General features: G+C 39.0%; 1 protein-coding gene and 1 long non-coding RNA gene across 5 annotated transcripts; both read right to left on the bottom strand.

Annotated features, from left to right (window-relative positions):
* Window positions 1-27,294: 27,294 nt before the first annotated feature.
* C6 (complement C6) lies at window positions 27,295-104,341 on the bottom strand. Of its 4 annotated transcripts, XM_069555806.1 has the most exons (19): window positions 103,924-104,122; window positions 102,283-102,347; window positions 97,393-97,555; window positions 95,243-95,399; window positions 93,533-93,677; window positions 82,555-82,696; window positions 77,871-78,009; window positions 72,583-72,783; window positions 66,667-66,907; window positions 61,185-61,307; window positions 55,410-55,576; window positions 53,771-53,996; window positions 52,456-52,627; window positions 51,772-51,883; window positions 47,387-47,519; window positions 46,305-46,493; window positions 40,668-40,758; window positions 34,534-34,775; window positions 27,295-27,871 (listed from the first exon to the last, which is right to left on the bottom strand). In XM_069555806.1, the coding sequence occupies exons 3-19, from the start codon at window positions 97,533-97,535 to the stop codon at window positions 27,696-27,698; spliced, it is 2,799 nt and encodes a 932-aa protein (XP_069411907.1). In that variant the 5' UTR covers window positions 97,536-97,555; window positions 102,283-102,347; window positions 103,924-104,122; the 3' UTR covers window positions 27,295-27,695. The 4 variants fall into 4 exon arrangements, with proteins under 4 accessions (XP_069411907.1, XP_069411906.1, XP_069411910.1 ...); XM_069555805.1 differs by lacking the exon at window positions 102,283-102,347 and having other exon boundaries at window positions 103,924-104,341; XM_069555809.1 differs by lacking the exon at window positions 34,534-34,775 and having other exon boundaries at window positions 103,924-104,100.
* Window positions 104,342-104,784: 443 nt separating this feature from the next.
* Window positions 104,785-113,272, bottom strand: LOC138421588 (uncharacterized). Its single transcript, XR_011249552.1, has 3 exons — window positions 113,107-113,272; window positions 106,824-106,914; window positions 104,785-104,870 (listed from the first exon to the last, which is right to left on the bottom strand). It is a non-coding gene; the product is annotated as an uncharacterized lncRNA (long non-coding RNA).
* Between the last annotated feature and the right edge of the window lie 30,907 nt (window positions 113,273-144,179).

Genomic DNA, 144,179 nt, shown 5'->3' with positions numbered 1-144,179 from the left:
TCTTGGGTGAAATAACAACCCGGAAATGTCAGGGCATGCAACAACAAACATCCATATCCATCACTCCTGAGTCCACAGGTTGGCTGGGGTGGTTCTGCCTTAGATTGCAGGTGAGGGATCTCTTCCATTTTAGGATCAGCGGCTACAGTGGCACTGAGTTTACAGCTCTGGTTAGACATGGAGTACGAGGATCACTCATTGGAGCAAGTCACATGGCCAAGCCCTTCCTCGGAGGGGCCAGGAGTTTCACACATGTCAAGGCAGTGGGTGTGTAATTCAGAACAACAAGGAAATCTCTATCACAGCAACATTTAAAATCATTTAAACTTGCACATAAAGTTGGACGATCTTAAATAAAAACCTGTATTTTCAAATCTTAGAGATTAGTGGACTTGTCACATCTGAGCCTATATTCTTTTATTGGCAAAAATGTGGTGGGTCTGAGTAGAGCTTTTTCCCTTCAGAAAGGATGTGCTCTTTCAGTTAGTCAGGAACTCCACCACCCACGATTGCCATTCGTCAGTTCGCTTTACTCATCATTACCCTTCTGGTGTTTGGAGGCAATTCAAATTATGGCCCGTCGTATTGCAGATGGGGCAAAATGCAAACACACACAAAATGCCTCAAAATCCAACTGGAAAGTATCATAAAACTACTTTAAAATAAATCACCAGGGGAGAACTCTGGGACAGGGATTATTTTTGGTTGATGGCAAGCCATTAGGCTAGAAAGAGTGAACAGTCTATAAAACTCTTTATTAAAGAGCAAAAATTGGATCAGAGTCCCAAAGCATGGGTAAATTTCACTATATAACAAAAAAGTCTTGTTCTAATAAGTGGTCTGCAGACACTATAGAATGTGTGAAACAGAAGGATGCTCCAGGTGTTAGTAGAAGGGTAATACTAAGCAAAAAGCAGAGATATAACTGATCTGTTTATCTTTACATAGTTATTTTTCTCTAACATAAAGGAGAATTCAGTAAGTTCTTTGGGGCAAGAGAGACCCATGAAACTGTAGGAATAGACGATAAAAACTAATTAACTTTCCCTATCAGTTATTTTAAAGTGTGAATTTTACAGGCTGCAATTTTTACATACTTCCTGCTTTCAGAGTCATAGCTGGCTGGTGTCTCTTAGAAACATGCCTTTCCCCCCTAGAATGTTAATTACATTCTAGGAAATCAGAAGCTGCTGACCTTGAGCCTTATTGTTTCATAGTTGCCTAACTGTGCAATGTGGCTAGCATTTCAATATTTAAAGAACTCTTAAGGAACATTTCTAGGATTAATTGTTTAACTGAAAGGTTTTCCTTCACTGTGAATACAAGCAATATTCAGTCTTTTGTAGGTGTTGCAACCTGCAGGATTAAAAAGAAAAATACAATCCAATTTGTGTGTCATGTGGGGACAGGGTTTGAGGGGTAGATTATTCAGCTATAGCCACAAAACTGCTATGTAATAAATCACCCCAGAATTCAATGCATTAAAGCAATAAAATTTATTTTTACAGGTCTATAGGCTGGCTGTGGGTGGTTGAGTTAGGCAGGGGTGTGACTAGATGGTTCTGTTGATCTTGACTGCATTCACTCATGTGTCTGCAGTTTGCTGGGTTCAGCTGGTCCAGGCTGGGTATATTTGGTTCATGTTTTTCTCATCTTCCCTCTGAACCAGTCTTTCTCATGGTGTTGGCAGAGGTAAAAGAGGGCAAACCCAACCATGCACATGCTTTAAAGTGCCTGCTTGCATTATGTCTGTTAATATCCCATGGAACAAAGCAAGTCACATGGCTGAGACCTGACTTGAGATATGAAGCTTACTCTCCACCGATGGTTCGAATCTGCCTGCAATGCATGAGACGCAGAAGACTCAGGTTTGATCCTTGGTTTCAGGTAGATCCCCTGGAGGAGGAAATGGCAACTCACTCCAGTATTCTTGCCTGGAGAATCCCCATAGACAGAGGAGTCTGGAGGGCTACAGTCCAAAGGGTTGCAAAGTCAGACATGACTGAGCAACTAAGCATGGACTCCCCTATAGACAGTCTGTTAGTTACTCTGTCGTGTCTGACTCTTTGTGACCCCATGGACTATAGCCTACCACGTTCCTCTGTCTGTGGGATTTCCCAGGCAAGAATACTGCAGTGGGTTTCCATGCCCTTCTCCAGGGGATATTCCTGACCCAGGGATTGAACCCAGGTTTCCTACACTGCAGGCAGATTTTTTTACCATTTGAGCTACCTGGCCCTATAAAGTTACCTGGCAGAGACCTCCCTGATGGTCCAGTGGTAAAAAAAAAAAAAAAAAATCTGCCTGACAATCGAGGGGATGAGTTAGATCCCTGGTCCTGGAATATCCCATGTGCAATGGAACGACTAAGCCCATGAATTGTCACTTCTGAAGCTTGTGTGCCTAGAGCCTGTGCTCCACAACAAGAGAAGCCATTGCAATGAGAAGCCCACGCACCTCGACTAGAGAGTAGCCCCTGCTTGCCGCAAGCAGAGAAAGCCCAGGCAAAGCAAAGAAGACCCAGAGCAGACAAAAATAAATAAATAAATGCTGGATGCAGGAAGTAGTAAAAAGCTGAAAGCCACGTGGCAAAGGGTGGTTGTACAGGAAGTGGTGAAATTTTGGGAGCATTAAGGCAGACTACCACTATGAGCAAGATCACACTCTCATTCAATTTGTGCTGTATAGTAAAAAAAGCTGGAGAAAGCAATGCTTTTGGAACAGATATGGATTCACATCTTGGCTTTGCTCTTTATTTGCTCAGTTTTGTTAACTCTAAAATGGAGCTGCTAACAATACTTACTTGTTATGGTGCAGAAAGTGCTTGGGACCTGGTAAACACTAAGTGCTAGTTCCTCCCTCTTCAAACATGCTTTCTTTCAAATATCTCTTCATCTTGCTTTATGGAGATTTGTTTTTTAAGACTCATAATCTATATCTTTAGTGAAACCCTCACCTGATATTCTTCGATGAGTGAAGTGAAGTCACTCAGTCGTGTCTGACTCTTTGTGACCCCATGAACTGTGGCTCCTCCATCCTTGGGATTCTCCAGGCAAGAATACTGAAGTGGGTTGCCATTTCCTTCTCCAGGGGAACTTCATGACCCAGGGATCGAACCCAGGTCTCCTGCATTGTGGGCAGATGCTTTAACCTCTGAGCCACCAGGGAAGCCCGATATTCTTTGGTGGTATGAATCAATTACCTGGGAGGATGCTTTTAGCCTTATAAGAGGGATACCAATGAACATATTCCACCATCGTCATATCTCCCCAGGAATAACTCCTTTGATTATTTTTCAAAGCATGCTCATTGAAACTCTCCTGGCAAGAGCGTTCTTTTGTCAGAACAGAAGTCTAAACTGGGTTTAAGACAGATTTGTGATTTCTAATGAAAGCCATATTACTCTAAAAATAAACATGAATTACAGACACACCACAGCATTCTCTGAGTCTGCAGCAGATTGGAGTTTAAAATAACAGAGATTTTGCGTGATGGGAATACATGAGGTACTATGTTTGAAACCAAATTGACCTTACAGAACCGGATTGAAACACATTTTTTGTCATGGCAGAATTGTCATGAGCTGTATCAAATTCCCTTCAAAGAAACAAACAAACAAAAAATGTATGTGGAAAGAAGGTTTTCAGTGCAAAGAATATAGGCTTTGGCTGTGAAAGGATGCCAGTCTGTACAGTTGAGGCAGAAAGGAAGGATGAGCCCTTGTAAAAGTTCTGCTCAAAGTAAAAAAAAAATCTCTGGGGACATATATCCTCTCCACCAGAATCATTAAATATGTTATCATATTTTCCTTTCCTAGAGCACTGTAATTTTTATTCCAGTGCTGAGTAGGAGTAATACAATCACTTTTATTCTATTAGAGATGAAAATTACCCATGACATTTTGTCTAAACTCATCAGCACTTGGAACTTATTTATCCATATGGAAGAGAAACCATCTGACTTTAAGGATAGCATGGCCATTACCTGGTTAAAACCAGAACTGGTTCTTTTGTGTTTTTTTGTAATATAAAACTTAAGCACAAGGATGAGAGTAAAACTTCAGCAATACTCATTAAAAAGGGTTAGTATTGATCTACATACATATATACAGTATTATGTCAAGTTGAATACTGTGGAATAAGGAGAGAGCATATGCATTTACAGGACCTGTTTTGGTCTCAGCTATATAGATTATTATACTTCCCTGGCAGCTCAGCTGGTGTAGAATCCACCTGCAATGCAGAAGACCCTGGTTTTATTCCTGGATCAGGAAGATTTGCTGGAGAAGGGATAGGCTACCCATTCCAGTATTCTTAGGTGTCCCTGGTGGCTCAGTTGGTAACGTCTGTCTGCAATGTGGGAGACCTGGGTTTGATCCCTGGGTTGGGAAGATCCCCTGGAGAAGAGAATGGCTATCCACTCCAGTATTCTGGCCTGGAGAGTTCCATGGACTGTACAGTCCATGGGGTCGCAAAGCTTTGGACACGACTGAGCGACTTTCACTTTCATATAGATTATTAACTGATGGGTTTGGGACACATTACCAATGATGATATCTGTCACAGCACTTCTATAGAATTGTTTTCAGTATCAAATAAAACAGTATATAATAAGAAAGTTATTTTTAAATGTTAAAGTGCTGTACCTTTGTTTTCAGATTCCTATGTTTTACAGGTTTCTTTTCAAGTCATATTGTATTTAAATAGCATCACCAAGGTTAGGCAGCTTATACCAAGGGCTTCAACAGTGTTCATTCTTATGTGACCTAGTTATAATCTCCTAAGATGCTCATCACAGTAATATTTACAAAATAAAATTTTATTTTGCTTCTTTCGACTTCTTTCAAATTATATTTTAAATCATAACATTTTATTTAGTCATGTTATACTTATATAATCATAATTATACTTTTAATCACATTACCTTGTTAGTTATATGTTTTTACTATTATTTAGTCATTATGGGTTTAGAGATTACAATCTGTATCCTTAAGTTATTAAAGTATCATCTAAATTAATACATTTACCACTTTCTAGACAATACAAGAACCTTAGAACATTTAAACCTTATTTATCCTTACTCCAATTACTTGGGCTTCCCTGTAGTTCAGCTGGTCTAGAATCCATCTGCAATGCAGGAGACCCTGGTTAGATTCCTGGCTTGGGAAGATCCCCTGGAGAAGGAATATGCTACCCACTCCAGTGTTTTTGGGCTTCCCTGGTGGCTCAGCTGGTAAAGAATCCTCTTGCAATGAGGGAGACCTAGGTTCGATCCCTGGGTTGGGAAAATCCCCTGGCGGAGGGAATGGAAACCCACTCCAGTATTCTTTCCTGGAGAGTCCCCATGGAGAGAGAAGCCTGGTAGACTACAGCCCTTGGGGTCCCAAAGAGTTGGACACGACTGAGTGACTAAGCACGCACACATCACTTTCTAGACAATGCAAGGATCTTAGAACATTTAAACCTTATTTATTCTTTTCTCCAATTATGTAATGTTTTTTCATTTTTTTTTTCATTTTTGTTCAATCTTCACACATCCTGATTATGTACACTCTCTATTCACTTACCCACTTATCCTTTTCCCCTCATTTTCCTTCTATCTAAAGAACAGCTTTTGTCATTTGTTTTGGTGTAGGTCTGCCAGTGATAAAGTCTTTGTGTTTCTTAGAAAATATATTTACATCATTTTCATTTTCAAAAGGTATTTTATTGTATATTAATAGATATTTTCTTTCCATCCCTTTACAATTCTATTATCTTTGGCTTCCATTATTTCTGTTTAGAAGTAAGCTGAAAGGTTAATTTCTATTCTTTTGGAGTTTTTTTTTTTTCGTTTTATAATGACATTAAAGATTTTTTTCTGTCTTTAGTTTTCAGCAGTTTAACCTACATGTGGTCTAATACAGCATTATTCTTAGAGTGCAGCTCTTTATTCAGTTCAGTTCAGTTCAGTCGCTCAGTGGTGTCTGACTCTTTGCGACCCCATGAATCGCAGCATGCCAGGCCTCCCTGTTCATCACCAACTCCTGGAGATCACTCAGACTCACGTCCATCGAGTCAGTGATGCCATCCAGCCATCTCATTCTCGGTCGTCCCCTTCTCCTCCTGCCCCCAATCCCTCTCAGCATCAGTCTTTTCCAGTGAGTCAACTCTTCGCATGAGGTGGTCAAAGTACTAGAGTTTCAGCTTTAGCATCATTCCTTCCAAAGAAATCTCAGGGCTGATCTCCTTCAGAATGGACTGGTTGGATCTCCTTGCAGTCCAAGGGACTCTCAAGAGTCTTCTCCAACACCACAGTTCAAAAGCATCAATTCTTCAGCGCTCAGCCTTCTTCACAGTCCAACTCTCACACCCATACATGACCACTGAAAAACCATAGCCTTGACTAGACAGACCTTAGTCGGCAAAGTAATGTCTCTGCTTTTGAATATGCTATCTAGGTTGGTCATAACTTTTCTTCCAAGGAGTAAGCGTCTTTTAATTTCATGGCTGCAATCACCATCTGCAGTGATTTTGGAGCCCCCCAAAATAAAGTCTGACACTGTTTCCACTGTTTCCCCATCTATTTCCCATGAAGTGATGGGACCGGATGCCATGATCTTAGTTTTCTGAATGTTGAGCTTTAAGCCAACTTTTTCACTCTCCACTTTCACTTTCATCAAGAGGCTTTTTAATTCCTCTTCATTTTCTGCCATAAGGGTGGTGTTATCTGCATATCTGAGGTTATTGATATTTCTCCCAGCAATCTTGATTCCAGCTTGTGTTTCTTCCAGTCCAGCATTTCTCATGATGTACTCTGCATAGAAGTTAAATAAGCAGGGTGACAATATGCAGTTCTTCATAGGCTCAGTCAAAAGCCTGGCATATGTGGTAGTGCCTGTCTTTTTGTGTGACCCTTGAACTCAGCTGCAGTAACACCACAGATTGCTCTATACTACTGCTCAGTTTCTCAGCCCTCAGCTGCCATTTTCACAGTTGGCAATTATCTCAATGAAAGAGCCAGTTTCTGTGCCTGTCCCCTATGCCTAGATCTTGCTACCACAGATCCTCATTTTCATGGTAGCTTTCTGATGCTTTCACATAAATTGTTAACAAGTTATCTAGATTTCCCAGCTGTCCTCATTGCCATTGTTAGAAGCAGAACCCCTATGTTAGACACCCAGTGAAGTGCTATGGAAATGTCACTCTTAATGTAATCAAACTCATCGATGTAGGCTTGATATGATTTGTTCTGTTGTGCACCAAGCATTTTCTTTCTGATAATTTCTGACTTCGTTTAATTTGGGAAAATCATTAGTCTTTTAATTTAAAAATCTCTGGTCTTAAATTGTGGAACAATGGTCAGGTATATGCTAGAACTTCTTATCTATTCTCTCCTATCTTCTACATTTTTATTTTTGCTTATGTGCTACATTTTCTTCCAGGTAAATTCTTTTTTAATTTTAAATTTATTTATTTTTAAATTGAAGGATAATTGCTTTACAAAAGTGTGTTTCTTTCTACCAAACATCAACCATCAACATAAATCAGCCATAGATATGCATATGTCCCCTCCTCCTTGAACCTCCTTCCTGGCTCCCTGCCCATCCCACCACTCTAGTCTTACAGAGCCCCAGTTTGAGTTCCCTGAGACATACAGCAAATTCCCATTGACTATCTATTTTATGTATGATAATGTAAGTTTCCATCTCAGTCTCTCCATACATCCCACCCTCTCCTTCCCCCTCCCCACCCCCTCACCCCAAGTTCATAAGTCTGTTCTTTATTATGTCTGTGTCTCCATTGCTGCCCTGGTTCCAGGTAAATTCCTAACCACTATCCTCCAATTTGGACTTCTCAGGTGGTGAAATGGTGAAAAATCCACCTGCTAAAGCAGGAGGTGCAAGAGATGTGGGTTTGATCCCTGGATCAGAAAGATCCCTTGGAGGAGGAAATGGCAACCCACTCCAGTATTCTTGCCTGGAAAATTCCATAGACAGAGGAACCTGGAGGGCTGTAGTCCATGGGGTCTCAAGGAGCCAGACATGACTGAACACAAACGAATAACCCTCCAATTCACCAGTTATCTCATCAGTTAGATCCTTATTTGTCTTTTCCCATTACAGTGATTGCATTTTTCATTTTTGTGATTTGTTTTCCTCTTGCTCTAGTTACTCTTGATTCCTATCTTCCTGGTTTTGTTTCATAATGATTGATTTTGCATTATAGAGATGAGAGCAAGATTCAGGGGAGAAAGTAGAAGCTCACAGATAAATGTACAGCATTTGGTACCATTTGTTTTCTCTTGAGGTGTTTGTTGATTCCAAAGTTAAGAGGTTGAGAAGTTAAGCATTGATTTTGTTGAATGGGGGTCAGGTAAAACTTTGAAATTTTCTCCTTTATTTTACTCATTGATTTGTTGTAGTAAATGAATCAGTCCACTTGAGAACAGTGGCAGAAGTACTCAATTCATTTTAACTGCTATTATTTTGTTGTTGACTTTAGTATTAATATTATTCTCCTCATCACTCCACTCCTCTTTATGGAGATTTTAAAGTCCTTGGAAGACTGTGTTAATATATGCCATTATTTTAGAATAATTTTTCTGTTTTTTGAGCTTAATTATGTTTATTATTCTTCAGTTCAGTTCAGTCGCTCAGTCGTGTCCGACTCTTTGCTATCCGATGAATCGCAGCACGCCAGGCCTCCCTGTCCATCACCAACTCCCGGAGTTCACTCAGATTCACGTCCATCGAGTCAGTGATGCCATCCAGCCATCTCATCCTCGGTCATCCCCTTCTCCTCCTGCCCCCAATCCCTCCCAGCATCAAAGTCTTTTCCGATAAGTCAACTCTTCTCATGAGGTGGCCAAAGCACTGGAGTTTCAGCTTTAGCATCATTCCTTCCAAAGAAATCCCAGGGCTGATCTCCTTCAGAATGGACTGGTTGGATCTCCTTGCAGTCCAAGGGACTCTCAAGAGTCTTCTCCAACACCACAGTTCAAAAGCATCAATTCTTCAGTGCTCAGCTTTCTTCACAGTCCAACTCTCACAACCTTATATGACCACTGAAAAACCATAGCCTTGACTAGATGGACCTTAGTTGGCAAAGTAATATCTCTGCTTTTGAATATGCTATCTAGGTTGGTCATAACTTTTCTTCCAAGGAGTAAGCATCTTTTAATTTCATGGCTGAAATCACCATCTTCAGTGATTTTGGAGCCCCCCAAAATAAAGTCTGCCACTGTTTTCACTGTTTCCCTATCTATTTCCCATGAAGTGATGGGACCAGATGCCATGATCTTCGTTTTCTGAATGTTGAGCTTTAAGGCAACTTTTTCACTCTCCTCTTTCACTTTCATCAAGAGGCTTTTTAGTTCCTCTTCACTTTCTGCCATAAGGGTGGTGTCATTATTATTCTTAAGTGCTTTCAAAGTTTTTATTTGCAAGTTTATTTTGTGTAGGATGTATGTGTGTGTGCCCTTGTATGTGTTTTCTTTTTCCCTTGCCACATGCATACCTCTGTGTTAATATTTTTAAGTTGGCTTTGTCCAATATGTTGGTTTCTCATTATGGAACCAGACTTCATTTTGGTATTTTAACAAGGGTCTATTATGCTGGGAGAATATAAAAAACACATTTTGTAAGGCAACAGGATAGCTTGATCCAAGTTTGTGGTCTCAAATGCTACTACTTTCTCCATATAGAATGGGCTTAAAAAAAAGAAAGACTTCGTTCAGACAAGAAGCCCCATCTCTGAATTTATGTCACAAAACTGACCCTGGTTGTCTAAAACGTATGCGACATTATGTGAGCCTCCTTGTTGGCTCAGTGGAAAAGAACTCGCCTTTCAATGCAGGAGATACGGATTGCGAAGATCCCTTGGAGAAGGAAATGGCAACCCACTGCCATATTCTTGCCTGGAAAATCCCATGGACAGAGGAGCCTGGCCTGCCACAGTCCACGGGGGTCACAAAAGAGTCACACATGACTTAGCAACTAAATAAACAAACAAACAAAAACCAATGTGACAATATGGTTTCTTTTTCTTTTTTTGACAATATAGTTTCTAACGAGCTACCTAGAAATTGATGTAGATGTTTGGCCTGGTATCACTCTGATATTCGATAGGTCTGGTGTCCTAATCCAATGTAATTCTCTTTCTGGTTCATGAATATCTGGTTAATACTGTTTTAAGAACAAATACATATGTATGTTTTAAAACATATGCAGATATTTTATCATTGTTATATGTTTACATTAAAGTTGTTTATTTGATGAATAATCTTACAATTATTCATCAAATTGACTAGAATAAAGTATTGTTGTTATTATCAATGGCAGTAATAGAAATAAGGCTAGCAATTATTGCAGTGTAGGCTCACATTAAGATTGTCAGCACCTAAAAGCCTACTTTCTTTAAAATACAAACTGTTTTAAAGACAGCATTTGATTTTCTACATGCATAACACTACTTTTGATGTGCATTCATACATTTTTGGAAGCCAATGAAGGGAAATAGCTATGTTTATATAGTTATATTAAAGCTATTTTGGAGAAGGAAGTGGCAACCCACTCCAGTATTCTTGCCTGGAAAATCCACGGACAGAGGAGCCTGGTAGGGCTACAGTCCATGGGGTCACAAAGAGTCGGACACGACTGAGTGACTTCACTTTCCTTCCATTCATTAAAGCTATTTAAAATATAAACTATTTCGTTTATAGCAAAATAGCAGAAGAAATAGATCAAATAGCCCAATTTTATTAAGTAGTGGAAGGAAATAAATTAATCAAGTCACAACAGATATCTTGAGAGATCCTCTCTCCCCTAAAAGATAACATGTTATGAAAAAATAGATGCAAAGTGAAATAAAAATTCTAAAATATAAACTTGATAATGACAATCCTGCGGGTCTTACGTCTTCAAGATATTTCATTGGTATTGAATTATTGTGCTTTGTGTATTATATAATGAATTGAATTTTTGTCCTTTCATTGAATACATTTTCAAAAAATAAGCATGTAAAAGACATTCAGGCATTTTGTCAAAAAACACACTACACTGATATTCTGCCAAATGTGTTTCTATATTAATGACTTTAGAAATTACAAAACTGGCAAGAAACATTTCAGCTGAATGCCTTCCAAATTGAAACATATAAAAATTAAACATTTTCTTAAAATTTTAAGAAATTTCATGAAATAGACATAAACTAGGGTTTTCTATGTTACAATTTTTCCCCACTGCTTTTTTTAAACTAAATTATAGATTAATTTTATTGATTCACAGAAACAAGATTTTATAGTTTCAGAGATGCTACACATTTTAATTTTTATTAAGTCACTAGGTTTATCTAGATGTTTCTATTCTTGAACTTGCTCTCTTTGTGCACATGAATTCCTTTTGGTTATCTTCATGTATATTTGTGTTTTTTTTTTAAATTTAAAAATTTTTATTTATTTATTTTATATTTTACTTTATTTTACTTTACAATATTGTATTGGTTTTGCCATACATCAACATGAATCCACCATGGGTGTACATGGGTTCTCAATCCTGAACCCTCCCACCTCCCTCCCCATACCACTACTTTTTTTATTGAACTTCCATATGCTAGTACGTCACTGGCAGCTTCTATTTTATAAACATGCTTTTCTCCCTCTTTCTGTTTTCTGTTCCTAGGTGATGAGGTTGAAGTTTCCTGGCATCATATCTCAAAGGAACAAGCAAGATAATCCAGTTAATTTATTTGAATTTTTGTTGTAAAAGATTAGAAGAATCATAATTGCTGGATCACAATACATTATGGTTGGTTTATTTATCACAATTTATTTATCACAATACATGATTGGTTTATTCTTTTAGTTATTTGTTTATGGAATAAACTTTAGACTTCTGTTTTACATATAAACATTCATGCAACTAGGAGCATGTTGCCATTTCCAATAAGTGGCTAAATGAGAGCAGAGTTCTTGAACTGAGCTCTTCTATCTTTTTGCTCATATTCAAAACCAAAGGTGTTTCCAAACACATTTGCATCTAATTAGCAGGAGTTAGTAAACTGCCTATAAATATGTTTTAATTGGCAGGAGAGTAATTAAAATATTTTAAAAATTGTATTTGAATGGCTGTAGACGGTGTATTGGAGAAGGAAATGGCAACCCACTCCAGTGTTCTTGCCTGGAGAATCCCAGGGACTGGGGAGCCTGGTGGGCTGCCGTCTGTGGTGTCGCATAGAGTTGGACACGACTGAAGCAACTTAGCAGCACCAGCAGCAGCAGCAGATGGTGTATATGCTGCAGGTTCATCAAAAGATCCCCCCACCCCATTCTCTATTAGCAAAAAGCCTGATCTTTACCCATCTTATGCCCTGCCTCTGAAAGCACTGGGATTTGTCACCCATGTTTAAAGGCTCAAAACTGATATTTGACTACCTGGAAACTGGATTTCTAAATACAAAATGTTTTTGCTCAGTCTGTGTAAAACAGGCAGACATCATACTACTGAAAATAATTCCTAGAGAAAAGTTAGCTTAGTGTGGTAGAAAGTACTGGAGTAAGAATCAGGATACTTGGATTCTAGTCCTTCTTTTGCTACTGAGTTAGTAGTCTTAGGAAAGCCTCCCAGTTTCCCTCAGCTCCCTAAACTATTCTACTATCATTCTACCCCATCTTGCTTGAGAGATTTCCCTCAAGTCAGAAACCTAAGAAATCTTTACTATCTTTCTTTCCCTGACCAATTACATTCAAACCACCAGCAAGTCCTGTAGCATCTACCTCCAAAATATATCTTGAATCTATTTCCTTCTCTTCATATCTTATACAATTCCAGTCCAAGTTACCATCATCTCTCAGCTGGGTTAGAGTTATGGGTTCTTAGATGATTTCCTTGATTCTTATTTTTTAAATGCAAATTGAGTTATTTCACTCTCTTACTTAAAACTATAACTCAGAATAGAATTAAGACTTTCGGGGCTGGTGCACTGGGATGACCCAGAGGGATGGTATGGGGAGGGAAGTGGGAGGGGGGTTCAAGATGGGGAACACATGTACACCAGTGACAGATTCATGTTGATGTATGGCAAAACCAATACAATACTGTAAAGTAATTAGCCTCCAATTAAAATAAATAAATTTATATTTAAAAATATAAATAAATAAATAAATTTGGGGAGTATTTGCATCTTAAAAAAAAAAATTAAGACTTTCCACCATAGCCTAAAAGGGTCTGCATGAGCAGCCCCTGCTTATATCTTCAATCTTATATTTCATTCTCTTCTATGGTAAAGCTATATTGGCCTTATTTGTCTATTTTAAAAAGATTTTCTTGAACATAATAATCATACTTACTTAAGCACCCCATGTCCTAAAGTCAATATCTGGGTCACATGAGAGTCTGTATTTATTGTCTATTTTTCCTCTTGGTTATTGGTTGTATAACCCTTATATGATCCTGTCTAGTAATTTTTAGTTAAGTATCAGACAGTCTATATATTTAAAAAAACTTAGAGGTTCCAGTTGATGTTATTACTCACCAGGGAACTTTCTCTCTTTTCTTTGTTAAGGAGATAGAGGGCAGAACTGATGGCTTTAATCCACTCATTGCTGAGCTTGATTGAGGTTGGATTGTGGTTTACCCCCAGGTGACCCTCGTTCTTAGGGCTTGGTCCTTTGGGACTTTTTCAGTGAGTCTTGTGGACTTGCATCTCCTTAGTGGAGAGATAGTATGAACTGTGGTGCTGGGAGGAGACTCTTATGAGTCCCTTGGACTTCAAGGAGATCCAACCAGTCCAATCTAAAGGAGATCAGTGCTGGGTGTTTATTGGGAGGACTGATGCTGAAGCTGAAACTCCAATACTTTGGCCATCTCATGCGAAGAGTTGACTCATTGGAAAAGACCTTGATGCTGGGAGGGATTGGGGGCAGGAGGAGAAGGGGATGACAGAGGATGAAATGGCTGGATGGCATCACTGACTCAATGCACATGAGTTTGGGTAAACTCTGGGAGTTGGTGATGGACAGGGAGGACTGGCGTGCTGCAGTTCATGGGGTTGCAAAGAGTTGGACACGATTGAGCGATTGATTGAACTGAACTGAGCTGATGGTATGAAACTTCCACTCTGATTTTGACAGGTTTTTATTTAACAGCTTTTTTAAGCTATAATATTCACCCATGTTAAATGTACAATGGAATTTAGTGTTTTGACAGAGTTGTGCAGCCATCACCTCAATCTAATTTCAGGCCTTTTTAGTGGCTTGCATGGTCTTCCCAGGTGGCTCAGTGGCAAAGAATCCACCTGCCAAGGCAGGAGATACAAGTTTGATCCCTGGGTCAGGAAGATCTCCCAGAGTAGGAAATGGCAAACCACTCCAGTATTCTTGCCTGGAAAATCCCATGGGAAGAGAAGCCTGGTGGGCTACAGTCCATGGGGTTGCAAAAGAGTCAGACAGCACTGAGCACACACACATGAGAGGTTTTTGACTTAGCTCTTTAGCCTGCCACCCTATGAAGTTTCAGTCGGCAGATGCCTTGAGGGAGAGACTTACTCAGTGCTGAAAGCCCATAAATCTCCATTTTTGTCACTCCTAGTCTATAGGACTGCCAAAGTCCTGCTGGCTTTCCCTTACCTCATCTGTGACTCTTTTCCAGGAACCAGCCTGGATTTTCAGCCTTTAGAAGTGCTGATGTTCCTATATAGGTACATGTGCTGTGCTATGCTTAATCTCTCAGTTGTGTCTCACTATTTGTGACTCCATGGACTGCAGCCCGCCAGGTTTCTCTGTCTATGGGGATTCTCCAAGCACGAATATTGGAGTGGGCTGCCATGCCCTCCTCCAGGGGATCTTCCCAACCCAGGGATTGAACCCAGGTGTCCCACATTGCAGGTGGATTCTTTACTGTCTGAACCACCAAGGAAGCCCAAAGCTGGAGTGGGTTGCCTATCCCTTCTCTAGGGGATCTTTGCAACCAGGGATCGAACTCAGGTCTCCTGCATTGTAGGTAGATTCTTTACCAGCTGAGCTATCAGGGAAGCTCCATATTGGTACATGCTCCCATATAAAACGTGTTAAGAAGTTGCCAGGATCATCGCATTACTTCCTCAAGGGTTCCTGACTCCTGCTTGGCCTTTTCTCCCCAGATCTTGTGCTCCCAAGTGCTGGGAGACTGCAAGAAATCTGCTTTTCTAAGACTCAGCTTAATGTTTTAGCCTCCTGTCCTACATCTCTGGAATGTCAGTATTTTGAAAGAGAAAGTGGCCAAATGCCTCAAGCCATTTACTTCTCCATTTATCACTCCATTCTGTACAACCAAACGATCCCACTGGTTTCCCTGTGCCCCAGCATTGGCCCGCTGCCTGTCTTTGCCCCGATTCTTGGTCTCTAGTTGATGCTGAGGATCAGCATGTGTCCCCAGGGGCAGAGGCAAATCACCAGCTCACCTCTTGAAAGTCCCTTTTCTGAAATGTTAGCCCTTTTAGTCTTTGTTGCTTCTCTAGCCTTTTACGCCTTAATAGATACACTCTAAAAATATGTCTGGCTTTTCTTTTTGTTTTAACAGCATATTGGCCTCCAACCTGCTTGAAAGCAGAAGTCAAATTAGTCTCACTTCTTGGAAAGGTCCCGACACTTTCTCAGCTCAGGGTCTTTGCTTGGGCTGTTCTCCAAGTCTTCTCTCCTCTCCCTCAGACTTCACATGCTGTATGGCTTCTTCCACCTCTTTGGTTCTCATTGCAGTTTATAATACTGTAACTTACTTACTAGTAGTTAATAATTTATTGTTTGTTTCTTCCATAATAATTTATGTTCCATGAGAATAAGAAGCATGCTTGTCCCTAATAACGCTTTTAGTAAACTCTCAATTGAATGAATAAATGCTAAAATGAATTAGTGGATGAATAATTCAAAAAAGAAAATCGGGCTTAATTCTCTTAGGGAAATTATTTACTTACATGGTTTTTTGTGTTGCTGGCAGATGACGTATACTTCTATATTTCTAATCTCCTTCTAATCCATTTTCTTTATTTCTCTTATGCTTTTACTTCTATTCAAGTAAGTGTATCACTTGCTGTATCAATAGCTCTCTGCTATGTAGTTTGAAGTTTACTAAGAAGAATTTTAGCTTAGCTCCTTTGCTCATGTATATCACTATCAATTTTAGTAGACTACTAATAAAATTGATAATATCTCTTTATACATGACACTAAAGCATATAGTAAATTTCAGTATATTATTGTTGTTGTTGTTGTTACTTAAACAAGTACCCTAGGTTAAGTATGCTTGAAGTGTCTCCTGAGAACTGAGTCTTGCTGGTTTTCATGGGGCAAGGAGCCTGTGACAGAATGCATGTAAACTTTAGTACTAATTACACTGCTTACTTTACCCTACCTTTTTTTTGGTAGCAAGACTTTATGGATGAAGGAAGCAGTTTGTTGATTTGTATTTTGGTGCTAGCCCATTATCTTTCTGGAGACCATAACAGATAATTCACAGAGAAGCATTTTGAGTAGCACAACTTGAGTCAATTTTGGTACAGGTGATCTTGGTTCCAGGTTTTGAGTTGGAGGATAAATTGCCTACCCTTTGACATGGCACATTCTTCTTTCATCCCAGACTGTCATTTTACTCTCTACCATTTTTCTCTCCTTATTTTTCCTCCATTCCTTGCTATTTTAGAACCATAAACATTCTAGAGGTAATAGGAGAAACGAAATATTTCCCTTGACCACTGGGTATGGATTTTTGAGATTCCTAAATCTAGAATCAGCCAGCAGGGCCAGCCAAGGCGGAAGACTTGAGCACAATGCTTGAAGGAACAAACTTGCAGAAAATGCTGGCCATGTGATCTTACTGCCACATGATCTTAATGGCACAAGCCTAGGAAAGCTGTGGAAGCCTTGAAGAGGGTGTGAGAGTGGGTGAGGGATAGGGTTTGGATTAGCGCCAGTGTCCAAGGACTCAGAGCACGTAGGGAGTATGATTCCTGTTATATAATAAATTGCACGCCTCAGCCTAGAGCTGAAACAGTTTTCCTGACTGGGTTTCTAATTGAGTGTGTGCTTTTATCTGCTCTGGACATTCTGATGTAGTAACTCTGGGTGGGACTTGGGAATCAATCTTTTTAAAAAGCTCTCTAAATGGTTTTGATGATTGCTAGGTTTGGGAACCACTGTTAGTAGGTTTCTTATTGCTGTAACAGTCTCTCCACTTTCTGAGGGAGTTATCACTACTCTGATTCAAGACCTTACATTCTTGTAACTCAATGGAAATTTTGAAGCTTTGCTATGACACGGAACTATTGTATTAGGTATGGTGATCAATCTCAAGGGAATTGCACCCCTCCCTCCATCTCTCTTTCTTCCAGAGGGCTAGTGTCCAAGCTGCTTTACTCTGTGTGACCTTGCCTTCTGATCACAGTTCATTGGTCTACACATAACCATCTTACTGAAGCAAGATTAATGAGAGTCTTCCTGGGGGTTTTAACTTGAGTCGCAGAGAGCCAAGATTTATCCACTCATTTCCTTAAAATTTGGCTGTCATGTTTTCTACTATGCGATCGAGCTCATCTGTGGAGATAGAGAATAAGGCAGAAGGCATAAAGAAACTTAAATACGAGATAAGGAGACAGTCCTGATTATATTCAAACATGAGTATTTTGGAAGGTTCTAACATCTCTGGTCCCATGTTATGGGGTCAGAAACAAAGAGGATAGGATATCCTTATTATTTGCAGGAATGATATTGGTCTTCTCCTTTGTGAAATGATTTCTCTTTAATTAAAAAAAAATCTTCCAAGTTTATGGAGAACTCTGAATCTCTTATGGCTAATGATGTTTGGAGTACACCAAATGTGGTAGACAGAATCAGGTCTCCCTAAAGGTGCCTATGTTCTGATCTCCAGAACCTGTGACTGTGTGACCTTATGTGCACAAAGGGAATTTGCTGATGTTATTAAATTAAGGATGATGAGAAAGAGAGATGACTCTGGACTGTCTGGGTGGGATCAGTGTAATCACAAAGGTTCTGATAAGAGAAAGTGGGAAGAGAAAAGAGGAGGAGGAAGATGTGATGCCGGAAGCAGAGGTAGGAGCGATGAAATTTCTAGGTTCAAATACAGTGGAAGAGAACCAGGTGCCAAGGGAAGCAGACAATCTCTAGGGGCTAGAAGTGATAAGGAAAGGGATTTGCTCCTAGAGTCACAAGAAAGAGTCAGGGCTGCGATCACTAATGTTCTGTGTGGAATGATCAGTGGCCATCAGCCCTTAAGTGCAGTCGAAGAGTCCTAAATGATTCTTGTTAATAATTTAATAGAATCCAGCTTGTTTCTTGTTGTTGTTTGTTTTTCTGATATGCTCTCATCCTGGTCTCAACAGATTTGACTGTTTGAGGTAATTCATATAAGCAGAATCATACAGTATTTACTTCACTTAGCATAATGTCTTCAAAGTTAATCCAGCATATGTCAGAATTTCCTTCTTTTCAAAAGGTGAATAATATTCTCTTGTATGTATATATATATTTTGTTCATTCATTCATCCATTGATGGACAGTTGTAGAACCACATCTTAATAAGAGAGAGTAAAAAATTGGCAGCCATCTCTATTATTATCACTACAGTAAGTGAAGTCGCTCAGTCGTGTCTGACTCTTTGTGACCCCATGGACTGTAGCCTATCAGGCTCCTCCATCCATGGGATTTTCCAGGCAAGAGTGCTGGAGTGGATTGCCATTTCCTTCTCCAGGGGATCTTCCCAACCCAGGAATCGAACCCAGGTCTCCCACATTGCAGGCAGATGCTCGACTGTCTGATAACCACAGTGTAATTATAAAAATCAACAAATTTTTAACATTGTTACAGTACCATTGGTCCTTGAGTCCTTGAGTTAGACTGGGCAGGTTTGAAGTCTGTCTCTTGTCTCTGCTTTCTACAAGGTATAGACTTGGCAAGTAATTCTGGCCTCTGATCTTTAGTCTCCTCATCTCTAAATGAGGCCAATAATACCTATGTCTTAGGTGGCTGTGAAGCCTAATAAACTACCATGATTCTGGCGCCCAGTAGTGGCTTAGAAAGCTTTAGATTTCCCTTTGACCTCATAGAATTAAACATACCGCTGAGTGCTCACGAGGCCTACAGTTAATTATTGGCTGGTTGGAAAGCTTAAGAGGCAACTTCAGTTTTCTCAAAAATGATGAAATTTGTTATATGCTAAAATTGTTGCCTTATGAGTTTCTATTTCTGAAGGTTCATATTTCTTTATCACATGCAAGTTTAGTATTATCAACCAAGAGATAGAATTCTCTATTTTTAAAAAACAATTTATACTCATTTAAAAGAAAAATGTATTACCAATCTAACATGTTAATACAATGTATTAACATCATGAAGGTACAAACCTCAAGGACTTGACTAATTTCTGAATCAGGATACCTTTGGCTAATGTAGCAGAGCAACAACTCAAAAATAGGTTATGCTATAGAGACATTATTATAACAGGAAGACCAGAAACATGGATCCCCCAGAACTGGGTAAATCAGTAGATCAATGATTTCACAAGGGTCCACAAAGGGTTCTTTGTATGTCTCTAGTGGAGTCTCTTCCATATGTTGGCTGGACCACAAATGTAAACCTCCTCATGGTGGCAAGATGGCTGTAGCAGTTTCGAGCATCACATTCAGACATGGCAACATTCAGAAGAGAGCATCCTTCCTGTGAACTCTTTCGGAGTGAGAAACTCCTTCTAAGAAGCCCTCCAGAAGATGCTCCTTATCTCCCATTCATCAGATTTGCATCACCTGTACATGTCCAAACCACCTGGGGAGGGAAATGCAACCCTGTAGATTGACTTAAACCAACTGTAGTTTACTTTTTGGGTCTAGTGTTGGGGCTGGTACTAACCTCTTCCGAAATACTGGCCGTTGGTCAGGAGCTGAATAAATTGGTGGGGGAGGAGCAGTAAATACTACCTGCTACAGTATACTAGTTAGATTGTGTTATAACCAAGCATTAGAAACTAGAATTAAAAAATCCATTTGGTACATTTGCATCATTAGCAAATTCCTGATGTTCTTTAGAAAGCAGTTTTGATAAGCAATTGGCATGAAACATAATAAGAATGATTTGGTAATCAAGAAAAATGAAGTAGATTTAATTAACTTTGAAATGCTTTTTTAAATAGTAAATGTTTCTAAGATTCTAAAAAATTTCCCAAATATAATAAAGAGATTGTTAAAAGTGTGTTCACCATTTTTGCATTTGCATTTATGTTTCTTTATAGTCCTAGCTGGTAAACTCTCTATGGAAGGATTTATTTTCTTTTAATTTTAATTTTCCACTAATCAATTTCTCTATAAAATGAGGGATGCAATTATGAATGTACTTAAGAACTAAGCATGATCACTTCTCTTCACTAATTTTAATTTGTTCTGTATTTTTTTTCCAATCATATTAGTGATTATAGGCTCCATTCAGACCAAAAGCAATTCCTATTTACTTAGTAATGCCCACAGGAAACTGAGTGTTCTAGATGCAATCTGGGCAAGTGAAAGAGATCAGCTTCCTATGTCATCATGTCATCTGTTACAGTTAGGATCAGACAGGTAGTAACAATGTAACAAGTATATCACCCCCACACCTCGGAAAGGTTTATATTTTGCTCATGCCATATACCCACAGAAGTTTGACGACCTATAGAGGACTCTGCTCATGCTAGTGAATCAGGTTGATAGAGGAGCTACCATTTCAAATGTGCAACAAAGGAGTGTTGGGAGGTCTTCATGCCAGCAATTCCTTGTTTTGTCCAGAAGCTACACACATACTTCTGGTCACATTTTATTTGTCAGAATCAATTACCTGGCACCCTAACCCATGGGGGCTACTAAGTGTGTTCCTACCAGGTCCCTGGGAAATGGAGAGCCAGCAATGGTGAGCAGTATTTTTGACAATGGCAAAGATGTACCAGTGTGAGTCATTGCCTTTCAGTAGAAGGGGAGACATGCCCTAAAGGAACAATTAGTGTTCAGTTGCTATAACCAAAATGGAAATGCTTCAGTTAGGGTGTGCTCTATACCCTAGTGTTACTACAAATACAGATTTATAAAGGACAACAGAATCTCACCTCATGAACTGGAACTGTGGTATGGCTTTTCCCTCACATTAAGGGTCATATTTTAGGTTAAATGTAGCCTTTTTCAAAATCTATTCTGTCACTGCATACTGGTAAGGTTCAGCTCAGTCGTGTCCGACTCTTTGTGACCTAATGAATTGCAGAACACCAGGCCTCCCTGTCCATCACCAACTCCCGGAGTTCACTCAAACTCACGTCCATCGAGTTGGTGATGCCATCCAGCCATCTCATCCTCTGTCGTCCCCTTCTCCTGCCCCCAGTACTGGTAGGGTGGTATCAAGCAAATAATCTTGGAGGGTATTTCCAGCTGCCCAGTCTAATTTCCTCTTCACTTTCTAATCATGGGTCTTCTGTCCACATTGCTTTTGATATCATAGATTGTTAGGTTTTTGACTTCAAACATCGAGCCATCTCCATTTATATGGTATGAAGCATGATTCATTCTAAAGAGAACTTAAAAAACCTTTACTGCTGGTGTTGCTCATTGTGGTCATGCCTGCGTGAGCACAGTGAATAAGCACATTTCATCAGCTTAGTCTGCATGCTTAGTCGGAGTATTCTACCTATTTCTCTCCCCTGAACAATCTAAGTAAGCCCACAGGCTCTTTAATAAATCACAATTCAGTGGAAAGAATGGCAATAGATGAAGGGTCTCATACAGCAGGAAATAAAGGGAGAAGTCCAGCCACTCTTATCCACTGGTGTTAATGATAATAATAATAGTATTTGAGTAGGTGAACGCACATTGCATTCTAGGCTATTTAGTAGTTGTGTGTATTATATGTTCTAGCCTATTCTCAGAAGAAATAGAGAATTGGCTGGTATTTTCCTGTTTTTATGTGAGGAAACAGTCTTAGGTATTTGTTCAAGTTCAAACAGCTGTTCAGTGTCTCCAATTGTAATAAAATTTTGGAATTTAGATTTTATTTTATTTTATTGACTGTCCAGTATTTTTAATTCTCTGATGTTATCCTTACTTCTAATTTTAAAATAGCTTTCTATATTATATAATGCTGATTTAAATACACCTTTAAAATCTCCACAGGGTACTGTAAGTACCTCCAAAATCTTTGCACAACTATAGGTCTAACCCTTGTGACTTGGCAGGTATTCAGACAATGCTTATGAATGAATGAGTGCATCCGTGTGAGGCTCACATGTCTAGCCTCGCTGAAGACTACCATGTGTGCAAATTTAGACCAGACAAGCTGTCTGACCTCCAATGCCAATGTGCTATCAGTTTTCTATACAAGCAGAATCAGTTATCTGTTTTTTCTACTTAAGTTGAAAAGAACATTTCAAGAACAATTTTCATGATTGATTATATATAAAAATTCATGCTGAGTAATATATGTAATGAATAATAGCAGCAAACGTGTAAGCATAAGAACAGATCAATATGAAAATAATTTATTAAGTGTGAATTATTTGTACTGTATTTTCTAAACATCTACAATAAGCTTGTGCTACTTTCATGATTGGAATAAAAAGAAAAAAGATTAAAAAATATATGCTGATTCTAGAAAATCTAGGAAATGCAGAAAGATATAAATAAGAAAATAAAAATAATTCCAAATCCCAGAGATTTGTTCTCTCAATCATTCTTTCTAAGGGCATGTGGACACACAAAACTTACACAACTGTAAGCATACATAGTATTGCAGCCTGATTTTTCACTTTATTATGTCCTTTAAAATCCTTTTAAAGGATGCTTGTCAGTGGCTTCATACTGTTCTATCGTCTGGAAGGTGCATGATTTATTATTGGACGTTTAGGCTCTGTCAACTTTTTGCGATTATAAATAATGTTGTGATGAACATCTTTCTATATAAATCTCTGAGCATGATTTTCAGTGCACCGTCCTTCCCTTGGAGTCCCTTGATTGGTGACGCACACCTCTACTAACTGATATTTGACATGTGGGGCTAAAGCTGTGTAGCTAGAACTTGTCAAGAAGACAAATAGTGTATCAGTGGCCTGTCTCACGCTCATAAAATAAAATGGTTACAACCATAATTCTGCAGACCATTTATTTGGCTAACAGCTAGATGCTTCATTGATTCCATACACAATGTATCCCTAAAGAATGAAGGTGACCTTGGAGACAGTCAACCATCAAGAATCCAATTAATCCAGCCTCAGGATATTTGGTGCCCAGCACCGACCAGACCCAGCACGATCTGTTAGATCCTTGTTACTCAGAATATAGGAAGGGATATGGGTTCCATTTAGTTGTGGGTGCTCTTCAGGAGAAAAAACAGAATAGCTTAAGTTTTAACTCTAAAGAATGTTCATTGTGGGAGTTGTAGGCCTTTGTAGAAAGAGTAACGATGTAGTCTAAAATTTAGTGAGCGTTACTGAAGATTGCCAAAAAGAGGAAATATTTGGTTAAACCTGAATGTCACCACATGAGAGGACTGGAAAAAATCATAGTCTTAGAACTCTGCTTCTAGGACATTTGAGATTTATAGCACGTCTATTTATAAAGTTCTTTAAACTGGGGTCCCATTTATTCTGTAGAATCAACAAAAAATTAAAATCCATATAAAAAATGGACTTGAGTTGGTTTCCAGTTACTTAAGCTACCAGTATGAATGCTTTGCATTCATCTCTAGCCTAAGAGGATAAAGCTTTTACCTTTGATCTAGAATTTATTTAATCTTCTAGGACAGCACTGGAGACTCTAGGTCCAAATTCCAGGTATTTAATATGTCTCAGTTTTGCTCTCTGCTTCGTGGCGACAGTTTTATCACTAGCTTTTAACACTTATTGTACTAAATTGCTATATTAATATTAATGTCAGAGTGTGAAAAATTCAACTGGTAAGTGGTATGCAAATTAGCCTAATGCAAACTTTAATGGATTCATGCACTCAAAAAATCCTTTGAAACAAAGATAACGAAAGTGATAAAAAGACCAACTAATCACCATTAAAAGGGAATATTACTACAAGTACAAGAACAAAATACTTTCAAGCAAGCAAGCTTGACTGATTTTAATCAAACAATATAAATATAATAGCTAGTATAAACCTTTGATTATATTATGGGGTATAAATAGAAAAAATATATATTTTTTCCCCCAGTCAGGGTGCTCTGGATTGAATTGTGTCTGCAGTAAAAGACAAGTTGAAGTCCAAAAACCTAGTACCTGCAAACATAACCTTATTTAGAAATAGGGTCTTCACAGATGTAATACAGTTAAGGTGAGGTCATTAGAGGGGTCCTGACCTAAGATTGCTGTCCGCATATGGTAATGCGCATTTAGGCAGACAGGTATGCACAGAGGGAAGGCAATGAAGAGGGCCATGAGATGCTGGAAGCAAAGACTAGAGTGATGCACCCACAAACTAAGGAATGGGCAGCATTTCTGGCAAACGCCAGAAGCCAGAGGAAGCAGGGAAGAGTTCTCTCCCATAAGCTTCAGAAGGAACATGGTCCGGTGGACAGGCTGATTTTGGATGTCTAGCCCCCTCAATCTGTGAGACAATGTATTTCTAAGCTGCCCAGTTTGCAGTGCTTTGTTATGACAGCTTCAGCAAGCTAGCAATAGTCACAGTTTTCCTCTATGCTCTGCCAAACCCCATTCTTCTCTTGCCTCAATTAAGTCTGAGACAGGTCACATAGATTTCTGATCAGTTACTATTTTTAAAATTCAGTCCAGGTTATGTGTCTAATCTCAGATCCAAATTATATCTCATCTCCTTCCCTGCCTCCAGTATCAGCCAGGCCTGTTGGTCAGAGGACTCAGAGTAGGGAAGGGATGAGAATGGTTCTTGCAAATTTCCCACCCCTCTTAGAAGTGATGGGCAGAGGCATGTCTCATTCTAGGACACCCTTGTCCCCTGCATCTGTTGGATCTGGTTCTCTGCTGTTGGAAGGAAGTGGACTTGGAAAGATGGCAGAAGCTTCTTGATACAACAGTCAGTGATGGGGCATGCCCTCTGCACGTGTTCTTACTAAATCTGACTCTATGATATTGGTGGTCCCTGTGTTTTCTTGGGGTGGTATTCTGCTTTACTCTTACCCATGCTGTCTCCCAGAACTTTCTGTGAGAGAGGCAGCTATGCTTCCTTTTGGTGTTCCCAATAGGTTCATGTTCAAGACACAGGTGGCCTCAGAGTTCCTGCCTTTCTTCTTCTCTGTGCTCCTTACTATGGAGCCATGTAACCCACCAAAGTCCTCCATTTCTTCTCTGTGCCTTGGGATTGAGGTGGAGAAAGGGCTGCATCCATCTTTTTTCCAAGTCATGCCACACCACTCCCTTGTCACTATGGAAACAATCAGACCATTTTGTCAACACCCTGCCTCCCACATGCCCTGGACAGCAAGGGGTCTTGGGCTCATGTAAGAGAGAATTCCTCTGGTGTGGATCCATACCTCCCAGAAACTCCTCCAGCAACCTACTCACCAGCGGTAGTTCTAAGATTCCACAGCCTCCAGCCGGTGACGGTGGCATCACATATCCTGGATATGGGTGCCCTGACAAGTGATTCTCTCAAGGCTTTGGTTGCCTGGCCTCAGGGGATACTTAGAGCATCTCCCTCCCCCTCATCAAGGGGAAGAAAAGGACTTTGGGGAGGTAATAGGATCTTCACTATGAGCACTGCCTCCCTGCACCTGCAGAGCCCCATAGCCCCCCGTTCCCCCACCCCTGTCAGCCCTAGTCCTGCTGTACAGCCTGGAAAGGTGTGGTGCTGGTGTGAGAGCTGGTAGAGCAGAGCCAAGTCAGTCCTGAGCAGAGTTTCCCAACTCAGTTGTTGGTGTCTCTCCTTTGAATGTGGGACTATTTAATGCCTAAACTTTGCCTTCATTCTGGCATCTTGGGAGTGCTGAGGGCACAAAACTTACAAGAGTAGTCTGTGCCACTTTGGTAGTGAGAAGGGAGTGGGGCTGTATGATGGGAAAAGATGGGTCACTGACTCCTAGACAAAGATCAATTCCCACTCAGTTGCCATTATACCAGGAAAATGGGTTTTCTGTTTCTAGGCTTTTCCTTCCTAATATTTATCCTTTGATATTGCAAGATATTTTAGAGGGTTTTTTTCTTTTTTAAGATTTGGGATTTTTTTGGGGGGGGTGGGGCTGTGCTGCTCAGCATGTGAGATCTTAGTTACCTGACCAGGGATTGAACCTGTGCCCCCTGCAGTGGGGATGCAGAGTCCTAATCACTGGACAGCCAGGGAACTCTGTAAGATGGTTTAGATTTTGGCTGAGATCTTAATGAGATGGAGGAGGAGTGACATTTAATGTGTAAGCCTAATAAAAGTGCCGCTGGATGGCTGTGACTCATAGCCCCTTCCCTTAGGTGAGCATCCCATTGAGATTTAGAGGAAGGGAATCTGCTTCTACTCACCTGCTTAGAGACTGACTGGCTCAAGTTGGGATCAGTTACTTTAGTAATTGGATTAGCTGCTTGATGGATTCACTTCTAGACTGAAAGTTTTCAAAATGTGATCATCATTAGCAGTCCCACCTGGAAAGTTGGTAGGAAGACAGATTCTCAGGCCCCACCCCAGACCTATTGAACCAGGAACTGGGGGTGGGCTGCAGGCATCTATATTAAAAAGTGCTCCAAGTGACTTCAGTGCACTCTCATGCTAGAGAACCACTGCTCCAAAAATGTTTCTCTTCTCCAATTCAAAATGACACCCTAGCCTCTCTAAGAAATGAGTGTCTACTTGGTAGGGCCTAGTATAATAGATATGACTTACCTTAAGAATTATTCTTTTGAAATTTTTTGATGATTTTTCCATCCATCACACACTTTTAGCTTAAAAGCTTTCTGATGCACTTTAGCTGAAGCAAAAAGAGTCTCCTAAGAAGGAGGAAACTTCAGGAATTCAACTACTTTAAGCAAGGCAATTTCTACTTGGATTCAGTTGTACTTACTATGATGGTTATTAACTATGGAATATTTCCTCACATAAGATGAGGTTTAAGGATGGGACTCACTTTTCCCTGTATTGTCTTCTCCATAAGAATCATCACCATCCAACATACTATATATTTTGTATGCTTCTATTATGTTCTGTATGCCTTCCTCCACAAGAATGTGAGCTTCATGAAGACCAGGGCTTTTGTCTGTTATATTCAGTGCTGGTTTCCCTAGATCATGCTAGGTTTATTACAGACGTTCCCAATTATTTATTGAATGAGTGCATGAAAGTTGGGTTTCAAGAATGTGTTGTACAAGTTGTTTAGATTTCTATGTTTATTGATTCATTGAAGAAAATTATCGTTTTTATTCTGATTTCTTCTTGTCAGTATGCTTAATACTGCAGGCATCATAAGGTCCTCAGAAGTCCAATCATTTTAGTGTGACATGAACTGAAGAATTTACTAGATTGATGTGGAAGTTATTACCTAGAGATATGCTATAGAGCTGCATGGATGGGAAGTGGACGAGGGAGAAGACACGAGAGAGGCAGGGAGAATTATTGTGTGAAACTAACACCTAAGGATTTTTGTCGGTAACTCCTGAATGTGCCAGTCTGCTGTTTATTCAACAGTGTCCTTTTGTAGGGGTTATTTGCGGGGGTTGGGGTGGGGGATGGGGAGAGGGCAGTAACTCTGTTTTTATGGGTAATTGTATTAGGTCTAACACCTCCCAGAATGCAGTATTTCCATTTCCCTTTTGGCACATTTTACAGCTCCTACTTCACATATGTTCATTGTTTTCCCGCTCACTGATGATCCTATTTTGACGCAGAAGAGTTGGTCTCCGCCCTTGGTGCACCGGGAGGGTAACAGGCAGACACACTTGGAGGTGGTGGCTGCAAGGAGAGAGACAGTGTGACTCTCTACAGGGCTTTAGGATTTGATTTTACCTGACTCCTCCCCAGTGCAGCGAGCACTTTGGTGGCAATGAGTGAGAATGCGGGCAAAAAGGGACTGACTCAAAAGACCCAACTGCGGTTGAATGGAGTCATCTGGATGTAAGCGAGGAGAGGCAGCTGGTAAGTCAGTAAGATGTAGGAGCCAGGCTACCTCTGACACCTCCTCTCCCTCACTAGCCACATCCAATCAGCTGCTCAGTTCAGTTCAGTCACTCAGTCGTGTCCGACTCTTTGCGACCCCATGAATCGCAGCACGCCAGGCCTCCCTGTCCATCACCAATTCCCGGAGTTCACCCAAACTCATGTGCATCGAGTCGGTGATGCCATCCAGCCATCTCATCTTCTGTCATCCCCTTCTCCTCCTGCCCCCAATCCTTCCCAGCATCAGGGTCTTTTCCAATGAGACAACGCTTTGCATGAGGTGGCGGCCAAAGTATTGGAGTTTCATCTTCAACGTCAGTCCTTCCAATGAACACACAGGACTGATCTCCTTTAGGATGGACTGGTTGGATCTCCTTGCAGTCCAAGGGACTCTCAAGAGTCTTCTCCAACACCACAGTTCAAAAGCATCAATTCTTCGGCGCTCAGCTTTCTTCACCATCCAACTCTCACATCTATACATGGCCACTGGCAAAACCATAGCCTTGACTAGACGGACCTTTGTTGGCAAAGTAATGTCTCTGCTTTTAAATATGCTGTCTAGGTTGGTCATAACTTTCCTTCCAAGGAGTAAGCATCTTTTAATTTCATGGCTGCAAACACCTTCTGCAGTGATTTTGGAGCCCAAGAAAATAAAGTGTGCCACTTCTTATAATTCTGTACCACATTTTTTAATTTCTTCCTAGAATATTCCTAGGTTATGACTGGGAATTTGGGTTTTGATAAGCAGTGAAATTGGGTGATACTTTTCTCAGGCTTGGCTTCAAAACCACCCCATCACTTCATAATTCATATAAATCTTGTATTCATGAAAGAGTTTTAAAATGACCATTTGGGGTAAAGTTACCAAAGCCAAGTATATTAAATCAATTTAGAGTAAAAGGATATAAGCTCATTTGATCAAAGTTCAAGGTCTTCCACCATTTGGCCTCAATGTCCCTTTGCAGCAGATATTCTCTGCTTTCTTCATCCCAGATAGAGTGACTCATTCTCTGTTTCCCAATAAGGACCCCAAGGGTGGTCCAGTTTTTGTCCACTGCCCATCCTATTCCCTTCTTTTGCCAGACTGGTATGCTCTTTCCAATATTCCTGCCCATGTCCAATGTCTATAAGCCTTAACTCCTCCATGAAGCATTGTATAGCCGCATATCCCCCACCAAGGTTTTCTATAACTAAATTTTAATGGTGTAAATTTCTCAGTACCACATCTGACATTTTTATAGTCTTTTGTTAATTAGCTTTCCTGGTGGCTTGGATGGTAAAGAATCTGCCTGCAATGCGGGAGAGTGGGGTTCAATCTCTGGACTGGGTAGATTCCCCTGGAGAAAGCTAGCTTTTCATATGTCTTTCTCCCAAGCCTCTTACAACTGCTTTGTGAGAGAGCAGTAACCACGACTCATCCATCTGTTTGTCCCAACCAGCTCTTAACAAGGTGCTTAATTAATTCTGCTTCATCAATTGGTTTCAATTCTGGATTTGGGGTGCAGGTATAAGCATTCAAAAAGAAAAGTATTTGAGGGATAATTTATGTTGCCAAAATATCTGAGTTAGATTGAGTACGAAATACCTTTTTAGTTTCCTCTTTTCATAAATGCTGTGGTTCATACTTTTGTTCTGGAGTGCCACATGAACAGATATCTCTGTGACACTGACTTTTGCTCACCAGCTAAAGAAGGCTGGCACAGGCAGATCATATCTTTAGGGGAAAAATGCTTTCCGTTTTTGGACTGTGTGTAGGATCAAAGGATATTTTAAATGACTTAACTCTCTTATTAAGTAATGTTCATGCTTTATTTTTACTACCCCAAGACATTCTGCTAATTTGACCAATATTTGTTAAGTATTCAAACCTTATATGTTCTGTGAAATGAAAATATCTCCTGCCATATCAACAAACAAGAAATGTCACAGCCATTGGACTTTCCTGGTGGCTCAGCAGGTAAAGAATCTGCTTGCAATTCAGGAGACCTGAGTTTGATCCCTGGGTTGAGAAGTTCCCCTGAAGGGGTTCTTCCTGGAGAATCCCCAGGGACAGAGGAGCCTGGTAGGCTGCAGTCCATGAGGTCGCAAAGAGCTGGACACGGCTGAATGACTTAAGCACAGCCACAGTCACCAGCGATTTCTAGCTTCCGAATGTGAATGAGGTCTCCCCAAACTGAGATCTAGCAGATGCTGCCACCACCTGTGGTGACTGCTGAGGAGCTGGGGAAACGCAAGAAGCAGCCATCTGCCATTCCTTAAGGTGAACAAGGAAGGAAACAGGATTGGCTCCAGATAGAGGTGCATATGAAAGGAATGAGTTCAGCGAGCCGAGAGGCTTGCATCTTCCCATACAAAGCATGTTAAATTCCTTAACTTGATATCTGATCTTTGATGTTCAGAGGGCCTGCTCCCTTTGTTGCAAACTTGTATATAGCCAGACTCCCCCGCCCGCATCCTTGGAGCAGCTTTCTCAGAGCTACTGAGATCCTGCCTCCTGGGCTCAGGCTCGTGGTCCTAGATGTTCCCACCAAACAAGATAACTCTCTACTTTCAGGTTGTGACTATAGTTTTAGTTGACTGCTCTCTTTTAAAGACAAGCTTAGGATCCTGGTGACTATGGGATTTAGATATATGTAGGGGTCACAAAGAGTCGGACCTAACCTAGGGGCTAAGCACGCACACACTAAGCAAAGGGCTAAAAATAAAGATATGTTTTGACTAAATCGTTAAGTCATGTATTGTTACTCAGCCAAATTTGGAAAGAATAATTTGTAGGAAAAGAAAAAGGGGCGGGGGGGAAAGAAACTCTTTGAAACAGAGGAGTTCCATGAAGACCTTTCTCCATGATAAACAAGGGAAATAGATGTTAACAGTAAGCACATCCCCGAACACCTGTGTTACCTATTGTGGTACAGACAGGCACCATTTGTCCTTCCTGCTGTCCAAATCCCTTTTATTTTTTGTATGTAGTTTTGACAATAATGTTCTTACATTATAATTGTTAGAGAAAAAGTTTATTTTTTAAATCCAAAATTTAAATAAATACATAGTTGTACAGTACTTTCAGCTCTTATCTATCACAAATTATTGTCTCTGAGAGAGATGTCAGTTAGGTGATGGTATTGGTCAGGCAACAAAAAAATGAATAGTAATGTTCATGATGATTGAACAATGATTAGAGTCAAGCAATGTAAGTATTTAGGCCTGGTTTTCCATCTTCTTTGTAAAATTGGAATGCTCAAACTAATTGTACTCATCTCACATGCTAGTAAAGTAATGCTCAAAATTCTCCAAGCCAGGCTTCAGCAATATGTGAACTTCCAGATGCTCAAGATGGTTTTAGAAAAGGCAGAGGAACCAGAGATCAAATTGCCAATATTCGCTGGATAATCAAAAAAGTAAGAGAGTTCCAGAAAAACATCTATTTCTGCTTTATTGACTATGCCAAAGCCTTTGACTGTGTGGATCACAAGAAACTGTGGAAAATTCTGAAAGAGATGGGAATACCAGACCACTTGACCTGCCTCTTAAGAAACCTATATGCAGGTCAGGAAGCAACAGTTACTGGATATGGAACAACAGACTGGTTCCAAATAGGAAAAGGAATACATCAAGGCTGTATATTGTCACCCTGCTTATGTAACCTATATGCAGAGTACATCATGAGAAATGCTGGGCTGGATGAAGCACAAGCTGGAATCAAGATTGCCGGGAGAAATATCAAAAACCTCAGATATGCAGATGATACCACCCTTATGGCAGAAAGTGAAGAACTAAAGAGCCTCTTGATGAAAGTGAAAGTAGAGAGTGAAAAAGTTGGCTTAAAGCTCAACATTCAGAAAACGAAGATCATGGCATCTGGTCCCATGACTTCACGGGAAATAGATGGGGAAACAGTGGAAACAGTGTCAGACTTCATTTTTGGGGGCTCCAAACTCACTGCAGATGATGATTGCAGCCATGAAATTAAAAGACACTTACTTCTTGGGAGAAAAGTTATGACCAACCTAGATAGCATATTCAAAAGCAGAGACATTACTTTGCCAACTAAGGTCCATCTAGTCAAGGCTATGGTGTTTCCAGTAGTCATGTATGGATATGAGAGTTGGACTGTGAAGAAAGCTGAGTGCCGAAGAATTGATGCTTTTGAACTGCGTTGTTGGAGAAGACTCTTGTGAGTCGCTTGGACTGCAAGGAGATCCAACCAGTCCATCCTAAAGGAAATCGGTCCTGGGTGTTCATTGGAGGGACTGATGTTGAGGCTGAAGCTCCAATATTTTGGCCACATGATATGAAGAGCTGACTCATTTTAAAATACCCTTATTTTGGGAAATATTGAAGGCAGGAGGAAAAGGGGATGGAGGATGAGATGGTTGGATGGCATCACTGACTCAATGGACATGAGTTTGGGTAAACTCCAGGAGTTGGTGAAGGACAGGGAGGCCTGACTTGCTTTTGGTCCATGGGGTCACAGAGTCAGACATGACTAAGTGACTGAACTGAACTGATGTGAAATTGCCTTATTCGAGGCACAAGGTGAGAAGCCCCAGAGAGTGACTTGCTGAGTAGCCACCATCAGATGGCCTGTTGGCTGTGCCAATCATGGTGACCTTCTGTCATGGATTTCATCCTGCCACCTGTCAAGGGAGCTGGACCTTGATAATCAGCTTTAAGTGGATCAAGAAAAGCCTGGATTTGGTTTATAAAGCATCTCCCTTTTTCCAGGACTGACTCAAAGAACTGGGTTGAAAAGTGAAAGAGAAGTCAAGGGTAATAATAAGGTTTTTATCTTTGTTTTTGCAAAACTAAAGTGGCTTCAGCTAAAGGTAGAAGTTAACAATTCAGTAAGTTCCCATTGCTTACTTTATGCCTCGATTTCAGATGAGTTTTTGAAGATGGGCCAGAGGGAAATCTAGCTGCCTATGTGAGTTCTGTTAAGTCCTAATCTTCAACCCATATTTATGTATTATATGAAGCTCAGTTGAACTATTTCAGGTTCCAATTTCACCTTAGCGCAAATGCACTGCTGTGAAGTTTCTGCTTTTAAGCAGTTCACAAATGAAACGCCAATAGGCAATACACTTACTGAAAATAGAAATGTAATACTATTTTTTAAGTATAAATAGGCAGAGATATAAACAGGTAATAGCCCCAAGGTTTGTTGAGGGTGTGAAAGGCAGTTTTTATCACACACTGTAAATATGAATATAATATGATAAAGACATTTCTAGAAAGCAAGTTGATACATTGCATCAACAAAGACTTTCTATTTTAAAATAGTATTTATCTAGAAACATTCCATTTAAGTAAAATCTAAGGATAGAATCTTAGAGTATAGATTTACCTGTGATAGATTTGTCTATCACAGCACTGTTTCTAATAGCAAAATCTGGGGGAAAATCTCAATATCAAATTGAAGATTGATTAAGTAAAATCACAAAATGCCCATATAAGTTTTTGCAGACATTGAAAATTATGTGGCAGAATAATATATAATGATATGGAAATAATTTCATGATATATCAAAGTGAAAAAAAACCCACAATATATAAATAAGATGTAGTATTTGATCCTATTGTTTTCAAGTAATATAATCAGTGCTATCCCTGAGGTGTGTGAGGCTCCAGGGAATTTTTTAATGGGGTGTTTCTTTTATATAAATGATTGAAGCCATTCTAAATAGTGTCAACTCCATACTAGCATTCTGATCTCAAGCAATTTTGAGAAAGACTACCCTGCTGGCCAGTGGCTCACCAGGCTGCTCTCTGGGAATGAGGGTCTAGCTCTGAGCCAGGGAAGACTCTGTAGATACAGTCCCAGAGCTTCTTGGAACATCACATCTAATGAGGAGAGAAGGAGTAGAGGGTAGGAGAATGTTCCACAAGAGGGGAATAGGGCTTGGGCTCACAAGGAACCTCATGTGGGTTCAAGGCATCCTGCCTATGGAACCCTACCAGCGTGGGCTGATCCCAGCCAGTACAAGGGGACTTCAAAATACTTGAGGCAGATATTTCTGGTAATTGGTATTGATGAGGAACCCAGTCCGGGCTCAGGGCACTCTACCTATGCTGGCCCCAGCTGGTTCCATCTGCCAGAGGAAACTTAGACAATTTGATAAAGGCCCTCCAAAGGGTGGGGAAGTGGGGTGCTGAAGTGAGATCAGGATGGGTGTTCTTACTTGGGGATGAAAGGTGAGTCTGATTATGTATGTACAGAAAAAGACTGGAAAGATTTACACCAAAGTTGTTAAAGTTGTTATTTCTAGTTGTGGGTAGGTTGGGTTCTAATTTTCCCTTCTGTTTAAATCATTTCCTAACATTTTTTACAATGAAAAAGAATTAGTTTTGATTAAGGAAAGGTTTTTTATAAGAAACAATGTATAAATACAAATAAGATGTACTAGCTGAGATGAAGGTTAAGTGATAGCTTTTTTAGTATGAATTACCACTGGAGCTTACCTGAACATTTTTCCCAGTTGTAGCAGGTGTCATAACCACAGGATTCATTCTTTGTGCTACTGGAGGAAAGTTTTATCCTTTCCAGACCCCATTTTAACTGTGGACCCTCTTCACATGAACCAATATGTAGAAAATGGAGCTGCTGATTATTTAAACATTTCTCAGCCAAAAGCTTACAAGCAGATGAAGTAAAGTGATGGCTGGATGTTGTATCAAGCACACAGATTTCTTCTGAATAATGGCTATACGGGAGAGAAAAGCAAGCATTTATACATGAAGACTAGAAAAGATGGTGTGTAGGCAACTCATATGTTAACTTTCCACCTAGTTCTGTACCCCAGTTTCTCTCTTCCCCCCGTTTCTCTCTTCCCCCCGTTTCTCTCTTCAGTCTCTCATTTAATCTTGCATGCTCTGGGATTCATCTTCCTAAAAAAAAACCAAATCATTTTAAGCTTGTTACTATTCACAATTGCCTTCAAATTAAAGTCTGAATTCATTAATTCTGATAATCAAAATCTTCTATTTTGAATTCATCCAATCAACTTTCCTTTCTAGAATCAGTTTCCCATCCTCCTTAATCCCTTTTTATCACCTGACAATTGTATTGAGCATTTTCTAGACTGACAAGATTATTCTTCCTTTGCTACCATCCCATGCCCTGCTCAATCCATGTTGCACTGTCTCCCATCTCCAGCTGTCTATGTCCAGATCAATTCTTGGCTACATTTTGAAGCTAATTCTGATCAACCTAGTCTATTTTAGTCTGCACTTCCCCTGAACTCATTTGCAACACCAAAGTCTTAAATATAATTATATAGCATTGCAAGTGTGTTTGTATTGTGACTAACAGCATGAGTTTTTAGGTCAACCTCTGATTAACTCACTAAATCTAAGTAAAGGGATGGGTCCTGTTAACAAGAAGATAGCCATAGTCTTTTTCTTGCTGAGAGGACAATAACTTGATTACTCCAAACCTGAGTTTCTTCTCTGATGTCAACTTCAGAGTTAAAAATCAGTGCACCAGTGTGTAAATTTGTTTCCAGGAACTGAAGCCCAGAGACAGAACAAAAAGCCACTTTCTAAGTTCAGAGAATTTAAGCTGTGGGGCCAGTCACTCTCACAAACACCTTCAGTGCCATATCAAAGAGGACTGAGGCGTATAGGAAGAGCCTGGAAAGGGAGGGCTGAGCTGAAATTCAGACAGTTCTAGAGGACAGTCTGTGTTCTCATAGTCTGGCATTGCAAACAAAGAAAGAAGTTCCCTCTGGGTTACATGGACAATGTGAATGTTGTGAGTTCTCCCTAGAAGGCCATTTTCTGGGTGAGGAGACCCCAGCAGCAGGTAGCTCATACAAGGTGGACCACTTGTGGTCGATTCTTAGGAAGATAGACAGAGTCATCTTTGGGTTGAATTACAACAGTGGAATGTTACAGAAAAAGTCCCTGTAGTGGTCTCATAAATAAATAAACAAAGTGTCCCTACAAGTGTTTGCTTACTTGGAACTCAGAAGAATGTGAGAGGCAATCAGTGTTAAAGCTGAAAAAAACCTTGGTGCAAAGAAATAGAAGAAAAATTCCAAAGTAGCAATTATGAACTGCTGCTGCTGCTATTTAGTCGCCAAGTTATGTCTGACCCTTTGTGACTCCATGAACTGTAGCCCAGCAGGCTCCTTGTCCACGGGATTTTCCAGGCAAGAATACTGCAGTGGGTTGCCATTCTCCTCTTCAAGGGATCTTCTTGACCCAGGGATCGAAACTGTGCCTCCTGCATTGGTAGGCGAATTCTTTATCACTGAGCCACCTGGGAAGCCCCAACAATTATGTACATGTGTTTTTGAAGATGAAAATTGCCTTAGAACAGCCTGCATTGTTTAAAATATATAAAAAGTGAAATATCACAACTGGACACAGTCTGTTGACTTCCTATTTCACCATTTATTCATTCTCTTCTTCGATAACTTAATTCTAATTTTATTTACCACGTAGGACTACCCAAGACAGACAGGTCATGGTGGAGAGTTCTGACAAAATGTGGTCCACTGGAGAAAGGAATGGCAAATCACTTCAGTATTCTTGCCTTGAGAACCCCATGAACAGTATGAAAAGGCAAAAAGATAGGATACTGAAAGATGGGTGTGCAATATGCTACTAGAGATCAGTGGAGAAATAATTCCAGAAAGAATAAAGGGAAGGCACCAAAGCAAAAACAACACCCACTTGTGGATGTGACTGGTGATAGAAGCAAGATCTGATGCTGTAAAGAGCAATACTGCATAGGAACCTGGAATGTTAGGTCCATGAATCAAGGCAAATTGGAAGCGGTCAAACAGGAGATGGCAAGAGTGAATGTCGACATTCTAAAGGAATCAGTGAACTAAAATTGACTGGAATGGGTGAATTTAACTCAGATGATCATTATATCTACTACTGTGGGCAGGAATCCCTTAGAAGAAATGGATTAGCCATGATAGTCAACAAAAGAGTCCGAAATGCAGTACTTGGATGCAATCTCAAAAATGACAGAATGATCTCTGTTCATTTCTAAGGCAAACCATTCAATTCACGGTAATCCAAGTCTATGCCTGGACCTGTAATGCTGAAGAAGCTGAAGTTGAACAGTTCTGTGAAGACTTACAAGACCTTTTAGAACTAACACCCTAAAAGGTGTCCTTTTCATTATAGGGGACTGGAATGCAAAAGTAGGAAGTCAGGAAACACTTGGAGTAACAGGCAAATGGCCTTGGAGTATAGAATGAACCAGGGCAAAGGCTAATAAAGTTTTGCAAAGAGAACGTACTGGTCATAGCAAACACCCTCTTCCAATAACACAAGAGAAGACTCTACACATGGGCATCACAAGATGGCCAACACCGAAATTAGACTGGTTATATTCTTTGCAGTCAAAAAATGTATAGAAAAGATGTATAGAGAAGCTCTATACAGTCAGCCAAAACAAGACCAGAAGCTGACTGTGGCTCAGATCATGAACTCCTTATTACCAAATTCAGACTTAAATTGAAGAAAGTAGGGAAAACCACTAGACCATTCAAGTATGACCTAAATCAAATCCCTTATGATTATACAGTGGAAGTGAGAAATAGATTTAAGGGACTAGATCTGATAGAGTGCCTGATGAACTATGGATGGAGGTTCGTGACATTGTACAGGAGATAGGGATCAAGACCATCCCCAAGAAAAAGAAATGCAGAAAAGCAAAATGGCTGTCTGAGGAAGCCTTACAAATAGCTGTGAAAAGAAGAGAAGCAAAAAGCAAAGGAGAGAAGGAACGATAAACCCATTGGAAGGCAGAGTTCCAAAGAATAGCAAGGAAAAGTCTTCCTCAGTGATCAGTGCAAAGAAATAGAAGAAAATAATAGAATGGCAAAGACTAGAGAGTTCTTTGAGAAAATTAGAGATACTAAGGGAATATTTCATGCAAAGATGGGCTCGATAAATGACAGAAATGGTATGGACCTAACAGAAGTAGAAGATATTAAGAAGAGGTGGCAAGAATACACAGAAGAACTGTACAAAAACGATCTTCATGACCCAGATATCATGATGGTGTGATTACTCACCTAGAATCAGACATCCTAGAATGTGAAGTCAAGTGGGTCTTAAGGAAGCATCACTAGGAACAAAGCTAGTGGAGGTGAGGAATTCCAATCGAGCTATTTCAAACCCTAAAAGATTATGCTGTGAAAGTGCTGCCCCCAATATGCCAGCAAATTTGGAAAACTCAGCAGTGGTCACAGGACTGGAAAAGGTCAGTTTTCATTCCAATCCCAAAGAAAGGCAATGCCAAAGAATGCTCAAACTACTGAACAATTGCACTCATCTCAACGCTAGGAAAGTAATGCTCAAAATTCTCCAAGCCAGGCTTCAGCAATACGTGAACCATGAACTTCCAGATGTTCAAGATGGTTTTAGAAAAGGCAGAGGAACCAGAGATCAAATTGCCAATATCCACTGGGTCATTGAAAAAGCAAGACAGGTCCAGAAAAACATCTATTTCTGCTTTATTGACTATGCCAAAGCCTTTGACTGTGTAGATCACAATGTCTATGGAAAATTCTGAAAGAGATGGGAATACCAGACCACCTGACCTGCCTGTTGAGAAATCTGTATGCAGGTCAGGAAGCAACAGTTAGAACTGGACATGGAACAACAGATTGGTTCCAAATAGGAAAAGGAGTACATCAAGGCTGTATATTGTCACCCTGCTTATGTAACCTATATGCAGAGTACATCATGAGAAACGCTGGGCTGGATGAAGCACAAGCTGGAATCAAGATTGCCGGGCGAAACATCAATAACTTCAGATATGCAGATGACACCACCCTTATGGCAGAAAGTGAAGAACTAAAGAGCCTCTTGATGAAAGTGAAAGTGGAGAGTGAAAAAGTTGGCTTAAAGCTCAACATTCAGAAAACGAAGATCATGGCATCCGGTCCCATGACTTCATGGGAAATAGATGGGGAAACAGTGGAAACAGTGTCAGACTTTATTTTCTTGTGCTCCAAAATCACTGCAGATGGTGATTGCAGCCATGAAATTAAAAGACGCTTACTCCTTGGAAGAAAAGTTATGACCAACCTAGACAGCATATTAAAAAGCAGAGACATTACTTTGTCAACTAAGGTCCGTCTAGTCAAGGCTATGGTTTTTCCAGTGGCCATGTATGGATGTGAGAGTCAGACTGTGAAGAAAGCTGAGCGCTGAAGAATTGATGCTTTTGAACTGTGGTGTTGGAGAAGATTCTTGTGAGTCCCTTGGACTGCAAGGAGATCCGACCGGTCCATCCTAGAGGAGATCAGTCCTGGTTGTTCATTGGAAGGAGTGATGTTGAAGCTGAAACTCCAATACTTTGGCCCCCTGATGCGAACAGCTGGCTCATTGGAAAAGACCCTGATGCTGGGAAAGTTTGAGGGCAGGAGAAGAAGGGGACGACAGAGGATGAGATGGTTGGATGGCATCACCGAGTCAACGGACATGAGTTTGAGTAAACACTGGGAGTTGGTGATGGACAGGGAGGCGTGTCGTGCTGTGGTCCATGGGGTTGCAAGGTGTCGGACATGATTAATGGACTGAACTGAACTGAACTGAATTTTACTGAAAAAAATGCTTTTGCTTCTAGCCAATGATTTTGCTTCTAGGCATTTCATCGCCTCCCTTGCAGGGCCACATGGCCATGTGAACAAGAGAAGAGTAGTGAAACGGGAGCTGTGATGAACCCCCAGGAACTCTCCTTAAAAACAGAGCATGTGTCCATGTCTGATCTTCGTTCCTTTGTACTCCAGCAGAGAAATCTTGCACCATGATGGAACTTCAAGAATGTCAGGCCAGACAATTTTATTTTAATAAAGAGAAATAAAGTATCAGCTATACCTCAATAAAACATAAAGTATGAATATTAGATTAAAAAAAAAGCATAGCAGAACAGACAGCAGGAAGGAGCTCCAGTCCTATCTGCAAGAAGAGAATCACCAGACCATCCCTAGACTGCCTTCCCCCTGCATTTATTTTGTACGATAGAGAAACAAAATTTTACTTTAAGCGAATCTTACTTAGGATTTTCCTCCCACGAAAGTAGTCCTGAAATTAATAAGTACTCTTGACACTCCTGGGTTTATTTAGAAAAAGGCAGTTATAATTACAGAGTCATGGCAGCCATATAAGGATATATCATTTTTCTTTATGCTCTCTGCCACCATGTGAAAGAATAAACTGACAAAGAGATGTGTGTGTATGTGTGTGTGAAGTCCATGCTCACACCTCTTTCTCTACTCCAACCTCTTGGAGTCACAACTTTGCTCCTATACTTAGGGGGAAGAAGAAGGCTTTGAGATAATTGTGTCTGATGCTTTAAACAGGATAGAAATGTCTTTATCACCAGAATGAGATTGTTTTAGCACAAAAGCTATGCAAACTTAGGGAACAAGGCTGAGAGATAATTAAGACTGCTTGCTACTCAGTGGGGAAGGAAGAATTCAACAGGGCACAAGGGGTATCAGTTATATTAAAAATTAATATGCTTTGTATTCATGTTTTAAGAAGCCCGGCTCCTTCATGAAGTTGGTTACACTAGACTGGTTTTCTCAGTTCCTAAGCACAGTCCAGAGAGTATCTCTTACCCACAGTCTTCTTCTGGAGACATGCAAATGCATTCAGATCCCAACTGTTTTTGTCCTGGTTGACAGTGACCCCTTAAGCCTGTCAGGATATCTGAAACAAAAGAAAATGAAGACAAGAACAGTTCACAGCATGGATTTCAAGTGGTCAGTTTGAATTTAGGAGAAAAGGCTATGGTGAAATGTTCTCACTTGTCTCCTAGAGTTAGAGCACTCATTGTAGCTTTTTCAAATCTGTTGTTATGAAATAGTCCATCTGAAAAGTCCTTTCTAGCCCTTGTGAGCTGTCACGTTTCCAACCTAAAACTGCTATTAAGTTCAAGAAATTGCAACTGGTGAAATTTTTGTTCATTTTTCAAATATTTATTGAATGACTATGATTTACCAGCACTGTGATAGATTCTGGCGATAGTGAGTTGAGCAAAATTTGACCCAGATCCCATGCTCACAGAAATTCTAGTCTTGTGGGCAGACAGACATTAATCAAACAAACACACTCTACACATAGAATTTCTGCTGTTATTAGTGCTATTAAAGAGAAAGCATATAATCAAGAAAATTGATGTAGCCAGGAAGGTTATGAACGGTAAAATGGGAAGAGAAAATGGAGTATCATGGAAGCAAAGGAAATAGCAGACATGAACGTGCTCAAAAGAGAGAGAACATTTGACTTTCTTGGAATTGAAAGAAAGCCAGGGAAACAAGGGCAAGCAACAAGAAATGGCCAGAGAAATGGCTGTGCGGTGGACTGTGTAGGGTCATAAAGGGCTTTTGAAGGATTTTTGTCTTATTTTATAACCAGTGGTAAATCTTTGATAGGTTTTAGCAGGGGGTGGCGTGACAAAATCAGGTCTGGATGTGGAAAAGAATTTAATTCTGGCTTCTGTGTAGAGGATGCATTTGGAGAGGCATGGTGGTCAAGATAGTAGACAATTTATGAGGTTATTATTGGGAAGATCCTCTAGAGGAGGGAAAAGGCTACCCACTCCAGTATTCTGGCCTGGAGAATTCCATGGACTGTACGGTCCATGGGGTCGAAAAGAGTCTGACATGACTGAGTAACTTTCACTTTCACTATAGTAGTTTGGGTGAAAGAGAATGGTCATTTGGATCAAAGTGCCAGAGGTGGAAATGGAGAGAAGTGGGTGAATCTGAGACATTTCCACCATGTAAAATGCATGAGATTGCATATTGTGGGTAGGTTATAAGAACTGTCAAGTGTAATTCTTAGATTTCTGGTTTGCATAAGAGAATAGATGTTGGTGCCTAAACTGAAACAGTAAATATTAGAAAAAGTTAGTGGTAGGGAGGTAAGGGTGATGACTCGGGAATTCCTCTCTGCAAATGCTGAATCTGTGATCTCTTTAAGACAGCCAAACAAAACAGATGTATAGGAACTTGGATACTTAGGCCTAAAGCTCAGTGGAGAAGTCTGTGGGAAAGATTTAAATTTGTTATTAGCCTATGGAGGGATCATTGACGCCCTGGGTATGGGTGAGATTCCTCAGCAGGAGAGTGTAGCATGAGGTTAGGGCACAGGTCTGAGTCTTGAGGAACTCCAGCATTTAAAGCCCATGCACAGGCAGGAGCCTGCTAAAGATGCAGGGCAGCAGCCAGTGGCATAGAAGTTAAACCAGATGGCATTGTGTGTTGGAAGCAGGGAAAGAATACATCTGCAGAAGGTCAGCTCTGTCGAATGTTGCTGAGACCAAAGCAAATGAAGACCGAAATATTGTCCATTGGGTTTAGCAATATGGATGTCAGTGTCAACAACTGTGCAAATGGATTTTAGGGGATAATGAAAAGCCAGACTTTTCTTATAAGAATAATCAGCAGAGAAATGGACAGCTCCCAAATGTAGCTATTTATCCCGGCCCGATATTCTAGGTACTAGGATGTTATGGTGGGAAAAAGAAAAGTAGAAAAATGAAAACAGCAGTTATCCTCTTTTTCCATGAATCTAAGAGACATTAATCAAATAATCATAGGGATGAGTTTATAATTAAAAGCTGAGATAGGTATTTGGAAGAAATATGATTTCAGGAGACCATATCAGCAAAAAACAAAAACTGAGAAAGGTAAGGAAGATTTATAAGGAAATGATGCTTGTGCTAAGATGAGCAATTAAATACTGAATATGAGGACTGGAGATTAAAGTAGAATGAAGAACACAGGTATATTATGTGCTAAATGCTGTGCTTAGTTGCTCAATCATGTCCAGCTCTTTGCGGCCCTATGGACTGTAGCCTACCAGTCTCCTCTGTCCATGGGGATTCTCCAGGATACTGGAGTGGGTTGCCATGCCCTCCTCCAGGGGAACTTCCCAACCCAGGGATGGAACCCAGGTCTTCCACATTCCATGCGAATTATATACCCGCATTGCAGTAGGTATATGGAAGGGGAAATCTGGGTTATCTTTGCTTATGTTGAGGCTCACCCAAAGAAGCTTTAGACTGATTGAATTAAACATGGAGCTGACATCCCGAGCCTCCTGGATGAAACACACGGCCCTAGACTGGATCTGACTAATCAGGCATCCATATGACCACAATGGCCTCTGAAAGCAAGTAACTGACAAAGGAGGGAAGTAGAAAGGTATATCAGGCAGGAGGTTTGGTAGGGGAGCAGGTTTATGTTACAGGCAAAAATAAAGATTTAAAAAATTGGTACATTGTCTTCTTTGCTGCTATGCATTTCCATTCCCTGCTATTCTCCTCTTTTAGGACCCTCATTCTAGCTGGTGAAATATGGCTCAGAGCTTTCATGAACATGGAGACCTATAACTGCTGCTAAGTTCTCAGATACTAAGATTTCCATTGACATGGGCTTGTTTTTCTTTGGTGTCTTATGTGGCTATGCCTCTTAGGCTTTTGTAAATAAATCCACACTTACTCAGGTCAAGGAGGGACTCTAAGCTATACATTTCCAAAGAGCATCAGTTTTCAAGCACACAGAGCTTTGCTCCCTTCCCACCAGTTTGACGTCATCAGTGACCACATACAAGGATTCTTTGCTCCCTCACTAAGAATCAGGCGGAAGCCAGAACTGGTCCTCAGCTGCTCACACTTTCTGCCCTGCACAATTTGTGAGCAATGTGGAAATGAAAACTTTGCAATCTTTAAAGAGTGATGAAGGCAAGAGGATCTTTGGAGGTGTTAATCTCTTAGAGGAAGGGATAAAAATGACAGGGGAGGTGTACGGCATCTCATTTCTTCAGGAAGCAAAATTTTTTTTCACATTAAAAGAATGAAAAGTCTTTCTGGCCAACCAATGACCTGGACATCTCTGTATCACACATCTCCCACCACATTGAGAGTAAAGAGGTTCAGTTTTACTGATGACTTTCTTTTTCTGTGACTCCTTTCATTGATCCTTCTGCCAACATTGTCAGAGAGAAAGTAGATGAGATGGAGTATTTCTTTCTTTTATCTCAATGTACAGCATTTTGTTATCTCTCAGTTTGAATTATAATTGCAATTTCTTTTAAAAACATGGAGGGGTGTGTGTATGTGTATACATATGCTGTTATTTGTATAAAGAGAAGGATCTACCTAAGATGCCCAGAAAGTCTTAATTTTGTAAACTGTGTAGTCCCTAAACACATTCATCTCTCTTACATGTATGATCAAGAATCAGGTGAAACTAAGCCACAATACCAACCTGAAGTTCTCACAGATTTCCATATTATCTCTTTATCAATAGTTTTAAGGTTATATAACCGTTGAAAAGTGAAAGTCACTCAATCATGTTCAACTCTTCGTGACCCCATGGACTGCTGCCTACCAGGTTCCTCTGTCCATGGGATTCTCCAAGCAAGAATGCTGGAGTGGATTACCATTTCCTTCTCCAGGGGATCTTCCCAACCCAGGGACTGAACCCAGGTCTCTTGCATTGCAGGCAGATTCTCTACCATCTGAGCCACCAGGGAAACCCATGTAAGAGATTAAGTTTCTCCTTTTCCTTCAGACATTATAAAAGCACAGAACAGGATAAAGAAGGCAAGGTAGCAGAGAGCTTGAGGAATTAGCAGAGCTGCTTGTTTGACCCAAACTGTCTGGTTTTGGGTCTAATTTAGCATCTCTTTGCCTTTAGTTTTTTCATAGGCAAAATAGGCCTAATCGTAGCTGAGCTCAGATAAACCCTCCAGGATTCTCTGATTAAAAATGAGACATAACTTGAACAAGCGTGTTGAGAAATTTGGAAGATATGAAATAGTTGAAACTCCCTTCCTTTTCCTCCAAGTAACCAACACGCCAGACTAATGGGAGTTCTCAGCTCCTGCTGCCAGCTAGCTGCCTGTCAGAAACTGAACTTCCAGGTTTATATGTTCCCGTCTTTCACAGCTTCACTCTTCTGCACCACTAGTCCAGTTATAGACTTACCAAGAGTCAGTTTTATTTGTTTCCAAGTCTATTTATGCCAATTCCTATTGTAATTGTGTATGCTAATTAAATATATCAACTTCCATAATATATCAAACTTACATATAAGTTGATAAATATATCAACTGATAAAATAAAGGAGGAAAAATTATTTTTATAAAAACTAAGTTGAAAACATTGAATAATTTAAAATGGTTTGCAAAAATGTTTCTCTGAATTAACTGTGGATGAAACTACTGTAAAAGATTAAGGAAAAAATACATATAACAATTTTAAAGCATTTTCTAGTCAAATTTGCTGCAAAAGTTGCCTTTAAGCTTTCACCTCTCTTCAAAACAGTAATTCTCAACTTTGGCTGTATCCAGATTAACTCGGAAAGATTTGTATAAATACAAATACTGGCCCTCCTAGCTCAATGACATCAGAATCAGGGAAAGGGACTTAAGCCGAGGTGGTTTTCAAAGAAGTGCCCTACTTGGAGTTTAAAAACTTATTGTTTTAGAGAAATTGATATGGGATAGCAAAATTGCCATCTATGCGATAGCAAATGATGAATTAGGTATTTGTTTTATTCAAGAAAGAAATCTTGGAACTCAAATCAGGAGACCCTTTAGGAAATAAGAGGTTGGTCCTATGTTAGAAAATTGGTGAATATTTATATATTTCTATGTTCTAAATTAAAAATAATAGGCTCCCAGTGGCTCAGCAGTAAAGAATCCACCCTTAATGAAGGGACTGCAGGAGATGTGGGTATGATCCCTGGGTCGAGAAGATCCCCTGGAGGAGGAAATGGCAACCCACTCCAGTCTTCTTGCTTGGAGAATCCCATGGATGGAGGAGCCTGGCAGGCTACAGTCCAGGGAGTTGCAAAAAGTCAGACAAGACTGAAGTGACTCATCAAACAAGCAAATAAGTTAATATAAAATGTTTCATTAATTAAAAAGCAGTGTGTATTACTTTTTTGTCACTCTCCAGTTGAGCTAAAATTTCAGTTAACCCTCAATTCTGATCTTGTTATATAAGAGCACTGTGCTCTATCAGAATATTGAAGTATTAGATTGGAAAATTAAATTGACCTCACTCTCCAAGATTTGAAAATATCCACTTGACCAATAGCTACTTATGTGTGCCTGAGCTCTTCATCAATACAAGGTGAAATACAACTTAGCCCATCATAAGCAACAGCATCTCTGTGGATGCTACACAGATAATCTCAAAGGACACCACCTTAGCAGACCCCAGGATCCTGAGCTGTTACCTTCTTCACAGCTGAGTGAGTCCAAAATAGGTGGTGTCCAGGAATCCCCACTGCATGTGTACCTCGATGGCCCATTGACAACCAAACCTCTGGGACAAGTTAGGTCAATGGAGTCACCAATTTTATATAATGTCTGAAATGGTGACAGCGTCAGTCCTTCCGGCACTGTTGGCTTGAGGCACTCTGTCCCTGCAGAGAGAGAAACATTTCAGATGCATTTGGTGGAGCAGAACACTCAAGGGATACAGGCAGATTTTGGGCATTCCAAGAAATGATTTTATGTGATTGACCACATCGGTTCAGTTGTTAATGCTGCCTTTTGAGCAGAAAAATTGGGGCTTGAGGATCCCAGGCTTCCACTGAGAAACTGCCTTTAGTTCCATTAACGGAAGAACTTGCTATGGAAATCATTTCAGATACTCGTCACTACATCATTGGGACATTTTCAAGAAATAATCTTTTCACTCTTCTCCCCAGTGAGTTTTCCCAAAATCAGGTGGCTGCACTGTGGGTGACACAGAGGCAGGATGTTCTAATTGACACTGATTTCAACTTTGTGTCATGGTATTCCATAATAACTCTTTGGAGTTCCCATCTGAACCTTGTTTGAATCACATTTTGACTCCGATGAAGCATGGGTATGTGTGGAGCCTACAAACCCTTGCTCTCTTTTCCAGCAAAGCATGCCAATGTGCTCCAAGGGGAAAACTGCATTTCACATGATATGCCATCTCTGACACCTAAGAGTTAAGCATCATTTCCCTGGGACCCATTAGCTTGCATTTCTTTGTACTCTGGGCCAGGCCGATGTCTGTGGTTGGATGCAGTTAGCAGAAGTCCCCAATTTCTTTTTAAGCACAAGCCTCACAGTCCGGCTAACATGCAGGGGTGAGAACTAAAATATGAAGACAGTTTGAAATCTAACTTTAGCAGACGAATCCTATTTTCTGTTTCACTAAATCTTTTCACCAGAGTTACTGAAAAATGGTAAAATGTACTAATCTAAGGGTGTGACTTTTCTTTATTTATTTTGGGCATGTTCATTCTTTAGCAGTCACATAGAGGGTCTGCCCAGTTCTCACGTTGGCATTCCACGTCTCCTTGCCTCCAGCTCCTGTCTGGTAAGCATCTGAAGTACTGGTATCCGACAGCTTTGAATCCAGTAAAGCATAAAATTTCAACTTCTTCTCCAACTGAGTACTGTTTCTTTTCATTCTAGAATTAAAGCCGAAATCAGCACATTACCAATGTGATGAATAATATCTTCAAACACCTCAGGGCCCTCCTAGATCTCTTTTGTCCCTTCATTCCTGTATATACTCAGAGTCTGCTAAATGTGTACTTCTAAATATCTCTCAAAGTTCACTCCTTTCCTTTGCCATCATCACTGCCTTTGCTCACAGTACATATTCTCTCTTACCACAACTCGATCCCTGGACCAACAAGATCCCCTGGAGAAGGAAATGGCAACCCATTCCAGTATTCTTGCCTGGAGAATCCCATGGACAGAGGAGCCTGGTGGTCTACAGTTCACCGGGTCACAAAGAGTTGGACACGACTGAGCGACTTCACTCACCATAACTATTGAGCTATCTAACAACCAACTAGTCCCTCTTCTAATCCTTCTTCCATATTTCTAGTTTAAATTGATTAGACTATATGTATACCTATATTTACTTAATAACTTACTCTACACTGTATATGTGATGGCTTACTATTGCAAGAATAAGAAAACTATATACTATCCTGCGGCTATAAACTGAGTGAGTAATGTATTCTACATATGCAGCAAATATATGCAATTGCTATGGTAACAAATTGACTACAAATCATTTGAAAGTGTTCCTAATAACCTATTGGGCATTACATATTTTCCCACTTAATGTGTAAATAAAGTGCAACTATTGGCATGTGGGAGTTCACGAAAAGATTTTAAGATAAAGTGGATTTTATACTCTTAACTTAGAATATGAAACTTGACCCACTTCCCCATCCTCACCTCTTGCCATTTCTTCCCATAGAATCTATGCTCTAGGAAAACAAAGGCATCTACCATTCTTTGCACATAATATTCTCTTTCATGCCTCCATATCTTTATTAGCTGTTTCCTCTGTCCTCAACATCTTCTCTCTTCCATTGTCCTGAGACCCAACTCAAGTAGAATTTCCTGTGTGGGAAATCTCTTTCATTTACCAGTTTCATCATGTGTATCATCCTTTCGGTTTTGGAGAGAAACTTGCACAAAGTTCTATTTGATCACATTTATCAGCCCCACCCCTACACTTAAACTTGTATAAGCTCTATTTTATGTTTATCACACTTATCAGCCCCACACCTGTGCCTGAGTGGTATTTCTTCTACCAGCTCTCTGCCTCACAAATCTTTGTGTGTTAGTCACTCAGTTGAGACTGACTCTTTGCAATTCCATGGACTCTAGCCCACCAAGCCCCTCTGTCTACGGGATTCTCCAGGCAAGAATACTGGCGTAAGTTGCCATTCTCTTCTCCAGGATATCTTCCTGACCCAAGGATCGAACCCCGGTCTCCTGCATTGGAAGCAGATTCTTTACCACCTGAGCCTTACACAGGGCTTGATAACTATGCTGAATAAAATGAAAAACACTCTCTTTTTGAGGAAGACAGTAATGTAATGGTCTCTCCTTACTGAATGGGAGGCAAGTACAAAGAACTGACTAGGAAGTTATTCTCTGAAAATTGAAGATGGGACTTTTGAGGGAGGTGAAAGTTCAGTTATCAACCTTTGTTACTACGTGGCCATGAGATCCAACTTGTCTCCCAGAAGATGATTAATTTTCTGAATACAAAAAGAGTATCCCATCATTGGTTATTATGGATATGGCTGTGTTTCCAAGGGGAATGGCATGATGGCTAGTATTAATGATCTGGATATTTTATTCAAAGGCTGCACATTTTCCCTCACAATCATTCTGAAATAAGTTATTGTCACAAGCTTCTGCTTCATTTCTCTTATGAAGCTATAACCTATAAATATATGCTGCAGCCATCAAGCTTTGTCAACACATCTGCTAGACCAACTTAGCAAAGGCCTTTACCCAAAGTCACTGTCACTTGCCTCTGGGGTAAGTGCCTTTGGTCACAAAACAGATATCTTCACATGCAGGGGCATGATTGCTCTAGCCTGGAATGAGGCACATCTGCCTTTGATTCCATAAAAGGGGCATTTTGCTACTTGGAATTCTAGAAAGTGCTCATTAGGAAAGTCAAAATTGTCTTACTTTTGAGCAAAAACTATTGTTAGGTAGGAATTAGGCCTTTAATAAAGAGTAAATTGAAACAAGGAGTGAACTTATTCATAGAAATAGAAACATATATTCTAATTTTGTGAACAGTCATTGGAATAATGAATCACTGTTTAAACCTTTTGTGTGTTTTTAAAATTAGAACATCAATCATTTTAACACTTTATGTAAGCAACTGACGCAAACAGATTAAAAACTATTTAGAAATCTGGATGTGACAAAGTGTAATTTTGAGGATAATGTTGAAAAGGGCAGGGATTGGCAAACTATTTCTGTAAAGGGCCTTGAGAGTCAATTACAGGCCAGGTAGCATCTGTCACCTTGTGCCATTGTTGCACAAAAACGTCATAGTCATTATGTAAACAAAGGAATGTAGTTGTGTTCCAAAAAATTCACTTGAAAAAGGACGAACAGGGCCTCCCTGGTGGCTCTGTGGTAAAGAATCCACCTGCCAATGCAAGGGACACGTTTCGACCCCTGGTCCAGGAAGATCCCACATGCCCTGGAAGTCTGTGCACCCCAACTATTGAGCCTGAGCTCTAAAGCCTGGAAGCCACAACTACTGAAACCTGCTCACTCTAGAGCTTGTTTCTCAACAAGAGACATCATGGCAATGAGAAGCCCATTCACCATGATGAAGTGTAAGCCCTGCTTGCTGCAACTAGAGAAAAAAATGGAGCAGCAACAAAGACTCAGCACAGCCAAATGTGAATAAATAAATACTAAAAAAGAAAAGAAAAAGAAAAACAGAGGGCAGACCAGATTTGGCTCCTGGGTATAGTTTGCTGATCCCTGTCCTAAAGGATTTGTTCCCGAAGTGTGGCTCCCCAACTAGCAGCACCAGTATTATAGGAGATCTTGCTTGTTACGGAAGTTTCTGGGCCTTGCTTAAGACTTTGGAGTTTGAGAACCTCTGGTTCTCCAGTAAGGACTAATGAACATTCAGTTCAATCACTCAGTCATGTCCGACTCTTTGTGACCCCGTGGACTGCAGCACACCAGGCTTCCCTGTCCATCACCAACTCCTGGAGCTTGCTCAAACTCATGTCCTTCGAGTTGGTGATGCCATCCCTTTCTCCTCCTGCCTTCAATCGTTTACAGCATCAGGGTCTTTTCTAATGATTCAGCTCTTTACATTAGGTGGCCAAAGACATTACTCCCCTCCAAAATATTTCTCCCCCTTCACACCTCTACGCCTAGCACCTTATACATGAACAGAAGATGAATGAACAGGGAAGATATATTAGTGCAGACACTGTTCTGTGGCTATTTATTCGCTGGCTTTGGAGAATCGAAGGTTATTGCTCTTTAATCATAAATATGACATAGTTGGAAACAGATGAAAGGCTTTACTGGGTTTAAGAAAGGTAAAATTTCTTTTAAAAATGTGAAATTGATTAAGGCACATGCCTCCTGTGATCAATTTTAAGTATTATGTATCTCCTGAAAATTTATATCTAAAGTCACAGAGCTGTCTAACAAAAAAAGTTGTTTTTAATCATAGAAATATACAGTGGTTTAAAGAAAAAAGATAAAAGGTAATAAAACTTTGATTGCTTAAGAGTTCTACAGGTATTTAGCCTAATAAATCATTATAGGCTCAGCACCACCTATGTTATAGTCAAACTAGTTTGTTTCCCTGATAATGTGCCTTAGATAGGGGGTTAGTTTGTTTAGATTCAGAAATAAACAGTCAGATCTTATTTGTAGACTCTTAGAGAAGCCATCCGGAGAAGGCAATGGCAACCCACTCCAGTATTCTTGCCTTGAGAATCCCAGGGACAGGGGAGCCTGGTGGGCTGCCGTCTCTGGGGTGGCACAGAGTCGGACACGACTGAGGCGACTTAGCAGCAGCAGCAGCAGCAGCAGCAGCAGCAGCAGCAGCAGCAGCAGCAGCAGCAGAGAAGTCATCCAAACCATTCTTTACTCACATAAATGTGTCATCAGCACATGGGTTAGTGCCAAGGAGCACAAAAGACCCTGTCAGCCTTTGGTCTAACTAGGTATGAGGACGTCTTCAGGGAATTCAAGAGGGGAAGTGGTGGAGCCTTTCTAAATACGTTTTTTACCTTTTAAGTCAATAGGTTATCAAACTATGAAAAAAACAACTCCACATAAAAGAAAATGCATGCTTCCTAAGTTCTCCTTTTAGGATTCCAAACCTAAAGTGAAGGTCAGGATGCTTACCCGAATAAACCCATTTTCTGGAGGGACTGGTTGAGGACACCCTGAATCTGATTCTAATTCAGGGAGATCAGTTTCTTTCATGTACTCATCATCACTGATGCATGGTTGTCCACTAGAAGGGAAAAAAAAAGATACGTATAATAAAATAAATATGTACACATACCTAAATGTCTATGTATGTACATATATGGATGCATATATATATATACTTTACAGCATATATATGCTCTAAAGTGTGTGTATATATGTATACTTTAGAGCATGCTAAGTTGCTTTAATTGTGTCTGACTCTTTGCAACCCCATGGACTGTAGCCCACCAGGCTCCTCTGTCCATGGGATTTCCCAGGCAAGAATACTAGGGTGGGTTGCCATGACCTCCTCCAGGGGATCTTCCGACCCATAGATAGAACCTGTGTCTCTTATGTCTCCTGCATCGGCAGGTGGGTTCTTTGCCACTAGCGCCACTTGGGAAGCCCATATATATATGTATATAAAACAGATAAAAAAGAGAGAAAATATTAGAGAGGAAAAGGGGTAGTAGCATACCTAACACCTCACTGATATGTTGAAATAGGTAAAATTCTAAGTATTTCTTCACTTAGCAATAAAAAAATAAATACTGCAAGTCTCTAGCAGTGGGGGTGGCTGCCCACTCTCCCCGGCTCCCGTCTTTCCATCCTTACTCGTTCTGCATTATGGAGAACGTGCAGTGTTCCTCTTGATGCCTCTCCCCCTCACAGCGTTTTCCTCCTTGCTGAGGGGCAGGGTTGTTACATTCGCGGGTTCTCAATCTCCTGTAAGTAGCATCACACGAGCTCCAGGAGGACCAGCAGCCCCAGTTGCCGTCCACAGCATCTGGAAGACAGGGACATCCACCCACCGATCTCAGTGCAGCCCAGAGAACTGGGGCTTTGAAGCCAGGCCAACTTGGTTGCCTCGCATTTTAGCTGTGGGATCCTTTGCAGGATATCATAGTGTTGTTGTCAGGATTAGACGAAATTCTCTGTGTAAAGAGGCTGATACATCATCTGTTTTTACTTTCCTGTTCCCGCAGGAATAAAATGGCAACAGCTCTGAAAAATTTTCAACTATCAGCAATGTGTCACGCAGTACATATATGCATACATCTATGTATACATATTAACATCTTCTAAAAAGGATATATATCTATCTAATATATATATTAAAATACATTTTTAAAGGTAATAGACTATATTCTTACTCCCATGACATATCCTCTTTCTAAAGAGGATTAGAGGTAGCCATGAATATATCTTAGTCCAGTATGAAAATTTTGATTGTGGCTTAATTTGTCCCTTATTACAAGCTATCCTTATTCTACATTATAACGCATAAGAAACTCATAACATCAGTATCATATAGTTTACTTTATATTATGTTTTTTATTTTATTTATCTTATGTGATAGGCATTGTGCTGTTTATTTCATATACATATGTTGTTGTTGTTGTTTAGTCAACAACAGTTGTGTCTGATTCTGTGTGACCTGGTGGACTGTAGCCGGCCAGGCTTCTCTGTCCATGGGGTTCTCTAGGCAAGAATACTGGAGTGGGTTGCCATTTCCTTCTCCAGGGGATTTTCCTGACTCAAGGATCAAACCTACTTCTCTTATGTTTCCTGCACTGCCAGGTGGGTTCTTTACCACTAGCACCACCTGGGAAGCCCGACTACATAAACACACGTATATAACTTTCAAGTGTATAGTGGCCTTATCTCCATTTTGTGGAAAATCGATTTAGGCACAGAGAGGTTAGGTGACTTTTCCAAGGTCACACAGCTGATAGGTTACAGCTGAGACTGACATCAAACTGTTTGACTTTTGAGTCTAATTTTCTCCAGGCCTAATTTCCTTGTGAATTTGTGTAAGGTGGAAATTGCAAGGACAAGTTTTGTTTTGTTTTGCTGTTTTCATTAACCAACCTAGAATACCTTGGGGAGGGGAAAGCTTCCTGCCTCCTAGTAAGTTACTGACACTTACTAGATTTGTAATCCGGGGAGCGCCTCTCACAGTTCTCGCCATAGGTGCCGCTCTGGCAAACACACAGACATTCGGTCCCTGAGAGCACAGGGCGGCCATTGTTAGGGCATCGAGCACACCGGCAAGGGTCAAACTTGGCTGCATACTCTTGAAAAGCTCTCCTGAGGTTGTTCCGTCTTGTCACTGCACAGGGGATGTTTCTGACCAGGTCCGTGATGGGAGCAAGCTAAGAGCAGATGGGAGGGGGAAGCTCTAGTCAGAGTCACCTCTTTGGCATATGTTGACATCACCACCCAGTTCTCATGGAATCAGAGGCAAGACCTGGGCAATCGTATGCTTCAAAGCGATTATTGTAGAATACGGCATATCTGTCTATTGAACCAGTAGAGAAAAGCCCTCTCCAGGGAAGGGGAGGGCAGGGAGCTTCTTCCCTTCTGTCCTGGGTAGACCAGCTGTCTTCAAGATTAGCTGTCTTCCACTGTCCTAAAGTACAGCAGGTGTAATGTACATGGAGTTTACTTTCCCTGTGCTTCTACTATGGAGGAAGCCTCAGATGAGGTGTTACTTATGAGAATTTATATCATCTTACTTATTAAGCATCAACGTCTGGAGATAAGTGACTAAGAGTCAGGCAGCTCAGGAATGTTTTGGTGAAACCTCAACAAGTTTGACTCAAGGAGAAAGATCTGGGAAGAGTGAAGAGAGGCTTTCTGTATTCTTTGTTTTTCCAGGGACAATAATATTGGCTTTTGGTGAACCAGGTGAAAAAATGTGGAGAGAGAACACAAAGAAATGAACTTTCTGGTAGAATCAATAGAAGAATTACAATAACAAATATGGGGGCTAACACAAAAATCAAGGCTCATCAACATTTTAAAACCCCAGAGGAATGACTCTCTATGCAGTGTATGACTCACAAGTGCCCAGATGGGTGGCTGGACCACATTTTCCTACCATAACCTGTAGAATTCCAAATATCTTCACATTGCATGTAAATCATCCTACTTTCATGATGATTGAATTCCTTTATTTTCATTTGAATGAAATGAGCAGAATAGTTCCTTTAGGGGCTTTAAAAAATGTGCTTATGTTCCAGGCAAAACTGGTTTAAGTGGCGTACGACTGATTGTGGACAAAGTATTTCAGACATAATAAAAAACACCCTTTAATGTAATTACAACAAATATAAGACTGGTAAATTTAATCAGTGGTTTTAGAAACAGAATTTCAAATGGATCTAAAATCTCATATATCTCATAGAACTATAAATGAAGATTTAGGAGTGCTCATCAACTAAAGAATTGCAAGAAAAATACAGAAATCAAATGTATTATATACATGGGAAGATAAAGAGCAGTACTCTAGGCAAGTTTAGGCAGTTTTATGCATCAAATTCCCTCTTTTGGTATTTTATGTATGCTACGAATTCTAAATGCCTTACTACAGAATGCTTGTTCGAACAGCAAAAACAAGAGATGTGTAATTCAGTGTTTTCTAAAAAGGTATAGTGTGCATGCACACCAAAGAAACACATTTCTTTTTTCATCTGAGAAGGAAATGGAAAAGGAATTGTGTGATGCATAGTTTGGGCTGCCAGACAACAGCTTTAGCTCCTACCCATAATGCTTTTCGATCTTACCGCAAAGTCGATCACAGAAGGATTTTCCTTTACTGATTCTAACCAGTCAGAAAATACCCTCTCTTCCGGAGCAGAGCTCCCTTTCTCCCAAGCCAAAGCCGCCGCATACTCACTCCTCCCGCCTTGAACCAGCGATATGGATTTCTCTGATCCCTGCATAAAGGAACCTGCAAGGTATTTCAAGAAAATGACTTGTTTAATTTTATTGCAAATTCAAACTGGAAAGTAAAGCCTATTTGCACAGGAGAAAGAAGCAGATGGCAGAACCTTGTAGCTCCATTAAGTCAGCTAAGTGAAAGCTCTGGAACACACCTCCTGTCCCTAAAGGGAGTTTAATAATAGAAATGATAACCATAGTGCTAACAGCTACCATTTATTAAGCAACTCGTGTATGCCGGGCACTCTACTCTCATTATTCATATAATTCTCATAACAATCCTGAGAAGTAGGTGTTATAATAAACATGGACTTTGAAGCCAGAAGTAATTTGGCCTGGAACACGTGGTTACTAAGGAGAGAGAGGGGGTGGGACACAGATGTAACCTAAGGCCTAAGGACTCTGCCTCCTGCTCTTTGAATGCCAAACCTCTCACTTTTGACTTATATAAGCATATGTCTTGGGCCTCAGAATAACATAAATCACATGGTTTCTGGCACCCATTCAGTGGACCACCATGCCATAATTGACTACAATTACAGAAAAAGGTGATAGAATGCTTTTAAGCCTAAAGATAGGAGTAAAAGTACAACTAACCAAAGGGAAAAATTAAACAAAAGAGTTGGCACAATGTTGCTTTAGAGGTAATGCATTTACTGTATATAGCAAAGATCTTTTACATACATTTTCAGGACAATTCCTATTAACTCATAGTGTCTTTAGTATGAGTGTGTGTGTGTGCTCAGTCGTGTCTGACTCTTTGCGACCCCATAGACTCTAGCCTGCCAGGCTCCTCTGTTGATGGAATTTTCCAGGCAAGAATACTGGAGTGGGTTGCCATTTCCTTCTCCAGGGGATCTTCCTGATCCTGGGATCAAACCTGGGTCTCCTGAGGCTCCTGCATTGGCCTGTGGATTTTTTACCACTACAACACCTGGGAAGCCCAGCTTGGTGATAAGAAATTGTAATGAGAAAATCAAATGGTAAAGAGGTTAGTGATATGGGTAATAGTTAATGACATGGATTTGATGTCTGTTCTGGAGTTTCAGTAAGGTTCAGCCATGCCCCTGTTTAGAAATTCTGCAGTGAGGGAGACTAGGATGATTAAAACAATGGATGAAATACTCTGTCTATGAAAAAATTATGGTCTTTTTCAAAGTGAGCTGCTTAAGAGGGATATAGGAAGAACATTTTAGAAGGATTTTCTTTTTTTGCATTTATTTTTCATGTGAAATATGAGAGAAATGATTATTTGCCAATATACCATATACCTATTGACAGTGATTCTGACTTGCTAGATTGATATCATATATGTCATAAGTGGAATGACACTATGGTAAGAGTTATATATGATAAGCTTGGAATCTTGAAGAAAGACCTAGAGTTAAGTCTATTTATTATTCTATTAACTACTATGAACAGAATGCTCACAAGTGAATAAATGGCTTAAAAAGATTCCAGAAAGAAAATTCAGACTGAAGATGATACCTATAGCGCAAACATAAGCAAAACAACTAGTGGAAGGAAGAACAGATCCTTCTCTTTCTTATGCAAGCTTCTCGTTGTCACAACATGAGTTTGATACCAAAGCTGCCTCAAAACATATCAAAAGTTTCAAGGAGTTTTATGAAGTATTATCACTATGATATGATATCAAAACCAGGGGTTTCCTAGTGGTTCAGAGGCAAAGAGTACACTAGAATGCAGGGTAGTCGGGTCCGATTCCAGGGTTGGAAAGATCCCCTGGAGAAGGAAATGGCAACCCACTCAGGTATTCTTGCCTGGAAAACCCCATAGACAGAGGAATCTGGCGGGCTATAGTCCATGGGGTCACAAAAGAGTTAGACTTGACTGAGAGACTCAGTGACAACTATGATGAGCAAGATTATGAAAAATTCTAGTTTATATAGACTATATTTTGAAACTAGCTCAGGGTTAGAAATAGACATATCTGTATTCTTAAGTGTGCTTTTAGAAAACAACATAAATACGTCTTTGTTTTTAGGCAAATTGTCATTGTGATTGATCAGTGTTAGTTGACAATGTTCTATAAACCAGGCACTAAAAACTTGGGTTGGAGAGTTGACACAATTCAGGAATATCAGTGATGTGTAAGCAGGGTAGGATGGATGGTTGGGTTGATTAATCGGTTTGGATACTGCTGCAATAGTCTCTGGTTTTGCAGTGTCTTCCTGTTATGAGTCCATTTTGGACATTTTCTCATCTCTATGTTGGATGGATTTTACAGCTGAGTAGTTTTTATTCATTGAGTACTCAAGAATGAACATTTACAGAATGCTCTCAGGTTTTGAGACATCTTTCTGTTATGTTTACATATGAACACATTTTCTTTTCTGTTTTAGAAGTTTGTGAACATTCCTTTATTGTCTTAGCTTTATTTTGTGGATAAGTCTGACGCCAGCCAGATTTTGTTGTTATTCTATAGGAAATTATTTTTTCAGCTAAGGTACTTGAATTCATTTTAAAAATCTTTGAATTTAGTTAATTAGCTAGAATTTGCCTTGAAATTGTATATTTGAACCATATTTCTGATACAATTAATCAAGACAAATTTCGTGCTTTCTTTCCGGGACATGTTCATATATTTACTTATTTATTAAAATAGTTTTTCTCTTTCATTTCTTGAGCTCTCTATTTCAGGAACATTAATTCCCATATATTAAATTATATTTGTCATTCTATTTCCATTAGATATTCTTTAATAATGGTTAATATCTGAATTTGTCTGCATTTATTATGAATTACTTTAGATCTTTCTTTTATTAATTTTACTTTCAGACAACAATATCTTGAATTTTCAGTGTCTATAACTATAATGGTGATTCTTTTCAATATTTGTGTCCTTGTACCTTAGTTTTGAAATCTTCCTTTTCAGTTAATTCTTATAATCTTTTCGAACTCTGAGCTCTTGATTTATTGAATTCTCATTCTTATTAAACTATTTTATTGCAAGACAAACTGGTATAGAATCTGTATATTCTCTAATTTACATTACTAGGTTGATTGCATACTCCTTTTTTTGGCTGTAATACAAATGTATAGTTATCAAATCAGCTCTCGTTTTGCTTATGCTCAACATGGGCATCCACATGTAAACCATCAATAGCCTCTGATACTTAAAACTATCTACTTATTATTATAAGTAGCTTAGCTACTTATAATACCGGGGGACCTTGGCTGTCCCCCAGTGACAATATAAGCTTCATATTTGGGGAGTTTCTGTGATTCCCTTTGTTCTGAGCAGAAGCAGTCATCAGTCAGAAAACGTAAGGGAATAAGAGAATTTTACACAGAGAAGGAGTTATTTATAATGACAAGGCACAGTCGAGAGCATGACTTATTTAGGAAAGAGAGGCAGAAACTTAGCTAGGCAGAAAGTGAGGCAGGAACTTATCTCCAAGGCTATGTGAAGCCATTGACATCTTTAAGGCCTGAGTGTTTCATGATAAGATTTGCCTTGGAGAATATTCCTCTCACAGCAAATGTGTAGAGTAAGGCAAGACCAGAGGCAAAGGGACCAGCTGGGAGGCCTCTGTGGTAATCCAAGTTGGAAATGATGAATGGAAGGTGTGTGCATGGAAATGAGGAAATGGGGAGAGCTGCGAGACATATTAAGAAGGGGGAATGACTGCTTACTGCATCTAGAGGCAAGAAAGAGGGAGGGAGAGATCAAAGACAGCACTCAGGTTTCTCACTTGGTTGTCTGAGTGTTTTTAATGTACTACTTTTAGAGCTTCCGTGCATGCGTCTGACTCTTTGCGGCCTCATGGACTGTAGTAGCCTGCTAGGCTCCTCTGTCCATGGGCTTTCCCAGGCAAGAATTCTGGAGTGGGTTGCCATTTCCTCCTCCATAGGAGGCTCCTGACCGAGGGATCAAACCTGTGTCTCTTGCATTGGCAGGCAGATTCTTTACCACTAAGCCGTCCGGGAATCCCCCCTCTTAGAACTTATCAGTCTGTTTTTTTTTTAATTGAAATATAGTTGATATACAATTTTGTGTTAGTTTCTAGTGTACAACAAAATCATTCTGTTTTACATATATATTAAATATATATATATGTAAATATTGGAGTAGGAAATGGCAACCCACTCCAGTATTTTTGCCTAGAAAATTCCATGGACAAAGGGGCCTGGAGGGCTATAGTCCATGGGGTTGCAAAGAATCAGACACAACTGAGCACACACGTATATATATATTTTTTTCATAGTTTTTTTCATTATGGTTTATTATAATATATTGAATGTAGTTTCTTGTGCTATACAGTAGGACCCTGTTGTTTAGCTATTTTATATATAGTAGTTTAGGTCTTTCCTGGTGGCTCAGATGGTAAAGAGTCCACCTGAAATGCAGGAGACCCAGGTTCGATCCCTGAGTTGGGAAGATCTCTTGGAGGAGAAAATGGCAAGCCACTCCAGTAATCTTGCCTGGAGAATCCCAAGGGCAGAGGATTCTGTTGGACAGAGGAGCTACAGTCAGTTGAGTCACAAGAGTCAGGCACAACTAGTGACTCTGCACACACAGACTAGTTTGTATCTTCTAATCCAAAACTCCTAATTTATCCCTACCTCTGCTTCCCATTTGATAATCATAAGTTTGTTTTCTATGTCCCTGAGTCTGTTTCTGTTCTGTAGATAAGTCCATTTGTATCTTATTTTAGATTCCACATAGAAATGATATCATATGTTGTTTATCTTTGACTTCACTTAGTATGACAATCTCTAGGTCCATCCATGTTGATGCAAGTGGCATTATTTCATTCTATTTATGGCTGCGTAGTATTTCATTGTATGTGTGTACTACATCTCCTGTGTTTTTAATGGTTGTCTATATGTATCCTTACTTTGTAAACTCCTTGAATGGAAAACCTAGTTCATGTCCGTCCTTACTTTACAATGTCTAGTACTCTTGCCTGGAGGGTCCCATGGATGGAGGAGCCTGGTAGGCTGCAGTCCATGGGGTCGCACAGAGTCGGACACGACTGAGCGACTTCACTTTCATTTTTCACTTCCATGCATTGGAGAGGGAAATGGCAACCCACTGCAGTGTTCTTGCCTGGAGAATCCCAGGGACGGGGGAGCCTGGTGGGCTGCCATCTATGGGGTCGCACAGAGTTGGACAGGACTGAAGCGACTTGGCAGCAGCAGCAGCAGCAGTACTGGGTTTGGCCCATATGTGTGAAGTTGCTCAGTCGTGTCTGACTCTTTGCGACCCCGTGGACTGTAGGCTGCCAGGCTCCTCTCTCCATGGGATTCTCCAGGCAAGAATACTGGAGTGGATTGCCAGTTCCTTCTTCAGGGGATTGTCCCAACCCAAGGATTGAACCCGGGTCTCCTGCATTGCAGGCAGACGCATAGGAAGAATCAATAAATGTGCATTCAGACAACCTAAACAGGAGATAAAGAAAATCCTAACCATGTCCTGTTTTGAGTAGTACCAATATTTGATTTTCTTCCTCCATACCACACATAGGACTCTGAGACAGATAAACGAAACTACTGAAATAGGAAAATAGTGCAGTCGCAGTCAAGTGCAATATGGTACTTAAGTTATTGCCAGTCAGAACCTGCTAGGTAAGCTGCTAAGAGAGTACTGTTACCTTCGTATTTCTCTGACAGTTTGTTAGTGGTGCACCGGTGTTCCACTTTTGTTTTTTTAACAAAAAGGAAGCGTTTCTTTGTTTCAATCCGGATACAATTTTTGGCTTCTTCCTTTGTTAAACCTGGGAAATAAAGTACAAGAAAAAACCCCTGAGAACGCACCCTGGAGAATTCAGAGAAGAGCATGAGATTCTGAGCACTCTGGAAGCTACAGGTACTCTGTACCAGCATCCAGCTCCTTTCCTTCCCGTGAGCTTGAATGATGAATGGCTTTTACTACAAAGGTGCTTCTTCACAGGCCATGGGACATCCTGAAGAGTAAAGGTATTTATGAGTCCCTGCCATCTTCCCTGTGGGGATCATGTTGGCCTCTCTATGTTGCCTGCATACAGTAAACCTCTAAGCTTGCCCATGCTATTGGCCTCTGCCCCTGTACAGCAAGTCAAGAGACGAACACTTGCTCTGTTTGGTGCCCCATCATCAGGGGGCACCATTCTTTGGGGGCCACAGCTGATTCTGTGAGGACTGAGTCCGTTTCATTTCTTCCCTTGTTCACCACTGCAAATGTAAATCTCGCTGGTCACTTCTCCTTCCCTGAACACTCATTCCCATACTCATCTAAGCTTCCTCTCCCTGACTTGGCCGTTCACTCAACCTCTACCTCCAAAACCCTTTCGTTTGCCTCAGAAACTGACTTCCTGACTCATGAACTCTTCAGTGTCCTTCGGGACTGTTCACTCTTTCTCCTTATCTTAATTCAAGCCCATACTTGATACATTTTCCCTGTTGTCTTCAAGGGAGGTTGATGCTGCCTGGTTCCCAGTCTCTTTAGGAGTGGGAGCTGGGCTTAATACCTTCCTAGTTTCCCAGGACTGCTTGCACAGGACAACACACCACAGTTGTATAAGTCTTGTAAAAATCCTTATGCTCTAAGACTCAGAGTATCCAGTTCTAATACCTTTGGTCCTCATTGTTCTGATCTTTTGCCAAACTTCCTCATTTGTTGAAGATTTTGGTATCTGAATCAGTCTTTCCCGCCCTAATGCTAGTCCATTATCCTTAAGGACTTCAAAATTGGTGGGGGATGTCAGGGATTGAGTGGGACAGAGGCAGGGAAACAGGTCTGGCTGTTTGGAGGCTGACTTGGTACTGTCTCTCTAGGGTAGTTTGAGAAGTGTTTCCTTTATTCTTTTTAAACAGCTTCCTCAGTCACCTGACCTGGTACGCAAAAACAGCAAAATTAGAATCCAATATTTTTGCTGTTTAGTTTAAAATTGCCTTGCAAAATACAAGCACATAAGAGATAGAGCTGTTATGTGAACTATTAAGCACTTTAAAGCAAAGTAGTTTATCAAATACTGATTCTTAGGGTTGCAGGTTACAAGAGCCAGGGAAGAGTGTTATCAGAGCCAGAGGCACCATGTGAGTGTGTGATGCTGCAATATAAACCCGAGTGTGCAGCTTATCAAGGAATGAAGCTGAATAGATGCAGATGAGGCTTCCTACTTTGTAGTTTTTTCAATAGTTTGACACATTGAAAGAGATGAATCAAAGATTGGGAGTAAAAATAAGTCTTGGTTTGAGGCCCTCGTGTGTACCTGGCATTTTAATTTCTAACAAAAAAGATGGCTGTTTTGATTAAGCTGAATAAATATGACTCATTTTTCTTCCGGTGGCATTGTTCTTATAAATGGGTCAGTCAAATGTTCAGGCAGTGTGAGGAATTTAATGGTCCTCTAACCCTTCCATCTAGTCAAGGCTATGGTTTTTCCAGTGGTCATGTATGGATGTGAGAGTTGGACTGTGAAGAAAGCTGAGCACTGAAGAATTGATGCTTTTGAACTGTGGTGTTGGAGAAGACTCTTGAGGGTCCCTTGGACTGCAAGGAGATCCAACCAGTCCATTCTGAAGGAGATCAACCCTGGGATTTCTTTGGAGGGAATGATGCTAAAGCTGAACTTTGGCCACCGCATGCAAAGAGTTGACTCATTGGAAAAGCCCCTGATGCTGGGAGGGATTGGGGGCAGGAGGAGAAGGGGATGACAGAGGATGAGATGGCTGGATGGCATCACCGACTCAATGGACGTGAGTTTGAGTGAACTCCGGGAGTTGGTGATGGACAGGGAGGCCTGGCATGCTGCGATTCCGGGGTCACAAAGAGTTGGACACAACTGAGTGACTGAACTGAACTGAACTGAACCCTTTCTTATTCTTTCATTAGATTTCTATGATTTATTTTAAACGATTTTTTGAAGTGGACCATTTTTAAAGACTTTATTGAATTTGTTGCAATGTTGCCTCTGGGTTTTTTGTTTTGCTTTGGTTTTCTGGCCTTGAGGCATGTAGGGTCTTAGCTCCCTGACCAGAGATCAAACTTATATCCTCTGCATTGGCAGGCAGAGTCTTAACCACTGGACCGCCAGGCAAGTCCCTAGCTTCTATGACTTATAAGTGAAAATTCAATTGCATGTGACCAATTCATTAACTATAGCATAATTAATGAACTATAAACCTCATTTCTTTCAGTTTCTGATGGTTACAGGGGACTCCTTCAAGATTTGAATGGTGAATCTCTCTTATGAGCCGCGGTATTGCTCACACAGTGTTGAAAATATCAATGCGTTATCAGTGAATTTCCGTACTGGCCTTTTCTTCCCCACAAGACGCGCTGTAGCTTACGTCTGACCCTGTCCACACTGACAAAGGAGATGCTTGATGCTGAAGCACTTGCAGTCTCAAACCTGAGTTTGATGTGGCACAGGAATGAGTATTCTGGAAATGTCCTCAGCTACTCTGACTGGGCAAAGATCAACAGTGTCAATCAAAAATGTCATACTGATAAACAGTGGGGTGAATAGTTTTTCTTCTTCAATCAGAGCAGAACATGACTTCCCAGCAAAAGAAATTTAAAATTAGCATGTTGTATAACATGATATTCTAATTGTTTACTGTTTTCTCTGTGTCCCTGAAGTTCTTTTTACCTTGCACACTGGAGCAAGGTCAACTTTTTATTCAATGTTTTAAATTGACCGTGGAACACTGCAGAATAGAGGAATACATCAAGAGATGCAAATAAAAAGCAATTTAATTTTGTTTTATTCTTCTTGCACTAGAGAAAGTACTCTGAGGTATTCGAGTCATTTTTTTTTTAAATTAATGACAAGGGATATAATTCTTATTGAATAAAGCAAATAAAACTAAGCCTAAACTCTAGCTCTACATTGTGGCGAAGTAAGGGGAAAAGAACTAAAAAGGGGAAAAGGGAGGAGGCTGAAATATGGATTCATCTAGAGAGTGGGCAAAAACAGACAAGCACATCCACCGGAGAATTCCATTTTAATGAGATTTTTTTCTAAGTGTGTTTCATCTTAAACCACAGTTAAAACTGGGTTCCAATATTATTATTGTGACTCAGAGAAGTATATATATATCATGACTATAAGATTACATATTACATATAAAACATAAGAATATGTTTTATATGCATATATATTATGTATAATGTGTAGTGTTTGTATGTGTATGTAGGTGTGCATGGTTATATGTTTCCAGTTTTATATGACACCTCAGACTCCCTTTCTTTCTCTTATTATGTATATCTGTGTGTCTAAAGTCTCTACCTTTATTAAAAGAGAAAGAGAAGGAAAGTGAGAATATTTCAGGAAGAAAATACAGCTCATCACTCTTCATTTTAGTTATGGGGCTTCAACTATTAAAATCCTGTATGTTTGATTAAAGATTCACATAGTTCTTTAACGGACCTGAACTCTAAGCCTTTAGCAGCTTTGCTGTAAATGCATGAGTATAGCTTATCGAATGAGAAATTATTCTCTGGGCTACAGCAGCAGTGACCAGAATAATTTCATCCCTAGAGTGAGATGAAACCAAGACAAGGGCCAGAGACTTCCCCCAATCATTTGTGCTCAGCTTTAATGTTGGTGCTGTTCTCAATGGCAAAGACATCAAATTCAGTGAGCAAATATTACTCCAGTGGAAAGGATAACTGTAATGAAATGTAAGAGGCGATGTGGAAAGCCCATCACAGTGTAAATCTCTGGGATTTCAGTTAACTCTGTCAGGCAAAAAATTTTGAAGACCTTCTTACTGAAAATCCTTTTCAAAGACATATATCCCGTCTCTTCTCTTTAAAAGCAGATCATGATGGATATCTGCTCATTTAAAGTAGGAAAGACTTAGGGAACCCACATTAAATGTAACTATTTGCCATAATGAGATATAAGAATAGAGGAATTGAAATTCTACTGACCCCAGGGTTGGCTTGGTGTCTTTTAAAAATAAATTCCTGATTTCTTTTGTAGAAGAGTCAAATGATCAAGAATTCTGATTTATTTAGGAGAATTGGACACTTGGGTTCTGGTTATTACACAGTTACTAATCATGTTTTCAAGACAGAAGCATCACAAGAATGCTGTGTCATTTCACATTGAAGCCTGAAAACAAATTTATAAAAAGGTACTTAAGCTCTAATAGAAATGAATATTGGTGACTGAGCAACTTCACTTTCCCTTTTCACTTTCATGCATTGGAGAAGGAAATGGCAACCCACTCCAGTGTTCTTTCCTGGAGAATCCCAGGGACGGGGAAGCCTGGTGGGCTGCCATCTATGGGGTCACACAGAGTCGGACATGACAGAAGCAACTTAGCAGCAGCAGCAGCAAGATAATAGTTAAGAAATCAAAAGTTATTTTTTAAACCAAGATTTATATTATTATTTTATATGTAAGCAGAAAATATCACAGATTATATCCCCAGATATAAAACTGCAACTTTTCCTCAAAGAAAAGTGCCTCCCATCTGGTTTCAAGTTTCGCCACCAGTAGGGGCATGTCTGGCTCATATTAACTTAGTCCCTTGTCAAATTATTAATTGCTTTTCATCTTTTGCCCTTGGCTTTTAGTTAAAATCATTAAAAGAAAAAGACTAGGTCCAGTCTTTAGGACTCAGTGCTTTCATTGCCTAGGGGGCCAGGTTCAGTCTCTGTTGGGGGAACTGAAATCCCACAAGCCATGTGGCATAAAAAAAAAACAAAACAATGAAAAACCAACCTGTCAGTGGATTTGTTGTAATTACAATTTTATAAAATTATCTTCTATAAAAATTCTATAAGTAAATTATTTTTTGGAGTTTAGTTCCAAGACAAATTTTGTTTTCCTAGGTGATAGCGTGTATCTCTCTTTAGTTTACCACTGCTAGGCAGTTTATGATGTTCTTAAATGTCAGGAAATTCTGAGACAAATCTGATGCCCAAAGAGGTTAAGCCTATTTATTTCTCCTTCTTCTTTTGACCTGAATTTTCTATTTTTATTTTCTTGAGTATGTACATTTTGGTTGTTCTTCATATCATTTTGGAAATAAAGCACGGTCAAAATAAAGTCAATAAAGAACTGAAAGGATAGAGTAAGAGAAAAACGCAATTCACAGTATCTTATCAGTTAAAAATAAGTGTTGAAGAAATCGAACCTGAGTTCTTTAGTTCCTCCTTGCTAAACTGATAAAGGACGTCATACACGCCTCCCAGGGAGCCAGAGGTGAAATAGTGAGTCCCGAACTCATCAAAGATCCGGCTGTATAAAGCAGAGTTGTATTCTAGAGGCAGATGGTTAAGTGCTTTCAAGAAGACATCAGAAAGCTGCAGATCTTTAGTTTTCATTGTGAAGTTTAAGACTTTTATGACTTTATGGATCCTAATAAAACTGGAAGCCTAAATGGAAGAGAAGAAAGAAGTGGAAAAAAAAATGATTAAAGGTAATGAAAGCTTGAGGTATCAAACATTAAATGTTTATTGTCAGCTTCATTGTACCATAGTATTATAATTGTTAACTGTCCACTGAATGTTCCCACATACAAAATGATAATTTTCATCTTATTTTTCCAGTACCTCTTCCTTCAGTTCAGTTTCCTTAGATATTCAAAATGCTAAACAGATAAGATAACCTCAATCATGTAAATTGTGTGACGGAGGGATATGCTGTCTGCCAAAAAGAAATCAAGGATCAAAAAGTCAATCTTGCTTTCTTGATGGTCAATCATGGGTGCATCCCTACTGCATTTTTATTTAGAAAGTCTTGCTAATGCAAATAATTGAAAAAATATTGTATACATTTTTAGCTGGAAGTTACACAATGAGATTCAAGTCGTAGCTTTGTCCACCAGGTGGGGAAAGCATATCAATTCTCTGGGCCTCAGTTGTCCGGGAAAAGTTACCTGTGCCCAGCCTTCATCTGTGACACTTCACACTCCTTTCAACTCCAAGATGCTATGACTCAAAATAACTTAGGCAGTAAAATTAAGCAAAATTGTTTGTATCCTCTGTCCTCCATCCACAAACAGAACTATTTGTTTGGAGGTTCTTTTTTTCTTTAATCATCTCTTGTTATGTCAGGTAAATTTAGGATTATGTGGTTGGTAGCTGCCCCAAATTTCATTCCATTAAATTGTCCTTTTCGATAGACACTGAGTTTTATGAGTATATCCACATATACTGTTGTTTTAAAAAAATTTTAGATATTGTAACTGATGTCTTAGTTTTAGCAAATTGTAATGTTTAAGTAATAAAAAGAGAGGGGCATACTTTAGCCAAAAATCTGTATTAGTTGAATTGTTAAACCTGTCATTATTATGGCTACAAATTATTAAACAGCTATCTTCCCATGTGCTATAATTATGGCACAAAATGACTATTAACAAAGAAGGGGAAAAAGAAAAAAACACCACAAAGCCTGAGGAAGAGACAACATTTGTTCCCCTCCCTCTCTGTTTCCCTCTTGCTCTTCCTCCCTCCTGCTCTCCCTTTCTCCTTGCTCTCTTCTTCCCTTCAATACGTTTCTCTCAGCTATCTCAGAGGCAGTGGACACAAATGTGAGCAAGGCAGAAAAATGCATGCCTTTGTGGAGCTTACATTTTAAGTGTCCATTAACTGTAGGTTTAATACTTGAATTTTGTCATGGAGGTGTGGCCTTGGAAAGACAGAGGGACATTGTGCTCTTAGGAAGAAGCACTCTTACTCCCTGGATATCTGAAATGTCTGTTTAGTTATGCGCATTGAAATAGGCTGTTCAAAATTTTCAGGTTACTTTAAAAACGAAATTGTGGGAAATAGAAGTGAAATTTTGGTAACTCGGCTTAGCACAAACATCTCCCTGGTGTTCCATTTGCTAGTTTCTAAGGGCTAGAACTGGCTATTTTGGACTAAAAAATTACCTGACAGCAAGTTATTAACTATGTATGGTCTATTTCAACATTTTGTGAGATCTTGCATTATTTTAACCATCTTTTTGTTGGTTCAGTTTTGTAAAGCAATTCCAAAAACTCACTGAATAGTATTTTGACTTTGAAACAGACTGTCTGACCAACCAATGTTTAGTGAGATCTGTGCTTGACAAAATAAAGCATTGAGTGCCACTGAAGGGCTTGAAATGATTTTCAAGCTTGTGGGACCTTGTTTTCAGTATTTGAAGATTAAGAGAGGTTTGCAGAAGCATTTTCTATTTAACCTGAGATATCCTGATTCCGTTCAGATCTAATCAAAGATGTTGGGTTGAACCATACAAAGTTGCCAATCTTGTAAGTCAAAAATGGTTGAATATCAGCAATTTCATATGTTTGAATCTGATACTGTGAATAGTCTGAAATGTTTCCACTTTGAGGCAGATATTAAAGGATCAAATAAAAGCTGTTTACCTACAGATAAGAGTTTTGTAAGTATTCTCTAGCATGTTTGAGACATTTAGAAACTGATTCTGAGAAGCAAATCTTAATATTGAAAGCGAAAGTGAAGTTGCTCAGTCTTGTCTGACTCTTTGCAACCCTATGGACTGTAGGCTACCAGGCTTCTCCGTCCATGGGATTTTCCAGGCAAGAGTACTGGAGTGGGTTGCCTTTTCCTTCTCCAGGGTATCCTCCCAATCCAGGGATCGAATCCAGGTCTCCCAAATTGCGGGCAGATGCTTTACCCTCTGAGCCACCAGGGAAGCTGGTGTATATATGTGTCTGTGTAGATACACACACACACACACACACACACACACACACACACACACACACGTGTGGCTCATTCAATAAAAGAAACCTGCCTGCAATGCAGGAGACCTGAGTTCAATCCCTGGGTTGGGAAGATTCCTTGGTGAAAGGAATGGATATCCACTCCAGTATTCTTGCCTGGCAAATTCCATGAACAGAGGAGCCCGGTGGGCTCACAAAGAGCTGGACATGACTGAGGGACTACAACACATACACACACACGCACATATATATTTCAACACCTCTATTTCTCTCCTCAGCTTTGACTATATTTTTGGGCAGTCATTTCCAATCCTGGATATGATATTAGAGCAAGCTGCTGCTGCTGCTGCTGCTAAGTCACTTCAGTCACAAGCTGGAGGACTTAAAAAAAAAAAAAAGCCAGAATCTCACACCCAATCCCAGATAATCTGAATCAGTAAATTAAAAGAAGGACCTGGGGAGATGTATTTTTACTTCCTGGTAATTCTGACACTAACTTGTCTTAATAATTTGGTTAAGTGTGAGGGGCATGATATAATCCATGATATAACCCATAATCCATTCAGAAGTGAACTAACAGGGGCTCCCCTGGTGGCTCAGTGGTAAAGAATCTGCCTGCCAGTGCAGGAGAAATGGGTTTGATCCCTGATCTGGGAAGATCCCACATGCCGTGGAGCAACTAAGCCCGTGTGCCCAAGTCCGTGCTCCTCAACAAGAGAAGCCACTGTAACGAGAAGCCTGCACCTTGTGAGTAGAGAGTAGCTCCCACTTGCTACTATTAGAGGAAAGCCTGGGTTGCAATGAAGACCCAGCACAGTCAAAAATAAATAAATGAAAAAATTTTAAAGTAGGCTAACAATCTGTGTTATAAAAGGAATCTGTTTTGTTCTTTTTTACATGCTCATATCACTAGAGCTATACTCTTTTCAGAGTTTGATGAAGATAAGCAAGAAGCTTGAAACAGAATGTGGTAGATGTGAATAGTGGGCAAAAATTAGAAAAGTGATTTCAATTCCCAATTCTGGCATTTCCTCATTTTACGATCATGAGAGTCACTTAGCTTCTTGTACTTGAGTATAGTGCCTGATGCAGGGTAGGTCTGTGATGGATGCCAGTTGAATTAAAAATAAATATATGGACTTCAATCTACTTATCTGCAAAATGATGTTAAAAATATCTACCATTACCTGTTAAATAGTAAAGAAGGCTGAGTGCCAAAGAATTGATACTTTTGAACTGTGGTGTTGGAAAAGACTCTTGAGAGTCCCTTGGGCAGCAAGGAGATCAAACCAGTCAATCCTAAAAGAAATCAACCCTGAATATTCACTGGAAGGACTGATGCTGAAACTCCAATACTTTGGCCACCTAGTGCTGACTCATTGGAAAAGACCCTGATGCTGGAAAAGATTGAAGGCAAGAGGAGAAGGGGAAGATAGAGGATGAGATGGTCAGATGGCATCACCGACTCAATAGACATGACCTTCAGCAAGCTCCAGTAGATGGTGATGGACAGGGAAGCCTGGCATGCTGCAGTCCATGGGGTCGCAAAGAGCTGGACATGACTGAGTGAACAACAACATTACCTCTTAGGGTTCTTTTGAAGACAAATGAAATGCTTGGAAAATTTATCTGTAAAGTATTATAAGTACTCATATTTACATAAGTATATGAATGAATTAATAAAAAAAATATGAGGGGCACTATGGTAGAAACATAAAGAGCAATAAAATGGTGCCCTCCAGTGCTGGTGCCTTTGGTTCTGACACTGGTACTTTGGTCTATTCTTTTCACATCTGCCATCAAGTTCTTGGATTCAGGACCCAATCTTCCCATATGTCTCTTTGGAAAGAACAAATCCTACTTAGAGTGGTGGTTGTAATGAGAAATAGATACTATTTTAAAAGACACTTGTAAATGTCTAAAAATGCCTAATAGAAATCTATCCCCTAAATCATTTAAGAGTTGGAATACATATCTAGAAGATTTTACAAGCAAACAAAGGAAAAAGGAAGATATGAGGAAAGATTAACCAATGAAAATGCAGTTTTATGTATTGAAAAGTTCCATTAGTTCCTGGCAAGATTAGTAGATAAAGTCCAATGCTTAGAGTATTAAAAATTTCAAATTTCCAGAGAGAGAACAAAAGAAAGAAGATCAGCTTACATATAATTTTTCCTGTGTTACAATAGAAATTAGAAGATAGTAGAATAACATCCACCAGCTATCAAGAAAAGAAGACTGTGTTCCAAGATTCCTTTTTCCAGTCAAGATATTTTGCATCTTTATTGTTCAATGAAAAGACAGACATTTGTATATATATAAGGATTTAGGGAATATACTTTGCATGTATCCTACCTAAAGAAAACACTGGAAATATGGCAATTGAATGAGAACAGGATCTCAAGAAAGGGAAGATGAAAGAAGAAGTGGTGATGAGCATGTATATGGGATATAGACCTATGTAATATATATACACATACACACATACAAAGAAATACACAAATGCAAAATACATGTTCTGAACTGGAATTTATCAGTATTATGTGAGGAATCGTTAATAGGGAAGATGGGATCCAGAATAAATGACTAATGAACATATATAATATAAAAAAGAATACAAAACAATCCCTAGGAATAGCTTGGAATACAAAGATTCTATCTCAATAAAACTGAAGGCTTTGGAGGCTTGTGGTGGTAGTGGTGGGGAAAGAAAGAAGCAAATATGTTTGCTAGGAGATTGTGGGAATGGAATGCGGGGAGTAGAAAAATGATTAATCCTTTGGTGGAGGCTATATATTACCTTATGGAATAAAAGAAAGACATTGGTTTAATTATGTGCATTAACCAGAGAAAGGTAAGTACCAGCAGAATTTAAAAGTTTAGTAGAACTTCCAAAATGACCAAAAAAAGTAAGAAGAAATGTGACAAAGAAAAGTAAAGAAACAAGAAACTAGCAACAAAGTTAAATGAGTGAGACACATTAAAGAGGAAAGGAGCATGATTAAATATTTCAGAAAGATACTAAATAGAAGTTGGCTGAATTTCTCCAGCAAAGACCCTAGACTGTCAGATTATGTTAAAAAAAAAACAATATTCTGTTACATGTGGTTTATAAGAAATGCGCTTAAAATAATAAGACAAAAGTTAAAATAGCAAGAACACAACCACAAGCACAGCCAAATGCTTGCAAAAAAGGCATTATTATCTCTATAACTTTTGAAGTGGGCTATAACAACAAAAAAAGTAAGTCTACTTAAATCTATGTTAGAAATCCTACTATTTGATATTAAAATGATCTCCTTCTCCTTGCATGATTGCTGGAATCAGTGTTATTTTTCAGGAAAAATTAAAAAGATCAAGAACCACTTTTATTACCGTTTTGTGGGAGGCTTGAATGGCTTGTTTGAAGGCAGAAGTATGGGAGCTGCTTCGACTTCTCTTTGAGGAATAGAAAATCGGTACATGAAAAGAGCCCGTAGCTTGGCTAGAACCTAAGGCTTCTTGATGTTTATTATCTTCAAGGGCAATTAAATCATCGTAGAAATCTGTTTCCAAATCATCTTCTTTAGTTTGCACCTGGAGGAAAATCCACAAGAAATAAAACGTAATTTAGGAAATTAGAGCTATTTGTGAACACCTAATCCAATGATCATTCATTCATTGATGCATTCAGTAAACAGTTATTGTGGACCCATTTTCCTAGAGAACAAGGAATAGTATTAGTCCGTGTCTTCAGGAAGTTAATAGTTTAGTGAGGGAGAGAGACAATCAGACACTCAATGAGAGTAGCATTATGTTTCCAACGGGATTGCCACAAATAACTATAACATTCAGAGAGGCAATACTAGGGAAGTTACCATCAAGGAAATGACTCCTAAACTGAGATTTAGTGAGGTGACAAGAACACAGACCTAGTTTAGTCTGCCTGTGAATTTGATGCTCTTTTTAAGCTAATGGAAGGTATCTTTCAGAAAATTGAGACCTAGAAAAGTGGAGGGCAGATCTTGTCCTACTCTGCTCTGGCTCCATCCTGAACCCCTCAGACTTATTCATATACTAGGCATTAGCACTTCACTGGCCAAGTCTGCAAGACAGAGAACAAATCACCAATAATCCATTGGTTCTGTCTGGTAAGTGGTGATCGGTTTTCATCTGACCGGGTCTGGGAGGAAGAGAAAAAGCAGCCAGTGAAACTTGAATTATGAGTCCTTGATGAATTTTCCAAGCACAAGGTAAACCCTTGCTATGGTTATGCTAATAAGAGAACAATGGACAAATTTTTAAAAATTGCAAATTTGATTGATTGAAGAGTACCTCTTTATGTTAAAAGTGCTTGTTTTGTTGGTAATGAAAAAAACTCTTGTTTTAAATTATTTAATATTAAAATGCACTGTGAGGCAAACCACATGTCATAGTTAAATAGCTTGCACAATTAGTCAAGGGAAGAAATAACCCAGCTGCAAGAGAGTCTTGCTCAACAGTAAAATACAGTCAAAAGTTCAGGATTCCTTTGAGACATTGCAGTGCATGCTAGTTAGCTTTTAAAATGTCCAAAAATGAAGTGCATCCATTAACAACAAAGCAATACAACCATAATTAAATGTAGTTGCTGACATTTCTTTAATATTTGTTTAAAAAGCTTGACTACAAATATTTAGTTTTATAAATTAACTCTCATGTAAGAAAAGATGTGTCAACTTAAAGAAAAAATATATTTGCATATAAAGTAAGGACATTGGGTATCCTGGGAAGAAGCTCAGAGAAAATCTGACCATGTATGTTAGCTTGGTGAGAAAGCAAGTTTATCGCTGAGCAATGCTGAAAAATTGAACTGGGAAACTGGGGCCAGGCCTCCTATATTCTGATAAAGCATTTGAATTGACTTCTAAAGGCAAGATTTTGCATCTAATAAGTTCTTTAACAATATTAATTGAAGGATTGAAAAATTGGGGATGCCACATATTGTTTTGCAAAGATCATATTAACTGTAGCTAAACTAGAGGCAAGGAGAGCAGTTTAAAAAACTGTTGCAAAAAAGTTGAAACAGAAGAATGGCCAGATCGAGGGCAACATTGGTTGGGTAGAGACAAAGTGGTGGATTTGAAAGATATTTAGGAGGTAAATCAACAGAAGTTGTTGACTAAGAGGTGTATGTGTGTGTGTGTTCATGTGCCTGTGGGGGCGGGGGCAGGGGTGGGAAGAGAGAGAGAAATAATGAATGGGAATGCTGTTCCATGAACAGGAATATGGAAAGCCAAGACAATTTCAAAAGGAGAAAGATGAGTTCTTTTCATGATGTGTAAAGAACAGCTGGTGAGCTCTGATTAGCTTCATCTTCCTAGCTTTTCCCAGAAAGAGATGTTAAGCAAACTCTGGGAAAAAGGTTTTAATCCCCATTTTACATCTTATTTCTAGTCCATCCTGACTATCTGTGGATCTTGTGGGCTGATGACCTCCTAGAGCTTGACATGTGTCGACATTTCACTTTTGTATCTGAAGAAAGGAGCTGGGTTTGTAGGGAGGGGTAGAAAACAGTTGAGAGAGGCTGGGGGAATGGACAGGATGGTGACCCTTGGTTGCTTGTGATGTGAGGGTTAGAGACAGAACCTAAAGTTATGAATTTCACAAGGGATTTGGAGAGGCTTTGGGGCACTTCAGACCTTTGAAGTCTTTCAGGCTTTAGGATGCAGCAAGAAATGTTATCTAGGTAGGTCAGTATATTGGTAAGAATCAAAAAGACTAGTGATAACTGCGCTCTGTACTTTGCTGGTGACAGTAAGTACTTAGCGTCCAGCCAGTAGCAAGCAGCAACTCTTAAGAAAAGAGATGAGGTGTCCTGAGATAGTGATACAACTCTGGGGACTGGTGCAGGGGTCGTACTGTGACAGAGCTCTGCATTTAGCACTTGGGAGACCCCTGAGGGGCAAGATTCTTCCTACCGTCTTCCATTCTGACTTCCTGTCCAACTGCCTTCCATTCAGCAGCCTTCTCTAATCTTTGTGTACCAGCCAGCTCATGAATTCCATTGTCTCAATATGCTCTGATACTGTAGAAGAATGGAAGTCAGATGCCTGCTGAATTTCTCTTCCTCTGCTGTTTTCAGTGAGGAATAGCTTAGATTTGCACAGATGCCTGTTAATGGCATGAACAAAGTAATAGCTTGCTAACAGGGGTCAGTGGAAAGTGAGCTACTGTAAGGAAAGTAAGTGACCTTGGCTCTGGTCATTTTCAAACCTTCCTCAGCAGTTGAATCTTACCTACAGCCCAATTGCATATAGATAGAGACCAACTCAGGTAGCTTCTTAAGGTAGAACGAGTTTCAGAACTACATGGATAACGAAAAGAATATACTTTCTTCTGAATGAGGAATTTCAGGCTGTTATTTCCTGATGAAACTTGGCATGCAGGCTTGGGTTACTAAGTTACATGGGTAGATCCAGTATTCTGCGGGTAAATGTTTAAAAACCAATTGTCTGAGGGGGGGAAATAAACAACAAAAAACCCTGTGATTTAATACTACAGCATTGGCCTTTCTCTTGCTGTATATATTCCTACTATGCTGATTTCAAGCTAACTACCTATGTGATACTCTTGAATTCAAACTTGGAAAAAGATGCACAGTAGCAAATTATTATTTTTTGGGGGGGTGGGGAAGCTAATGGTTTTTAACAATTAGCAAGGACTGCCAATTGGCATTGACGGTTAAGTGTTGTGTCCTGCAAATTATTACGTAGTACTTTTATGATACAATAAATGCAAGTAGCTTCAAGAGCATAGATTCGTGGTCAAATGTGCCAAAATAATTGAGAAGTGATATATTTTGAGTAATTATCATGTGTTTTTAATATCTTTGTTTTAATTTAATATCTTTATTTAATCTTAATTTAAGATCATATATTTAATATCTAATAATGGTCATGTTTAATAATCAGCTTACAAAAGTCTTGAAAATTTAACAGTTGGCTTTTGTAAGCTGGAAAAGCTGACTCTAGCACATCATTGGTGAACTTCACAGGTGATAACTTTTAAATGAGAGTTTATGACAGGTACTCAGACCTGGCACTTGTTGTAGAGTCATTAATATCTTTCTTGATACTTTATTATCAAGGTCTCATCTGGCACAAATTCTCATTCACTGTGCCATTTACTTGCTGCATTACTCTGAGAAGGTTTCTAACTTCAATTATCTTAAATATCCTATTATTAATAAGAGGAACATAAAGTAAATTTCTCTTTCTGGGAAGGTTGTTATGGCACTTGAGTAAAACTCATAGTATTACTTAAGCGTAAAGTGTTAACTCTGCCCATATTTTACTATCATGTGTTGAGCCAAGATTTTTTACTTGTAAAACTGTATAAAAGAGATGCTTGCTGAGAGTATAGGCAGTATTTTTTTTGGGGGGGGGAGTTATTTATTTTGAAAGTAAGTTAATGGATTGGTTGTTTAGGAGCTAGAAAACTTCCTTCAACATAACAATAATGTATATAAACATTTGGGTTTTAGCTCCTACAAAGCCTACATCTTAAGAATAGAATACATCTTCCATCATTGACAGAATTTTTGATGCTATCTTTTCTTTGGAAATATGTCTCTTCTGAGTTCTTTTTCAGCATTCCAGCAAGACCTTCTCTACCTCCCTTGGTGGTAGTGAATCCTCTGGGGTTAGCATCTGCTGGATCTGTGGCGAGAGAGCGAGGATTTTCTTTACCTGCTCAGGGTCACTTGTTACTCTAGTCACATTTACTTCCAGGCAGAGGTGGGACTTCCCAAGGTAAGTCTCCCCAGAGGAGTTTGAACTTGACAGTTGGATTCCAAGACTGTATCCATTAATATGTATTAGATGGTTTTTAAGTCGAGTTTGTCAAATTGGAAAATGACTGTATTTATATGAATATAATCTTTTTTTTTAAAGGATCGAATGATTTGCTGAATTCATATTATCTGAAAAGTGGTCTCAGAAATCATTAGATTTTCTGAAATTCTCCCTAGCATGTCAAATTTGTATGCATGGATACAACAATTAAAGTCCTGTCTTTCCTGTTTGCCTTATCATAAATGAGAAGAAACAAACTGTTTACTTTAGTTCAGCAAGTATGGAGTACTTATCATGTGTAAGGCGCTGGGATAGATTCTAAGAATATATAACACACTGCTCCTTATGACTCAGAAAAATGAAAAGAAAACCAAACCAACTAGTAGAATGGGATGGAAGGTAAGTAGAATTACCCCCATTATGCTTAAATTCATCTGGATTTTTAAAATGTGTTTTATGTCTAAATTTTGTGGTTATCTGAGAGAACTATGGTAGAAGATTCTGAATACACCAAGTCATTTATCTGAGTGGGGACCTAGTATAGCTATTTGTTCATGGGAGAAAGCATGGACTCTGGAATTTGGAAAAGTTGTGCTTAAATCTTGAACCCAACTACTTGATAGATGCTTAACTTTGGGCAATTTAGTTTCCTTGTTTTCCATCTGTGAATTGAGGATGAAAACACGGACATTACTGAGCTGTGGAAGGAATAAATGTCAGCACATGATAGTGATGAAGAATGCTCATTACCTTTTTATTCTGTCCCTTCCTTCATGACTCTCTTTTCATTGAAATTTAGCTTATAATCACCATTGGCATTTGGAATGCCCTCAAGATAGGTTGTCGTACCTCAAAGTTGACATTTTCTAGATTGGCCGCAACACGGTATGGATTACTTGCTCTACTGCTTTTGACAGTTCTACACACTCCTCCAGTGAAAGAGTTATCAAGGACTTCTCCTCTGGGCTCTCCTGCCAGGAAATGAAACCTAGAAACAGAGTAATTTTTAAGAATTCAATAGATGTAAAGCAGTCTTTAACATTTATTGTATTTATATGAAAGAAATTCTTCTCTTAGGCATGTTTTGACTCTTGACAGATGGCTTGAAGGAAAGTCCATGTTTTCCAGTTTATGGAGAGGTATCCAAAAAGGTATGGAAGTCAGAGAGCGTCCAGGTCGGTGAGCACACGGAGGTGCAGGTGAGTGGTACCTAAGCAAGGCATGGAAGCTCATGCCCTTTCCACATCCCTGCCATACCTATCTCTCCCAAAAGGGTGTTCATCTGTTAGGTTCTCTCTATTCCACTTATTTAATTGTTCCAACCTTTCACTATGAGATAAAATTTAGGTTTATAATTATTTCATGACTTACAAAACCAATACAAACTTTGGAAGCAGATTATGAAATAAATTACTACATAATTTATGCCATTCTGGGTCCACTGTCTTTACTATCATACAGTAAAAGAATTCTTATAAAGAGCTAATAATGAAATAGTAACAGCAATATTTTAATAGAATTATAATCTATTATTATTGTTTATACTAATAACTATAATGATATTTAAAATCTGTTTAACAAATGCTTACATAATGTTTACTGTGTCTAGTACTGTTTGATCTGTATTTGATATTAATATTATATTTAATTAATATTTATGACAACCATGTGATATAGGCACAATTATTATACCCATTTTACAAATGAGGAAATTGAAGCACAGACAGATTAATTAGCTTAATACAAATCAAGTATTTAAGAAACTGTTTCGTGGTAGATAAGAACTACTCCAGAATGCTGATTGTTTTCCAAGTTCTTATAGATATTAATATCTGTTAAATTAATTCTTTAAAAAAAGTTTTTGTCAAAAATTTAGTATTGCTGAATCACATATGATGAGATAATGCGTGCACGCTTAGTTGCTTCAGTCATGTCTGACTCTTTGTGACTCTGTAGACTGTAGCCCACCAGGCTCCTCTTTGCATGGAATTCTCCAGGCAAGAATACTGGAGTGGGTTACCATGCCCTCCTCCAAGGGATCTTCTCAACCCAGGGATTGAACCCATATCTCCTGCGTCCCCTGCCTTGCAGGTGGATTCTTTACCACTGAGCCACCAGGGAAACCAATGATGAGATCATAGAAAATACCCATAATGGTGTCTGCTGCCCATTTCTTGGGCACAGAGCTCCCAAAACCCATGTAATTTATGTAGTAAGAGCACTAAGAGCATCTTTTTTTCCTAATATTTAGTCTTTGACCTCAGTTTTTGACACAAGGCTTCTAACACCTTGGAATTTCTTGAGTGACAAAAGTGCCTTTTGTTCCAATGAGGTGATTCTTTGTGGGCTCCCAGATGGGTGCTGGTCACAACACAGATCCTGCCATGATTCAAAGCTTAGAATTTTTAGCCCTACCTTCCATTGTCCAGAGAGGGGAAAGGGGCTGAAAACAGGGGTAATGACTGATTACGCCTATGTAATGAAGACTCCATAAGCATCCCAAAAGTATGGGGTTCAGAGAGCTTCCAGGTCAGTGAGCATACGGAGGTGCAGGTGAGTGGTACTTAAGCAAGGCATGGAAGCTCATGCCTCTTCCGCATCCTTGCTGTACCTATCTCTCCCAACAGGGTGGTCATCTGTATCCTTTATCATATTCTTTCATAGCAAACTGGTGAATTTAAGTAAATTGTTTTACTGGCTTCTATGAGTAGCTCTTGCAAATTAATCAAACCCAAGGAGGAGTTTATGGGAATCTTCAGTGTGACAGGAGCACATATGCGAACCTGAACTTGCAATCGGTGTCTGACATTCTGGGGGGAGCGGCGGCAGTCTTGCAGGACTGAGCCCTGAACCGAGGGGATCTAATACTGTCTTCAGGTAGCTGAGGTCAAAATTCAATTAAATTGTGGGGCAGTCAGCTGGGGTCACAGACAATGACTTGGTGGGGGAAACCCCCTGCCTATGTCTGGCATCAAAAGTGTTGAGGTGTGGCAGTGGTGTGAGAATAAAAGATGTACATAACAGGAAAACCCACATGTCAATCAAATCTCAGTAAAACTGATAAAAAAGAATGATTCTTACCTTTCCTGTAAGATATATCTCATAGTCAAATTCTCATCCATATTTGAGTTTGTATAAGTGGGCATTTGAGGGAGGAAGTAAGAGGAGCTGGTCTGGGAAAAACTTTCCAAAGTACTTAAGTTAACATGACTAACACAGGTGTTTAGGACTCATTTTCTGAGTTAAGAGGGGTCAATGAGGAAAAAAAAAACTGATGATCTTATACTGCCCTTATCCAGTCTACTTATAAGTTCATCACTAGCAAGAAAGGGCTTGAGGAAAATGGCTCGCAGGTCATGAGGAATCTCTGATGGTAGTCACTGCTGGCAGAGGCTGAAGATAGGACTTTTGTGGAGGTGGCCCTCTTAGGGCACCCCAAGGAGACTTTTAGAAGTGAAGTCAGCTATGTAGCAGTTTTTAGCACTATTTTCTCTACTCACCTCTGTGGTATTTAAGTTAATTTTAAATATTTTGGTGTCTCAAACACATTGTGGCTTTTATTATGTTAGGTTTCTAAAGTGTTTTATCTAATATGACTTTAATGTTATATTTTATAACTTTTTGAATTTCATTAGAATTTCTGTATATAAATATGCATGGGTGTTTGTGTATTTATTTCTACGTGTGTGTGTGTGTGTCTGTGTGGATGCATTTTTACCTTGTCTGAGCCTGAGAGAACATAAGCAGCACACTATTATTGCCTGGTTCTTGCTTCAGATTTCAGACCTGGTGACTGATGTTGACAAAGTAACAATGTTGGAATGTCTTATTAAATTCTTTATTGGAAAGATGCCATTTAAAAGTGAAGGACAGTCACTCAGGAAGCTTCTTTTTTTGGGTAGAAATGTGTTGGAGAGAAGCAGCGATTTTAAGGCCAGAAAATTAGAGATTCCAGTAAGCAGCTCTCAGAACTCTCAATCCCTGGGGAGGCGAGGAGAGGACTGGCTGTCCCTGAGCCAGCGGGTTTTGCTCATTTCTGAGAATCCTTGGGACAGCAGCTCTGGCTGGCAGAGTCCCACATGGTCCTTCTGCCAAAGTACACACAGCATGTGGTCTTTCCCATCTGTAACTCGAGAGTCTGGATCAACTGAACAAGAGGTGAGTTTGTAATGTTACCCAGAATCAATCAGAACATTGGAAAATGGGATTATCAGTGGGAGGTTTTGGCTGAGTTTTTCTTCCAAAGAAAAGAAAAAAAGGAAACCATTTCTGTACCTTGACAAGAAGATGCTGTGAAACACTCTTGTTGAAATAACTCTTAATTAGGAGTTCTCAGTTCAGTTCAGTTCAGTCGCTCAGTTCAGTTCAGTCGCTCAGTCGTGTCTGACTCTTTGCGACCCCATGAAGCGCAACACAACCTCAAATCAGTTTGTAGCCATCCAACTTAGAGCTGGGGAAATTACAGCTGAGAGATGTTCACTTACTTGGTCATGATATTGTGAATTAATGCAGAAGTAGGTGGTGGCTCAGACGGTAAAGAATCTGCTTTCGATCCGGGAGGCCTGGATTCGATCCCTGGGTCAGGAAGATCCCCTGGAGAAGGGAATGGCTACCCACTCCAGTATTCTTGCCTGGAGAATCCCATGGATGGAGGAGCCTCCTCTCACTTCCAGATTAATGGCTGTTGCACTTTATTGCTGTACTTGAGTTTGGTTCTACAGCTGCTAGTTTTCATTCTAATCAAATGAGGTTGTATTTGCAACTGTTGCTGTTTGTCTTTAGAGCCTCAAGGTTTCTTTTTATGCAAGTCGGGCAGTACAAGTAAAGACTTTAAAAATCTCACTACAAAGCAATAAAAGCCCGTATAATACTATTTGCTTTCTGGCCAAAAACTGAAGGGAGAATTATTTATCATGAGAACAGGAGAGTACAAGAAATTACCTTTACTGGTTTTTCTTATGCTTTCAACTAAGGCTTAGCTCTTGTTTTCTTTTCTTTTTCTGCTTTTTTTTTTTTTTAAATAGGATTGTAATAGGGAAATATTGTGAATAAGTTTTAGAAGATCAACGCTCAATGGTGATTTTTAAAATACCAGTCACTGAATGATGCTTAAACACCATTTGAGAAGTGGAATATTTCCTGCCATATCAGTAAACAAAGGATGTTAGCAATTGCAGCTACCACCAATGGTGAACTGGTGAGCCCTGAGGGAACTCAGGAAGGAAAGAATACCTGCCATAAGACTTTAAACAAGCTATGTTTATGAAGTACTCATAGCATTGTCTACTACGCACTGAATGTGAAAATGCTAAATTTAAATTATCATTTTACTTTATTAAATAGCTAAAAATTAAAAGTAATTATTTTTATCATTAAGCCTGGCAGCCAAGTATCAGGGGCAGATAGGACTAGTGGGAGGAGTAAGAGGTTAATGAGGAATGTGAACAGGGGTGGGTCTCACTGCTTCATTGCTGCTTCCAGCTCTGGTTTTGAAATGGTTTTACTTCCCAAATGATAAAAAGATGTTACATACCCCATGCCCATCAGCTGTACACTAGGGATGGGTTTATAGCTCCGTGAACATACTGGTTTTTTTCTCCCACAATTCCTTTCATCTGAATTGTCTCCACAATCATTTTCTCCATTGCATTCCAACTTGCTGGCAATGCAGCGACCTGGTCAAGAAATAGTAATATGGACAACAAATGGTCACTTAACAGAGTATTTATTGATTTGAAACATGTTTACTTTAAATTTCAAGGGAAGGTAGAGGGCCAGTTTTCATTATTTTTGATGGGAAATAAGGAAATGGAATAACAAACTGATATTTTCTCTTCTTGTTTAGGATTGCAAGAGTCTGGATAGAATTAGTCACTCCTGAGCTGATTGTCTTAAATCAAAGAAACAACTCTAGAATCCCATTCCCACTACAGTGAGCTTGCTGCAGAAATCATGTTCTGTAGGAGAAAATTAACAATAAGCTCAGAATTTTGTTTTAATTCAGGATAATAGACTCAAGGTCACTGCTTTTATTTTTAAAAAACTATAATTTCACACACACATGTCTACTGGTACACATAACAATGTGACTTAATGTCTAAAATTTTATATTGAGAGAAAGAAGCTGGACACAGACGAGGCATGCCATCTGAGTCTTTTATCTCATGTTCAAGAATAAGAAGGATTAACTAGAAACAGGAAACAGGGAACTTTTGGGGTTTATGGAGATTTTCTGTACCTTGATTGGGGGTCATTTACGTGGGTGTATATATTTGTCAAAATCAAATTGCACACTTACTATCAGTATATTTTACTATATATAATTATTTTGAAAAGTGAAAAAAAAAGTGAAAGTGTAAGTCACTAAGTTGTATCTGACTCTGCAACTCCATGGACTGTAGCCCTCTAGGCTCCTCTGGAGTTTTCTAGGTAAGAATACTGGAGCAGGTTACCATTCATTTCTCCAGTGGTTATTCCTGACCCAGGGGTAGAACCTGTGTCTCCTGCAATGCACGCAGATTCTTTACTGTCTGAGTCACCAGGGAAGCCCCCACTTTACTATACATTATTAAATATTTTATTGTAGATATTCACTATATATGATTACTGTTATAATTACCATTAATAAGAGTTTCACTACATACAATTTACTATATCTATTTTTTGGACACATTAAATGCCTGGATACCACAGTGTTAGATAGCAAGAGAGATGTTGTGGGGAGGGAGGTGGGAGGGGGGGTCATGTTTGGGAACGCATGTAAGAATTAAAGATTTTAAAATTAAAAAAATAAAAAAAATTAAAAAAAAAGAAAACAGTACCAACTCAGATAATTCTTTCTTTTAAAACTTGCTGAATTTCATTATGATCCTAGGAAACAGTGTGTGCCTGTATATTACTGAAATTGAAACACTCTTTCTACAATGACAGATAGCCCGTCTCCTGCTCCTCAGTCTCTTGCGTATAATCAGGAATGCTGGCATCTGTACCATTATGTACAAGTCTCATCAACAGTGATTGAATGTTTTACTCAGGACTATCTTATCTGGAAAATTCCATGGATAGAGGAGCCTGGTGGGCTATACAGTCCATGGGGTTGCAATGAGTCAGACATGACTGAGCGACTGAGCACCTTCATGCACACACACACACATCTCATTATCTATCTTAAATTGTGGTCAACATTTCAATACAGCTATGAGTGACTATTTTGATCAACTGAAATGCTTGAGGAAATTAGATATTTTGTTGAATTGATTTTTTTAACTAATAAAGAGTTCCCCAGAAAGCACTTAGTTTCAACTTTTGGGGGGTTAATAATCTTAATGGATGATAGAAAAAGCAAGAGAATTCCAGAAAAAAAATCTACTTCTGCTTTATTGATTAGGCCAAAGCCTGTGACTGTGTAGATCACAACAAACTGGAAAATTCTTCAAGAGATGAGAATACCAGACCACCTTACCTGCCTCCTGAGAAATCTGTATGCAGGTCAAGAAGCAACAGTTAGAACTGGACATGAAACAACAGACTGGTTCCAAATAGGGAAAGGAGTACATCCAGGCTGTATATTGTCACCCTGCTTATTTAACTTATATGCAGAGTACATCATGCACAATGCCGGACTGGATGAAGCACAAGCTGGGATAAAGATTTCCAGGAGAAACAACCATAACCTCAGATATGCAGATGATACCACCCTTATGACAGAAAGTGAGAGGTACTAAAGAGCCTGTTGATGAAAGTGAAAGAGAAGAGTGAAAAAGCTGGCTTAAAACTCAACATTCAAAAAACTAAGATCATGGCATCCAGTCCCATCACTTCATGGCAAATAGTTGGGGAAACAATGGAAAGAGTGACAGACTTTATTTTCTTGGACTCCAAAATCACTGCAGATGGTGACTGCAGCCATGAAATTAAAAGACATTTGCTCCTTGGAAGAAAAGCTATGACCAACCTAGACAGCATATTCAAAAGCAGAGACATTACTTTGCCAACAAAGGCCCATCTAGTCAAACCTATGGTTTTTCCAGTAGTGATATATGGATGTGAGAGTTGGACTATAAAGAAAGCTGAGGACCAGAGAATTGATGCTGTTGAACTGTGGTGTTGGAGAAGACTTGGGAATCCCTTGGACTGCAAGGAGATCAAACCGATCCATCCTAAAGAAAATCAGCCCTGAATATTCATTGGAAGGACTGATGCTGAAGCTGAATCTCCAATACTTTGGCCACCTGATGAGAATTGGCGCATTGGAAAAGACCCTGATGCTGGGAAAGATTGAAGGTGGAAGGAGAAGGAGACGACAGAGGATGAGATGGTTAGATGGCATCACTGACTCAGGACATGAGTTTGAGCAAGCTCTGGGAGTTGGTGATGGACAGGGAAGCCTGGCATGCTGCAATCCACGGGGGTCACAAAGAGTCGGACACGACTGAGCAACTGAGCTGAGCTGAAGAATCATCAGTAAGAAAGGTGGAATGTAATGCAAGTAATTAAATCATCCTTTGATTATTCAAAATTTTATATCAAGACATTTATTATAGGTACGAGCATCATAATCACACAAGACTGAAAATATAGAGGGAATTAAATTCCTGTCAATCCTAAGATATAACCTGAAAGATACCCTATTTTTTAAAATAACACATCTCTGGTTTTTCTTGTTTGCTTTTCTTAGGGCAATGCAGAATGGTTAATTTAGTTTGAAATAGAGATGCTTTACCTAAAGGAGAAAAAAAAGACATATCTTACAGTTTTTAAAAGTTTTGAACATAGTACTCACAAATTTGAAAAAGAGCTGATTTTTTATATTTTACACTAAAACTCCCATTTTATCAGATGGAGGTAGAGATACACTTGTAAGGTACAATTCTCATTAACCTAGGTTTATGATCAGGGTACCAGATATGTAAGAAAGTCTATTCATTTGATACTTCTGTAATGGAGCAGGACCCTGTGGGGCTTTTCCAGCTAGCGTTCTCTCATATCCCCTGCTTTAGCTCCTCTCTGAAGTACCTACTGAATATATATATGTGTGTGTGTGTGTGTATACTTTTGAAGCACATGTCCTGAGTTGTTTCACAGGTGTGAGCATCCCCCACCAAATGGAAGATGTTAACCTCTTGATGACGATGAACACAAAGCCCCAGGCCTCCTGGAGCCTAAGGACTGATAGTGACACACCCCTGTTACCTCATCACCAGCCAGTTAGAGAACTGTGCATGAGCTGATCACATATCCTGTGACTCCCTTCCCTTACCTGGCTTTTAAAAATGCTTTAGTAAGACAAATGCTAACAAGTATGAAAGGGGAAATCAACAATAACACAATAATAGTGGGAGACTTTAATACCCCACTCACACCTATGGACAGATCAACTAAACAGAAAATTAACAAAGAAACGCAAACTTTAAACGATACATTAGATCAGTTAGATCTAGTTGATATCTACAGGACATTTCACCCCAAAACAACGAATTTCACCTTTTTTTCAAGTGCTCATGGAACCTTCTCCAGGATAGATCACATCCTGGGCCATAAATCTAAACTTGATAAATTCAAAAAAATCGAAATCATTCCAAGCATCTTTTCTGACCATAATGCATTAAGATTAGATCTCAATTACAGGAGAAAAACTATTAAAAATTCCAACATATGGAGGTTGAACAACACACTTCTGAATAACCAACAAATCATAGAAGAAATCAAAAAAGAAATCAAAATATGCATAGAAACTAATGAAAATGAAAACACAACAACCCAAAACCTGTGGGACACTATAAAAGCAGTGCTAAGAGGAAAGTTCATAGCAATACAGGCATACCTCAAGAAACAAGAAAAAAGTCAAATAAACAACCTAACTCTACAACTAGAAAAGGAAGAGTTGGAGAACCCCAGAGTGAGTAGAAGGAAAGAAATCTTAAAAATTAGGGCAGAAATAAATGCAAAAGAAACAAAAGAGACCATAGCAAAAATCAACAAAGCCAAAAGCTGGTTCTTTGAAAGGATAAATAAAATTGACAAACCATTAGCCAGACTCATCAAGAAGCAAAGAGAGAAAAATCAAATCAATAAAATTAGAAATGAAAATGGAGAGATCACAACAGACAACACAGAAATACAAAGGATCATAAGAGACTACTATCAGCAGTTGTATGCCAATAAAATGGACAACGTGGAAGAAATGGACAAATTCTTAGAAAAGTACAATTTTCCAAAACTGAACCAGGAAGAAATAGAAAATCTTAACAGACCCATCACAAGCACGGAAATTGAAACGGTAATCAGAAATCTTCCAGCAAACAAAAGCCCAGGTCCAGACGGCTTCACAGCTGAATTCTACCAAAAATTTCGAGAAGAGCTAACACCTATCCTCCTCAAACTCTTCCAGAAAATTGCAGAGGAAGGTAAACTTCCAAACTCATCCTGTGAGGCCACCATCACCCTAATACCAAAACCTGACAAAGATGTCACAAAAAAAGAAAACTACAGGCCAATATCACTGATGAACATAGATACAAAAATCCTCAACAAAATTCTAGCAATCAGAATCCAACAACACATTAAAAAGATCATACACCATGACCAAGTGGGCTTTATCCCAGGGATGCAAGGATTCTTCAATATCCGCAAATCAATCAATGTAATTCACCACATTAACAAATTGAAAAATAAAAACCATATAATTATCTCAATAGATGCAGAGAAGGCCTTTGACAAAATTCAACATCCATTTATGATAAAAACTCTCCAGAAAGCAGGAATAGAAGGAACATACCTCAACATAATAAAAGCTATCTATGACAAACCCACAGCAAACATTATCCTCAATGGTGAAAAATTGAAAGCATTTCCCCTAAAGTCAGGAAGAAGACAAGGGTGCCCACTTTCACAGCTACTATTCAACATAGTTCTGGAAGTTTTGGCCACAGCAATCAGAGCAGAAAAAGAAATAAAAGGAATCCAAATTGGAAAAGAAGAAGTAAAACTCTCACTGTTTGCAGATGACATGATCCTCTACATGGAAAACCCTAAAGACTCCACCAGAAAATTACTAGAGATCATCAATGAATATAGTAAAGTTGCAGGATATAAAATCAACACACAGAAATCCCTTGCATTCCTATACACGAATAATGAGAAAGTAGAAAAAGAAATTAAGGAAACAATTCCATTTACCATTGCAACAAAAAGAATAAAATATTTAGGAATATATCTACCTAAAGAAACTAAAGACCTATATATAGAAAACTATAAAACACTGATGAAAGAAATCAAAGAGGACACTAATAGATGGAGAAATATACCATGTTCATGGATCGGAAGAATCAATATAGTGAAAATGAGTATACTACCCAAAGCAATTTACAAATTCAATGCAATCCCTGTCAAGCTACCAGCCACATTTTTCACAGAACTAGAACAAATAATTTCAAGATTTGTATGGAAATTCAAAAAACCTCGAATAGCCAAAGCAATCTTGAGAAAGAAGAATGGAACGGGAGGAATCAACTTGCCTGACTTCAGGCTCTACTACAAAGCCACAGTCATCAAGACAGTATGGTACTGGCACAAAGACAGACATATAGATCAATGGAACAAAATAGAAAGCCCAGAAATAAATCCACACACATATGGACACCTTATCTTTGACAAAGGAGGCAAGAATATACCATGGAGTAAAGACAATCTCTTTAACAAGTGGTGCTGGGAAAACTGGTCAACCACTTGTAAAAGAATGAAACTAGATCACTTTCTAACACCGTACACAAAAATAAACTCAAATGGATTAAAGATCTAAATGTAAGATCAGAAACTATAAAACTCCTAGAGGAGAATATAGGCAATACACTCTCAGAAATAAATCACAGCAGGATCCTCTATGATCCACCTCCCAGAATTCTGGAAATAAAAGCAAAAATAAACAAATGGGATCTAATTAAAATTAAAAGCTTCTGCACAACAAAGGAAACTATAAGCAAGGTGAAAAGACAGCCTTCTGAATGGGAGAAAATAATAGCAAATGAGGCAACTGACAAACAACTAATCTCAAAAATATACAAGCAACTTATGCAGCTCAACTCCAGAAAAATAAACGACCCAATCAAAAAATGGGCCAAAGAACTAAATAGACATTTCTCCAAAGAAGACATACGGATGGCTAACAAACACACGAGAAGATGCTCAACATCACTTATTATTGGAGAAATGCAAATCGAAACCACAATGAGGTACCACTTCACACCAGTCAGAATGGCTGCGATCCAAAAATCTGCAAGCAATAAATGCTGGAGAGGGTGTGGAGAAAAGGGAACCCTCCTACACTGTTGGTGGGAATGCAAACTAGTACAGCCACTATGGAGAACAGTGTGGAGATTCCTTAAAAAATTGCAAATAGAACTACCTTATGACCCAGCAATCCCACTGCTGGGCATACACACCGAGGAAACCAGAATTGAAAGAGACACATGTACCCCAATGTTCATCGCAGCACTGTTTATAATAGCCAGGACATGAAAACAACCTAGATGTCCATCAGCAGATGAATGGATAAGAAAGCTGTGGTACATATACACAATGGAGTATTACTCAGCCATTAAAAAGAATTCATTTGAATCAGTTCTGATGAGATGGATGAAACTGGAGCCAATTATACAGAGTGAAGTAAGCCAGAAAGAAAAACACCAATACAGTATACTAACACATATATATGGAATTTAGGAAGATGGCAATGACGACCCTGTATGCAAGACAGGAAAAAAGACACAGATGTGTATAACGGACTTTTGGACTCAGAGGGAGAGGGAGAGGGTGGGATGATTTGGGAGAATGGGAATTCTAACATGTATACTATCATGTAAGAATTGAATCGCCAGTCCATGTCTGACGTAGGGTGCAGCATGCTCGGGGCTGGTGCATGGGGATGACCCAGAGAGATGTTGTGGGGAGGGAGGTGGGAGGGGGGTTCATGTTTGGGAACGCATGTAAGAATTAAAGATTTTAAAATTAAAAAAATAAATAAATAAAAAATAAAATAAAATAAAATAATAAAAATGCTTTACTGAAATGTTTCAGGGAGCTCAGGGGTTTTTAGGGCTTGAACCACCCATCTCCTTGTATGGCTCTGCAGTTAACTTTCTCTGTTCCAAACTCTGACATTTTGGTTTGTTTGACTTCAATGTGAACTTGTGCTAACAATTTTAGGGATATTATAGAGTCTCTATTAACAAGGGTGGGCTTCCCTGGTGGCTCAGTGATAAAGAATTCACCTGCTAATTCAGGAGACTCAGGTTTGATCCGTGGGTCAGCAAGATCCCCTGCAGAAGGAAATGGCAACTCACTCCTGCATTCTTGCTGGGAAAATCCTACAGACAGAAGAGCCTGGCAGGCTATAGTTCATGGGTTTGCCAAGAGTTGAACACGACTTAATGACTAAACAGCAACAAGATTAGCAAGGGTAGGGATGAAAGCAAGAGGACCTCTCTTGAGCGATGTTTAGGAGTGGGTGGCAGTGTGAAATAGGACTGATGGGACACAGTTGAGAAAGGTTCTAGGTCATGGAAACACAATGCAATAGGAAGCGGAAAGATTTGTGAGCCACAAATATATCCTGTACTAAAAAAGGAATGGCAGAGGTGAAGGGACATTTCAATAGTTCAGAATTTGTAGAAGTCAGCATGCTTTAGCCAACACATGCATATATATATATTTACACCTGGAATTATGTAGTCATTTAGAATTATATATGATTTTCCTATTTACTTGAATTGATTTATGTTACTACATGGTATATTACTTTTATAACCAGTTGCAAATTCTCATCTCTGTGTTAAAGTTAGGACTTCGAGAGGAGTTGGCATAGTGCATGGGGATTTGCCTCATGGGTTCTTCTCAAAGGTCCATGTATACATTAAAGGGATAATTTAAGAGAATAGCACTGAAACATGTATATTACCGTATGTGAAATAGATGACCAGTGCAAGTTCGATGCATGAAGCAGGGCACTCAAAGCCAGTGCTCTGGGACAACCCAGAGGGGTGGGGTGGGGAGGGGGATGGGAGGAGGGTTCAGAATGGGGGGACACAGTGCACCCATGGAAAATGTTTTAAAAACTAAACAAAACAAAAAAAAATACAATTTGCCTTGGGAGATTCTGAAGAGCAATCATGAGAGTAGAAAGGAAAGATAGAGATTTTTTCTGTTGTTAACTGATCCAAATATCATCCTGATATTTGTCAGGATGACTTACATCATCCTGATATGTCAGACAAATAACGGTCCATCCAATCTTTTATTCCTTTGAGAGTGGCATTAGTGGATGTTTTTAGGAGAGTACAGTGGTATATCATCTTCAGTGGAATATTCAACAACCAAGAGCCCATGGCATTACCCAGTCAGAATGGTACCCATGTTTGTACCAGAGATTAACTAGTTAATGGTTGGACTGTGGGGAGATCTAGGAATTTCTGATGAAGGGATCTGGACAGTAGGGCAGAGGTCACTAAGAGAGCTCAGGGTAGCAGCTGCTTATCAACCATTACAGCTGCATTTCAATGGTTCAGTTTCTATCACCAGCTATGGACGTATTACTGATGAAGTAGAGATTGCTGTGCCTATACCAGTAACTTTCCTGAAATCACTCATCTTGAACTGATAGCACATGGATGTATCTAAAGACTTCTCAGACTTGTGGATATTTTTGACATAAACTCTTTCATAATAAATTTCATAGATTTATCTATTGAATATAAGAGTTCTCCCTGGTAATCTGTTCTAGAAACTACCCTTCAAGCTTCAAATTGATGTACATCAGTTCTAAACTTTTATCTTAATATTCTGAATATAGTGCTTAGGTCTGTATTCCCCTTAGCCATTACCATCAAGGTTTTTCTCATATTCCCTGTTTTGTCAATATGTGACATGACCTTATTTATATACAGAAATTCAGAAATTTTTTCTCTCATAGTTCTGGAGTGCAGAAGTCCAAACAAGATTTCTGCAAGGCCGTGCTCCCTCTAAAACTCTGGGAAGGTCCTTCTTGCCTCTTCTCAGCTTCCAATTAGTTGTTGGTTGCTCAGTTGCTCAGTCATATCTGACTCCTTGAGGCGGCATGGACTGTAGCTGGCCAGTCTTCTCTGCCCATAGAATTTTCCCAGCAAGAATACTGGAGTGAGTTGCCATTTGCTCCTCCAGGGGATCTTCCCCACTCAGGAATCGAACCCCCATCTCTTGTGTCTCCGGCATTGGCAGGTGGTTTCCTTACCACTAAGGTCAACTGGGAAGCCCCTTATTTACTTAGGCATAATGTATATCTCCCTACCCATGTCTCACCCTCACATCCCGTTTTGGGGATGAGGTACAGAGAGAAAACCCTGGAGCCAGCCTTCCTGTCTGACTTTCAGAAAAGATTGGTAAAGCTGAAAGCAGGAAGCAAAGAGTAAGAGAAGAGAAACATTATGCCCAAGTCTGGGGTCAGTTTATGGGAATTCTAAATCTGCTGTCTAGTTCTACTTTTCAGTGTATTTTAGAGTACACAAATAATTTGGATTTTATTAATCAGAACTCTAATTTTATTTTAACTAAAATTGACTATTTATACAAGAAATCAGTGAACTATGGCCCATGGACAAAAACTGACCTGCTACTTGCTCTTGTAAATAAAATCCTATTGGAACATAGTCATGCTCATTTGTTGATATACTGTTTATTGTATACTGCCAAATTGTGGCAGCTTTGATGCCACGATTCCAGAGCTGAATAGTTGCTACATAGACTGTATGGCCTGCAAACCCTAAAATATTCACCACCTGGACTTCTCCTGAAAAAGTTTGCAGATCTGACCTATATGGTTCAACATGCTGAGCTTTGGAAAGCTATTAATTAGCAAGAGAATACATAGGTTAAGTAGTATATTCAAGGTTTGATTATAATCTAACAATACTTAAATATCAAAATGTATGAATCTGTATGAGAATTGAACTTGAAGGGAATTGTTGCCATTGTTTAAATCATTTGCAGTCTCCTCTTTTGTGATTATCTTTGGAGTCATTCAATGGACCATACCAGAAAATTTGTTACATCATCTCTAACCATCCCCTTTACATAATATCTTAGCATTAGCATCCTTATCTTAATAAACTATATTAAAATTTTAAAATGCATCACTCTTTTTCAATTGCTTATTTCAGTTGTGCTTATTAATAGCCCATTTTTAAAAGTATCTGCTTCCTCCTCTATTTCCTCCTCCTCATTCTCTTCCTCCTGTTTCATAACAGTGTAGGAACCTGGGAACCTGTACTTGATGAGCAAAGGAATCAGGTAAGTGGTCAAGATGATTATAGCCTGAAAGTTGTAATTTTACATATGAATAGTACATAATTGGTAGCATAACATCCCTGTCTCCCTAGGCTTAAAATATGGTGGGACTTTTCTATCATGACTTTCACTGGGAGTCAATTGGAATAACTTTAGTCATTTTTAGTGAAGACTGAACATTTTTCAAAAGACATTACCACTGTCACAGCGGAATTTATTCTTGCAGTCAATCTCTTCAATTTTGCAGAGCTTGGATGGAATGCATGGCTGAAAGGTCATGAGAGGCTCAGTACATGGTTGTCCTCCAAACTGACTGGGGTGCAAGATGGGCCTAACCTTAAACTAAAAGGAAAGGAGAGAAAGGTGAATAACTCTGAGGCTGGATCAAAGCCAGAAAGTGTCTAAGAAAACTGGGCTTCTCCGTCACAGTAGTGATTTTTCCTATAGTGGCATTTCCTAAATTACTAATGATTTTTTCCCCAATTCCATTATTGTGTTTTCTTAGGGAAGTCAATACTTTTGGGGTCTCATTTTTCCAACCTGTAAAACGAGGAAGTGGGACAACAAATTTCCTAAGGTTTCTAACTCTGAAATCATAGGATTCTAAATTGAATCAAAATCAAATGAACAAATATTTACTGAGCATGTCCTGAGTGCAATAAATCTTCCAGGTCATAACAGTAGCCCTTTTATTCCTCAAAGATAGTGTGAAGTGATAAATGTGAAAGGACTGATGGGGGCGGGCTTATGTATGAGAAAGTCACTGTGGAAACCAAGGCTGGCACATTTTCCACACTTTGAAAGGTTTTAAATTGTCAGTAGTAAATCAAAGCGGAGAAGGTAATGGCACCCCACTCCAGTACTCTTGCCTGGAAAATCCCATGGGTGGAGGAGCTTGGTGGGCTGCAGTCCATGGGGTCGCTAGGAGTCGGACATGACTGAGCAACTTCACTTTCACTTTTCACTTTCATGCATTGGAGAAGGAAATGGCAACCCACTCCAGTGTTCTTGCCTGGAGAATCCCAGGGACGGGGGAGCCTGGTGGGCTGCCGTCTATGGGGTCGCACAGAGTCGGACACGACTGAGGAGACTTAGCAGCAGCAGCAGCAGTAAATCAAAGAGTCAGGGAAAGATAGAATAGGATTCAAAAGTACTGACTTTAAAGTCAGAAAAATCCAAGTTCAATATGAAGCTTTCTATTCATTAGTGATGTGTGCTTGGGTAAATTACTTCACCCCTAATGATCTATAACTTCCTCATCTGTAAAATGGGTAGAAAAACAATGTGATGTGAAGTTTGAGTAAGATGATGTGTGCAAAGGAACCTAAACTGTCTCTCTGAGATAGTGAGTGCTTTCCTTGTACTGGGTCAATTCCTTTACTTCCCTAATGTCTGAATGCTTAGCACCTACCCTGACTGGAATTCACGTGGGCCAGTGCCCTACCTGGAATGCACTTGAGGTAGGTAAATATTGCAGCTGGGAACAATAAACAAATCGAGGGACTTTCCCTTAGCAGGGGCAGTTAAAGAAAGGGCAAGGAGTCATTTTAATTAATGTACCTCATTTCTGTCTGATTTTAAACTTTGGACTGAATTGCCCATTTTTTAGCACCTGTTTTTGCTTTGTGAGCTCTCACAGGGCAGAGGCAGTGGAAATCAGAGTTGGGTGAGTGCAATACCAATCCTCAGGGTTTGGGGGGTGGCAGGCAGAACTTTTTTGGTATTCACATGCCAATAAAGCATGTCAAATGAATCCTGCCTCCCCCTAAAATATTTCCCTCAGTGGAAGCTGGGACAATTTATTTTCAGAAATTAAAGTAATTCATCATTTCTATGATTGTTGAGTTTGTCAGGGAATTCGAGAATTTATGATTCTGATTTCCTGAATATACCCACATTTCACTTACCCGTTTTTGAACACAAGGGTCGCAGTCTGACCAGGGTCCATAATCTCCCAGGTGGCAATTGATAGGGCAAGTTTGCCAGTTACACTCTCTGGACTCCTGCTTGGTACAAAGCTGGCCACAAAAGTTTTCAAAATAGTACTGATCTGTAACAATCCGTCTATAATAAGGAAGAGAAAACTGCTTAGAATGAGTCTCTTCACTGTGGCTCTAGCCCCATAAGAAAAATATTCATTGAGCATCAATTACAGTGAATAAAAGGAAAGAGGTTTTCATGGAAAATCAAGCAGTCCACCATATGTACAGTTTTTACCACTTAATGGAACTCAGGACTGGGTCCGTAATTTGTGGGGCACAGTGCAAAATAAAAGTAGGGGGGCCACATGTTCAAAGAAGGCTAAGCACCAAAGAATTGATGCTTTCAAACTGTGGTGCTAGAGAACCCTTAAGAGTCCCTCGGACTGCAAAGAGATCAAACCAGTCAATCCTAAAGGATATCAATCCTGAATATTCGTTAGAAGGACTGAGGCTGAAAGTGAAGCTCCAATACTTTGGCCACCTAAATGTGAGGAGCCAACTTGTTGGAAAAGACCTTGATGCTGGGAAAGATTGAAGGTAGGAGGAGAAAGGGATGGCAGAGGATGAGATGTTTCAATGGCATCACTGACTCCATGGACATGAGTTTGAGCAAACTTTGGGAGATAGTGAAGCACAGGGAAACCTGGCGGGCTACTGTTCATGAAGTTGCAAAGAATCAGTCATGATTGAGCGACTGAACAGCAACACACTCATGAATTCTTAAGAATTTCCAAAGAGAGGAGGCAGAGCATGAGGCCACACCATAGCCTCCTCAGAGTGGGATCCTGTGTGGACTGCACAGGCTACACATCTGTGAAGACTGCCATGCTGGAATTCCTGGGAGGGACTAGAAGAAAGAGAAAGAAGAAAGTTTCTGCAAATTACTTAAAAGATGACAATGCAGTGTGGTAAGTACAATGACTGAGATAGAGCCAGAGCTCTGTGGGGCTAAAGATGAAAGGAGAAAGTGACATGAGAGATACATTTTGAAAAATGCTCGTGAGTTTTCCAGGCAACAAAGGGTAGGGCGTTCAGAGGAAACAGCTTGTGCACAGATGAGCAGGGAAGGAGTATGACATGTCCATGGAGGAGCTTGTGGGATGGACCTGAGAAGAGCATAATCGAGAGGGATGAGCTTTTATTATGGTACTTTATTTGGTAGTAAGTAGTGAGCTACTCCAGTACTCTTGCCTGGAAAATCCCATGAACCGAGGAGCCTGGTAGGCTGCAGTCCATAAGGTCGTTGAGTCGGGCATGACTGAGCGACTTAGCAGCAGCAGCAGCAGTAGTGAGCTACTAAGGGACTTTTGAGTAGGGAAGTATTATGAACAAATCTGTTCTTACATCCAAAGTGGATGGTTTATTGAGGCCATCAGGTGGTGATTTTAATGAGACTCACACTACATATGTAAAAATAGTTTTCTAAAATAGATCTCTAAAATGTTCTATAACAATTAAAAATACATTAAGTATATGCCTTTTTTTCTTCCAAGTCACATGAGCATCTTCATGGAACAGAAATATCTAACAGATTTAAAGAAACTGTGGGGGAGGAATCTGAATTAATGAAAAGACTGAATTATTAAATGTTATCAAGTAAAACACAGTTTTCTTGCCTTCTTGTCCATGCCAACAATCGAGCTAATAGCTAGCAGTGCTGCTCAATTGCGGTCCTGTTAGACTCAGTTTAATGAGTAGAAAATTCTCTATAATTAACTCACTAACTGTAGGCAAGCAGAGTTATGTGCTGATTGAAAAAAAGAAAAAGCCCAAGTAGTGATTCTAAGTAAATTAAATAGTCAACTGAAAATATTGAACAGATTCTTAATTGAATTTCTTTAAAATGCTTCAATTTTATGGAGAGAACAAAAGTAGACTCCACTTTAACCTTATGTGGAAAAGACATCAAATTCCATCCAAATTCATGAGTTCTTTTTAAAATTAAAAAGTTTGCAGATTTTACTCTGCAAGATATATTTTCTTTCCCATTGCTTAGTGTGGCACTTTTTGATTTTGCTAATTCTGTCCTTGAGGTTTCCCAGGGCACAAAGAAAAGCTACAAAGCCCACACCCACCTCTCTCTGGTCTGGGTTCCAGAATTGCAGGTTTTTGAGCAGCTGGACCACTGAGTCCATGGGTAATGATCACAGAAACAGGCTTGGCTCTTGTTAATCAGAGCACTCAGCAGGATAAAATACAAGATGGACTGTCTGGCCATGCCCGGAGGGCCTCCAGATCCTGAAAAGAAATGATGTAATACATATTAAACATTCATGGGGTAAAACTTAACAAATCATTCTCAGTTACATTCTCAAATATGATCTTTGAAAACATCTTGCCTTCCTTAAGGCAACACATATAAATTCACAGCCTTATGAGTATAAATCCCATTTCTAAAAAGATTTTTAGGGTGGACACTCCCATAGTTCAAAATCCCAGTACTAGTTAGGTTTCTCTGAACTGTGAGTGATAGGCTACAAGACAAAGTGTGTAGTAAATATTTGTATCTCATTCCATTCCAAATGGAATTTTTTATATGATCTTTCACTTTTTTGAGATAATTACTTATTTTGTGCAGACAGTACCCTCAAGTATTACCTAGTACTTCCTTTCAGTTTTTCATACCTTTCTGGGACTGGGGAAGGACTTTGGAACCTTTCTTTCTGAAGCTCTGTTTAGTTTCCTGGCATCTTGGCGTTAATAGCTTGCTCAAGAGTTCATTGTCCCATTATCTCTACTTTTAGACTCAGAGAAGTTAGAGCTGGAAAGGGTCTTTGAAACCTTTAGGTTAAACTCCCTCATTTTAGGGATGGTGAGGCTGAGGCTTTAGCAGGTACAATAAGGTTGAAGCAACATGACAAGTAAGCCCAAGATTCCACATTCTTAGCTGAGATGTATCCCTTCATTTGATTTCTAGTAAAACTAATCTACATGCTTGGAACTTCACCACCTAGAGCACAAGAGGGTTTGCTCAGATGTGGCTAAATGCCAGAGAAAACTTGGACCAGTGGTTGCCCATGTGCTGTGGAGCCTTGAGAATGAATGGAGTTAGCAAAACCATACTTGCCCCCCAATACTGCCATTTTGATTTTTGTATCTCTAACAAAACATGCACTCAATATGCCAGCAAATTTGGAAAACTCAGCAGTGTCCACAGGACTGGAAAAGGCCAATTCTCATTCCAATTCCAAAGAAGAGCAATGTCAAAGAAATGTTCAAACTACAACATGATTGCACTCGTGTCACATGCTAGCAAAGTAATGCTCAAAATTCTCCAAGCTGGGTGTCAGCAGTTATCAGTATCAGTTCAGTTGCTCAGTCGTGTCTGATTCTTTGTGAACCCATGGACTGCAGCACGCCAGGCCTCCCTGTCCATCACCAACTCCCAGAGTTTACCCAGACTCATGTCCATTGAGCCGGTGATGCCATCCAACCATCTCATCCTCTGTTGTCCCTTTCTCCTCCTGCCTTCAATTTTGCCCAGTATCAGGGTCTTGTCAAATGAGTAAGTTCTTTACATCAGGGGGCCCAACTATTGGAGTTTCAGCTTCAACATCAGTCCTTCCAATGAATATTCAGGACTGATTTCCTTTAGGATGGACTGGTTGGATCTCCTTGCAGGCTAAGGGACTCTCAAGAGTCTTCTCCAACACCACAGTTCAAAAGCATCAATTCTTCGGTGCTCAGCTTTCTTTATAGTCCAATACCTATATTCATACATGACTACTGGAAAAACTATAGCTTTGACTAGATGGACCTTTGTTAGCAAAGTCATGTCTCTGCGTTTTAATATGCTGTCTAGGTTGGCCATAGCTTTTCTTCCAAAGAGCAAATGTCTTTTAATTTCATGGCTGCAGTCACCATCTGCAGTGATTTTGGAGCACAAGAAAATAAAGTCTGTCACTGTTTCCACTGTTTCCTCATCTGTTTCCCATGAAGTGATGGGACCAGATGCCATGATCTTAGTTTTCTGAACGTTGAGCTTTAAGCCAACTTTTTCACTCTCCTCTTTCACTTTCATCAAGAGGCTTTTTAGTTCCTCTTCATTTTCTGCCATAAGGGTGGTGTCATTTGCATATTTGAGGTTTTTGATATTTCTCCCGGCAATCTTGATTCCAGCTTGTGCTTCATCCAGCCCAGCGTTTTTCATGATGTACTCTGTATATAAGTTAAATAAGCAGGATGACAATATACAGCCTTGACGTACTCCTTTTCCTATTTGGAACCAGTCTGTTGTTCCATGTCCAGTTCTAACTGTTACTTCCTGACCTGCATACAGATTTCTGAAGAGGCAGGTCAGGTGGTCTGGTATTCCCATCTCTTCAACTGTACATGAACCAAGAACTTCCAGATGTACAAACTGGATTTAGAAAAGGCAGAGGAACCAGAGATCAAATTGCCAACATCCATTGTATCATAGAAAAAGCAAGAGAATTCAAGAAAAACATACACTTCTGCTTCATTGACTATGCTAAAGCCATGGACTGTGTGGATCACAACAAACTCTGTGGAAAATGCTTAAAGAGATGGGAATACCAGCCTACCTGCCTCCTGAGAAACCTATCTGTAGATTAAGAATCAACAGTTAGAACTGGACATGGAACAACAGACTGGTTCCAAATAGGGAAAGGAGTATGTCAAGGCTGTATATTGTCACCCTGTTTATTTAACTTCTATGCAGAGTACATCCTGCAAAATGCCAGGCTGGATGAAGCTCAAGTTGGAAGTTGGAATCAAGATTGTTGTGAGAAATATCAATAACCTCAGATATGCAGGTGACACCACTCTAATGACAGAAAATGAAGAGGAACTAAAGAGCCTCTTGATGAAGGTGAAAGAGGAGAGTAAAAGAGCTGGCTTAAAACTCAACATTCAAAAAACTAAGATCATGGCATCTGGTCCCATTAGCCTCATGGCAAACAGATGGGGGAAAAAAAGGAAACAGTGACAGGCTTTATTTTCTTGGGCTCCAAAGTCACTGTGGATGGTGACTGAAGCCATGAAATTAAAAGATGCTTACTCCTAGGAAGAAAAGCTGTGACTACCCTAGACAGTGCGTGAAAGAGCAGAGACATTACTTTGCCGACAAATGTCTATCTAGTCAAAGCTATGGTTTTTCCAGTAGACAGGTACCAATGTGAGAGCTGTACCATAAAGAAGGCTGAGTGCTGAAGAAATGATGCTCTTGAATTGTGGTGCTGAAGAAGACTCTCGAGAATCCCTTGGACTGCAAAGAGAGCCAACTAGTCAGTCCTAAAGGAAATCAGTCCTGATATTCATTGAAAGGACTGATAAATATTCAGCTGAAGCTGAAGCTCCAACACTTTGGCCACTTGATGAGAAGAGCTGACTCATTGGAAAAGACCCTGATGCTGGGAAAGATTGGGGGTGAGAAAAGAGGGTAACAGAGGATGAGAGGATTGGATGACATCATCGACTCAATGGACGTGAGTTTGAGCAAACCGGGAGACACTGAAAGACGGAAGCCTGGCATGTCCATGGGATTACCAAGAGCCAGACATGATTGAGGGATTGAACAACAACAATTTCCAGTATACAGCAAAGTGATTCAGTTATATATATATATATACACACACATATATATATGCTGGTGCTGGTTTAGACACTAAGTTGTATCTGACTCTTACAACCCCATGTACTATAGCCTGCCAGGCTCCTCTGTCTGTGGGATTCTCCAGGCAAGAATACTGGAGTGAGATGCCATTTCCTACTCCAGAGGATCTTTCCAACCCAGGAATAGAACCTGGGTCTCCTGCTTTGCAAGCAGATTCTTTACTGACTTAGCTATGAAAAAAAGAAAGAAAGTGAAGTCGCTCAGTCATGTCCGTGACTCTTTGCGACCCCATGGACAGTAGCCTGCACCAGGCTCCTCCATCCATGGGATTTTCTAGGCAAGAGTACTGGAGTGGGTTGCCATTTCCTTCTGCAGGGAATCTTCCCGACCCAGGGATCGAACCCAGGTGTCCCGCATTGTAGATAGACATTTTACCGTCTGAGCCACAAGGGTTAGAGGTTAGCTAAGACTTATAGACTTAGCTATGAGGGAAGCCCAAATACATATATAAATAAACTGGATGTATGGTTCCCTGTGCTATGCAATAGGATCTTGTTTATTTCCTTTGTATATAGTAGTTTGTATCTGCTAACTCCAGACTCCTAATTTATCCCTCTCCTACCCCTTTTCCCTTTGGGTAACCATAAATTTGCTTTCTGTGTCTTCGAGTCTGTCTTGTAAATAAGTTCACTTGTATCATATTTTATGTTGCCCATATCCTATGGCATTTGTCTTTCTAACTTACATCACTTAGTATGTCAGTCAGTAAACATTTTCAAATTGTCCTACAAGCTCAGAGAAAAATGCTAGTATAAAAGCAACAAAATCCACTGACATGTGGCTGAATATGTCCTTTAATTTAAAATGGAATTGACACCTATTTGACTATTCATTGAGTGAGATATAAAGAAACAGAATTCATTATCACTGTCTGAGGAGGGTAGACAGAAACTGAAGATGCTTTTCATGGTTTTTATTCAAACTTTAAAAAAAATTATTTTTAATTGGAGAATAGTTACTTTACAGTATTGACCTGGTTTCTGCCATACATCAACATGAATCAGCCATAGGATACATGTAAGTTGCTACACCCATAGGCTGTTTCAATCATATAAAACAAGAGACTCCTTTAAAGACCACTGCACTTGCCTGCCAAATTTAGTTCTCTCAGTCATGTCTGACTCTTTGTGACCCCATGGACTATAGTCTTTCAGGCTCTTTTGTCCACAGGGATTCTCTAGGCAAGAGTACTGGAGTGGGTTTTCATGCCCTTCTCCATGGGATTGTCCCAATCCAGGGATGGAATTCAAGTCTCCCACATTGCAGGCAGATCCTTTACCACCTGAGCCATGAAGGTAGCCCAATTTTAGTTCACTGGTTTTTAACTCACCTTTTCTGGTTTTCTTCAGCAATACAGAACCATAGACTTTGGGATAAGAGTGTCCAGAAGTTAGGCTGGGTTCAAACCAAATACATAGTATGAGTTCTATATACTACACATCAGACCCAAGCTGAGATTGAATGATTTTCTACTGGCTTTCTACCAGCTGCCAAAGGCCCTGAGGCTTCTAAACAATATGAAGTCTTCTTATTAATCACTAGACAGACCACATCCCATTCCCCACCCCCAAATTGGGACCTTCTCAAGCAGGAACCATTTCAGCAAGGAAGGAAACCTAAACAGAGGGGGTTTTCCTGTTGTTTATTTATTTGATCTTTTTCTTATTAAATTTTGAGGAGATAGATATGTTCCAGAATAATTCAGTTGTAAAGAAAATAAATTCTTATTTTGTGGGATCAACATGTAAATGATCAGGAAAAATTGAATTCCAAGAGATTACTAGTTCTCAATTCTCAGCAGACACTCTGTTTTAACTTCCAAAAGCTTGAAAAGTATAGGTGGATTTTATTCCTCTTATCATAAAACTGCAATAACAGAATCCATATAAAATATGCTAATCTCATATTTGGCTATACTACTCTGAGACAATTTGGAAAATGCTATAAATGAAGATGATAATGCCAAAGATTCTTATTTGAGGAGATGCTAATAAAATAGCTAATCAGTAGCTTCTCCTTTTATGACATTTTATTGTTATAAGGAAAAATTGTCTTATGTTAAAATAATTCTCATTCAAATAAAGATAATTATTTCTTTTATTTTTTTATTATCATAGCCCAGCATCTAATATCAAAGCATTCCTTATTTATCGATTTTTAACATCTTTAGACATTTTGGAGATATCTAAAATGTCATGCAGGCATTATGCCCATTACCACACAATTTTCATATAAACATGGAACTAAAAGAATTTTCAGTGAATAGAGAAATGTAGTTAAGAAAAATTTTCCACTGCAGTAGCATAGTAGAAGAGCAGCAGTTCTGCAAGTTTTCTCATTGCCAACACTTTTGAACTCGAAAACTAAGCGGTTCCATTGAACCATTGAAGATGGCTATGTGAACATTTGGAGAATTCTATTATAGAGTAAAATCCATTTATTCTGATCTGTTACCTTCCCATGTCCTTGACTCACATGAATGATTTGTTCCTAAGGCCGTTCAGCACATCTTACCTGACAGGTTCAGAGGGTGTTCTAGTCTGACCCTAAGTTCAAGTTCTTCCTTTCCATCTTCTTGTAAATGTCTTGAATCTCTTATTTTTTATTTTTTCCTTCTGCGCATGCCCTAGAAGCTCAAGAAGTCGTATTTACCTCTGTTGGTGCTGTCTGGGGAGCCCAGGCACATGACTAGTCTTTGACTAAAAGTTATGTTTGCTCTACTTTTAAATGTAGTTTATCTCATAGAAAAACTTGATTCACCAAGGCAGCTCTCTGGAAGAACACTTCTTTGAGAAATATGAACCTTTTGGTTCTTTTGAGGTTTAAGCAAAATAGTTACATCTTATTTTAAAAGGAAGTAAAGGACTGTAATCTGTTATGTATTTTCACGCATGAAAGGACAAGTTTGTTGGAAGCATGATCTACAATTTTGAAATCTTAAAATCACAAATGAAATCATCATGTCACTTACCTTAAACAAAGATTGTGGTATCCAGTTTGTGGTATCCAGAGAGCTAATCTGCAGATGGCTAAGGAAACAATAGGCACTCACAGTGAAAAGGGTTTATAAAATAATCCAAACAAATCTTTTTTCCCCTTTGCTAGTTGACACAAGGTCATGTCCCAGAGATCTAACAACACCTAGCGCACTGTCAGAACAAACATTCCGTGGGAAATCTGGACTTTGGAAATGATTACTTCAATCAGCAGTAATCCTAAAACTTTTTTTTTTCTTTGTTAAGTTTTTTAAAATTTATTTTTATTTGGAGGAAAATTGCTTTACAATGTAGTGTTGACTTCTGTCATACATAAGTACACATATGTCCCCACCCTCTTGAACCTCCCTCTCACCCTCTAACTCATCCTACCCTTCTAGGTTGTCACAGAGTACTGGGTTGAGCTCCCTGTATTACACAGCAATTTGCCACTATCTCTAGCTATCTATTTTACATATGGTACTACTACTACTAAGTCACTTCAGTCGTGTCCGACTCTGTGCGACCCCATAGACAGCAGCCCACCAGGCTCCCCTGTCCCTGGGATTCTCCAGGCAAGAGTACTGGAGTGGGTTGCCACCCTTAGGACATAAGTCTGGCATATTTCACAGAGAAAAAAAGGGCAACACATATGCTACTTCTACCCACTTCCCTTGTTCCTTACAGAACTGGTCTAATTGTAAAACAGTATTATGCTTAAGAGACCCTCCAACCGGCCACCATTCGCTGTCCTCCAGTGGATACCGTGGCCATGCAGTATCACATAGGAAGACCAGGTGTGTCTTCTTTAAGCCCTGGGGATCAAATCTATCCCAGTTTTTCAGGATACAGTTCAAAGGAGTGAGGCTGTGTGTGGACTATCACACAGCCATAAAAAAGGAATGAACTTCAGTTACTTCTGTTGAGGTGGATTAACCTAGAGCTTGTTATGCAGAGTGAAGTAAGTCAGAAAGAGAAAAACAAATATCATATATTAATACATATATATGAAATCTAGAAAAATAGTACTGATGAACCTATTTGCAGGGCAGGAATGGAGATACAGACATAGAGAACAAACTTGTGGACAGAGTAGGGGAAAGACAGGGTGGATTAATTGAGAGAGTAGCATTGAAACAACTCTGCAACAACCCTGTATCTCTTAAGAGTGAGATATTACACAGGGTCCTGCTTTTTCAGTGATTTTCCCATTCAAAGACTATTGTAATGGGTACTGCTACTGAAGATAAAAGAAATCTCTGACTCTTAAAAAACTGTCAGAATAAATCGCTTAAAATTGCCTTCTCCTTTAGCAATGTGTCCATTTAATTTAAAAATGTATAGATTTTTTCTGATTATGTAATATTTATTGAGAAAGATTTAGAAAATGTGAAAAGCATGAAGAGGAAAAGCAAAATCAGTTTTCATAAACAGATAAAACTATTCATAGTTGGAGTACATACTCCATATATAATGTACTTCAGTCATATAATGTTCAGTGGGACACATATATGTGTCTCTCCATGTACACATATGCAGAAAAAGCATATATATATAATTTTGTGACAGTACACATTTTTAAAAAGATTTAAATGGCACAGAATTTATCATATTCCATGATTTACAGAACCATATCATCATTGGTCTGTGCATGATCTTTTATTTAATTTCACTGTCTTCCCCCATGATTTTGTTTCATTTCTTTTCCCAGATTAGTTATATATTAGTATATTTCATGTTTGTCCTTACATATGGTTATTTAGATATATGTGTTTATACCCTAAAAATACAAAGTCTCATTTTCTATGAGTATTTTTGTGATTTACACAAATGGTATTTTGCTAAAGTTTTATTTGATTTCTTACTTTCTTCATTCAACTTTATGCTTCTGAGCCTTATGCAGTGTATGTCTGCTGAACACAGACATTCACTGTATGGACTACATTTTATTTTCCCACTCTCTTAGCACTTTTGTTGCCTTCATCTCCCTGCAATTATAAACACAATGTTCTCTTTCCTTGTGAACCTTTGAGAAGAATTTCAAGAGACTTCCAGGTTGCCCTTCAGAAAAACTATGCGTGCTTAAACTTACTAGCAGCCTATGAAGACTTCTCACTAGCACTTTTTGTTTGTTAAGTGTTGTTTAAGTAGCATGTCAGAGATCAATAGTGAACTTCAGCATTCCATTCTCACCCAACATTCTGGCTTTCTATCTGTACAGATGTGCCCCATACATTCTAGATATTAATGTCTTGTAAGATATGGATTTTACAGATCTCTCAGTCTGTCACTTATCTATTAGTTTTATCTATGGTATTTTTGATTGATAAGAGACTTTTAATTTTAATGTCATCTAATTTGTTTATTTTCCTCTGATAATTTTTGCTTTGGATAGTTTTTCTTTTGTTTAAGAAATTATTTTAAGAAATCTGAATCATAGATATAGTCCTAAGTTTTCTTCAGAATCCTATAGTTTTATATTTTTGATATACTCCTTAGTTCTCTACAGTCACACTATGTTTTTATAAATGGTATGAGGTAGAATAAAGTAAATGAAACAAAAACAAAAAACCTTGTAGCTAATATCAATAGCTAGTGCAAAAATATTGAAATTTTTCTTCCTAAGACCAGAAAAGAGACAAGATGCCTGTTATCACCATTTTTATTCTGTACTGCACCAGAGATCTTATCCAGTGCAGTCAGGAAAGAAAAAAAAAGTATCACATTGAAAAGAAAGTAAATTGAATTATAGATAGAATAATAGTGTACATAAAAAATCCAAAAGGAGTTACAGATATAGATTAGAATTAATAAATGAATTTAGTAAGATTACTGGATACAAATTTATTATCAAAAAAGTATTTCTATATCCCAGCAAACCCAAGAGAAAACTTACTGTCGATTCTGGCCATCACCAGCTAGGTGATTTTTAACAAATCACTTTACTTCATCGAAGCTGTTTCCTCATTTGTAAAATAAATGTTTCTCTAATTTAAAAAAAAAACAGGATAAAATGTCTTTAAAAATGCTAATTATATCCTCATTATGGAAAGAAGCTAAAACAAATATTCTTCAGAAAAATTAAATTTTCACCAAGTGGTGGGCGTGATTACCTCAGTAGTATGAAGATTCACAAGAGCACAGCAGAGAGCCAGTACTCCAAGATATCATGCTTTACTATGCATTCTAGTAACTTACCCAAGACCAAAGCAAGTCAGACCCAGAATACAAGTCTGTCTTCTTTCTCCTATATTGTATTGAGACTTTAAAGACTGAAAATTTAAGCTAAGAAGGAAGGAAAATTGGTGCGCTGCACGCCAGTGTTGCGGACACTTGGGGCTGGTGTAGCAATTTCAACCATGAGGATCTGAGACAATAAAGAAGAGAGAAAATATTTTATGCCTGGGTGAGAAAATATATACTTTGTGTGTGAGTACTTCTTTTTCTAGTTGGTTCTTTGAGGGCCTAAAATTAAATGCATTTTCCCTAAGGTATTGTGTTTGGACTTAAGGGAAAATGCTAAAAGTCGGACCCTGGAGGGGTAAGAGTCCAGACTCAGTGGAATGAGGCTAGATAGAACTATTAATTAACGTGTGCTATAAGAAAGATAGAGAAGTAAAAATATTGTGTGTCATGGTACAGGAAAAACACAGGTTGAAAGAACTGAAGGCTGCATACAGGAATTCTTGAGAGAAGGTGCAAATATCTATGATGCAAGAGTGACCTGGCATCAAAGGAGAATTTAGCATCTTTTCAATGATGTCTTTGGATTCTCCATCTTGTGTTCTCGTGGATGGTTAAATGACATATCCCACCCAGGGTCCTTTTTTAGAGCAGGGATTGGGAAACTCAAGCCAGTGAGACAATTGTAGCCTGATGCCTATTTTGTAAATAAGGTTTTTTTGGAATAAAGTCACACAATTAGTCATTGTCTGTGGCTGCTTTTGTACTACAACGGTAGGACTGAGTAGTCCCAACAGAGACTATATAGCATGCAAAGCCAAAAATATTTATTATCTGGCCCACTACAGAAAAAGTTTTCTGAATCCTACAACACCAAAGGGAAAGATTCCTAGTCTGATCAATACAACCACTATGTCCAGTTGGCTTTGAGAAGTTGCAGTAGTGTTACTTGCGTCTAATACATAGGTGTTGTTTCAGAGCTAGGAGCTGAATGCTTGTGTACAATTATGATCAGGACTACCCCAGGTGAGAATACGAGTGCTCTCTAAATGATATTTGGATGCATGCTGTTGAGAAACAAAGTGTACTATGAAGTTCATCAGAGCTCTCTAAGCAATTGCAGACTTTATAAAGTGTTGGCTGGTGACATGAAATACCTTTTCTCACAAAATGCTCCATATTTTCATAATGTAGAAATTTGCTAGTGAGCTTAAATTTGACTGACCAGTAAAAAAGGCTTTAATTGTAGAGAAACAGAAGGGTGTGGGAGGAACTTAGAGCCAGGACGTGGAAACTTAAGAGGGAGCAATTATCGTTTTTCCAGAAGGAGAATGTGTATTGTTAAAAATCTTTATTCCTCTCCTAATGATGATAGATTCACAACCAAATGGTATTTTCTGCCAAGAAAATAACCCCACACATAAGATAATGAACAGTGGGAGCTGCTGACTCTCTGAAGGCTTTTTCATAAGTTAAATATTCACATGCCAACTTATCATTATAGCAAAAATACTGTAATTTCTCATTAGCGCCAAGACTAATGACCCCATCTATTTCACAAGCCCTTTAGAGTGTACTTTGTCAGTCAATGTGTGAGTTGATAAAGTGAAATGCAAATTAAATTATTTCACATGGAGAATCATAGATAAAAAGTCTCAAGTGGAGAAAATAGAAGTTTGCTTTGGACCGCAGGCTACTATGATCTTTTTCTCTTTCCCTTTGCTACTAAAATTATTAGAATAGTCTAAATTCACTACGTTCACTTTTCAATTCTCTGTCGGCTCCTGGATATGGTCAGTCAGTTCAGTCACTTAGTCATGTCCAACTCTTGCGATCCCATGGACTGCAGCATGCCAGGCCTCCCTGTCCATCACCAATTCCCAGAGCTTGCTAAAACTCATGTCCATCAAGTCGGTGATGCCATTCAACCATTTCATTCCGTGTCCAGGTACAAGATGTATGGTAACTCTCATCCCATGTCCAGGTACAAGATGTATTGTACCTGAACATGGTACAATACATATTTTTTTTCTCAGGAAATTCCTCTCTTTTCTCTTTTTATGATTTTCTTCCTACTCCCATCTGGTATTCTATCTTCAATCTCTTTTCTTTTGTAAGATGATACTACTCTAATGCCAGAAAGTGACGAGGAACTAAAGAGCCTCCTGCTGAGGGTGAAAGAGGAGAGTGGAAAAGCTGCCTTAAAACTCAACATTCAAAAAACTAAGATCATGGCATCTGGCCCCATCACTTCATGGCAAACAGAAGGGGAAAAAATGGAAGCAGTGACAGATTTTCTCTTCTTGGGCTCCAAAATCACCAAGGATGGTGACTGTAGCAATGAAATTAAAAGACACATGCATCTTGGAAGGAAAGCTATGGAAAACCTAGACAGTATATTAAAAGTCAAAGCTATGGTCTTTTCAGTAGTCATGAACAGATGTGAGAATTGGACGATAAAGAAGGCTGAATGCTGAAGAACTGATGCTTTTGAATTGTGGTGCTGGAGAAGACTCTTGAGAGTCCTTTGGAGAGCAAGATCAAACCAGTCAATCCTAATGGAAATCAACCATGCATACTCATTGGAAGGACTGATGCTGAAGTTGAAGCTCCAATACTCTGGCCACCTGATACAAACAGCTAATTTTTGGAAAAGACCCTGATGCTGGCAAATATTGAAGGCAAAAGGAGAAGAGAGCAGCAGAGGATGGATGGTTGGATGGCATCATCAATTCAGTGGACATGAACTTGGGCAAACTCTGGGAGGTGGTGAGGGACAGGGAAGCCTGGTGTGCTGCAGTCCATGGGGTTGCATGAATCATACACAACTTAGCTACTGAACAACAACAATAACAATTATCTCCTTCCATAACATTATCTATCCCCTTTGTATTGATTGCTTTTTTGCCCACCAATCTGTATTCTAACGTTCATTAATAGTATCCATAGAGAACATCCTATTACAACGATGACATCTTCTCTCCCCATTTCCTTTATTCTCAGTTCAGTTCAGTTCAGTCACTCAGTCGTGTCCGACTCTTTGAGACACCATGAACTGCAGCACACCAGGCCTCCCTGTCCATCACCAACTCCCAGAATCTACCCAAACTCATGTCCATTGAGTCAGTGATGCCAACCTCTGTCATCCCCTTTTCCTCCTGCCCCCAAATCCCTCCCAGGATCAGGGCCTTTTCAAGTGAGTCAGCTCTTCGCATCAAGTGGCCAAAGTATTGGAGTTTCAGCTTCAACATCAGTCCTTCCAATGGACACCCAGGATGGATCTCCCTGAGGATGGACTGGTTGGATCTCCTTGCAGTCCAAGGTACCCGTAAAGGTTTTCTCCAACACCACAGTTCAAAAGCATCAATTCTTCAGTGCTCAGCTTTCTTTATAGTCCAACTCTCACATCCATACATGACCACTGGAAAAAACATAACCTTGACTAGATGGACCTTAGTTGGCAAAGTAATGTCTCTGCGTTTTAATATGCCGTCTAGGTTGGTCATAACTTTCCTTCCAAGGAATAAGCATCTTTTAGTTTCATGGCTGCAATCACCATCTACAGTGATTTTGGAGCCCCCCAAAATAAAGTCAGCCACTGTTTCCACTGTTTCCCCATCTATTTCCCATGAAGTGATGGGACCAGATGCCATGATCTTCATTTTCTGAATGTTGAGCTTTAAGCCAACTTTTTTACTCTCCTCTTTCACTTTCATCAAGAGGCTCTTTAGTTCCTTCTTCACTTTCTACCATAAGGGTGGTGTCATCTGCATATCTGAGGTTATTGCTGTTTCTCCCAGCAATCTTGATTCCAGCTTTTGCTTCATCCAGCCCAGCATTTCTCATGATGTACTCTGCATAGAAGTTTAATAAGCAGAGTGACCATATACAGCCTTGACATACTCCTTTTCATATTTGGAACTAGTCTGTTGTTCCATGTCCAGTTCTAACTGTTGCCTCCTGACCTGCATACAGGTTTCTCAAGAGGCAGGTCAGGTGGTCTGGTATTCCCATCTCTTTCAGAATTTTCCACAGTTTCTTGTGATCCACACAGTCAAAGGCTTTGGCATAGTCAATAAAGCAGAAATAGATGTTTTTTGGAACTCTCTTGCTTTTTTGATGATATAGCGGATGTTGAAAATTTGATCTCTGGTTCCTCTGCCTTTTCTAAAACTAGCTTGAACATCTGAAAGCTCACAGTTCACATATTGCTGAAGCCTGGCTTGGAGAATTTTGAGCATTACTTTACTAGCGTGTGAGATGAGTGCAATTGTGTGGTCGTTTGAGCATTCTTTGACATTTCTTTTCTTTGGGATTAGAATGAAAACTGACCTTTTCCAGTCCTGTGACCACTGCTGAGTTTTCCAAATTTGCTGGCATATTGAGTGCAGCACTTTCACAGCATCATCTTTCAGGATTTGAAAAAGCTCAACTGGAATTCCATCACCTCCACTAGCTTTGTTAGTAGTGATGCTTCCTAAGGCCCACTTGACTTCACATTCCAGTATGTCTGGCTCTAGGTGAATGATCACACCATCGTGATTATTGGGTCGTGAAGCTAGGTTCTAACTCCTGTAACTCTCTCTTGTCTATGCACTTTGCATCTTTTCCACCTCTTCACCTAGTCTACAGTTACAGCTCCCCCTCCAGCCATGATGACCTCACACCGTGAAGATCTTATCAGTGGCATAATTTATCTCTAGCCTTTGGACTCTTCCTGTAATTCCTTTTGAACTAGTTTGCTAGAGTAGTTCAGAAGCTCAACTCAGTTCTATAGCTCACCTCCCAGTGGCACAAACTATGCAAAATCTCAGTGTTGCTCTTTTTTGAAAGGCTGTTGGATTAGGAATAGAGTCCCAACACCTAATTTTTTTAAGCCCAGAGCAATTTGACCCTACATTAGCTCTTTAGATGTATTTCTCTTCTTCCATTGGTACCATCATCCAGCTAGATTGGAAAATTTGCTGTTCCTCGAAATGAGATATAATTTCTCCTGTATTTCTTTCTTGGAACTCTTCCCCCCTCAATTCCAAATTTTGAATTATTAGAGTATTGTGCATCTGTTCTTCTTAGGCCATTCCAAATTTATTTCCTTCTTAAAGTTTGTAGAAATTAACAAATCAGCTAAATATTTGCTAAAAATGGCTTACTTTTCCCCCTATAGTTGTATGGAAAGAGAAAGCTAGAAATTGGATAGCTTCCTTCAGGTAGCATCATGTAGGATTAACCTGTAAGATAGAAGGAAAGAGGCCAAGAAAAAAGGCCATTCAAAGTTCAAGTGTGACTGTTAAAAGAGGTGAATGGGCTGTATTGAACACTGTTTATCTTCAGGGTTGTGAGTAGCTAATGAGTGAAGCAATAAAAGCAACAGAGATGTGAGGTCCTTGAGATAGTTCTAATGATGTGCTATGAGGGAACATTTTTATTCTGATAGTGAGGCTGTGGAAAAATACTGAAAAGTTAATAATGATCACTGATGTGATCCTCTGGGCTTAGGGCAATAGATGAAGCATGGAACAAAGAACGAGTCGAGTAAGATATCAGTGAGGTCTTGGCTAGGTTTGAGGCTTCAAGGCAAAGGAAGAAATGTTTTGTTGGGGCAAATCAACATCTCCAGTTTTTAACAACAGGCTAAGAGTAAAAGTCAATGAGAAATAGAGCACATCCTCTTGTCACAATTTGCATCACACAAATAAATACCCATTTTCTTCAAGATCTTTAAGGGAGGAATTATTTTAGTTAAGTATTTGAAAGTCTTACAGGACATAAACAGGATATATATAGCATCTTTACCAGAGCAGTGCAACACAGCAAAAGTAGAGAGGAAAAGAAAGAAATGGAAGGAATTGAAGTGTTTAGAGAGGTGTTATGTAGCTGTCTGAGTCCATCAATTACCAGCATTGTGGTGTGACTAGCTTTGTGTTTCTTATAATTGCAAAATACCCTTGAACAGTGACCATCAGTAAACTTTGAAAAAATACAAATTTATTACTTACAGAAACTGGAAATTTTACAGCATACCTGGAACCACACAGTGAAGTCTTGGGTAGAGAGAGAGTGCAAGAGTGAATGAACAAGCACCAGGGGTTCTTCTTTTATTGGGGTCAAGGGTGGAGGCCTAAGGTTCCCCAGGCTCACTGTTTATTGGTGAATTTAAAATCTAAGAGCGGGAATTCAAAGCTTGAGAAGAGAAAAATAGTGGCCCAAAACAAAGAAGCCTCAGTGGAGAAGTGGCCTCTTTATTTAGTCATGTGACGGCATTGTGTTTATTTGAGATAGCTGTGTTTGAAGTGAACGACTCTTTGCAGTGAATTTCTTGGCAATCAAAGCTTAAGTCAAGCACCTGGTTTACAAAAAAAAAAAAAAAGAACAGCCTCCTTTCCCTGCAACTGTCAAGGGTTGCACTACAAGAAGTCACTTTTAAAAATAAATAAACTCTGGTGCATATTTGTATTTTTTAATAAATGATGACAAAGGACAGTCTTACAGTGACAAAATATTCAACTCCTGTTGACATGGTATAGCATGTGATGCAAAGTCAAAGAAGTTTCTTGATTTCATGAAAATATCCCTGGAGTGCCACCTATATGTTAGTGAATGAATTCAACCCTGAATATAATTGTAGCTAAAATAGATATTGCTCTCATGAGCTTACTTATAGTATATTAGGAAAAACGTATTAAAAAATAAGCATAAAGTGTATAACTTTTGAAATAATAACTTTAAAACTGTTTAATTAAATATGAAGAGTGCTATAAAAATAATAGTTTGCCAGGAGAAAGTATAAAGGATATGGAATTCAGATTTGGAGGTCAGAAAAGGATGAAGGATGAACATGTGAGCTAAGCTGTGTTAGATGATTGTGTGTGTGTGTGCTAAGCTCCTTCAGTAGTGTCCAACTCTTTGCGACCCCATGGATTGTAAACTGTCAGGCTCTTCTGTCCATGTGGTTTTCCAGGCAAGAACACTGGAGTGGGTTGCCATTTCTTCCTCCAAGGGATCTTCATGACCCAGGGATCAAACCTGCCTCACCTGTATCTCCTGCATTGAAGGTGGATTCTTTACCGCTTGAGCTATCCGGGAAGCATTTCTTAATACTACCACCCATGTAACTGCCTTTATCTTAACCCCAGCCATTTACGTTATAGTCTTAATGTAACCTACATAACACACTGTTATAATTGTTGCTTTAAATTATACATTTATGATAGGGATGACATTGTCCTCAAGAGGATGAAAATGGTGGTTGGTGAAGATGGTGAAAAATTCTTGGCTATTACAATAGTCTGTAAAAATTCACCCAACAGAACCTTATTCCTTAGGATTTAATTTCACTGACTGGGTTTCTTGGGTAGCACATGAGCGGTAATGACATTGGATTCGAGGAAGATATACAAAATATAAGATCAGTGCTAAGAAATTGTGGTGAGTAAATGGCTTCTTTTTTCAATTAGGTGATTTATCTCAAGGCATATTTGCAAGAAATGGTCTTCGTGTCTTTTGGCTGACATTGGATCATTAATTGATCCTCAGTGTCTCTGTGTATGACTTGGGCTTGAGAATTAAATAAAAATATTTTCAGTTTATTTTATTGAATTCCATAAAAGTTATTTAACATGTCAAGAACTAAAAAGACAAAAAAAACCCCAATATTCAAATAGATATCTAGCAGTTCTTTATTGTCTCATGTCAAATAAAAATTAAAGTTGATTTCACTAAAGATAATTTTTAAGAAATTTAATATTTCAGTTCAGTTCAGTTCAGTTCAGTCGCTCAGTCGTGTCCAACTCTTTGTGACCCCATGAACTGCAGCACGCCAGGCCTCCCTGTTCATCACCAACTCCTGGAGTCCACCCAAACCCATGCCCATTGAGTTGCTGATGCCATCCAGCCATCTCATCCTCTGTTGTCCCCTTCTCCTGCCCTCAGTCTTTCCCAACATTAGGGTCTTTTCGAATGAGTCAGCTCTCACATCAGATGTCCAAAGTATTGGAGTTTCAGCTTCAGCATCAGTCCTTCCAATGAACACCCAAGACTGATCTCCTTTAGGATGGACTGGTTAGATCTCCTTGCAGTCCAAGGGACTCTCAAGAGTCTTCTCCAACACCACAGTTCAAAAGCATCAATTCTTCGGCACTCAGCTTTCTTCACAGTCCAACTCTCACATCCATACATGACCACTGGAAAAATCATAGCCTTGACTAGATGGGCATTTGTTCACAAATGTTATATTACTTTTTTCAAAAATGTATTGCTTTGAAAGGTCTTATTACTGTGTATTTTATACCTTGCTAATTTGCTATTATATTTTTTTACAACTTTCAGAAACTAAATAAATTACATTAAAATTTACTTAGCAATAATTATGCAGTCATGGGTTTCCCAGGTGGTGCTAGTGGTAAACAACCTGTCTGCCAATGTAGGAGATGCAAGTTCAGTTCAGTTCAGTCGCTGAGTCGTGTCCAGCTGTTTGTGATCCCATGGACTGCAGCATGCCAGGCTTCCCTGTCTGTCACCAACTCCGGGAGCCTGCTCAAACTCATGTCCATCGAGTTGGAGAGACCCAGGATTGATCCCTGGGTTGGGAAGATCCCCTGGAGGAGAGCACTGCCACCCACTCCAGTATGCTTGCCTAAAGAATCCTATGGACAGAGGAGCCTGCAGAGCTACAGTTCATATGGTTGCAGAGTTGGACCTGAGGGCAGCAACTTGGCAAGCATGCAGTTATAAAGTTAGGTTACGTGACGTCGCTCTTAAATTTTTTACCGTAACTTTAAAGTTAAAAATTTAGTCATTCTAAACACTATACTAAACAAAAAGAATAAACTTTAGATTGTTGTTTTTGTACATAAAGCAGATATATGTACAACATATAAACAGGTGTGCCATATATGTCAAGTATTAAAATTTTATTGCAGGAGTTGAGGGAATGACTAGGCAAAAGGTGTCTAAATAGACTTCAAAGGGGCAATAAGGAAAACAAAGGTTGGAAAACTGATTTAAGCTATTGTATATATTTTAAAGAAATTAAGAGGGGGAAAAAACACTATTTTTGTGTATCTCCAATGTTCTCCATCTCACTTGTTAAGATCTGTTTTTCTAAACCTATAATTATGTATCTTAAGCGAGATACATAGTGCTTCCTAGTCCTTTTCTTCCACAGGGTTCTGCCGAAAATGGACTGTCTTCTCTTTAGAATTCTTCTCTGTGTGACTCTTAGCATATAGCTTCCTCTGTTCTAAGTCAGGTACTATCCTTCCATCTGTTTTTTGTTTTCTAAAAGATGTTAAGATGTGATGTCTTCTGAGCTCTCCTCTATTCTCCCCATCCTTTTGAATTTGCAACATTTTATTTCTTTCCTGTTATAAAGAGAAATTGATGAAGTAAGTCCATATGGCCAATTGCTATGTTCAGTAGAATTTCACATAGCCTTTCAAGTGAGAATACATTTAATCTCTTAAATGTATTTATTTAATCAGCTACTTTCCCTGTTCTTCTCCTCATCCTAAGATATTTTAACTTGTGTAAATCCTTTTGAATTTCTATCACAAATTAAGCTTTTCAATCTGTTTTGAATACAGATATAATGAATACAATTTATGAGAATGTAAAGGACAAGATTTGCATTCAGCCTGAAGCTGAACTCGCCTCAGGTACTATTGTAATAAATAAAGGCATTGTGTTTTATGGTTTCATCTATAGTTGACATTTATGAATTAACAGTTATTGTCATCTAACACCGCACACAAAAATAAACTCAAAATGGATTAAAGATCTAAATGTAAGATCAGAAACTATAAAACTCCTAGAGGAGAACATAGGCAAAACACTCTCAGACATAAATCACAGCAGGATCCTCTATGATCCACCTCCCAGAATTCTGGAAATAAAAGCAAAAATAAACAAATGGGATCTAATTAAAATTAAAAGCTTCTGCACAACAAAGGAAAATATAAGCAAGGTGAAAAGACAGCCATCTGAATGGGAGAAAATAATAGCAAATGAAGCAACTGACAAACAACTAATCTCAAAAATATACAAGCAACTTCTGCAGCTCAACTCCAGAAAAATAAACGACCCAATCAAAAAATGGGCCAAAGAACTAAATAGACATTTCTCCAAAGAAGACATACGGATGGCTAACAAACACATGAAAAGATGCTCAACATCACTCATTATTAGAGAAATGCAAATCAAAACCACAATGAGGTACCACTTCACACCAGTCAGAATGGCTGCGATCCAAAAATCTGCAAGCAATAAATGCTGGAGAGGGTGTGGAGAAAAGGGAACCCTCCTACACTGTTGGTGGGAATGCAAACTAGTACAGCCACTATGGAGAACGGTGTGGAGATTCCTTAAAAAATTGCAAATAGAACTACCTTATGACCCAGCAATCCCACTGCTGGGCATACACACCGAGGAAACCAGAATGGAAAGAGACACATGTACCCCAATGTTCATCGCAGCACTGTTTATAATAGCCAGGACATGGAAACAACCTAGATGTCCATCAGCAGATGAATGGATAAGAAAGCTGTGGTACATATACACAATGGAGTATTACTCAGCCGTTAAAAAGAATTCATTTGAATCAGTTCTGATGAGATGGATGAAACTGGAGCCGATTATACAGAGTGAAGTAAGCCAGAAAGAAAAACACCAATACAGTATACTAACACATATATATGGAATTTAGGAAGATGGCAATGATGACCCTGTATGCAAGACAGGGAAAGAGACACAGATGTGTATAATGGACTTTTGGACTCAGAGGGAGAGGGAGAGGGTGGGATGATTTGGGAGAATGACATTCTAACATGTATACTATCATGTGAATTGAATTGCCAGTCTATGTCTGACGCAGGATGCAGCATGCTTGGGGCTGGTGCATGGGGATGACCCAGAAAGATGTTCTGGGGAGGGAGGTGGGAGGGGGGGTCATGTTTGGGAATGCATGTAAGAATTAAAGATTTTAAAATTTAAAAAATAAAAAACTAAAAATTTTAAAAAAAAAAACAAAAAACAGTTATTGTTACCCCATTGGGTACTGGGGAGATACATGTTAGGTGAGGCAGGAAAACAAAGAGAGTAGCAGAGAATTAGTTATAAAACTGTGGTGATTTTATTATTTTAGAGTGACTAGATGGTTGAATGAAATTGTACTTGATTACAAATGCTTTTTCTGCTCTTCTCTCCAGTGATACTAAAGGGGATCCACAGGGAATACAGCTACACAACAGACTGGGTGGATGAGCAATCCCAGGTGCCAGGTTACCAAGTGAAGCTTTCAAGATGCAAGGATATGATAAAAAGATGAAAGCATAGTCCCTTTTCCCTTCAGGAAAAGAGATCTCAAAATATGTTTTCTTGGCACCATGGAATATGCCTAACTGACCGTTTGCATGATTACACTGACTCAAGTCTTTGCTAACAGGTAAAGTGAAGTGCAGTGCTCAGCTACCTCAGTCATGTCCAACTCTTTGCAACCCTATGGACTGTAGCCTGCCAGGATCCTTTTCCGTGGTGTTCTCCAGGCAAGAATACTGGAGTGGGTTTCCGCGTCCTCTTCTGGGGTTTCTTCCCAACTCAGCAATTGAACCTGTGTCTCCTGCATTGCAGTTAGATTCTTATCCATTGAGCCACTATGGAAGCCCAAAGTGAAGCAGTCTATTTGAATGAAAACAGTATTCCCCTAGTCTTCAATGCATGGAAGACAACAAAGAAGACAACAAAGTTCCACTGTAGGAACTTCACAGTTTATTTAACCAGTCTACTTACTTGAAAAAAACAAAATTATTGAAGTGTGATTGATACAAAAAGTTGTATGTATTTAATGTATATGACCTGAAGAGTTTGGAGATAAATATACACTATTATGACAATCTATATCAATAACCTCAGATATGCAGATGACACCACCCTTATGGCAGAAAGGGAAGGAGAACTAAAGAGCCTCTTGATGAAAGTGAAAGAGGAGAGTGAAAATGTTGGCTTAAAGCTCAACATTCAGAAAACTAAGATCATGGCATCTGGTCCCATCACTTCATGGGAAATAGATGGGGAAACAGTGGAAACAGTGTCAGACTTTATATTTTTGGGCTCCAAAATCACTGTAGATGGTGACTGCAGCCATGAAATTAAAAGATGCTTACTCCTTGGAAGGAAAGTTATGACAAACCGAGATAGCATATTGAAAAGCAGAGACATTACTTTGCCAACAAAGGGCCATCTAGTCAAGGCTATGGTTTTTCCAGTGGTCATGTATGGATGTGAGAGTTGGACTGTGAAGAAAGCTGACTGCAAAAGAATTGATGCTTTTGAACTGTGGTGTTGGAGAAAACTCTTGAGAATCCCTTGGACTGCAAGGAGATCCAACCAGTCCATTCTAAAGGAGATCAGCCCTGGGTGTTCTTTGGAAGGAATGATGCTAAAGCTGAAGCTCCAGTACTTTGGCCACCTCATGCCAAGAGTTGACTCATTGGAAAAGACTCTGATGCTGGGAGGGATTGGGGGAAGGAGGAAAAGGGGACAACAGAGGATGAGATGGCTGGATGCCATCACCAACTCGATGGACGTGAGTTTGAGTGAACTCCAGGAGTTGGTGATGGACAGGGAGGCCTGGCGTGCTGCAGTTCATGGAGTCCCAGAGTCAGACACGACTGAGTGACTGAACTGAACTGAACTGACTGATGCCATAAACATATCCATCATTTCCAAAGGTTTCTTTCCATCCTCTTTATAAGAATACTTAACATAAGATCTACCCTCTGAACAAAATTTTTAAGTATACTATACTGTATTGTTAACTACAAGCACTATGATGTCGAGTAGATCTCTAGGGTTTATTCATCTTGCATAGCTGCAAGTTTGCACCCTTTGGCTAAGAGCTCCCATTACCCACTCCCCGTAGTCCCTGGCAACCACCCTTCTCCTCTCTGCTTCTAGGAGTCGTATCAGTGTACTGTTGATCCAAGTACATTTATAAAATTTAGAAAAGCTAGTAACTAATACAGTACTTCTATCTAATTTTGTTATATTATGACATGAACAGTTTACATTTTTCATATTTCAATACTGTTAATTGTTTCAATACTATCCTTTATGGCCTTTTTTCTCTCCAGTATAGCATCTAGCCCCAAATCTTGTTTCATTTAGTTTCATTGCCTCTTTTAATATAACAAGAGATGCCTAAATTTTCATGGTCATTTGCTGCATTAATTAATTTGAGGAATAAAGACCAGCTAATTTTAGAATATTTCTCACTTTGGGTTTGCCTAAAAGTACCACACCTGAAGATAGATAACATCAAATGATTTCTGAATCTCAAAGTACCATTGCATTTGAGATTAAGTGCATTTTGGAAATGTTTGAATTTGCTAATATATATTTAAGATTAATGTCTTAAATATTAATTCAAGATTAATGTCTTAAATATTAATTCAAGATTAATAAATTTTATTTATTGAATAATTTATTAATATAATTAATAAAATATTAATTGAATTTAATTTGCTTATATATATTTAAGATTTATGTCTCTATGTTCATGAGAAAGACTGGAATATAGTTGTCCCTTCTTCTAATGTATTGGTCAAATGTCAGTAATAAGATTATATTGGCCATGATAAACAAACTTTTTTTTGTAAATAATGTGACAGAGTTTAAGATTAATGTTATTTGAAAACATTTGCAAGTAAGTCCAATACAGACCTAACTTTTGGAGAGGTAAAGAATTTAATAAAACACAATATCTATTTAATCAAAATAGACTATACAAATTATCTATTTCTTTTCTTGTGTTTTGATATTTTTGTTTTTCAAGAATTTGTCCATTTCTCTTTTTCTTTCTATTTTTTGGCATAAAGTTGTTCAAAATATGATAATTTTAGATTCTGCAGTCTCTCTGATAATGTCTTTTATTATTCCTAATGTTAGCATTTTTGTTAATAATTATTTTCTCTCAGTATTGATTAAGTTTTCTCAATTGTATTAGTCTTTTCAAAGCTCCAATTTTTGGTCTTATTAATTTTCTCTTTAGCATTCTTGTTTTCTGTTTTATCACCTTCTGCACTTTATCATTTTCTTTTCATTTCACTTGGGTTTAATTTTTTTTAAGTTTTAATAAACTTGTATTATTTGTTTTCAGTTTTTTCATCCTAAACACATACATTTAAGGTTTTAAATTTACCTTACACATTGATTTCATTTTATTCTACAAGATTTGATATGTTGCATTTGCTTTTCAAGGTAAAATATGTTTTATTTGCCATTTTTATTACATCTTTCATCCATAGATAATTTAGAACTGTATCACTTCATTTCCAAACATTTTAGAATACACAGACATAGATGAGTACCACTGTTATTTGAGAGTATATTTATATATTTCCATCCCTTCGAATTTTTGAGGCTTGTGATTTGATCCAGTGAGTGATTGTGCGTGTGTGTGCCTGCTCAGTCACTCAGTGCTGTATGACCCTTTGCGACCCCATGGACTTCAGCTCGCCAGGCTTTTATCTACCAATATAAGACAAATGTTTCACATACACTTGAAAAAAGTATATGAAAATTTTTTTAATCTTTTACCTATTCCAATTTAGTCAAATTTATTAATAGCATTCTTCAAATCTGCATCTTTACTGAATTTTGGTTGCTTGTCCTATAAATTACTATTGAGCAGTGGATTAAAATCTTCCATATCACTGCCTATCCCTTGAGTTCTGGCTATCTTAGAAGTCTACTAGCTTTTGGCTCCCTAGGACTAAGAGACTCCAGAAAGCTCTAATCTCCTGCTTTTTGTTAAGACTCTAGCCCATATCATATGTCAGACAATTCTTTAAAAAGAAAAGTGACAGAATTTTTTTTACCACAGTGGATTTTCCTTTGCTCAGTCTTCTTGATTGTTAAAGTATTTCTTGCCTTGCTTATTCTCTTTTTAATTTTAGCTTTTAGAATTGTTTTTAGAAGAGTTTGGCCTGATGCGTAGTACTCTACCAGAGAGAAAAATCAAAAGTCACACATGTTTATTTCCTAACTGGCAAAGTAACCATGTTTTGTAGAAATTTGGAAAGTCAGAAAAATAAAGAGAAAAATTTAAAAAGCATCCAACATTTTCACCTGGTTAATTCCTAGTCATCTTTCTGCTTGCAACCTTGATTAACTCCTTCAAAGTCTAATCAGCCCTTATTCATATTAAGTTAGATACTATTCATAGCACTTAGTGCTATCATAGATTTATTTTTATATTTATTTTATTAGCATTCAATTATTAGTGACAGTGTGGTAAGGACCATATTTCTGCTCCTCTCTGTAAATAGTATCTAGCATAGCCTAGAACATAGCAGATATTTGATATTAATAAAATGTGCTTTTCTACCAGCCTTATTTCTTTGTGTGTGTGTATTTTAAATTAATATTCTGTCATGCATATCATTTTGTCTGCATTTTTATATTTTTAAAATTCACTTGACAATATCATAAACATTTATCTATATGAAAATTTTCTTCTAATGATAGCTCAGTCACCAATTTTGACCTGGGAATGTAAATTAATATTTTTAGGGTTCAGTTACATCTTAAATAAGGAAATGATAATTGCTCTAACTACTGCTTCTGATAGTTGCCAAAAGTAAGTGAAACCCCTGATCTGTAAGGAGATGGTGGCATAAAAGATATTGGATATGAAGTAGTTAAACAATGATGACAAACTGCTGCTACCACTGTTATTTGATGTATGGTCTACAAAAAGTGTAACTGGACTATCTGATTTGAGAGATGCTCACCTAAGATCTCTAAAGAAGGTGTAACTGTTTCTACTGACATCATAGATAGAAAAGCTCTTCACCGGTAGAACATTCACATCATGGCAGAGGGATGAGCATCAAAGGCCAATAATGTAAGAAAAGAGCATAGAGCTATTCTCGTTACAGAAAAGTAAGCAATTAACTTTTTGTAGTGCACTTTAGAGGGAGGCAAGCACATCTGCAGAAATGTGATAAATACTCAGTTGTTTCTAAGTAAGTGCATGAGCAAAAATAAATCAGTGCATTTTTTAAAGGATGGGAAGGAAAAAGAGCTCTCCCATCTTAAAGATTTGAAAGAACGCTGTGAAAGAAACAGCAATATCCAGGTGAGACCAGATCATTTTGTCTAGCTACGCTAGATTATTATCATCATCATCATCTGCTGCTGCTGCTGCTAAGTCGCCTCAGTCGTGTCTGACTCTGTGCAACCCCATAGACGGCAGCCCACCAGGCTCCTCGGTCCCTGGGATTCTCCAGGCAAGAACACTGGAGTGGGTTGCCATTTCCTTCTCCAACGCAGGAAGGTGAAAAGTGAAAGTGAAGTCTTGTGTCCGACTCTTAGCGACCCCATGGACTGCAGCCCACCAGGCTCCTCCGTCCGTGGGATTTTCCAGGCAAGAGTACTGGAGTGGGGTGCCATTGCCTTCTCTGAGATTATCATTAGGTGATATGAGAATGTTACCTAACCTATGTATACATTTACAGTTTACTTAGCTTTTTCAATAAATTAATTTGTTGTTTGATTCTGGTTATACTAAGCATGGGCTTCTCTGGTGTCCTTGTGGTAAAGAATCTGTCTGCAATACAGGAGACCCAGGTTTGATCCCTGGGTTGGGAAGATCCCCTGGAGGAGGGCATGGCAACCCACTCCAGTATTCTTGCCTGGAGAATCCTCATGGACAGAGGAGCCTGGTGGGCTACAGTTCATGGGGTTGCACAGAGTTGGACATGACCAAAATGACTAAGCAGCAGCAGCAGCATTACCAGCATACTATGAATGTGGTAATGTTATTGAACATTGCGTCAGTAATTTCCAGAAATATTTCTGTCTCTTGATAAATCCCTGAAAGTAAATTAAACCTTCAAGCATTCCTATATATGATACCTGGATGGATAGACTTAGCTTAACCAATAGAGATAAAATTTTGGTAGCCAGAGTTTACAAAACCAGGTAAACAGTATAGAATGCTCTTCCATAAAGATGATTCTTCCTGGGTGAGCATAGCATTATTTCTTTTAAAGGATAAAGTAGAAAGCACTGAATATTATAATGGCAAGGTTTTGATATTGATGTGGTCCAAAGTAACTAGATTCCTTGTTTTAATAATAGAAATTCCATTTCCTCATGTTCAGGGAAAAATTCTAGCATTTTCCTACGAATGAAACTCTGTTATTCTATTTCTTTGGGTTAGAAAATGTTGCATAACTCAGGGAACTGGGATCATTTCATCAGAGAATTTGACAATAAATATATTTCCCCAAAGCTTGTTCTTTTAAGTTCTCTCTGGCAAAGTGGCCATTTAATCAACAGAGTGAGAAAATAGAGATTTAGTCTAGGGCTTAATTAACTAAGACTGAATGTAGGAACTAGAAGAAACTGAAACATTCATTAGTCTGTGGTTTCTGCAATTTAAAAAATAATTGTTAGTGATTAATGAAGCAGTCTCTTACCTTTTCCATTCCATTTCTGGAAACAGAAACACAGAAAATCCTCTGCTCTGAGATTGCTGTTCTAAGGTGATTCCATTTGTTAAAGATGCCAAGGGAACACAATTACTTATGTTCATTAATTACTAGATAAATCAAATCAGCTTGATAACCATAAGAAATTAAGAAAGTTATGAGGAGCCAAGAATGCCAAAGTGGTAAAATTTGGAGGAACATTTGAAATTGTGAGTTATTCAGAATAACTCACAGTTTATTGCTACTTGTTGCTATAATAAATCTTTACTAATGGAACTCTATTAATTTGGAGTTTGGGATGATCTGAAATCTTGGCTGAGATTTGTCCTTTCATTCATTAGGAAGATAAAGTTTGCAAAGCAAGTTGGTAGTCATGCAATGAGGATAATATTTTGAAAGCCCAGGTCCTCTGCTGCCCTTCTTTTAAAATAAATAATCAATGTCATTGTTACAGTTTTTAAATTTTCCCCTGAAGAAGAGGAAAACACAAGGGCAGGCCTTTCACACATGAAGCAGAAGTAATAAAACCCTAAGACCACTGGGAAAAAAAGGGAAGAGATGAAGAATTCAAGGGAGTAATGGCAAGAGGTGAATCATGAGCAGTGGTGTCTTGGTAAATGTTTTCAGTTGCATTTGCCAATTTCTGTTCTGTAAATACTTTATGGAAAATTTCAAGCTACCAATCTGATTTCATTGAATGGGGAGCTAGGAAGATACATTACCCATAAATAACCTCAAGGGCATAGATATTAGTGAAGTCTATTGTATTAGAAAAATGCTAATAAAATTAGTAAAGATGTATTGAAATTATTAGAACAGGATGAGTTGAGTATTTATTAGCTTTGTTCTTGATATAATTAATTTAAATTTAAGTTTGTATGATTTTATTTAAAATGATGTCCATGTTTAACAACTGGCTAGCAACATCCGTGAAAATACAACGGTCAGCTTTCATGAGCTGGTATAAGCTGCCTCTAGTATACCACTGTATCTTGGCTACTCTCTCTCCCAAAACTGAGATCCTGGGAGACAACAAAACATATCTAAATACATTTTGGGAAATCCAAACACATTTTGGGAAATCCAAACACATTTTTGGAAATCCAAACATGTTGAATCTTGAACGTTTATTCCTAGGATTCTGAAGAGATTATACAGATCTTTCAGGGAAGTCCCAGTTCAGAATGATGTCATGAATAATATGGTTGGGGACATAAAAGCAGTGATGTTCTTGGAGGAACTGAATGCACCAGGAATAATTTTCTCAATGCCTGAAGCCTGTCTGTGGTGTCCAGAAGTTTCTGTGTGACTATATAGTGTGATGAGAAAAGGTTGAGAAAACTGAAAGAACAAAAGAGGCCTTGACTAGGTGCTATGCCAGGAACACATATTTCATAACGGTTGTTAGGGTAAAGCATCAAAAGAACAGAAGGAAAGTGGTTCCAGATGAATACCTGCTGAAGATGCTTAGCAATGCGCTAAGACAAAGCATATCCTAGCGGCAGCCAGCAAGACGTGGAAAGACAGTTTCTGGATCGTTGACCCCACCCCACCGCCTCTATGAATATTTGGATGAATCTTGAAATGGTGAAGGCGGAATAGAAGTCCTATGACAGAGCATAAATAGTTTTGATAAAGAGTTTAAATTTTGAGCTACTGAGTACTTACCTTAAACAATACTACTAATGGAAAGGTTTAGGGTATTGAATTTAGTCATTGAATTAGGGGCAGGAAGGCAAGAAGAACTCATAGAAGATAAAGTTACACTTTTGAGGTACATCTGAGCTCTGGCAGGTAAACTTCAATTCCACTATAGTCAGCTCCCATTGTTAAGGAGCGTGTTTCCTTACAAGTCATTTCTCAAAGATCTCTCTATAAATTATGTATTTAAAGCAATAAATTTTCAATACAAAATAGTAAATTTGGTTTTATTCCCAAATAAATTTCTGGCCAAGATTTTCCTTTACATTTCAGTCTTATGTTTGTAAAAGCTTTAAAAAATCTCATGCTTATGCCTTCTGTTACCTCCAAAGCAGTGTGTCTAAAATCTGAACATCTTAGTCTCCATTTTTTCCCTACCAACTGATTTTACAACTAATTCTTTCTTATCTAATAGTGGTGCCATGCTTGTTCTGATTCTCCTGACTTAGAACTTTGATAGAACTGTTTATTTCTTCCTTTCGTGAGATCTATATATTCTCAGTCAACAGGCCCTTTCAATTCCACCTTCATGGTGACTCATCTCTTTATTCCTTTCGGTTCCTCATGTCTTAATGGTAATCCAGGTCCCTTTCATCTAGTGTTTAAATAACTCTGGTAGCATCTTAGCTGCTCTCTACTTTCAGTCTCTGCTCCTCCTTCATCCTTCTAAAAATAATGCTGTTGTGGTCTTCCCATTGACTCTTGTTCATCACCCTGCTCTTAATCCTCTGCGGCTCTCTGTCAAGTTTTACGTTAGTCTAAAGGCTCAGTGTGGCAGTCACTGCCTTCCATCAACCAGTTTGTTGTTTTAAACAGAGCACTGCAATTCTCTCCTATCACAAACTGTTTTTATGGCTAACAATTTGCCTTTTTGTTCTACTCATCTGCCTCCTATGTTTTCCTGGTGGTTCAGACAGTAAAGACATCACCAGCAATGCAAGAGGCGCTTGTTCAATCCCTGGGTCAGGAAGAATCCCTGGAGAAGAGAATGGCAACCCACTCCAGTGTTCTTGCCTGGAGAATTCCTTGGACAGAAGAACCTGGCAGGCTACAGTCCATGAGGTTGCAAAGAGTCAGATAGGACTGAGCACCTCCTATGACCAATTTCTCTAGCTTTCCCTGTCTTCCTAAAATTCTCTTACTTCTACTAATGAAAAGCCTACATTCTCTCGCAGTCACCTCCTCCTTTAAACTATCCTCCCTTCTCCAGCTCTCAGGAAGAAGTCCCACTTGGAATATCTGTTACATTTCAGTATGTGTCATACAAAATGACACTTGATTAGAGATTTTTTTAAACTGTCCATTATTTGTCTCATCTATCAAGCTAGACTGAAAAGTACTTAAGAACAAAGCTTAGGTTCTTCTCTTTCTTATATATTCTCCATAACACTTAGAATAATCTTGGACATATGTATTAATATTCTGAAAAATTACTGGAAAAGCAAATGATAACTAATTTATTAATGAACCAGTAAATATCCATTAAGCAAATTGTCAAAGAGGGTAATGGCAACCGACTCCAGTACTCTTGCTTGGAAAATCCCATGGATGGAGGAGCCTGGTAGGCTGTAGTCCATGGGGTCGCTTAGAGTCAGACATGACTGAGCGACTTCACTTTCAATTTTCACTTTCATGCATTGGAGAGGGAAATGGCAACCCACTCCAGTGTTCTTGCCTGGAGAATCCCAGGGATGGGGGACCGTGGTGGGCTGCTGGACTTGGTTATTGTGGTAAGCATTTAAGTAATAAAATTTTATTTCTTTAAGGATATTTTATTAATTAAAACTGTCCTTTTTCTAACAAGTTTAAATTGAGAGAGTTAACTGAGCAACTTTCACTTTTACATGCAAATGGAAAATTTTTATAAGAAAAATCTAAAAACATGCTATAAATTATGAAGTGGTTTATAATTGTGGTTCCATTTTGGTCAATATACTTTATTTTATCCTAGAAAAATAAAAATACTGATCACTATCAACCTATCAACTATCTCTTTTTTTTAATTTTTATTTTTACTTTATTTTACTTTACAATACTGTATTGGTTTTGCCATACATTGACATGAATCCACCAAGGGTGTATATGCATTCCCAAACATGAACCTTCCGCCCACCTCCCTCCCCACAACATCCCTCTGGGTCATCCCCATGCACCAGCCCCAAGCATGCTGTATCCTGCATCGGACATAGACTGGTGATTCGATTCTTACATGATAGTATACATGTTTCAATGCCATTCTCCCAAATCATCCCACCCTCTCCCTCTCCCTCTGAGTCCAAATGTCTGCTATACACATCTGTGTCTTTTTTGCTGTCTTGCATACAGGGTCATCACTGCCATCTTTCTAAATTCCATATATATGTGTTAGTATACTGTATTGGTGTTTTTCTTTCTGGCTTACTTCACTCTGTATAATCGGCTCCAGTTTCATCCATCTCAACAGAACTGATCCAAATGTATTCTTTTTAACGGCTGAGTAATACTCCATTGTGTATATGTACCACAGCTTTCTCATCCGTTCATCTGCTGATGGACATCTAGGTTGTTTCCATGTCCTGGCTATTATAAACAGTGCTGCGATGAACATTGGGGTACATGTATCTCTTTCAATTCTGGTTTCCTCGGTGTGTATGCCCAGCAGTGGGATTGCTGGGTCATAAGGCAGTTCTATTTGCAATTTTTTAAGGAATCTCCACACTGTTTTCAATAGTGGCTGTACTAGTTTGCATTCCCACCAACAGTGTAGGAGGGTTCCCTTTTCTCCACACCCTCTCCAGCATTTATTGCTTGCAGATTTTTGGATCGCAGCCATTCTGACTGGTGTGAAGTGGTACCTCATTGTGGTTTCGATTTGCATTTCTCCAATAATAAGTGATGTTGAGCATCTTCTCGTGTGTTTGTTAGCCATCCGTATGTCTTCTTTGGAGAAATGTCTATTTAGTTCTATGGCCCATTTTTTGATTGGGTCGTTTATTTTTCTGGAATTGAGCTGCATAAGTTGCTTGTATATTTTTGAGATTAGTTGTTTGTCAGTTGCTTCATTTGCTATTATTTTCTCCCATTCAGAAGGCTGTCTTTTCACCTTGCTTATAGTTTCCTTTGTTGTGCAGAAGCTTTTAATTTTAATTAGATCCCATTTGTTTATTTTTGCTTTTATTTCCAGAATTCTGGGAGGTGGATCATAGAGGATCCTGCTGTGATTTATGTCGGAGAGTGTTTTGCCTATATTCTCCTCTAGGAGTTTTATAATTTCTGGTCTTACATTTAGATCTTTAATCCATTTGAGTTTATTTTTCTGTGTGGTGTTAAAAAGTGATCTAGTTTCATTCTTTTACAAGTGGTTGACCAGTTTTCCCAGCACCACTTGTTAAAGAGATTGTCTTTACTCCATGGTATGTTCTTGCCTCCTTTGTCAAAGATAAGGTGTCCATATGTGTGTGGATTTATCTCTGGGCTTTCTATTTTGTTCCATCAGTCTATATTTCTGTCTTTGTGCCAGTACCATACTGTCTTGATGACTGTGGCTTTGTAGTAGAGCCTGAAGTCAGGCAAGTTGATTGCTCCAGTTCCATTCTTCTTTCTCAAGATTGCTTTGGCTATTCGAGGTTTTTTGTATTTCCATACAAATCTTGAAATTATTTGTTCTAGTTCTGTGAAAAATATGGCTGGTAGCTTGATAGGGATTGCATTGAATTTGTAAATTGCTTTGGGTAGTATACTCATGTTCACTATATTGATTCTTTCGATCCATGAACATGGTATATTTCTCCATCTATTAGTGTCCTCTTTGATTTCTTTCATCAGTGTTTTATAGTTTTCTATATATAGGTCTTTAGTTTCTTTAGGTAGATATATTCCTAAGTATTTTATTCTTTTCGTTGCAATGGTGAATGGGATTGTTTCCTTAATTTCTTTTTCTACTTTCTCATTATTAGTGTATAGGAATGCAAGGGATTTCTGTGTGTTGATTTTATATCCTGCAACTTTACTATATTCATTGATTAGCTCTAGTAATTTTCTGGTGGAGTCTTTAGGGTTTTCTATGTAGAGGATCCTGTCATCTGCAAACAATGAGAGTTTTACTTCTTTTCCAATTTGGATTCCTTTTATTTCTTTTTCTGCTCTGATTGCTGTGGCCAAAACTTCCAGAACTATGTTGAATAGTAGCTGTGAAAGTGGGCACCCTTGTCTTGTTCCTGACTTTAGGGGAAATGCTTTCAATTTTTCACCATTGAGGATAATGTTTGCTGTGGGTTTGTCATATATAGCTTTTATTATGTTGAGGTATGTTCCTTCTATTCCTGCTTTCTGGAGAGTTTTTATCATAAATGGATGTTGAATTTTGTCAAAGGCCTTCTCTGCATCTATTGAGATAATCATATGGCTTTTATTTTTCAACTTGTTAATGTGGTGAATTACATTGATTGATTTGCGGATATTGAAGAATCCTTGCATCCCTGGGATAAAGCCCACTTGGTCATGGTGTATGATCTTTTTAATGTGTTGTTGGATTCTGATTGCTAGAATTTTGTTGAGGATTTTTGCATCTATGTTCATCAGTGATATTGGCCTGTAGTTTTCCTTTTTTGTAGTATCTTTGTCAGGTATTGGTATTAGGGTGATGGTGACCTCATAGAATGAGTTGGAAGTTTACCTTCCTCTGCAATTTTCTGGAAGAGTTTGAGTAGGATAGGTGTTAGCTCTTCTCGAAATTTTTGGTAGAATTCAGCTGTGAAGCTGTCTGGACCTGGGCTTTTGTTTGCTGGAAGATTTCTGATTACAGTTTCAATTTCCATGCTTGTGATGGGTCTGTTAAGATTTTTTATTTCTTCCTGGTTCAGTTTTGTAATATTGTACTTTTCTAAGAATTTGTCCATTTCTTCCATGTTGTCCATTTTATTGGCATATAATTGCTGACAGTAGTCTCTTATGATCCTTTGTATTTCTGTGTTGTCTGTTGTGATCTCTCCATTTTCATTTCTAATTTTATTGATTTGATTTTTCTCTCTTTGCTTCTTGATGAGTCTGGCTAATGATTTATCAATTTTATTTATCCTTTCAAAGAACCAACTTTTGGCTTTGTTGATTTTTGCTATGGTCTCTTTTATTTCTTTTGCATTTATTTCTGCCCTAATTTTTAAGATTTCTTTCCTTCTACTAACTCTGGGGTTCTCCAGTTCTTCCTTTTCTAGCTGCTTTAGGTGTAGAGTTAGCTTATTTATTTGACTTTTTTCTTGTTTCTTGAGGTATGCCTGTATTGCTATGAACTTTCCTCTTAGCACTGCTTTTATAGTGTCCCACAGGTTTTGGGTTGTTGTGTTTTCATGTTCATTAGTTTCTATGCATATTTTGATTTCTTTTTTGATTTCTTCTGTGATTTGTTGGTTATTCAGAAGTGTGTTGTTCAACCTCCATATGTTGGAATTTTAAATAGTTTTTCTTCTGTAATTGAGATCTAATCTTAATGCATTATGGTCAGAAAAGATGGTTGGAATGATTTTGATTTTTTAAAATTTATCAAGGTTAGATTGATGGCCCAGGATGTGATCTATCCTGGAGAAGGTTCCATGAGCACTTGAGAAAAAGGTGAAATTCATTGTTTTGGGGTGAAATGTCCTATAGATATCCATTAGGTCTAACTGGTCTAATGTATCATTTAAAGTTTGCGTTTCTTTGTTAATTTTCTGTTTTGTTGATCTGTCCATAGGTGTGAGTGGGGTATTAAAGTCTCCTGCTATTATTGTGTTATTGTTAATTTCCCCTTTCATACTTGTTAGCATTTGTCTTACATATTGCAGTGCTCCTATGTTGGGTGCATATATATTTATAATTGTTATATCTTCTTCTTGGATTGATCCTTTGATCATTATGTAGTGGCCTTCTTTATCTCTTTTCACAGCCTTTGTTTTAAAGTCTATTTTATCGGATATGAGTATTGCCACTCCTGCTTTCTTTTGGTCTCTATTTGCATGGAATATCTTTTTCCAGCCCTTCACTTTCAGTCTGTATGCGTCCCTTGTTTTGAGGTGGGTCTCTTGTAAGCAGCATATAGAGGGGTCTTGTTTTTGTATCCATTTGGCCAATCTTTATCTTTTGGTTGGGGCATTCAGCCCATTTACATTTAAGGTAATTATTGATAAGTATGATCCTGTTACCATTTACTTTATTGTTTTGGGTTTGGGTTTATACACCCTTTTTGTGTTTCCTGTCTAGAGAATATCCTTTAGAATTTGTTGGAGAGCTGGTTTGGTGGTGCTGAATTCTCTCAGCTTTTGCTTGTCTGTAAAGCTTTTGATTTCTCCTTCATATTTGAATGAGATCCTTGCTGGGTACAGTAATCTGGGCTGTAGGTTATTTTCTTTCATCACTTTAAGTATGTCTTGCCATTCCCTCCTGGCCTGAAGAGTTTCTATTGAAAGATCAGCTGTTATCCTTATGGGAATCCCCTTGTGTGTTATTTGTTGTTTTTCCCTTGCTGCTTTTCATACTTGTTCTTTGTGTTTGATCTTTGTTAATTTGATTAATACGGGGTGTTTTGCCTTGGGTTTATCCTATTTGGAACTCTCTGTGTTTCTTGGACTTGGGTGATTATTTCCTTCCCCATTTTAGGGAAGTTTTCAACTATTATCTCCTCAAGGATTTTCTCATGGTCTTTCTTTTTGTCTTCTTCTTCTGGGACTCCTATAATTCGAATGTTGGAGCATTTCCTGTTGTTCTGTAGGTCTCTGAGATTGTCCTCATTTCTTTTAATTTGTTTTTCTTTTTTCCTCTCTGATTCATTTATTTCTACCATTCTATCTTCTATTTCACTAATCCTATCTTCTGCCTCCGTTATTCTACTATTTGTTGCCTCTAGAGTGTTTCTGATCTCATTTATTGCATTATTCATTCTATATTGACTCTTTTTTATTTCTTTATTTCTTGCATCTTCTCAATCCTTGTCTCTAGGCTATTTATCTGTGATTCCATTTTGATTTCAAGATTTTGGATCATTTTCACCATCAATATTCGGAATTCTTTCTCAGGTAGATTCCCTATCTTTTCCTCTTTTGTTTGGTTTGGTGGGCATTTCTCCTGTTCCTTAACCTGCTGAGTATTCCTCTGTCTCTTCATCTTGGTTATATTGCTGCGTTTGGGGTGGCCTTTTTATATTCTGGTAATTTGTGGAGTTCTCTTTATTATGGAGCTTCCTCACTGTGGGTGCGGTTGTATCAGTGGCTTGTCAAGGTTTCCTGGTTAGGGAGGCTTGTGTTGGAGTTCTGGTGGGTGGAGCTGGGTTTCTTCTCTCTGGAGTGCAGTGGAGTGACCAGTAATGGGTTATGAGATGTCAAAGGTTTTGGAGTAGCTTTGAGCTGCCTGTATATTGAAGCTCAGGGCTGTGTTCCTGTGTTGCTGGAGAATTTGCGTTGTATGTCTTGCTCTGGAACTTGTTGGCCCTTGGGTGGAGCTTGGTTTCAGTGTAGGTATGGAGATATTTGATGAGCTCCTATTGCTTAATGTTCCCTGAATTCAGGAGTTCTCTGAGGTTCTCAGGCTTTGGACTTAAGCCTCCTGCTTCTGGTTTTTAGTTTTATTTTTACAGTAGCCTCTAGATTTCTCCATCTATACAGCACCGATGATAAAACATCTAGGTTAAAGATGAAAAGTTTCTCCACATTGAGGGACACCCAGAGAGGTTCACTGAGTTACATGGAGAAGAGAAGTGGGAGGAGGTAGTTAGAGGTGACTGGAATGAGATGCGGTGAGATCAAAAGAGGAGAGAGCAAGCTAGCCAGTAATCAACTCCTTATGTGCGCTCCATAGTCTGGACCGCTCAGAGGTATTTACGGAGTTATATGGGGAAGAGGCGAGGGAGGAAGTAGACAGAGGTGGCCAGGAGGATAAGAGAGAGGAATGAAAAGGAGAGAGACAAATCCTGCCAGTAACCAGTTCCTTAGGTGTTCTCCACTGTCTGGAACACAGAGATTCACAGAGTTGGATAGAGAAGAGATGGGGGAGGAAAGAGACAGAGGCCACCTGGTGGAGAAAAAGGAGAGTCCAAAGGAGGAGAGAGTGGTCAAGCCAGTAATCTCGCTCTCAGGTAAAACTGGGTAGTGAAGTTTGGGTTTTTAAATGTACAGAATTGACAACAAAAACCAAAAAGCAAAGATTAAAAATCTAGAGTAGAGGTTGGATTTTCAAAAATACAATATTAAAGAAAAGAAGCAGAAGGAAAAAAGAAAAAAGAAAAAGAAAAAAAGCCACAAGAATTATTAAAAAACTCCAACCACACCACATAAAGACTATATAAGGTGTTTGCCTTAAAAAAATAGTCTTTTTTTTTTGAAAAGTAATAGTAGGTTATAGAAATAAAAATTAGAGGAGAAATAGAAGACTGTTTTCGAAGACAATGGTCTCCTTTTCTGGTTGCCTGATGTCCTCTGCCAGCATTCAGAAGTTGTTTTGTGAGGTTTGCTCAGAGTTGAAATGTTCTTTTGAGGAATTTGTGAGGGAGAAAGTGGTCTTCCCGTCCTATTCCTCCACCATCTTCCCCATTTCCCTATCTCTTAAGTTATTTTAGGATAGAGGATTAGATATCGACCGGTTTGTTCATTCACTTATTCAGCAAAGATAAACCAGATACCCTTTTTGTGTCAAACATGGGTCTATGACTTACCTATGTGGCAACATAGATATGATCCTTTCTTTCACAAAGCTTAGAATTTTTCAAGAAGATAAACAGTAAACATTCTTGAAAAAACAAATCAAAATAGTTTAGAAGCAATGGAGGAGTATGGGGGGCAGAGCAAATTCTGGAGTTATGCTAGTTGAGTTTGATACTGGGCAGGTTCAAGGCTTTCTAACTGTGATGCTGGCAAATTTCTTAACCTTATCAAGCCTTACTTTCTTCATTTGTAAACTTGGAATAAATTTGGTCATCATGAAAGTCAAATTTGAAAAATGTAAGTTGCTAGAGCTTAGAGGGCTCTCTACTGACAATTAAGTTGAATAGATACATTTGGAATTTTAATAACAACCACTAACAGGGTAAAGAAGAAGTGCAGGGTAGGGCGATAGTGGAGGGGCAGAGAGAGTTAGGGACGTTTTCCTTAGGAAGTGAGAAAAGGAGAGACTTAAATGATGGGATTGGAGGTGGAATTAATCTACAGAAGATAGAATTTACAAGAAGAACAAGAGTTATGATCTGGAAGAAGAATAGAGAGAGTCAGGAAAGCAGGAGAGGAAGAAAAACACTAAGTTCTATTCCCTGACCTTCTTTGAAAGTTAGTGAGCAGCAGCTATGACCAGGGAAAGGTCAGGAGAGAGCCTGGTTTGATTAAGGACAGGGGATAAGGAAGCTGTTAAGGCCATAAGAGGGCTTGTTTAAAATGGGAAATATTTAACCTAAAACATGTGAAGGGCTCATCTTTGAGTATCATGTATCAGTGAGTGATGGAAAAGGAAGTTACTTAGGATTCAGGCAAACAAGTAGACTGTGTTGTTTAAAAAATATATGGAATGGCTTTTATGTTGATACATCTTATGATTTAAGGGTACATTGTTTTTCTATTTTTGTAGCATTATAAGCATTACAAATAACTCCTCATTTGATGATCCATTATGTAAAAAAAAAATTCTTGTCCTTGGCCCTTTTAAGCTGGTATCATGCTTCATAATAATGCATTAGCTTTTAAAGTAAAATTTCTTGAATTTAGTTTCTTTATATATTTTTTAAAAACTTCTTTTTGTTTTATAAAGCTCTTTTGGGAACAAGAGGACTAGTTACTGAATTAGACCATTATTATTTAAGATTTCCTATCTGGAGTGTGGGTGTAGCAATAGCTATATAGGGCCAGCCATAACCCCTTAGCTCCGCACACCAAAGCCTTCTTAATGAATTTTCTGCTACTTTCTTTTGGAGGGCTTTTTCTAACCCTGGGAAAACTCAGCCTATGCAAAAGGCAAGGCAGAAATGCCCCAGAAAATTTATGCTGCTGGAGTAGCCCTCCACCTTGGACAGTTGGGGAAGTTGATGGAAAGATACTCTAACTTTCTCTACTCTAGTTTGGGATAATCCCAAGATGTGTTCCACATTGTTTTCTAGAGATCCAAGGTGGAATTAAGTCACATTTGTTCACAATGCTAACAAGGTGTCCAGATGATATTGACCTAATTCCTTACTCTGTTTCATCCTCAGTTGCCCTACCATTGTTTCTTGGGATCACCTCCCAGGTAAATTACGTGCACTTACTTCCTTGTCGCTGGATCTACTTCTGAGAGAACACAATCTAAATTGGTGGGGAAATAAAAACTATAAACAGATGCCTTTGACCTCAACATAGTAAAAATAGAGTTTCATAATAAATATACAAAAACAATGTTATAAATATGAAAGTTCTAAATCAAAGGAATTTCAGGTCCTCTCCATATTTTATACTCTTTTCTTTCTCTCAAATGACAGCAGTAATAGGAAAAACTAAAGTTTGTAAAATTTTTTAAATTAAACAATAATGAAGTTATAGGCCATTTTTTATGCATTTGACACATAAAATTCCCTTAATTCTCATAATGTCCTTGTAGTGTTCCATCAAGTAGATATATTGTAATGATTGGGATACCATCATTCTAATTTTAAAGAAGTAAAGTTACAAAGTGAACTGCATCAGAAAAAGAGAAGCAAATATCATATATTGATGCTTATATACAGAATCTAGAAAAATGATATGCTATGCTATGCTAGGTCACTTCAGTAGTGTCTGACTCTGTGTGACCCCATAGATGGCAGCCCACCAGGCTCTCTGGTCCCTGGGATTCTCCAGGCAGGAGTACTGGAATGGGTTGCCATTTCCTTCTCCAATGCATGAAAATGAAAAGTGAAAGTGAAGTCGCTCAGTCGTGTCCGACCCTCAGCGACCCCATGGACTGCAGCCTACCAGGCTCCTCCATCCATGGGATTTTCCAGGCAGGAGTACTGGAGTGGGGTGCCATTGCCTTCTCCTGAAAAATGGTATAGATGATCTTATTTTCAAAACAGAAATAGACAAAACATATAGACATACAGAACAAATATATGGACACACATTGGGACAGGAGGTAAGATAAACGGGGAGACTGGGATTTACATATATACAGTATTAATACTATACATAAAATGGATAACAAATGAAAACTTACTGTATAGTACAGGGAACTCTACTTAATGTTCTGTGGTGACTATATTCTGTGGTGATCTAGTGAAAGTTGCTCAGTCATGTCCAACACTTTGTGAACCTATGGACTATTCAGTCCATGGAATTCTCCAGGCCAGAACACTGGAATAGGTAGCCTTTACCTTCTCCAGGGGATCTTCCCAACCCAGAGATCAAACCCAGGTCTCCTGCATTGCAGGCAGATTCTTTACCAGCTGAGCCACAAGGGAAGCCCGTGGTGACATAAACGGGAAGGAAATACAACAAAGAGGGAATATATGTACGCGCATAGCTGATAAAGTTTGCTGTACAACAAGAAACTAACACAATATTATAAAGCAACTATACTCCAATAAAAATTAATTTAAAAAGGAAGCAAAATGAGAAGTTGAATTTCTTGCCCAGAGTCATAATACTAAAATGTCGAAATAACTCAAGCAGTGAGATTCCAAAATGCATGCTCATAAACACCATGCTATGAAACCTCTGAGCAACCATCCCCTCAATAATCTCTTGTCAACCATGACTCCAACGTTATTGTCCTATTCATACCTGTTTATAACCTTCAGAAATACCAACCATCTGTCCCCTTGGATTCTCTTCTTAGATGAGAGCAAAGCCAAAGCCAAAGCTCTTCAAACCAGCTATATTAGAAATCAAACAAATGATTTTTCCCTCCAAATCTAATTCTCTTCTACATACCAAATTTTAGTTAGTATTTCCAACATTTAACCGGTGCAAACACAAAAATATTGAGGATATTACCTTCTATGTCTATTATATGAGCTTTAATCATGAATTAACATTGATTTGTTTTTAGATGTTTCTCTGCATCTAATGCAATGATCATGTGGTTCTCTCCTTTATTCTGTTAAAATGGTGAATCACCTTGACTGATTTTTTTTAATGCAATGTAGTTGATGTACAATATTATATTAGTCTCAGGTGTACTATCTAGTGATTTGACATTTGCATACATTAAGAAATGATCACCACAATAAATCCAGAAACCATCTGTTCCCATGAAAAACTATTACAATATTATTGACTGTATTCCTTATGCTGTATATTACCTCCCTTGGCTTATTTATTTATAACTGGAGGTTTATACCTCTTAGTTTCCTTGACCTGTTTACCCTCACCTCTCACCTCTCTCCTCCCATGGCAATAACCTATTTGTTCTTTTCATCCATGAGTTTCTTTCCATTTTGCTTTGTTTGTTTGTGTGGTTTTTCAAGATTCAACGTGTAAGTGATATCACTTATTTCTCTTTCCCTGTCTGATTTATTTCATTCAGCATAACACCTTCTAGGTCTATTCATGGTATTGCAAATGACAAAATTTCTATGTTTTGGCTACTGCAAATAATACTGCCATGAACATGGAGTGCATATTTTTTCAAATAATGTTTTTGTTTTCTGTGTGTGTGTGTGTGTGTGTGTGTGCGTGCTCAGTCACTTAGTCATGTTTGACTCTGTGACCCCATGGACTGTAGCTTACTAGGCTCCTCTGTCCTTAGGATTCTCCAGGCGAGAATACTGGAGTGGGTAGCCATTCGCTTCTTCAGGGGATCTTCCCGACCCAGGGATGGAACCCATATCTCTTATGTCTCCTGCATTGACAGGTAGATTCTTTACCACTAGTGCCACCTGTTTTCTTGATTTGCACTTATTTAGCTACATGTGCAGAGCTGATCTCTTTTTCACCTTGTAGCCAACAACTTTCAACCAGGGGCTAATTATCTTTAGCTAATGTTAACAGAAGCATTTAATATATGGATCTCGCTTTTTTGGCATGTTTCCCTATTTAACAGTACACTCCACAATGGGCAATTTCCACTCCTGCTCACACCCCAGGCTTGGGGTGGATGGGCAACCTGAAGTTATGCTCTCTGATAGAAAAACCACCAACATATGGATCTCAGCTTCCCAATCCTTAAAATTAGCTGGAAGGTTGAAGTGACTTCTAAGAACTGTTTTAATGTTGTTGTCTATCCATAAATGGCCCTGGTACTCCACTCAGCAAACACCTTTTAATCGCTTAACTTGTACCAAGTTATATTTGAGACTCTGAGATAAAAAAATAAAAGGACTTATTGATAGCCATGACAGATTGTATTAATAATGAGCCAATAATAATAAAAATAATAAAAGTGGACCCACTTTCCCCTTCCACCACTCTATATAAGGAGGATACCTCCCTGACCTGTTCATATTCATATCCCATTCAGGAGGAGGTCACCAAGGGGATGTGATCACTAGTTAATCTATGAGCAGGATCCAGGCAGTCAGAGGCCCCTCACCCTCTTTTTTCATCCCTGAAATGTGCCTTCTGCCCATCGTTCCCACAGTGGGAACCATTTTCAAGGATGCAGTCTTGTGGGAGCAATCTGGTGTTGAGAGACCACCCAGATGGTCTATGTGACTGAACCCAGTGAAGGCCTTTATGTAAACTCCTAAGATGCTGATGGGCAGCTATGGAGACTGGCTCATCTTGCAGCCACCTCTGTAAGTAAGTTCCCTCGCTTATTAACCCTGACACCTGCTGATCTGGAGTGGTCTGCCTCTTTCCTCAGTCTCTTCTTGTTCCCCAGGTGCAGGGGCCACTTTGTATACCCACATCAGTGGAATGCAAACTGACCTAAAGTACACAGGCTTCAAGTATCATCCATTATATCCAAAGAGAACCACTGCCCTCTAGCTGGACCGCAGAATAAGAGAGCATGGAACATTTCTGAGTCAGATGACCCTGGTGAGTCCAGCCAAGCCCAGTCAACTCTCAGACCTAAGAAAGAGAAATAAATATTCACTATTGTAAATCATGAGGTTTTCTGTTTGTTTCTGGCTTCAGGAGAAACTGGCTAATACAGTAGTTTATAATCTAGTAGGGAGAAATATCACCTTCCCATAAATAATTTTAACCTAATATGAAAAGATTTTTTTTTATATTTAAGCTTTTAAAGATCTTAATCTGGACTGGTTTACTACATTAGTTGATTTAATTCCTCTGATTATACTATTATGCTTTTCTTCTGCTTGATACCTGAAGAACTTGAAACTCAAAAAAGGTGCATTACTTGCCTCAAATTCCCCACTTCGAGTGGGAGGAGCTTTGTTTCAAATCTGGGACCTCTGAGTTTTGAATTCAAACTCTGGGTTCCTATTATATATTATCTTTCTGCCTCTGGCATAAGTATTTTTGTTGTTATATATTCAATTAGGTTTATACATGCAGGCTCTTAGAGAAACTAACAACGGCTGATTTGGGTCAAAAAAATTTATTTTAAAGAGACTTTAATAGCTCAATTAAGCAGTGAACAGACCGAACTATCAAGCCCAGAGCAGCCTGAACCAGTACTCTGAATCACCTCCAGAACCCATGTTTTTGCTGTCATGCTCCAGGTGCAGTAGATTGGGCCTGGTGAACTCTGCTGGCCTGACATCTCTGGACTCCCAACTCTGCTTCCTGAGCTCTGGGAGACTGCCAGTCTTCAGAATTTTCCTCTGTTTTGAGGCCAGAATATCCTGGCTGTAAACTGGGCCCACCTCATTTACTTTTCCTCTCTCAGTTATCATGCTCCTACCTTGCCTGGAATCCAAAATCTGAAGGTCTATTGTGTTATTTAGTTTGTCTGTTTTTTAGTTGTTTCACGTAGTCCCTGTTACTCCTTCTGGGCCCCAAACTGAATGTAATTGTAATCATGCAAATAATCTGTGTTATTATCTTTAACAACAACAATGGAAAGTGTGTGTTTTAAAAGGATATTGTTGCTGTTTCTCCAAAGCTGTAATTAAATTGATGTGCTTCTGGATGGTGTTTTAGATTTGTGAAAATCCATTGTATGTAGCAATGAAAAAATATATTTGATAACTATGCCCAAAGTTAATGTGTGTAAGAATTTTGTAACATTTTTATTATCTAAGCATAGACCTTCACCATCACCCTTAACAGTTGCAGGATGGGGAAATTCCACACAGTTGGCTTTATTTGACAAATGCTTCTAGGGATGTTTGGTGTATGCAAATAAGTCTCTGTATATAATACATAAAATAGAAAGAATAGCTGTATGACTTCTGTCTTTCTCTCAACCAGTAAAATAGAGTTTTTGAAAAAGCACATAAATTTATAGCCTTAATTTCTTTATTTTAAATTTTTTTATTGAAATATAGTTGATTTGCAATGTTCTATTACTTTCAGGTATATAGTGAAATGATTCAGGTATATATTCATTCTTTTTTAGATTCTTTTCCATTATAGGTTAAGATAACTAGTACAGTTCCCAGAGCTATATAGTAGGTCCTTGTTAGTTATCTATTTTATATATAGTAGTGTGTATATTTTAATCCCCAGCTCCCAACTTATTCCTCCTCTCCTTTCCCCATAAGTTTTTTTTCTGTCTATGAGTCTGTTTTGTAAATAAGTTCATTTATATTATTTTTTTGGATTCCACATTTAAGTGATATCATGTTTGTCTTTCTCTGTCTGACTTACTTGACTTATTATGATAATCTCGAATCCGTTCCTGTTGCTGCAAATGACTTTATTTCACTCTTTCTTATTAGCTTCAATTCTTAAGTTTAGTGAAGATGTAACTTATAGATTGTGTCTCTAGCCTCATTATATCTCTACCAAGAGCAGACAACCTTGATTATTCCATTCACTGCATCTTTAAAATTATTTTGATCATTGTCTGATGAATCAGAGATTATCACTGAATATTTTAGCTCAGTATGAAGGTTAAGAAGTTCCCTTACTAAGACAATCATAACATAGTGTTGGAATAGACTTTATTCAATTTAATAATGTTAAATTTTTAAGAATTTTTGACTAAGAGCTGCAATCTAGAAAGAAAGTTATGCAGGGAGTAAACAATGAGGAGACCTGTGATGGGCTTATGTAATTTCTGCTACTTTGCATTCTCGGTGACAGCATCTTAGTGTCCTAGAATACTTTTACAACAGAGTAGACAGTATAGAAAGAATGAAAGAAAGTCGCTCAGTCATGCCTGACCCTTTGCAACTCCATGGATTATACAGTCCCATGGAATTCTCCAGGCCAGAATACTTGAGTGGGTAGCCTTTCCCTTCTCCAGGGGATCTTCCCAACCCAAGGATCAAACCCAGGTCTTCTGCATTGCAGGTGGATTCTTTCCCAGCTGAGCCACCAGGGAAGCCCAAGAATACTGGAGTGGGTAGCCTATCTCTTCTCCAGCAGGTCTTCCCGACCCAGGAACAGAATCAGGGTCTCCTGCATTGCAGGCAGATTCTTTATGAACTGAGCTATCAGGGAAACCCATAGAAAGACTGGATTACTTCAAATTTTACAGAAAATTGGGGGACCATTTAGAGTTTCATCACACAGATGTTTGCCCCCCTGGTTATCTACACCATTTTTACAGAGAAGGGATGCTTTGAGGGGCTTATGAAGTTATGCTTAACAAAGAACTGATGTCTTGAGATGATCCTAAAGGATACACGTTCAATATTTCACACTCTTGGAAGAAGGGAAGTTGGACCCTTTGGTCTACAAGTAACAGAAACAATGGCTACTCAGAGGAAATTGCATATGATGGGACAAGAACACTGATTCTCATGGAATCAACAGTAGCCATGAATCCAGGGCACATTTCCACTTCTAATGGCAACCCACTCCAGTATTCTTGCCTTGAAAATCCCACGGACAGAGTAGCCTGACAGGCTACAGTTTATGGGGTCGCAAAGAGTCCGACACAACTTAGCAACTAAGTTCAGCTATCATGTGTTCTCATATGTCTGCTGACTGGTTTCCCCTGTGTTCAGTCTATGAAGAGGAAGGTAGCATTCCATAACTGAACTCATATGATACAAGTCACCCAAAGGCAAGGACAGATTGGCAGTCCCAAGTCTTATTTCCCAGAAGAGAGAATATCAAATCCCAAGTCTTAATTCCCAGAAAAGAGAATGTGAGTCGCCATCTTGGTCAGGAGTTCACTTGCGGTCCCATGGGCGATTGCATTACTGTGAAGAGCTCATCCTTTCAGATGATTATCTGTAGAGGGAGTAGTTCCTGAAGGAAAGATCATTGTGAAGAAAATGTCTCTGTGCCTATGAATTGAAATGTATTAATGGAAAGGGAAGAGGAGGGTTATATTATCAATTTGAAAAGTTAATGTCATGAGGATGCTGTGCAGTAAAAATAAATAATCTGTTAAATTTGATTTGGGGCTAAGAATCTGACAGTTCTATAAAGTCCTCAGACTGGACTGTATTATCCAGTCAGCTAAGGCCCTCTCATTTCTCATCCTTCAGTGACTGAAATCAGAGGGCTTCTCTGCTGATGAAATGTTGTGGTTTGGCAGTAGCTGATCTGTTTATCATTACTGTTGTTTTTGTTTAATTGCTAAGTCATGTCCGACTCTTTTGCAACCCCATGGACTGCGGCCTGCCAAGCTCCTCTGTCCATGGGATTTCCCAAGAATACTGGAGTGTGTTGCCATTTCCTTCTCCAGGGAATCTGTATGTGATACACTGGAGTTTCTCAATCTTGAGTTGAAATTGTCTGGCATTAAACTTGTCTGGTTTTATACTAAGATATCATGCTTCTAGTGACACTGATAATCTTAGCATACTCCATACCAGTCCTTTTTTTCTTGAACTTCTGCACCTGTGAGCTTTTATTAGAGAAACTGAAGGCCAACCAATTCCTTGATAAAACAGTACAGGTTTGACAAGT

Source organism: Ovis canadensis, chromosome 16 (assembly GCF_042477335.2).
Source record: "Ovis canadensis isolate MfBH-ARS-UI-01 breed Bighorn chromosome 16, ARS-UI_OviCan_v2, whole genome shotgun sequence".
Taxonomy (NCBI): Eukaryota; Metazoa; Chordata; class Mammalia; order Artiodactyla; family Bovidae; genus Ovis; species Ovis canadensis.
This window is presented reverse-complemented; position numbering and strand designations above follow the sequence as displayed.

What these genes read in the sequence shown, in the direction of transcription:
- C6 (XM_069555805.1), bottom strand. Translation starts at nt 97,535, where the DNA reads ATGGCCAGACAGTCCATCTTGTATTTTATCCTGCTGAGTGCTCTGATT. An exon ending in GTACAGCTGATGGGCATGGG is followed by an intron (nt 78,010 to 82,554) that starts GTATGTAACATC and finishes CTCTGTTTCTAG; the next exon opens with GTTTCATTTCCTGGCAGGAG. An exon ending in CTTCTGTGATCGACTTTGCG is followed by an intron (nt 53,997 to 55,409) that starts GTAAGATCGAAA and finishes ATCTGCTCTTAG; the next exon opens with CTTGCTCCCATCACGGACCT.